At 38.5% G+C, this 144,179-nt stretch overlaps 3 protein-coding genes across 6 annotated transcripts in view; 1 reads left to right on the top strand and 2 right to left on the bottom strand.

Moving 5' to 3' along the window:
• KIAA0513 (KIAA0513 ortholog) overlaps positions 1-17,341 on the bottom strand; it is a 45,373-nt gene extending 28,032 nt beyond the window's left edge. The window contains exons 1-3 of one of the 2 annotated variants that reach the window (XM_056810389.1): positions 17,121-17,275; positions 15,807-15,946; positions 6,207-6,367 (exon numbers count right to left, since the gene is read on the bottom strand). The gene's annotated coding sequence lies outside the window, so the exon portion shown is untranslated. Of the gene's footprint in view, positions 1-6,206; positions 6,368-15,806; positions 15,947-17,120 lie in introns of both variants that reach the window. The other variant, XM_056810392.1, reaches the window with a different exon arrangement.
• Positions 17,342-50,684: 33,343 nt separating this feature from the next.
• Positions 50,685-121,117, top strand: ZDHHC7 (zinc finger DHHC-type palmitoyltransferase 7). Its single transcript, XM_001365353.4, has 8 exons — positions 50,685-51,048; positions 69,675-69,755; positions 96,670-97,001; positions 104,366-104,490; positions 107,773-107,869; positions 108,335-108,416; positions 111,569-111,699; positions 119,010-121,117. The coding sequence occupies exons 3-8, from the start codon at positions 96,687-96,689 to the stop codon at positions 119,184-119,186; spliced, it is 927 nt and encodes a 308-aa protein (XP_001365390.1). The 5' UTR covers positions 50,685-51,048; positions 69,675-69,755; positions 96,670-96,686; the 3' UTR covers positions 119,187-121,117.
• Positions 121,118-128,282: 7,165 nt separating this feature from the next.
• Positions 128,283-144,179, bottom strand: part of LOC100023660 (hepatocyte nuclear factor 4-beta-like) — a 66,368-nt gene continuing 50,471 nt past the window's right edge. The window contains exons 6-11 of one of the 3 annotated variants that reach the window (XM_007477249.2): positions 141,190-141,345; positions 137,355-137,442; positions 132,260-132,412; positions 130,768-131,004; positions 129,808-129,957; positions 128,283-128,836 (exon numbers count right to left, since the gene is read on the bottom strand). In XM_007477249.2, the coding sequence (XP_007477311.1) occupies positions 128,703-128,836; positions 129,808-129,957; positions 130,768-131,004; positions 132,260-132,412; positions 137,355-137,442; positions 141,190-141,345 (918 nt within the window). In that variant the 3' untranslated portion in view covers positions 128,283-128,702. The remainder of the gene's footprint in view (positions 128,837-129,807; positions 129,958-130,767; positions 131,005-132,259; positions 132,413-137,354; positions 137,443-141,189; positions 141,346-144,179) is intronic. The other 2 variants (XM_007477251.3, XM_056810375.1) reach the window with 2 other exon arrangements.

The raw sequence follows: 144,179 nt of genomic DNA, 5'->3' as shown, positions 1-144,179 counted from the left end.
TACTCGGTCAAATCCAACTTATTCAACATGACATTTAAGGGCCTCTAGCCAAATGATTCCATCTTATACAACATTATCTCTGTTCTCCAGAATGGGCTTTCTATTCTAACTAGACCCCTCTTACTGTGACTCCATGTACATCATACCAGTCTTTACACCAAAAACATTCTTTCCCTTCCCCTAGCAATGTAAACAATATGATTTCGTAGAGACCCAAATCAAGGATCACTTCTTTCAAGAAGACTTGTCAGGGGTGGCGAGGTGGTTCAGTGGATTGAAAGCCTGACTTGGTAAAGAGAGTCCTGGGCAAGTCACCTAACCCCCCACTGCCTAGCCCTTACCATTCTTCTGCCTTGGAACCAATACACAGTATGGATTCTAAGATGGAAGGGAAGGGGGGAAAAAAGATGACTTCTCCTAAGGGTATGTAGATTTAGATACATCTGTATATATACATATATATATATATATGTTTCTTTTCATATACACACTGAGAAGTAAAGTTGTCATCTATTGAAATCAAATTTAAAATACTCACAGCCCCAGGGATGCGATGGTTCCCCATGAATGTCAAAAGAACCAGAGAAAGACCACAAATATGTTGACTAGAGTAGAGTCTCTATAAAGGATTCATAGAAGAGAGTCAGACAAAATCAGGAGGCAGATATAAATAAGTGGAAAATCTTTACTGATGGAGGCCATATCTACATGGACAAATCTGATTTCATCGAAGGATAGAGCAAAAAGAGGATAAGAACATTTCAAATGTTTGAATTGCACTTAACAGGTCCAATAGACATATTGAGTTTAAAGGCAAACAGACCATCTCTTTAAAAATCCTGGGAACAAAGAGTGAGCAGAGGCTTATTTATATTTATGTGAAAAGCAGCCAAAATAAATATATATACTTAAAGAGCTTTAGAAAGCTTGCCTTAAGTGTATTGATTGGATATCTCCTTGCAAGGTCTTCTCTGTGTCTCTTCTTTCCCCACAGGACTCTAACTTATGGCTTGAAATTGGAGTTGATTTTCTGGCTTAACCTCAAACGTTTTAACTGAAAACCTATCCCTGTTGTGCTGTTCTTTATTTGGGAAGTGAAGAGGGAAAAGCTTTTTTAAGAGTGGTCTGAATTGGGACAGGTGGCTCAGTGGATTGAGAACCAGGCCTAGAGACAGGAGATCCTGGATTCAAATCTGGTATCAGATACTTCCTACCTGAGTGACCTTGGACAAGTCACTTACCCCCATTGCCTAGCTCTCACTGCTCTTCTGCCTTAGAACCAATACATAGTACTGGATGGAAGATGAGGGTTTAAAAACAGTGGTATGATTATAAGCATTTGTTGCACAGGTTTTTTTGTTTTTCTTTTGTAATGGAAGGAGTTGGGAGGAAGATAAAATAGATTTTGTTCACTGAAAAAGAAAAAGAAATTAAGTGTTGTCTGAGAGGAGCCAAGAAAGAGGATCCAATATCCAACAAGATGTTGGCATCAGGGAACCCACATGGATGGAAGCTATCCAGTTGGATGTTTCTAAACCATTCCTTTATTACTTTTTCTTCCATCCTTCTAGGATCCACTGTTTCATCAGCCTTGATGCTCCTTCCTCTTCACAAACCCAAACTCCTTTAGATCTTGGCTCATGGTCTTTGAGTTATTCTGGCTGAAAAGTTCACCATCCCATAGATTTTCTAAAGATGAGTTTCTTCACCCTTGGTTCTCAAGACAGACTGGCCCTACTGGAAATCTTTCAAGCTTGACGCACCAGAACAAGCAATTCTATTATTCTAGTTTGAAAACTCAAAGTCACTACCTCTATGCCACAGTGAGATATCCCAGGGTTTCAGCAAAGATTACTCAAGTCCATTAACTTGAAATTCTACACAATGACCCTAGAAAGTGAGACTGACTTTTATTCTTTTTTAAAACCCTTATGTTCTTAGTATTAGTTCTAAGACAGAAGAACAGCAAGGGCTGGGTGATTGGGGTTAAGTGACTTGCCCAGAGTCACATAGAAAGTGTCTGAGGTCGGATTTGAGCTCAGGTCCTCCTGATTCCAGATCTGATGCTCTATCCACTGTGTCACCTAGCTGCCCCTCTGACCTCTATCAATAGGAGGAAACAACAACAACAAAAAAAAACCTGAAGACTCTCAATTGCTATAAGTCTCTCCATTAAAAACCATTTTTTTTCTTGGATTGAGAACCAAGCCTGGAGACAGGAGATTCTAGGGTCAAATCTGGCCTCAGAAACTTCCTTGCTATGTGACCCTGGGCAAGTCACTTAACATCCATTACCTAGCTCTTACCACTTTTCTGCCTTGGAACCAATAAACAGTATTGATTCTGAGAGAAAAGGTAAGGATTATTTAAAAATATTTTTTTTTATTTTTGCAGTATGACTGTCTACTAAGAAAGTTATCATTCCTTAAGAAGACAAATGATAATGGTCTTAGGGTAAGTATGGACACCAGAGTCAACAGAGAGAGCTCTGTCCCCTAAAATCTTTGGATCAACTCTGCTCCAACTTGTTTTTTTCCTTTGATTTCACCAACATACATAAAGAATTTCCATTTTGGAAGCCCCAACCTCCACTGTAGATCAGCAGCTTCCCATGCCAGAGGCACTGAGAGTTGGCAGAACTTGCCCCTCTGTCACACAGCTAGTATGAGTCAGAGACAGGACTGGAACCTAGGTCTTCCTGACTCCAAAGTTGATCCTTTTTTTTTTTCCATTTTGTCATGTGACACCAAGTAAATAAAATAGAAAAGAGATGATCTCAAAGTCAGGAAGACTTGGGTTCAAGTCTTACCCGTAACATATATGAACTGTGTGATCCAGGGGCAAATCTCTTACCTTTGTAATGCCCTAGACAACTCTAAGATCAATAAACTGAAGAGCAGGAGGTCTGGAATTGGGAAGATCTGAGTTCAAATCTAGTCTCATATATATCCTAGCTGTGTGAGCCTGAGCAAGTTACCTGACCCCAACTGCCTAGACTTTACCGCTTTTCTAGCAAGAAATCCATTTTTAGTTTTGATTCTGAGAAAGAAGGTAAGGGTTAAAAAAAATTACAGCACAAGCACACCGAAGGAGGAGGGAGTAGTCCCAAAGGGAATTCCCTACAGAGATACCTTTTGCTTCCGCTATGGAGTTTTCAGTAAGAAACAAAACAAAACAATTTATCTTTATATTGTGCTTTACAGTTACTCAGCTAACTTTTCAGAGGCTAATGTCCAATTAAGCTTTTTCAGATTTATTCATTTCATTTCAGTGCTTTCATTCATTTGCAAACCAATATGGTACCCTGGTCAATCAATCATTTTAATTCTAACCAGAAAATGCTATTTTAGGAATAGGGAAAAGAGATGAAAGGGCAGCTAGGTGTCCCATAGATGAGAAACAGAGCTGGAGTCAGGAAGACTCATCTTCCTGAGTTCAAATCTGGCCTCAGACACCAGTTATGTGATTCTGGGCAAGTCACTTAACTCTGCCTCAGTTTCCTCATATGTTTGTCAAATCAGCTGGAGAGGGAAATGACAAGCCACTCTAGTATATTTACCAAGAAAATCCCAAAAATGGGGTCACAGAGTCATATATGACTGAAAAAATGAACAAACAACAATAGAGATCAAACCTGTAACTTTATTATTGTCAGAAACCCCTTGGTGAGGAAGTCCCCTCTACCAATGCAGTCAGTACCCTTTCTGGCACATTTGGTCTTAGGCAGTTGCCTGGGGGACTGAGAAATTAAGTGGCTAAGGCCACCCAGCCAGTACGAGCCAGAGGCAGGAAGGCGTTGGCTTTCAGGATCTCTATCCATAGCTCTATGCTGCCTATATTGCCTTAAACAATATTTTTGCAACATATAAAGGTACATTTTATATAACACATTCCCCACTCCAACTACACACATAGAACTGAAGAGAAGAATATGTTTAAGAGTTTATCTAGGCACAAAAGGGTCCTTCTCCCCCAGTAACTGAACACGTTTACAAGCAGAAGAAACCTACACTGTTCTGAATACATTCCCCTAGCAGAAGGGAAATGAATGAAATTCAACAAAATTTAAGGACTCTGCTCTAGGCAGACTGGAAAGACAAAGGCAAACATTGTCTGCATTCTCTTAGTGGAAAGTCATAGATAGGATTTATTGCCGAAAGGGACCTTGGAGCTTATCTGGTCTAATCCCCTTGTTTAGAGATGCCATAACCGAGGCCAAGATAGTTTGAGGAACACACTCAAGGACATACAATAAGTCAGAGAGGGAGCCAGAATGCAACCCCAAGTCCTCAAATCCAATGTTCTTTCTAAAACACAACACTGTTTATTCATTTCTTTACATTTTCCCAGAGCTATCTGCTCACCAGCTCTCCCTTCTTCACTCTCCATCATTTTCTACAAGAGCTTTAAGAGAGAGAATGGTTTTATTCTTTATATCTGTATCCCTAGTCCCTCGAACAGTGCCTGGTACACAGTGGGTGCTTAATAAATGCTTATTGAATTAATCAATAGTTCCAGTCCTTAAGAACCTCATAGACTAGGTGGGGAACTCAATAAGTCAAAAGTCTCTAAGGAAAACTAGGTGGTTCAGTGGACTGAGACAGGTCTGTCTGCCTGGAACTGTGGCTTATCCTAAAAAGGATACCCATTTAACAGAAAAAATCACAATTTCTCTGGTAAAAGGGACCTCAAAGGTCATCTAGTCAAATTTGTTCATTTAGGGCACTTAGGTGGCTCAGTAGGTAGAAAGGCAGGACTAAAGATGGGAAGAACTGGAAAGGTTCAAATGTGGCCTCAGACACTTCCAAGCTTGGTGACCTTGGACAAGTCACTTCACCCCCATTGCCTAGCCCTTATGCCTCTTCTCTTCTGGAATTGATACTTAGTATTGATTCAAAGATGGAAGGTAAGAATTTTAGAAAAAAGATCATTGCTTTTTCTTTCTAGATTTTTGACTCTTGTTCATCTCATTAGAAAAAACATTGTTCTGTTATACGACTACAGTGGAAAGAGAAAGGACCACCATCACTGTTGTAACATCAGAAATTTGTCTAATCCGCAATAAAACTGAAACAGAGCTCTGAGTCAATAGCTATTTATTAAAGAGATTTGGTACCCTACAATAGGATCCCAGACCTTCTTCATGATCTGAGACCCCCTCCATGTTCTAGAGTACAAGTTTCAAGACCCTTAAAGTCCCAGACAATTCAGATGGTGCAACCCAAAGTGTGAAATCTCATTGGTAACCCCACCAATGAATTGGGTTCACAGATTAAAAGGCCAGTCAATCCCAAGGCAACGGGCTGGCTGATCTCCACCCCAGTGTTGAGTAATGACCCTACAATGTTCCTCCAAAATTAAGCACAGGGCAGGCAGAACCCTACCCGAGCATTAGGCAATGGGCTCTCAAAATAACTAGAGGACTTCTCAAAGGGACCCATTGGAACATCTCTGCCATGCGGTACTCAGATGGCCCAGGGTGGAGGTCCAGAGGTCTTCCTCACCCATGGTGGCTTACTCATCAGGCCACGTGGGTGGAGCACCTCTAGTTTGGACATTTGTGTGTTCAGGCAAGTATGTGTTCTGACAAGTTTAAAATCTAGCATAGAGAAGGTTCTACAAGTTTAAAGTCTAACATAAGAATCAATTTAACTTATTCTCATTACTCAATTCTATTGTTTATTAGGATTAGTTGATGATCCTTAACTGACTAAGTGTATATTAATGTCTGTTAATAGAAAATAAAGAATCACTACCCCATGGAATCACATTGAACTGGACAATTGCTGATTAGGAATTAGGGGCAGCTAGGTAGCACAGTGGATAGAGTGTCAGGCCTGGGATGAGAAGAACCTGAGTTCGAATTTGACCTTAGATTCTTTCTAACTGTGTGACCCTAGTTAAGTCACTTAACCCTGATCACGTAGCCCTCAGCAGCAAATCTGTCTTAGGACTGATACTAAGAGACAGCTCTTCTACTTTAGAATTGATTACTAAGATTATAAGATAAGGGTTTAAAATTATCATAAAGGTAAAATCATTGATTTAGGATGGGCGGGGACTTATTCCAATAGGGTAGGAGTCAAATTATTTTTCACACCATTAGCCCTTACCACAACAGCAAAAACAACTCCGACCAATACAAATTCTCTATAATTATAATAATCAAATCTGGTCTTATAGAATAAATATAAGAACACACTCACCTCCTTTCTTTGAAGAAGTGGGGAGCTTTGGATGGGGAAGATATCAGACTTGACTGATGCCTTGACTGATTTTGTCAAACTTCCTTTCCCCTCCTCTTTCCTTGTTATTCTTGGTTATCTGAGATGATTTTCTGATCAGGGAGGACTGATCATGGGGGAATCTGAAGGTGATATAAAAACAAAAGATAAGAATAAAGTGGGGGAAGATGTTTGTGTCAATGTGGTTTTCAATTCTGCTTCAGAGTTTTCCAGATGGTGTACTGCTCTCCAACAACCCAGATGGCCTGACTTCCCCTACTTTAACCCAAACTGAAAGCATGGGGTTATTCCCCAGATTGACTATTGGGTGATCTCGGGCAACCAAGTTACCTTGAGTCCACCTTTTTATCAGAAACGAAATCAGTGTTAGTTGGTCAAAAAACAAGCATTTATTGAGCATTTACTGTGTGCCAAGAGCAAGGGATGCAAAGGCAAAAACCAGACCTTGCCCTTGAGAAGGTCACACTCCAATGGAGGAGACCACGTGCAAAAAAAAGTACATACAAGATAAGCACAGTATAAACGGAAGGTGTCTTTTTGTTACGTGATCTCTTCTTTGACTATAACTCTGTCCAAAGTACCTCTCTTATCAATTCACTTAGATTGGTCAGGGGCCCGAAATTATTCTACTTTCTTATCAATCCAGTACAGAAACCCACTAACCAGCTCATTGACCCTTCTTTCTAACTCCCAGTTCCTTTTCTCCTAAAAAGAAGTTGGACTAAAACAGGAATTAGCCTGGGATCCATGAATGTGTGTATGCATGTGTATGTTTTAAAAGTGAAATGTTTTTTATTTAAATTTATTTAAAAACAAACTTATTTTAAAATATTCAATAACTATATTTTGTGATCACTGCTTCCTATGTAATCCTACAAAATCCTAGTAAAAGTATCATGCTAGAAAGAGCCCAAAGGCTTTACCAGATTGCCCAAAGTATCCATACCCAGAACTCTTATTCTTGGGAGTTGGAAGGACCTGGGTTCAAATCTGAGCTCAGATACAGCCTAGTTGTATGACTTAGGCAACTTGATTTACCCTATTTGCCTAGCCCTTGTCCTTCAGTCTTAGAATTGTTACTAAGGCAAAAAGTAAGGGTCTGGGGGCAGCTGGGTAGCTCAGTGGATTGAGAGCTAAGCCTAGAGACGGGAGGTCCTAGGTTCAAATCTGGCCTCAAACACTTCCCAGCTGTGTGACCCTGGGCAAGTCACTTAACCCCCATTGTCTAGCCCTTACCACTCTTCTGCCTTGGAGCCTACACAGTATTGACTCTAAGATGGAAGGTAAGGGTTTAAAAAAAAAAAAGTAAGGGTTTAAGGAGAGAAGAAAAAAGTACTCCTGATAGTGATATCAAAGCACTAGCGATGTCAAACCCAATGGAATTGCTCATTGGCTATGGGAGGGGGGAAGGAAGGGGAGTGAAAGAACATGAATCATGTTATCATGGAAAAATATTCTAAATGAATTAAATAAATAAATTTTTTAAGTGTTTAGTGTTTCAGGAAAGGGGAGAGAAGGAAAGAAAGGAACTCAAAATTTCAGAAAACAAATGCCAAAAATTATTCTTACCTGTTAATGGGGAAAAAATAAAATAATATTGAAGAAATGAAAGAACCCCTGATCTAAATGGTTCTCCTCCCTGAGGCCCCTTTCCAGATCCTAAATCTGTGATACTGTGTTGCCCCATGTTATGAGCATCCTTTTCTAAGAATCACAGCACCAATCCTACATGAAGTTTGGAGAATATCTTCCCCCTTTATAATTATTTTTTAAGCCATTTCCTTTTTTCCCTCCCTTGACTGTATGTACCCCACCTTTCCCCCCACCCCAACCCCAGATACCACCTGGTGATTCTTCATATTTAAATGTTTCTCTTACATAGCAACCAGGATTGCTCATTATGGAGGCAAACAGCTTGATACTCCTTAATAGGGCATCACTAGATCATAACACAGCTGGCCTGGTAGTGAGGAAGACATGGATTCCAAGTCCAGAAACATACTGACTGAGTGACCCTGGGCAAGTCACAGATAAGTTGCAGAGGCATGCTCTTGCATCTTTAGAATGAAGAGATAATTAAAACTCATTTATCTAGAAATCCTCAATCTCTTAGGGTACTAGGCTGTCAAGAAGCTAATTTAGTTATCTAAACTGATTTTGGCACTTTTGAATGGAATTTTTTAGCTGGAGGGAAGGCATAGTGGAGAGAGAGGAACAGGAGAGGTGAAGAGGATAAAAAGTTCAGTGTAGCAAAATGATCACAGGACTTAGAGTTATAAGGGGTCCAACCTCAGTTATAGCACTTTCAAGTCACTTCTGGTCTTAGGTTCTCAGTTTCTTTGTCTATAAAATAGGGCTAGAACTTAGATTTTCTGTCTCATAAGGATATGGGGAAGAATCAACCTCCAAGTGCTTTCACAATCAAATTTATTATTGTTTTGTTCAGGTTACATTATTTGCAGAGATTCCCTGTAATGAAGAACTCAAAAGACAGAGAAGGATGGAGTTGACTATGAATTGGTCTTCCTTCTTTCCCAAGAACTAACCTTCTTTGTCTGAAGTTATCCTAAAGAGGATAACCAAATCTAAAGAACTGGAGGGCCACCCAGGCTAGTACCATCTTGCCCAAGTCTTCGTAAACTCTAGGAACCATTATCCCTCCCCCCTTCCAAATTTTATTCCTCTTCCCTATCATACTTGGAACCCCCAAGCATGGCGCTTATATGGGGAACCTAGATTGCAATCTATTGGCCATGATGGAACACCTTTTCTAGAAATACTCTTTTTTTGAGGTTGACAGTTCTCTTCCTCCTGGAGAAATGTCTTTTTTTCCCCATTTAACCTTTGTCTTTCCTTAAAATTTGGCTTCCTGTCCTCCATGTCTGACAGGGAAAGCACACCAGGGGCTAGATGGGAACTGATCATTATTATGACTCTTATTTGGCCTGGAGGAACATTATTCCAGGTCTGGTCCTGCCTCCATCTCTACTATATTGTATTAGCTTCAGCTTTGCCTCTTGGGGTGGCCACCCCATCACTGTCCTGAGCCCTTAACCATCAGTAGGGCTCATTTCTGTCTGCATTTTCCCTGCATTGGCTTTAGCTTCTCTGGGCTCATTGCATCTATCAAGTAATGATCCCTTGAAAGCTTTTTCTATTCTCTGTTCCCCTTTTTTTCCCTTTCCAGCTCATTGGCCATGTTAACCACTGTTGAGTCATTTCATCTGAGTCACGGCTGGCTGTGGTACAGGGCTCAGCAGAGCTTCCTCCCACCGCACCTGGCTGGAGCAAAGCTATTGCCAAGGAATATGGACCTCTAGGCTCTATGCCCATCAATTCACCATTCGAGGATGTTAAGTGGATTTGTTATAAAAAGGGAAAGGACTTGCTCCTCTCTTCTCTTCCCTATTCATCCATCTCCTTCAGGTTATCCCTCCTCCTCAGCAATGAGTCAGAAGATAATCAAATTCTGAAGTGAGAAGGGCCACCACTTGTCCTAGTTTCTTTCAAGGTTGCAGGGCTCCCTATGAATCAGTCCCCAAACCCCCTGAGGATTCAAACAGTTTGGCTTAGGCAAGGTCTTTGCATCCTGTTCTGTATGTACCTGCTGGGACACTTCTATCCTGAATCACTTCCTCCTTTGGAGGAATAAATTGTCCCAAGAACCAGAAACATAAACTCCAAATGTGTTGCTTTTCTCATGCGTATTTTATTTATGGATAACTTTCTGATTCTTTCCCAGAGTGTTAAAACAAAGAATTCAAAATACAGATAATGTGGACCAGCTAGGTGGCACAATGCACAGGGTGCCAACCTGGACTCAGGAGCACCTGGGTTCAAGTCAGACACTCCTGAATTGTGTGACCCTGGGCAAGTCACAACCCTATTTGTCTAGCCTTTGCCTTTCTGTCTGACAAGTTGTAACTAAGACAGAAAGGGATTTAAAAAAAAAGAGCAATAATAATTGAATTAATGATGAATTGGTCTTGCCTCTTTCCCAGAAACTAGTCTCCTTGGCCTCAGGATTGAATTTAAAGAGGGCAATCAAATCTAAAGAATGAGGAGCCCACTTTAGCCACCCTAGTCTCTGGCTCTAGCATCCTGTCCAAGTTACTGTGAACTTACATAGCCTGCCTATTGCCTCCAACCCCCTTCCAAAAGATTATTTGATCACCTCTTTTTCTGTATTTCATTGGACACCCCAATGCTAAAATTCTATGTGGCATCCCAGATAATAATCTGTTTGCCTTGATTAAAGACAGATCCCTTCTTACTACTTTACTACTTCCCTTATGTTCTGCTTTAGAATCAATACTAAATAGTGGTTTCAAGGCAGAAGATCAGTAAGGGCTACACAATGAGGGTTAAATTACTTAAGCAGGGTCATATAGCTAGGAAGTATCTGAGGCCAGATTTGAAGCCAGGACTTTCTGTCTCTAGGCCTAGCTCTCAATCCACTGAGCCACCTAGCCACCATCCATCTATGATTTAAGATAGTAGGGATGGATTTGCTATGAACCATCTACCTTCTCAACTTGCCCACCTGGTAACCAATGGCATACATCTGCAACAGGTCAGGATGATAAAATACAAGCCCTGGGATTGTATTGGCTCAGAAGGCAACCTCTAAGAGTAAGAAAGAGCATCTCAGAAAGAAACGATGGGAGGGAAGCAAAGATAAGCTCTGCCAACTTCAATATAATGCCAAGGGTCTATACAACACTTCCATAACATTAACTATACAGATTCTAGGATTTTGTCCTAGAAAAGTTGTTCAAGATTATCTATTCCCACTCTCCATTTTAAGAAAAGTTAGTTCAACCCCCAAAAGGTAAATATAATAACTAAAGTCACAAAGGTGACCCTCAGAACAGAATTCAAACCTCTTTTTTTTAACCCTTAATAACAGCCCTCCCCTCTAAGACAGAAGGAGGACATGGACTAGGCAAACAGGGCTAAGTGACTTGTCCAGAGTCAAACAGCTAAAAAGTGTCTAAGGTCAAATTTGAACCCAGGTCCTCCTGATTCCAGGTCTGGCCCTCTATCAACTATACCACCTAACTGTGTCTCTCTGTCTCTCTATGTGTCTGCCTCCCTCTTAAGGCTTTGACAGTGAATTTTACAGAATTAGATGGCAGCCTTGAAGGGAACCTGGATGAGGTTCCTGCCCTAATGAATGCCAAGACAAAATTACATTTACACACTAAAATCAAATATGTACAGGTAAGTGAACCATTACACATGTCTGCAGTAGCTGAGATGGCAAGGGAACATGATGTGGACACCAGGCTACTACTTCTTTACATCTACCTTCTTGACTCCAGGGCTCTGCTGGACAGCTACTGCTCCTAGTTCAACAACATTAGTCATTCAGCAAACTTGATGAACACTATACCAAGTGTGGTATGTGATACAAAGATGGATAAGACACACTCAGTCCCTAATCTCAAGAAGCTTGCAGTTTAACACGGGGGTTTTAACCATTTTAGATGACAGACTATTGTGGAGCTACAATGTTTGAACAAAGTAGTAAAATAGCAAGACCACACAGAGATCACTTGCATGCACTGGGGGAAGCAGAAGGGGGAAGCAGAAAGGAGATCTTCGCAGAAGAAGTGGTCGCCAACTACACTTAAGCCATTGAGAATGGATATGTTAAAAGGCAGAGGTACAAACCCAAAGACTTATGAGACTAAGACTGAAGGGGAAAAGTGAAAGACATGTCAAGTAGCCAAAGAGTAAGTACATGGAAGGTAATGTGAGCGTTCCCTCCAATAATGCGAATCTAGCCACATCTGACCATGCATGAGATTTGAAATAGAAAGAGCATTCCTTAGGACAGGGATTGTTCTTGTATTCTATGTCCAGTATCGAGCATAGTGTCTGGCACATAGTGGGTGCTTAATAAATGACTGTTGGTTCATTTTTAAAGGGAAATAATATGAAGGAGAATAGTCAACTCCAAGATCTAGAATTAAAAAGGATCTTAAACATCCTCTAGCTCAAATACATTATTTTACTGATAAGATACAGGAGATGTAAAGAGAGGAAATGACTCCTTTAATTCATGTAGGCAATAAAGAGTGGAGCTGAGATTTGAACCCAAGTAGAATGGACCAAGTAGGGCAGCTAGGTGGTACAGTGGATAAAGTACTAAGACTAGAGTTAGGATGACTCATTTTTGAGAGTCCAAATCCAGCCTCGGACACTCACTTTTGTGTGACCCTGGGCAAGTCACTTTACCTTTTTGCTTCAGTTTCCTCATATGAAAAACAGGCTGGAGAAGGAAATGGCAAACCACTCCAGTATCTTTGCCAAAAATATTCCCAATGCGGGTCATGAGGAGTAGGACAAGACTGAAATGACTAAACCCCAAATGTTGGACCAAGTGAAGAAGGGCCATGAATTTATTTTACTAAAGGTATTTTATTTTTCCTGTTTTCAGCAGGCCACAGAATGGAAAATGATGCAACAAAGCTGTGCTTTTGTAGTAGTGGTATCCATGACAGTCTGGAAGCAGTAGGATTAATGGGAGAGGTTATGGCAATTAGTCATGAGATAAAATAAAGTGCTACACAATAGCGTTGGAAGTAAGATGGTTAGGAGGGAAGATATCCAGATCTGACAAAACTTCATTAGACAGGAGGGAAAGTGAGAAATCAAAACTCTAGAACTTAGATTATATATATACATATACGTATATATGTGTGTATATATATGTTTATATATATACATATATATGTGTATATATGTATATGTATATATATATATACATATATATGTGTATATATGTATATGTATATATATATACATATATATGTGTATATATGTATATGTATGTATATATATATATACTTTCAATAAGCAACAACTCTAAGACCAAGGGTTGGGAAAGAGGGCTTTAGTGACTTGCCCAGGGTCATGTAGATAGCAAAAGCTTAGCTTCTTAAAATTGTTAAGCTTTCCCCCCAAAATCAAAGCATGTAGCAATGCTATTCTATTTCTCATGAACCAATGTGCAAATTATTATAAATAGTGTCATTTGGGCTTATCAAACCCCTTCTCCTGACATTCATGGCCTGCCCCCTCACCCCCTTCTTCCTGATTAGGGCCGAGCAGAGTTTGAGACCTGGGGATTCATCTTTGCAATGGTTGCTGCCCCTTGCCTTAGAACAGTGATGGCAAACCTTTTAGAGACTGAATGTCCAAACTGCACTCTCAAGCTACATGTAAGCCACCCCCTTAGAGGAGGAGGGAGGGATCCCACTCGGTTGCTGGGCAGAGAGGCAGGTAATGTGAAAAATGTCCTCAGGTGAGGTGGAGAGGGGAAAAAGAACAGACCCCTCTGGTATGTGTACTACAGGTTTGCCAACAAAGCCTTAGAACAATGAATTACAGGAAAAAAAATTAGCTGGCCTCAGACACTACTTAGCTGCAAGTCACTTGATCCCTACTGTCTAGCCCTGACCTTGTTCTTTTACCTTGGAACCAATACACCATATGGATTCTAAGACAGTAGGTAAGAGTTAAAAAAAATCTTTAATAGCTAATTTCACCAATCTATAATTTCTATTTCATTAATCTTCCTTTCTTTTTTGCAACCTCAGCTAATATCTCTTGACCTAAATGCCACACCTCTAAACACTTATGCAAGTTTCATTCTTTCAAAAAATGATTGGCAGACCCTGTTTTCCTCATAGACATCATGGGAAATTAGACATGGGAAGGCATTTAAAAATCTTCCATGCTTTCCTTCATTCTATATGAGGAAATTGAAATTCAGGACATTTACCTCTTTTGCACAAGATCACTGAAGTTGTGTGCATTCTATCCTTGCTTCAATCTCAATCCCATATCTATGTTCTGTGACTTCTGTGCAAAACTCAAGTCTTTTTTATTCTCAAAATCATCAGGTTCGAGAGTGAAAGGGCCATAGAGGCTAATCTAATCCAGCCATTTGAGTTTACAGATTAGAAACTGAAGTTGTGTGGATGTCATACAGTTAATTCAGCCCAAGCAGATAAAATTCAAACCCATGTCTGGTTTCAAATCTAGCACAGCTTTCATGGTTTTAATGTACTATGTTGGAGGAAAGAATAAAAAAAGCTTCTTTAAGCAAAGGCAGAGTCCATTGACTGGAGTTCAAATAAACACACTGAAGATCCTGTCCTAGCCCTGTCACTTACAACATGTGGGAACTTGAACAAATCATTTCCTTTTTATGGAGGTTGGTTTTCTCATTGAGAAAAATGGAAAGTCTAGGTTGATCTCTTCTGGCTCATTAATCTATGATCACCAATGAAAACTGGAAAGGGCAAATAAGGAAGCAGCACCTTCAGTTTCACAACTATCCTATTTCTCTATAGGGTGGAGGACAAGAAAAACTGAGATGAGTTGAGCCAGAATGAAATGCTCTAAATTTCAGAAGCCACCTAGACTATTTGGAAATCCTGTTCACTTAAGTAAAATGAACTTCTCCCAGTTCCACTTCCTTCTGGGTTTCTTACTCACAAACAAATCTAGTCAGAAGGAGGGGAACTGCAGAAGGCTGCCTTGAACTTAGGGGAGAGGTGCTCTGCTCCAGACTGGAAGCTGGGCAGTGACTCAGGGAGGAGGGGAGCTCTGCCAGCTGGGTACTTTTATTATTATTTTTTTAAAGACCTACGACTCATATGAATACAATCAGTCCCTAATTAGCCCTCCCACACACGGCTCCTTGACAGAGGGGCTGTGCCTCCCATAGAACTTTATTCTACACCCTCTTCAGGGGTGCCCTTTAAAGATCTTTCCCCCTTCAGGGTTCCCCAGGATGTACAATTAGCGGAATGGAGCAAGTGTACACAATGTGGTTTGCCCAAACTGTAACCTCCACCCTTTACAGTGATTCCAAAATGAATTTCCCTAGAGCTTGCCTTAGCTGTAAACCATAAAGAACCTACCCATGAGGAAGGATCTTCTAAATTAGCTGTCTTCTAGGATTTGGAGGGCTGTCAGGAGGAGAGAATCAGTTCCTTCCAATGCTCCCCTAAGGGTGGAGCCAAGAGTAAAAGATGGAAATCCATAGACATAGATTAAGGCTGCAAGTCAGAATAAACTTCCTTCTAACAATTGCAGCTGTCTAAATGTGGGCTGGACTGCCTCAGAAGGTGGAAGGTTCCCCTCCTTTAAACTCTCCAAGCAGAAGACTCCTTGACAGGTATGCTATCGTGATGACTGGAAGGGGGGGGGGGGGGGCAGAGGGCATTTTGGGTATTTTTTAATCAACCCGAGACACCAGAACCGCTTGGTTTTTCAGTGTCAGATATCACAGGCAACATTTTTTCTGAGGCAATGACTTCCGAACGCAAACCAGGCCACTGGTTCTGCCTCTCCACAGAGAGGAGGCACCGACCCAAAGGCTGTCAGCAGCTATCAAATTTTGAATGGGAAGGGGGGGGGGGAGGTTAGGAGGGGAGGCCAGAACAGTTTTAATCGAAATCCAATTTCCTTTTTCTTTAATATCAAATGTTTTCTTTTATTGGGCTGACTTCGGCCGTAGTGTGCACACAGTTCCTAGCTCACCCTGGTTGGTGGGAAGTTCCAGCGACTTAGATCCCCGGCGCGATCCAAAGCAGCTGTGGCAGTAACCGCTGTCGGCCTGCGCAGGGAACACTGACTCACCACAGCGCCGGCTTCCACGTCAGTGACACCTCCTCCTTCACCTGGGCCAGGGAAGAGGAGGGATTCTGCACCTGGCCTTGGCGCGGAGCACCAAACTAAAGGGGGCCCCAGGCTGACGATACACGCTACAAAGTGTCCGTTCTTCCCCTCCCCCCCCCCCCAAATCCTGCGAACTTCGGGAAGCAAAGCCCAGACGAGAGGGAAAGTGAGCCGCTCTGCTCCAGTTCCCCGAGGCGGCTGGCTGCTTCGGAAGCTGCTTTAGCGCCCCCGATAACAGCTGGGCAAGGGCCCTGGAGCAAGCAGATGGGAGAATCCTTAGCTCACGAGCCCCCAACCCAACTAAGGCAGTGCAGAGAGACTGGGGGCGGGGGGGGGGGGTGGGGGGGATCTGACTAAGCAACTCGACAGAAAGGGAAACTTGGAAAGGAAAAAAAAGAAAGAAAGAGAAACACCTCCAAAGGCACTGGATGGGAGCTTTGTGTACTTCTTCCTCTTGCCCTGGGAGATCCCTGGATCCCACGGAGCATAAATCCATTACACCCCATTGCTCAGGCATTCTGTTCCTTCTCCCTTGAAGACCTGATGTACCCCCACCCCTCCATGTCCTCCCCCTAAATAGTCTCTGTACTAGCATGTGAGGGGGGATCCTTGGCCTTTCTAAATCCCATATTGACCCGGATTTTGCAGAAACCACCCCCCTTATCTTCACGGAAACCCTACAACCCTCTGCAACACACTCTTGATTCCTCCAGCTCCTTGTCACCCCCTCCCCAAGAGCTTTCCAATCACCCAGAGTTTCCACAGGGCCCCATCATTCTGGATCACCGCCCTTCTCAGGAACTCCGGTCACCCCCTGTAGCCATTTCCCCCAGGCCCCCTAATGGTCCTTCAACCCTCCTCCAGAGCCCTGAAAACCCTCAAGCCGCTATGAAGTGAGATCAGCCTCTGACTCCAACTGATCCTTCCTCACTCTAATCCGGGACCCTGAAATCTGCTCCCCCCATCACGTATCCAGCCTGCGACAACTCCCACCCCCACCCCCTTCTCCCCCTGGCGTGGACCAGTGCCTAGGCTGGACAGGTCCCTCTTCCCGCCGCCCCCTCCCTCCCCCCCACCTCACTGCACTGCGCTGGGCTGGCTCCAGGCCGAGGGAGCTCGGCAGGGCAGCGCATCTCCCACCCTCAGGCTGCGGTGGCGGCTGTGAGTCCGGCTTACCGCAGCTGGCTGGCGAGGTAAACTGCTTCCAGTTCCCACAGCCGCAGCAGCAGCACCCAGGTTCTTCCAATGCGCACCGCCCGCAAGCCCAGCTGTCAGTCCGGCGAGCCCCTCCGTACTGCGCAAGCGCCAAGGCTGAACCCCTTTTCGCAGGAAGCCAGCCAGTTCAGGAAAGAAGGGTGGGGAGGGAGGAGGGATGGTGGAGTAGTAAATGGTCTAGTGTCACGTGTTTGGGGGAGGTGCCGAGCTTCGGAGGCCGTGGGGTTCACCTGCTGGTGCGTCCTCCCTTCTCTCACCATCCCTCCAGATTATCGTTATTAATATTTTAGTAAAATCATTGTCAACCCTTTAACTCTTTGCCCAGCGGTCTTCCCACATCCATCAGAGTGGCTAACATGACAAATGTTAGAGGGGATGTGGAAAAGTGAGGACACTAATACACTGCTGGGGGAACTGCTAACGGAGCTAACCATTTTGGAGAGCAATTTGGAATTATTTCAGAGAGATATAAAACTGGGTATACCTTTAGACTCGGCAATACCATGGCTGGGTCCGTTTCCCAAAGAGATCAGGGGAAAAGGAAAAGAGCCTATATATTACAAAATATTTATAGCATCTCTCTTTGTGCTGGCAAAGAAATCAGGGGGATGGCCATCAATTGGGGAATGGCGAAAGTAATTGTGCCATATGATTGTGATGAAATACTGCTTTGGCAAGCAGTTATGGACAGGTTTGTTTTTTTTTTAAGCTTGGGAAGAACTACATGGGATCATGAAGAATGAAATGAATAGAACCAAGAGAACATTATTTATTATTTCTATTTATTTATTTATTTATTAATATTTGAAACATAACTTGGGAAGGTCCACCTCCAGAGAATGACTGAAAAATAGAAATACAAGAAATACTGTGTGTGTGTATTTGCTTGCCTTTTATGGTGTGAGGAGGAGAGGGAGGGACTGAGATACCTGGAAAAGGAAGGAAAGAAGGGAAAGGAAAGGAGAGGGAGAGGGAAAGGGGGAGGGGGAGGGAAGAAGGGAGGGAGGGGGGGAGAGAGAGAGAGAGAGACAGACAGACAGAGAGACAGAGAAAATGAATTACTGTAACAACTCAATGGATCTCACCTGTGCAAATTCATAACAAATCAACACACCTTCCAGACTCCTGAACCAATACTATCCACAATGCCTCCTAGCTACCCAGGACCATTCAAATGTGATAGGGACATTATTTACAGAAAATCTCTAAATTGACTCTTTCCACAATTAAAAAACAAAGAACTCCAAAGACAATGAATAATGAGATTAACTATGAATTGTCCTTGCCTCCTTCCCAGGAAATAACTTCTTCCTCTGAGGGAGAACTGAATTTTATTTTATTTTAAACCCCTACCTTCTGTCTTGGAGTCAATACTGTATATTGGTTCCAAGGCAGAAGAATGGTGAGGGCTAGGCAATGGGGGTCAAGTGACTTGCCCAGGATCACACAGCTGGAAAGTGGCTGAGGCCAGATTTGAACCTAGGACCTCCCATCTCTAGGCCTGGCTCTCAATCCACTGAGTGACCCAGCTGCCCCCAAGAACTGAATTTTAAAAGGACCATCAAATCTAAAGAATGTGAAGCCTTCTCCCAACCACATTAGCTTTTGGCTATTGCACCTAAATAGCAAACTTGGAATTTGAGCACAGGTCTTCTCTTTCCCAATCCAATATCCTTTCCATCATATCACATAGAAGTGTAGAAATAGGGAGTAACTGGGTAGCTCAGTGGACTGAGAGCCACCCCTAGAGATGGGAGGTCCTAGGTTCAAATCTGGCCTCAGACACTTCCCAGCTGTGTGACCCTGGGCAAGTCACTTGACCTCCATTGCCTAGACCTTACCACTCTTTTTTTGCCTTAGAATCAATACCCACTATTGATTCTAAAATGGAAGGTAAGGGTTTTAAAAAAAAAGTGAAGAAATATATTGGAAAATACAACTAGGTAGTTCAGTAGATTAGAGCCCTGGGCCTGGAATCATGAGTACCTCAGTTCAAATCTGATTTCAGACACTTTCTAGCTATCTGACTTTGATTGCCTACTTACATTAAGAATCCCTGAACTGAGATGGTATCAATTCTTGGTAGGGGGTGAGGGTTTAAAAGAAACAAATAAAACAATATAAAGTATTATAACAGAATGGGAAAATGTCTTTAACACCCCTCCCCAAACTTTAAACATGAAATTCTATAGAAATATTTTCTATTTTATTAAATTTATAATTAAAAAAAAGTTTTTCTCAAAATATACTTCCTAGATATTATTTCATCAGCTCCCAATACAAAAATCCAGGCAAACCCAGATCATTCAAATAAAGCCAACCACTTTGCTCATATCTTCTAAAGCTTTTCTGAGGTTTTATGATTTAAAAAAATATATAATTTTTATTTTATTTTAAAAAATTATTCCACGGTTACATGATTCATGTTGTCTCCCTCCCTTCTTCCCTCCCCCTTCCAGAATCAGACAAGCAATTCCACTGGGTTATACATGTATTATGTGGTGTTTTTTTTTTCAAAGTCTAAAATAATAAAATCGTATCAAGGAATTTTTTTTTAATTCTAGAAATTTCGAAATCTAGAAATCCAAATTCTAGAAAACCATAGCTAGAACATGCCATGTGGGAGCATAAAGACCAGGTATGTATCTCTCCTAAAGACCAAACCATGAGTTGGCCTTCAGGTTCTTTATGGGCTTCCTTGGGCTATGTGAATTTCTGTTTTTCCATCTGAAGAGCCGCAGGAGTGCCCTCTGGTGGCGACGTACAGGAATTGTTCACATGCCGTAGGGTCTGAACTGCTTCCTAATGTTCCATTTGGGAGATAAGGAATTTTTTTTTTATAATAAAGAAAGAAATACATTCCAATTCTCTGTGCTTCAAGACTTAAAAAAAATCCAACACAGAGATAATTTAAAAATCACCTTTACTGGAAAACGTGTGGAAATTTGTTATTAAAATCAAGAAATTTGTTAAAATAAAAAATAAAAATCACCTTTATGGAGTGAAAAAAAGATTTATTCAGAAACATTTATTAATTGCCTCCTATGTGAAAGGCGCTGAACTAGAGACTAGGAATATAGCTAGGGCCCCTTTGGTGTGAATAAAGAATTCCCTGAAGTGGTCGCATTATTGTGAGTCATGATTCATATTTCCATTGGGCTGGGACCAATGACCATATCTTACATAACAATAACTTTAAATAATGAAAATTGGAATATATTTGACCATTTCAGAGATTCATTATTCATATTAATCAGGGTGCAGCTGAACAAAGAAAAAATTAAAAATTGTTCTCCTTCTAAAGAAGTATATATGCTAATGGGAGAGAGCTAAGGCCACATTTAAGCAGATCAATATAAGACAATTGAAGAGAACAAGTGATTTAACTACTTAGGGGATCTGAAAAGGCTTCCCCGAAGAGGCTGTGTCTGAGTTGACATTGGAAGGACACTTGGAACTCTGGGAGACAGAGGGCAGAAGAAAGTACATTCTAGGCATGTAGGACACTTTATGACAAGAAGGGGGAAGGAAAATGGAACATCAAGGATACTGATTCTCTAGATTTTACCTCTTGTGCAACTGCTATTGGGCAACCAGTTAAAAAGTGTTGCCATTTAGTCTGATGCGCTGATAGAGAATGTACTAAATGGAGCCATATTTCTATACGCGGGATGACCCCAAACACCTCACCCTGAACTCCAGAGATTCCAGAATCATATAGGATCTACATTATGTGTGTGGAGCTTATTCAGGATTGTGGATAGAATATTTTCATGTATTTGCAGCTATGCCAAGGCTACTGTTACTAACTCACAAGAATACATGGAAGATTTTCTTAAGAATTCTAGGAATTTGGAAGCAACTTGCTTTTTATCAATGCAGACCCTTTCATTAAGCCAGGCACCTTTATTCAAAGAATCAATCTATAATTGTGTTAAAAGGATATTGCATTCCCTGTCAAAGAGCTCTTGTAACTAGAGCTACCCAATTATTGACTAATTGGTGCTTAGCAGAGGGACTAGTCTCTCATCTAAGACTATTGAGTAGCAACCCATAGTATGTGATAAAAATATTGGAAGGGTTTTATGTCATGCTGTGGACTCTTTGGTTTTATCTTTATTATCTTTTTTTTACTTTTCTTTTTTAATTTTAAACATTATTTTATTTGGTCATTTCCAAACATTATTCACTATAAATGAAACAAAGATCATTTTCTTTTCCTCCCCTCCCCCCACCTTTCCCTCTCCCAATGCACAATTCCACTGGTTATCACATGTGTTCCTGTTTCTAACCCATTTCCCTGTTGTTGGTATTTGCATTAGAGTGTTCATTTAGAGTCTCTCCTCAGTCATGTCCCCTCAACCCCTGTAGTCAAGCAGTTGCTTTTCATCGGTGTTTTTACTCCCACAGTTTATCCTCTGCTTGTGGATAGTGTTTTTTAGATCCCTGCAGATTGTTCAGAGACATTGCATTGACACTAATGGAGAAGTCCATCACCTTTGATTGTACCACAATGTATCAGTCTCTGTGTACAATGTTTTCCTGGTTCTGCTCCTTTCGCTCTGCATCACTTCCTGGAGGTTGTTCCAGTGGATCCAATTCTCCATGGAATTCCTCTACTTTATTATTCCTTTTAGCACAATAGTATTCCATTACCAACATATACCACAATTTGTTCAGCCATTCCCCAATTTTATTATCTTTCAATAACAAATTTACACATCAGTTTTCCAAAGTTATATGATTCGTGTTGTCTCTCTCCCTTCTTCCCTCCCCCTCCCAGAGCTGACAAGCAATTCAATCAGGGTTATACATGTATTATCATAAAAAAACCTTTTTGTAACACTCATTTTTATAAGAGAATAATCTTATAAAACCAAACCCCAAACATATACCCAAATAAACAAGTGAAAAATCATTTGTTTTCATTTCTACTCCCACATCGTTTGCATTTCTACTCCCATAGTTCTTTCTCTGGGTGTGGATAGCATTCTTTTTCATAAGTCCCTCAGCATTGTCCTGGATCATTGCATTGCTGCTAGTAGCAAAGTCTATCACATTTGACCATCCCTTGATATTTCAGTTACTGTGTATAATATTCTCCTGGTTGGTTCTTCTTATTTCACTCTGCATCAGTTCACGTAGATCTTCCTGAAATCATCTTGTTCATCATTCCTTATAGCACAATAGTATTCTGCTGTGGACTCTCTGAGAAGTGTGACAAGGAAATCACTTTAAAAGACTGATATATATTAATTTAAGGTCGCCAAGGAATTCAGCTATGTAATTCCTAAATGAAAACTCAAGTCAGCCGTCAGCCTTTTATAGAGTTTAATTACAAACAGGAGGAAGAAAGGAATTAGAGAGAGAGAGAGAGAGAGAGAGAGAGAGAGAGAGAGAGAGAAAGGAAATAATGAGAAAAAGGGCTAGACCAGCCTAGGCCAGCATGAGCCAGCCTAGGCTGAAAATACTAAGAGAGAGATCAGTCAGTCTTTTATCCACTCACCACAAGATTTGTCCAAGCAAGATTCTAGTGTTCAGAGAGACACCAGCTGCCTCCTCCAATTCAGCTTTCCCAGCTGAATCACCAGCTGCTTCTCAGCTGAATTTCCAGAGAGAGTTCTTCTGAGACAGTCCCTTCTCTCAGCTTTTCATCTCCTTTTAAAAGGAATTTTCTCCTATGTCACCTCCCCTAAGTTCTCACATCTACCAATCACAGTAGACATTTTTCAAAGGACAGACCATTCTTAATTCACACCTGAGTAGACTAAACTTTTGAGTAATTCACACCTGAAAAAAACTCTGAGTAAGTTCTCACCTTTTTGCTCCTTGTAAATTCACAAGTTGCCTGACCTTTATAGGTACTTAGCACCCTTTTGTATTAGATCTAAAAATAGGTACAGTTTAAGAACTTTTGCCTTACTATAAGTATGGTTTTAAGTATTTTTCATTGTTCAGCAAGGAGTTTCTTCCCCTAAAACATGCTTAAGTAGTGGTGGAGTAGAGGTCTCACATTCCTGATCTAAGTTCCTTCATTGTTTAAAATGGGGAATGGTCTTAACCAAATCTTATGAAGTAGGGTCTGAGAATTTTTAAGATTCACAGTATTGGTTCTAAGGCAGAAGAGAGGTAAAGGCTAGGCAATAGGGGTTAAATGACTTGCTCAGGGTCACCCAGCTAGGAAGTATCTGAATTTAATTTGAACCCAGGACCTCCCATCTCCAGGTCTGACTCTCTATCTAGTGGGCCACTCAGCTACCCTAGTCATAGTGTTTTCATCACACCCTTAGAAGACTGAGGGTGGAGAAGAAAGATCAGTGACATCAGCCTGTGATATATCTAATGCAAACATGAAACAATCCCCTCTTCTCTTCCACCGTGCCTTTGTGAGTGAAGCTCTTGGCTGGGTTTCTTGTGAGAGGTTGGAAGCAGTTGCTACGTGGTAGGAGCACTTGGAGTTTGAACAACACTGGCTTGAGCACATGGAGGACACACAGCGTGGAACACCTAACATCTCTGAACCTCTGTAGTCGGCTTAACTCTTTCCATCTGACATTCTATTAGAGAGATGTGGATGATTGAATAGAAAATCAAAATTCTCTTTGACTCCTATTGTCTGCACCTACTTGGAATTCCCAGACTTACTTCCCCACTACTTCTCAGAACAGTTCCAAGAAACTAACTCTCTTGCATAAAATAGAAATGAATTGGGACAGTTAAGTGGCACACTAGATAGAACACCAGGCCTGGATTCTGGAGGGCCTGGGTTCAAGTCTGGTTCCAGATGTTTCATAGCTGTGTGATCCTGGGCAAGTCACTTAACCTCAATCACCTTACCCCTTGTCCTTCTGTCTTAGGGGAAGAATGTAAAGGTTTAAAAATATGCATTTATTAAAGCAAAACTATAACATATGTATCAGAGGTTCAGCTAGGTGGCTCAGTGTATTGAGAGCTGGGCTTAGAGACAGAAGGTCCTGGGTTCAAATTTGACCTCAGACACTTCCTAGACATATGACTCTGGGCAAGTCACTTTAACCCCATTACCTAACCCTTACTGCTCTTCTGCTTGGAACCAATACTGTAAACCTTAAAATTTCACAGACTTATGAATGTTAAAAAATTTACTCCACATTGAGGAATCCTCCAATTCCCTACTTGAAATAATTCCCTACCAGATAGTGAGAACTCTACTTGAATGTGAAAACTCCTTGCTATGGGAGTATCCCTACTCCACCCCTACTTAAGACTGCTTTAGGGGAGAAAACTCCTTGCTAAACAATGAAAGTACTTGAAAACCATACTTATAAAGGAAAGGAATTCTTTGAGCCATGCCTGTTTTTGGAATTGATACAATGGGATGCTTGGTGCCTATAAAGGTGGGGCAACTTGTAAACTACTTAGACCTAAAAGGTGAAAACTTACTCAGAGGTTTTCTCTTAATGAAATTAGTCGACACAGCAGCATTTTTTCTGACTTACTAAAGAGATTAATCTATTCAGCTGTGAATTCAAAATGGGCTGTCTTTTGGAAAACATCTACAGTGATTGGTAGATGGAAGAACTTAGGGGAGGTGACATAGGAGATTTTGCCCTTAAAAATAAGAGCTCAGAGAAGAGCTGGAAGTCATTCTGAAACATTGAGATTGAGGAGGACTCGTTCTGAAACATTCAGATGGAGGAAGGACTGATTCTGAAACATTCAGATGGAGGAGGGAGCTGGTGAAAGCAGCTGAGATGATACTGGCCTGGTGTCACTAGAATCCTTGCTTAGGCAGACCTTGTGGTGAGTGTTAAAAGACTGACTGACTGATCTCTTTCTTTTAAGACTCAAGTCTAGGCCATGTTGGCTTAAGGCCCTTCATACTTATTTCCTTTTTCTCTCTTTCTCTCTTTTCTTTAATTCCACATTTGTATTAATTAAAATCTCTATAAAACCCAGTTGACTTGGGTATTTTGAATAATTTGGGAATATTTCCCTGGCGACCACCTTATATTTGATTTACAAACCAAGACACTGTAGTGAAACATTTTCTGCGGCCAAATTTACTCACCCTCTCTTATATCTATCACAATTTATATCTTCCACTATTTTAATCACTACAGTTTAAGACCTCAACCATTTTAAATCTAACAATACACAGTATTAATTCTAAGATGGCAAGTAAGAGTTTAAAATAAAATGTGATCAGTGTTAAAATTGCTTCTGGTAGAATAGAAATTTTCAGTTCCTCACCATCCACTATTCTACCCACTGCCCCTTTGTTCTTGTGGTGAAGAGAGATGTCCCCAAAGGCCATTCTGATACAAGAGTGCCTAATGGTGTCCAAAGCTAAAGGGGCACACCTAATCAGCCCATGTCATTGCCTTCTTTGCTGGTGACAATGATTAATTCCAACCATTGGCCATCTGCCTCCTAAATCCAATGGCACAGCTTGATACAATAGTATGCTCTTTCACACTTCAATAGTTTAGCCTTGAGAAAGGCCAACATTCCTTCTCCTGGCTAGTCTCTTCTACCTCTCTCTATCTCTGTAGAAGAAGAGTATTGGAACCCAGAGTCCATCACAAAGCCCTGTCCCCCCCACACACACACACTTTTTTTTAAACCCTTACCTTCCATCCTAGAATCAATACTATATTTGTTCTATGACAGAAGAGTGGTAAGGACTAGGCAATGGGGGTTAAATGACTTGCCTCAGCAGTGTCTGTAAAATTTAAGTTTTAGTTTCTAGTAATAAAAGTATTATATTTTATGAGGTTTATTAAAGATTATTAAAAATCAAGGATACAAAAATAATAAACCCACGTGCCTAGGACTGATTAGCACATTCACATCTTACTCATTACATCTTGCCATGTCCAAGTAGAGGAAGAGAGAGGCTGAAGTAGGCATTACAGCAAGTTTAAATACAAATTGTGATCTCGCCCAGGTGGGGACTCAGGTGAGATTATAGGGAATTCTGGAAAATATCAAGGACTTCTGGGGATTGAAGTCTAGGGTTCAAATATTCATTTTACATTTCCCCCTGAGGACCGAGGAAGACTAGTCTCTCTGCTGAGGCTTGTAAACATACCAACTTTGAAATTACAATAATTAGAGGATAAGAGGAAAAGAGAACAAAACCAATGATTGTTAGACGCATTGACAAAAAGCCAGTTAGGGGTCAGTACCCTTTGGCATAAGAGTATATATACAAGTAAATGTTCAATCAACCACACCCAAAGTTCATTCTTGATCTGCTTGTGGTCTGTGGAGGCATCTTCACGGTGTCTTCTCCAAATAGTTCAGTTTCTGGATTTGGAGAGGTAGCATGTTTCTTAACCTAAAATTACTCTCAAAAGGAATTTACACTTTGCAATTTAGAATAATAATAATTTTACATTACCCCCCTTAAGAGGGTGATTGAAAAACACAGGGATCATTTAGGGATGCATGGCTGAATTATGAGGTATATGAATCAACTGGCAAGAGAAATTTTAAAAAAACATTTAAAAAATCCAAATAAAAAATAATTTCTGGATGAAATATAGACTATCAAAGTCTTATGTGTAAAAATTCTAAGTAAAGGAAAAGTAAATCTATAACAGGTCCTTGAATCAGAGCCCAATTAAAATGATATAAGCAATTAAGCCTTTACCCATTCAGTAGCCAGGACTACAGAAAGTTGCCACATTATGAAAGACAGAAAAGGGACTAGATTATAGGATCCAGGTAGGAGCCAAATTTGAAATACTTGTCTGTAAGTATTTTCACGAAGAGTGTGGATACAAGGAAGGCCTATGTCTTAATGTATGTCAAGTGTTGCAACCTCGTGTCTTCACACTAGGTTCAAGTCCTTTGTATTGGCTTAGAAGTACAACAATTCTACCCGGATTGGTTTTTTTCTTTTTCTATTTCTTTTTTTTTTACCTGTGTGCTCTTTTGGCACAATTCAGGTTTAGCTTTGTACTTCTTTGGCCCTGTGCAATGGCTCTTTTGTATATCTTGTCCTGGAATCAGACAGAAACATTAATCAAAGTCCCATAATATTTTTTAAACAATTAGTGGCATCATTTTCACAGTCTCAAGCTTTTGGGGCATGCATTGACATTATAGCAAATATATTTTAAACTTATATTACTGCAAAATAAAAAAAATAAAGAAAATCTTAATACTGGTGACATGTGCTTCAAATATAAAAAGGAGTGAAAAAATAAAAAACAGAAATAGTATATTGCACATGCAAGAACAATATAATAACAAAAGAGTTTTAAAAATAAAAATATAACTTATAATCATTGACACACTGTGTCAGCTAAAGAAATAGAATACAAGGTTTTCTCACCAAAAATGAGATCCATTTCCTCTTCATGCCTGGCCATGATCCACTGTTAGTACAAGCAAATGAATTTTACAAGGTAACAGTTTTTTTTTAATAAAGAACAGTAGTACAAATATGTTGGTATCTATATCCCCAAAATTCTTAATAGCCCAGTTAATTGCAATAGCAAACAAATCCACTATCATATTTCATATAAGTTTCTTTATGGCATTTTAAAAGCCAGTGAACTGATGGATATTTGTCACAAGTTTTTCAGGTGTAGCAATGTTTCAACCTTGGCAAAAATATTTTTAAACAAAGTAAAATTTATTTGGGTCTAGAACATCATCAAGAAATCTAGATATCCCCTACACCAAGATAAACTCAGAATGGGTGAATGACCTGAATATAAAGAAGGAAACTATAAGAAAATTAGGTGAACACAGAATAGTATACTTGTCAGAACTTTGGGAAAGGAAAGACTTTAAAACCAAGCAAGAGATAGAAAAAAATACAAAATGTAAAATCAATAATTTTGATTATATCAAATTAAAAAGTTTTTGTACAAACAAAACTAATGCATCCAAAATTAGAAGGGAAGCAACAAATTGGGAAATAATCTTCATTACAAAAACCTCTGACAAAGGTCTAATTACTCAAATTTATAAAGATCTAAACCAGTTGTACAAAAAAATCAAGCCATTCTCCAATTGAAAAATGGGCAAGGGATATAAATAGGCAATTTTCTGTTAAAGAAATCAAAACTATTAATAAGCACATGAAAAAGTGTTCTAAATCTCTTATAATCAGAGAAATGCAAATCAAAACAACTCTGAGGTACCACCTCACACCTCGCAGATTGGCTAACATGACAGCAATGGAAAGTAATGAGTGCTGGAGGGGATGTGGCAAAGTCGGGACATTAATTCATTGTTGGTGGAGTGGTGAATTAATCCAACCATTCTGGAGGGCAATTTGGAACTATGCCCAAAGGGTGCTAAAAAACTGTCTGCCCTTTGATCCAGCCATAGCACTGCTGGGTTTGTATCCCAAAGAGATAATAAGGAAAAAGACATGTACAAAAATATTCATAGCTTTGTGGTGGCAAAAAATTGGAAAATGAGGGGATGTCCTTCAATTGGGGAATGACTGAACAAATTGTGGTATATGTTGGTGATAGAATACTATTGTGCTCAAAGGAATAATAAAGTGGGGGAATTCCATGGGGACTGGAACAACCTCCAGGAATTGATGCAGAGTGAGAGGAGCAAAACCAGGAAAACATTGTACACAGAGACTGATACACTGTGGTATAATCGAACGTAATGGACTTCTCCATTAGTGGCAATGCAATGACCCTGAACAACTTGGAGAAACCCACAAGGAAAACCACTATCCACATACAGAGGAAACACTGTGGGAGTAAAAACACCAAAGAAAAACAACTGCTTGAATACATGGGTCAAAGGGATATGGTTGGGGATGTAGACTCTAAATGAACATCCTAGTGTAAACAACAACATGGAAATAGGTCCTGATCAAGGACACAAGTAATACCCAATGAAATTGGGCGTTGGCTGAGGGAAGAGTGGGTGGAGGGGAGGGAGGGAAATAATGTGATTATTGTAACCAAGGAATAATGTTCTAAATTGACTAAATAAACTTATTCAAATGGGGAAAAAAAAGAAATCTAGATATCATTCTGGTGAAAGTAAAGTGAGCTGAAGAGTTATAAATGAGAGATGCTCCTCTTTTTGGAGTCATCCAGAGGGGTACAATGCCCTGGGATTAACTTCCCAGATCCTTTGGTATGAGACTGTGATGTCCCATACATTCACATTTTTATAAATGTGGGAGGTGGGGATTATAATTGTATTTCACTTCAGCTACTAAGATGGACCTTATCTCATGTTAGAAACAGGCAAAATGACCAGAGTTGTTGGGAAAAAAAATTCTAAAAATCATGTCTAAAAGACCCCTTAAAATCAGTTTGAGATATTTAGCTCATTAAATTCTCCAAAGGTTGTTATACAATTGTAACCAGTTCTGATGAAGCCCATCTATCCTCTATGTGACAATTTATAAATTCAAAACAGAAAAAAGGCTGTTTTTAAATAGGCTTATTCAATAATATTTGTTCAGTATAGTTATAGGGGAAAAGCAAAAGAATATAATAGTAGCTAAAACCTAGTAATTAACATGATTCAGTGTAACAGAATAGTATTGAATGCATTAATATATGAACTTAAAACTAACAAAATTAAATCTTAAACAAAACAATCAGTAAAATGCAATATAATACAGATTTTTTAATAAAATGTTGGAGTCTGAAATGCCTTAAAAATATATCCTCCAGTTTTCTTTAAAGTTTCTTGGTTTTTATCCATTTAGATGCCTATTGTCAGAAGGCAGAAGATTGGTAAGGGGTAGGCAATGGGGTTCAAGTGACTTGCCCAGGGTAACACAGCTAGGAAGTGTCTGAGGCTCAATCCACTGAGCTATTGAGGGTGGGTTTTAGGAATCTCAAATTGGGCCAAAGAGTTGCAGGGAGCTGAATTTCTCCCCTGAATCTCAGGTGAGATAAATAAAAGAATCAGTGCACTCAAAAGATACCCTTTTAAATAAGTCATGCTTGTAACTTCCTGTTTGGAAAAGTCTCTTCCTTCTCCTCTTTCTCCCCCCCCCATACCCCCCTCCCCGTGGTCCTGTGGTCCCCTGCTCCCTGCCACATGGAGGCTAATTATAGCCTAAGGAAAGATCACCCCTGTTTTTACCAACTGGTGTTTGATTTTGAAGACACAACAGTAGCTACCAGCAGCCTGGGTCCTGGGGCAATGAGCAATCTGGGTCAGAGGCCAGAGTTGCTGGGGCTTGGGGCTGGAGCCAGGTGGGTCGGGACTGGGAGAGCAATCAAGCAGGTCTGGAGCAGATGAATGCAGGCAAGAGCGGATAGCAGGCAAGCAGGCAAGCAAGCAACAGGAGCAAGCTGAGTCAAGAGGCTTTGCTAAAAAACTTTGGAGAAATGTGGCTTAAAAATCATTATATAGGCTATCTTTAAAAAAAATTTTTTTGAGAAGTTCTCATCCAAACTAGTGGTTGCCAAAACTATAAAAATTAAATTTTCATTTAAGTAAGGTGTTAAGTATCTGTAAAGGTTAAATTAATCACAAAAAGGTCAAGTAACTCACAAAAGACAAACTTAACAAAGAAGTGTGAAGTACCTCAGAAGATATAATCTATCCAGAGAAGGTGAGAACTAAAGAGTGGTGAGAACTAAAAATGGGCAGTCCTGGAAAAAAGGCGTCGACTATGACTGGTAGACGTAAAAATTTAGGGGAGGTGACATAAGAGAAAATTCTCTTTAAAAGAAGGTGAAAAGTCAGTTCAAGAGATTATTCTCAACTCAGTTCAGGAGATTGAGTTCAGTGGAGGACTGGAACCCAGCTTGGAGATAGTCTCATGGTGAGTGATAAGACTGACTCCCTTACCCTTAAGTTCAGGGCACCTTGGCCAAGGCCTTTAACTACTGTCTGGCTCAGCCTGAGTCAGAACAGTTTAACTTAATATTCTCTCTCTATTCTCTCTCTCTCTCTCTCTCTCTCTCTCTCTCTCTCTCTCTCTCTCTGTCTGTCTCTCTCTCTCTCTCTCGCTCTCTCTCTCTATCTCTGTCTCTCTCTCTCTCTCTGTCTCTCTCTGTCTCTGTCTCTCTCTCTCTCTGTCTCTTTTCCTTAATTCCTTCTCTCTATATTAATTAAAATCTCCATGATTCCCAGCTGACTTGGGTATTTTATTATTTGAGAATTTTCCATGGCACCAATCATTTAGATTTAAGTCAAAACACTGAAATTATCTTACTGTATGTGTGTGTGTGACAGAGATAGAGATACACACACACAGACATAGAGAGACAGAGAAACAGAAAGAGACAGAGACAGACAGAAAGACACACAGAGACATAGAGATAGAGAGAGTGTTAATATGAGGAAACCAGACAGATGTTAAAGTAGAAAACTCAGCAGCAATTATGCATATAATCTCACCAAGAACAAACTTTGCCCTATACTTATGGCTGCTTGAGCAAGATAGGCAAGAGTCTAATGATTTGTGCTTTGGAATCTTTGAACATGGATTATATGATCAGACTTGTGACCATTCCATTCCATTAGTGGAAGGGGTCCTACCAGTTATCTAAAGTCTCTTCTTTGAAGAATTTAATTCAATTTGCTTCAATTTAAAGGAATTTGTTAAGTGCCATAGTCCCTGGGGCAACTGGACTCAGGAAGAGCTGAGTTCAAATCCAGCCTCAGCCATTGACTAGCTGCGTGATCCTGGGCAAGTCACTTCCCCCATTTGCCTTGATTTCCTTGTATTTCAAATAAGCTAAAGAAGGAAATGGCAAACCACTCTAGTATCTTTGCCAAGAAAACTCCAAAGAAGAGTCAGATGACTGAAATGACCCAACAACACCATCACAGTTCCTCAGAGAGGCACAAGGAATGGTATGATATTCAAGTGCATTTTCAAGAACTCCATTAAGAGTATAGTTGATTCTTTGTGTCTTGGAAAAACACAAGACAAAAGAGATAAAATAATACTGTACAATATAATACAGTATAACAGCACAGAACAATACAATATAGTGCAACACAAAATACAATATAGCACAACACAACAGCACTTAGCCATGAGCTGGGGTTACAAGTTTGCAAAAGTACAATGTCTACCCCCAATGAGTTTACAATTTAGTGGGGAAAGATAACATACAAAAAGAAACTAGAAATGGAGTTGGAGGAAGAAGGCACCTAGCACAGACAGAAGATGATGGAGCCAAATCTATGGCATACAAGTGGAAAGAAACTAGTTCATACCAAGTGGATGAAATATAAGGTCTCCTCCCAGGCGATGAGAAAACCCCAGATAATGCTTAGGGCCCTGCAAAGATAATATAAAAACTCATGTCTTCTTCATTCTAGGCCCAACATTCTATCCCCTGGGCAACCTAGATGCCCTTAACTATATGGTGCTTATAGCATGTTAGTTAGGACTTCTGGAGAACTAGGATTACTTGGAATCAGTGGAGAGAAGGGGAAACAAGCTCTATGGAAGAATTCTACATCTAGTACAGTTAAATTACTGGCATTAGATGAAGCACCTATGGTGAGGGTCTATCTCACAATATGGATGAAGAGTGAAGTATAGTTTGGTATTCTCTCAATGATTAGGAGAAGAGAGAAAGTGGGGGGAGAGAAGGAGAGGGAGAAAGAGAGGGAGAGAAAGAAAAGATCACCTTCAGGGTGGAGGTATCTAAGGGTGGGAAGTCTGCTGGTGAAGAAATGGAGAGGTCCAAAGGGTATAAAAAGGAGAAAAGGCACAGTTATGACCCCCCACCCCCCATGAAATGGTGTCCTGGGCTAGGATTCACTAATAAGAAGAGTAGAATCTTTCTAGAATTTCCATGGTCGGAGAGAGACCTCTGTCTAGATAATGGAGAATTTCTTAATCCAAAAACCCTTCCTTTACTGATTACTCCCCTAGTTGTGGAATTCTTGAGATGCCCTTCAGAATAATTTATTAGATGTTAGAGATAGAAGCATTCAGCCTTAGACATCCACAGGTTTAGAATTGGACAGTAGGATATATGAGGACACCAAGAAGGCAAAAGAGTTAGTGACTCACAATGGAAGTGCCAGGACCATCTGACTGGTGACTAACCTGGCACAGGATGCCACAGGACAAGAGGACATCACAAACATACAAACATCATAAACAGGTCTTGATCAATGATACTTGTAAAACTCATTTGAATTGCTTGTTGGCTATGGGGAGGGTGAAGGAGGGGAGGGAAAGAATATGAATCACGTAACCATGGAAAAATTATTCTACATTAATTAATTAAATTTAAAAAAATTTAAAAACATCACAAACAAATTCTATGTATCATCAGATTCATCTCACTAGTCGGAGAATGTGTAACATTATATGTCTATAAACTCCAGTGTGTGATGTTCTACATTACATATGACCTCTTTGCTTGGTCTATTAAACTCATTTTGTTATATGGAGCTGGTAACTATGCACCTGCATGTGATCTCTGCATCTTAGTACACATAAAACTCTTTTAGATGCCAATGAGTGGATATTTGATGGATACCAGTTGTGATTTTCAGCAATTATACATATTTTTACTGAGAGGGGAATGTAATGAAAATCAGTGAGTGGATGTAGCAGCAGGAATGTGTGACAAATAATGCTTTACTCTGCCGCCTCAAGTGTAGGACCAGTTCTCTCTGAATTTCAGCCAGTGAGTCTCTTTCTACTTTATAACCTCATGTGTGTGTGGGTTTGAGTGTTAGACTGCATCCACTTTACTTGGTTGGAAGTTCTAGCCCTTCTCCTGGGATGTAAAAGCTTTAGTGGTGGTGATAGTTGTTGGGTCACTGGATCTTGAGTGATTGTTCTGAATAGTGCCAAATATGTCCTAGTTGATATAGCCTACCTATTCCAAATCCCTGAACTAAAAACACTGGAGCTTGTGGTGGCTAAGAGGAAGAAGCTAGCTACCTCCTGACTCTGTGTATTCTCACCTTCAGCTAAAGATGAAGCCTACGCTAAAACTACAAGCATCAGTGCCTCTGCTTCCTGGTGCTTTAACCTGAATAGGAACATCAAGCTAGATGGCACAGAATTGGTTACATAGTAGAGCACAGCAATTGAACTTGTAGGGAATGGGGTTTGGTTAAAGTGTAAACAGAAGGAAAGAATATGCTTAATAACCTGGAGCAACCTTTCTTCTCCAGCCTTATCTTGCTTCTCTGCATATATTTTATGCTCCAGACAAAATGAAATACTCCATGACCTTTTCCAAGTGAATAATTAGTTGTTGGACATAGACATCCTCCTGAAGATCCTAAATTTGAGGCCAGAAGGGACTTTGAGATCACTGAGTCATGTTACAGATAAAGTAATAAATCTCAGAGAGGTCAAGAGACTTGCCCAGGACCATAACTAGCAAGTGCCTGAGGCAACATTCAAACTCAAGTCTTTCTGATTCCACATCTGAGTCTTTATTCTCCTTTCCCTATTTTTACTCATCCTTTAATGCCATCTCCTCCAAGAAGCTTTTCCTGATTCATCAACAGTAAGGGAAGGGTTGGAAAAGAAGGGAATAAGCATTTATATAGCACCTGCTATGTGTCAGATACTGTGCTAAGTATGTTTTACATATCTGATTTGATCCCAACAACAACCCTGGGATGTTAAGTGCTTTTATTCTCCTTGTTTTACAGTTGAGGAAACTGAGGCAAATAGAGGTGAAATAATTTGCCTGGGATCACACAGCTAGTAAGTATATGAGGCTGGATTTGAACTCAGCTCTTCCCGATTCCAGGCCCAGCATTCTAATCCATTGTACCACCTAGCAGACTATAAGAACCTTCTCTCTTGGACCCCATATATTATATCCCAAAAGTCTCAGTGCAATTATAAACTCTTAAAGCTTATCAAAGAATTATGATATAGAATGTCCTAAAAGTCTTAAGACTTTTGTTGTAATTCTACATATTCCACCAAGATATCTATCATACATTGTTGGTACTGAATCCCACCACTTAATTGTAAACTCTACAAAGGCAGGAATGTAGCTTATTTAAACTCTGCTTCCCTGGTTCCCTAGTATGTAATTAGAATTTTGTAACCTTGGACTTCATTTTCCAGAATCTCTTTCCTTTTTCATCCCCAAGTTGCATCCTTACATTTGTATAGATAAAAGATCTATAACTCCCCTCTCTTTCTCTCTCTCTCTCTCTCTCTCTCTCTCTCTCTCTCTCTCTCTCTCTCTCTCTCTCTCTCTCTCTCTCTCTCTCCCCTCACATTTTGCAGTCTGGACAGCTCCTCTTTGCTCAGGCTATCATTTTCCTTTACTTCAGGTGATTATTAATAAATCTTATAAAAATATAATACTTGGAGTATTGTATATTAATTTTTAATATTACATTTCTGGCAATCCATGAAGTGATAGAATTCTCCATTTTTTTAAAGAAAGCCTTTGAGTAAAGAATAAAAAGTAGATAAATTTTGCAAAGCTGCATTTCTCTCCTGCTGCTTCTGGTGCCCAGCTGCTGTTCCTGCTCCCACTACTGCTACTGCTATTGCTGCTGTTGCCTGCTTTGCTGCTGCCACTTACTGCTGTTGATTCAGCCTAAGTGGTCCCTGCCGAGGCTGCAGCCTCCACTTACCTGGGACTAAACCCCCTGCTGTGAGTCTGCACTACATCTTTTCAACGCACAAGCTGGGAGTTCTTAAAAAGCTAGTGAAGTATAAATCCCCCTTTCCCTTGCTTGCTGAGGCTTTCCAAATGAATTTTTAAGCTGATTGGGACTGAGGTATCATGGGGCCATGGTTTTATCCGTATGTGGGGGAAGGGATGGAACTCTTCTCCCAAACATTCCTTGTGAGGCTTTTACTCCTAGGCAGTGAATTTTAGGGTAGCACCACCTACTGACAGGAAATAGATATTGTAAGCATGGTTCAGTTTCCTATCTATCTCAAACAGCTTTCGTTTCCAGAGTGCCTTACTGAGCTCACACAGCTTACAGTTTTAGGATGTCTTTTCTTACTTTTGTTCATGGGTGTACTGATGGGACTTCTTGCAGTTGGTAGCTTTAGTACTCTCAAGAGTCAGAAGAGAGATTTATCTCCTTACACTCCTTTGCCATTTTGACCTGCTCAGTCTCTGCTACACACCCAATATGGGATTTGTCCACACTATGCTCAGTGCATGTATGGGGAATTCCAAAGGAATCGAAATGGATGATAATACTGAGGAGGGGAAGGAACCTTAAAGAGTTTGGCAGTGAATTTAAGCCTTTTCAGACCCCATTGCTTTATTGATTGTTAACTCTTTCAGTTTTGTTCTCCTATGAATAGTGAACAAGTCTTTATTAGAAGTGGAGAAATGGACTCTTGGATTCAATGCCTATACCCTGTCATGCTTATTGTATTTGCTGATTATTTGCTTTAAAATTAAATTTTGTGACTCATGTGACTCCTATATGATAGTGGGTTTGTTGGTTATTGTCGTGTTCTTGTGAATTTTGTCAATTTTGTCAATTTTTTTGGTCAATATCTTCCACAAGTGGAAATATATTTCTTTGAATGTGCATTACCTGATATACTACTGTTTTATAAAGCCATTACTTGGTGAAAATAATTTGCACTCACACTGTGATTCATGGCCAAGTTTAAAAGGAAATGGATTTCATTTTTTGTATTCTACCTCTCCTTGGCTGACACAGTGTATCACTGATAGTAAGCTATATATTTTTATTTTTTTTTAAACTTTTTATTATTTTTTTCCCCTTCTGTGTGCAATATGGTATTTGAGTTTTATTTTTTCAACTTGAAGCACATGTTACTAGTATTAAAAAGGTTTCTTTGATTTTACACTAGGGTAAGTTTAAAATGTCCATTAGCTCTTATGTCAATGCATACCCAAAAGCTTTAGACTATGGAAACAGTGCCATTGATTGTTTAAAAAATTATGGGACATTGCTTAATGATTGTGTCTGATTACATGAGAAGGAATTACAAAAATAACCTGCATAGGGCCAATCAAGCACACGGTAAAAGAGACCAACCAATCCCAATGGGATTTATGAGATTCTGTGCCAAGACAATGACTTGAACTTGCTTGAGGTTTGAGGTTGTGGTTGTTTGACATATGTTAGATACAGGACTTCCCTGTCCTACACTTCTATCAAGCACATCATTTTGGCTGTGATCCTGGCTCCCCTATCCCTGAGAGAAAATGTAAAATCAGACCAGGGAATGCTATTTCCCAATTGGCTGTTAAATTTTAGTCAGTTTTCTCTCCCCTCCAAATAGTAGGAAAGAATGAACAAAGAACTTAAAACTATGATTGGAAAATTATGCACTGAGACACATTTAAAATGGCCTGAAATTCTCCCTCTGGCCCTATTTTATCTTAGAAGCAGGCCCTAGAGGAGACCTACACATCTCACCATTTGAGATGCTTTTTGGACATCCTCCTATATAGCCTAAACCTTTCCCCCTTGCATATACATCACTATTAGGGGGAGATACTACTATTGCTTCCTATATACAGGAATTACAGCACAAACTACGTGAACTTCATGAATCTGGAGCTGCAGTACAAGCTGGACCACTAGACTTTTCTCTTCATGACCTGAACCCAGGAGACAAAGTGTATATTAAGAATTTCAAGTGTACTGGAGCAACTCAGCCTTCTTGGGAAGGACCATTCCAAATATTATTAACTACTCCAACATCTATAAAGGTTGGAGAAAAGGACTCTTGGATTCATTGCTCACATGTGAAGAAAGCATCTTCTACTGAGACCGATTGACTGTATTCTATTGCGTGATTTGGAGATAATAATCCATAGACAAATGGATGCTGTTTTTCGATAACACATTGAATTACTGATTTTCCCCTTATTTTTCTTTATTGCTTTTCTTTTCTTTTTACTAGAATAATTGATTTTTTTCCTTTTATTCTCATTTCTTGTACTAAAGGTACATATAAATAATATTTTTCTGCAGTAATACAAGTTTAATAGATATATACTCGCTATTATATCAATGCCTACCCAAAAGCTTTAAACTATGGGAACCTGCCATTTATTGATAAAATATTATGAGACTATTATTAATGATTGTGTCTGATTCCAGAAAATGGGATAAAAACAAGGAGCACAGACTTAACCTTAACCCTTTTTGTGCCAAAAAGAGCACACAGGAAATATTAATGTGGACTCGAGGTTGCGACACTTGACATATGTTAAGTTGTAGGACTTCCTTGTATCTACACTCTTTGCGAAGTACTCAGACAAGTACCAAAATTTGACTATCATGCTGGCTCCTTATATCCCTGAGAATGACAAAAAAAGTCAGACGAGGGAATGACACTTCCCTATCAAAAAAGAATTCTAGTTCCTTTTTTCTTCTTATATTATGGTAACTTCCTGCAGTCTTGGCTGTAAATGGGTAAGTGAAATATCACTGCATTGAGTCCTACAGACTTATGGAATAGAAACTACTTTAAATTGGACCTATACAAGGGCCTATTTTGAATTTTTTTTCTTTATGTTTTTGGTTATATTTTTCTCTTCTTTTGATAATTGACTCATACACCCCCATAACTCAACATTGCATCCTAAGCTGAACTGCATGTTTTTAATACCTACTTCAGGGGGATTGTATTTTAATTTAAAATTCAAGATTTTTGATCTTTTGTTTGAGATTGTATTTTATATAAAAATCCAAGATTTTGATTTTATTCGAGGAAAGATCTTCAAGGAAGAAGCTTGCTAACTCCTAAATTCAAAGAATGAACTGTTGCAGAAAGATGCTAGAAAACCTACACTACATCAAGAAGATCAAGAATGAACTTTGGTTGATTGAACTGAAGTTTGATTGAACATTTATTGTAAATGTACACTTTTATGCCAAAAGGGACTGCCCCTAATTTGGCTTTCTGTCAATGCACCTAGCAAAACATTGGTTTTGCTTTCTTTCTTTTCTATTTCCTCCCTCACTACTCTAATTTCCTCTTAGAAAATTGAATATTGTATATATCTATAGTTAGAAGTGCGTTTAGGACTACAAGGTGATTATGTTAAATGATCAATGGGGAGACTAGTCCTCCAATGATCATCAGGGGGGATTGTGAATCTTAAAAATTCTCAGACCCTACTTCAGAACATTTGGTTAAGACCATTCCCCATTTTAAACAATGAAGGTACTTGATCAGGAATGTGAGAACTCTATTCCACCTATACTTAAGCATACTTTAGGGGAAGATAAAGTTGTAAACTCTTTATTGAACATCTACTGTGATTTGAAGATGTGAAAACTTAGGGGAGGTGACATAGGAGAAAATTCTCTTTAAAAGGAGAATCAGAAGGCCTCTGAAGGGGGATTCAACCTTGGAAGCTGAAGTGGAGCTCAGGAGCTGAACTGGTGGGTCTCTCTGAACACTAGAATCTTGCTTGGCACAAATATTGTGGTGAGTGGATTAAAGACTGACTGATCTCTCTCTTAGGACTTGGGCCTAGGCTGGCCTAGGCTGGCTTGGGCTAGCCTAGCCCTTTTCTCATTGTTTCCTCTTACTCTCTCTCTTTCATTAATTCCTTATTTGTATTAATTAAAATCTCCATAAAAACCCAGCTGGCTTGGGTATATTTCATATTTGGGAATTTTTCCCTGGTGACCACTTTATATTTGATTTAACTCAAGACAATGTCTTGAAACCATATATATTTCTGCGGTCACAGTTTATGGCAACCACTCTTTTAACTGTAACATGTAGCAAACTTTATGTAGTCCTAACTGCTTATTGGGTAAGTGCATAATTGCTACTACATGCTTATGGGACATAAATCACTTTCATTGGGCCCTGATTCATGGACCTGTTATAGGTTTGTTTCCTTACTTAGAATTTTTACACATAAGACTTTAATATTTTATGTTTCATACAGAAGTTATTTTTCTCTTTTATTTGGATTTTTTTCATGTTTTTGATTTTCTTTTGCCAATTGATTCACATACCTCATAACTCAGCCATGCATCCTTGTGTGATCCCTGGGTTTGTCAATATCTTCCTCAGGGGGGAATGTATTATTATCCTATAATGCAAAGTTTAAATTCTTTTGAGAGTAATTTTAGGAAAATAAACTTGCTACCTCTCCAAATCTAGAAAGTGAACTGTTTGGAGAAGGTACCCTAAAGATGCCTGCACAGATGCTGCATCATTTTGATCCACAGTGAACATTGGGATGTGGTGATTTGAACTGTGGGAGGGTTGAATACATTTGTTTTGAATATACACTATTATGCCAAAGGGGATTGCCCCAAAATTGGTTTTTTAACAATGTTAGCAATCATTGGTTTTGTTCTTTTTCTCTTTCATTTCCCTCTTATCCCCCTCTTATCCCCTAATTATTGTAATTTCCCTTTAGAAACTACAATATTGTATATACCTTTAGTAAAAAATCTTTAGAATTTTAAGTTTGTTATGTTTAAATGATCCATTGGGGCAACTAATCTCCCAAAGGAATTGTGTAATCACAATTTTGTATCCTTGGACTTCATTTCCCAGAATCCTTTTCCTTTTTCATCCCCAAGTTGCATCCTTATGTTTGTAAGGATAAAAGGTATGTAACTCCTCTCTCTCTCTCTCTCTCTCTCTCTCTCCTCCTCCTTTTCAAGGTCCAGGTAGCTCCTCTTCGCTCAGGCTATCATTTTCCCTCACTTCAAGTTATTATTAATAAATCTTATAAAAATATAATACTTAGAGTATTGTATTATTATTTTTAATCTTACACTAGCAAGGCATTCTGCACAAAACAGGTGATCAGTATCTTGTTGTTGAAGGAATGCATGTTGTCTAAACCCTAGTACTAAGAGGAGATTCAGGAGGCTTTGTAGATGGTGCTCTCTTGCCCCACTTTGCCATCTCTGATGTGTAATTGGCATTTGATAAGTTACCAACCGGAAACTGTGATATTTGACACAAAGGAGTTCTCCAGCAATGAAAAAACATTCTTTTTGTCCTGAGGAATAGCCTTTAATTCACTCAACAAACAATGCAAGCAAGTATACTTCTAGGTCTGGCTTTTCTATTTTTTAATATTTCTATATCTCAAATTTAATTTGGGAAAGAAAGGCTTATAATAGTCCCATGGAATACTAATATTTTTTGTATGTCTGTAGGGAATTTGCTTGGAAGCCTGAGTCATTTTATTTGTTTTTCCACCTCCTTTTGACATTTTTTCAAAATTAATTACTTTATCGATTACATTAAAATTCCCTGGTTCCACTCCCTCCCTTCCCTGCACCATAAAGGCATAATCCAACAAAAAAGTGCATATTCATTATTTCTTTTGTGTTTCTATTTATCAGTTCCTTCTCTGAAGGTGAATATTCAAAAGCTATTTTCTTTAAATATTAATTCTGTAGTTGTATGTGATGTTCTTTTGGATCTACTTATTTTGCTCTTTATAATTTCGTATAGGTCTTTCCAAGTTTTTCTTATATTAACCTGCTCATCATTTCTTGGAACATTGAATTCCATCATAATCATATACCACAACTTGTTCAGCCATTCTCCAATTGATGGATATTGCCTCAATTTATCATTCTTTGCCATTAAAAAGAGAGCTGTAGTAAATATTTTAGGACATATTGCTTCTTTTCCATTTTCCCTAATCACCTTGGGAAAAAGATGCAACAGTGGCATTGCTGGGTCTAAGGGTTTATCTGGTTTTATAGTTCTCTGGGCATAATTCCAGATTGTTCTACAGGATGGCTGGATCACTTCACAGTTCCACCAACAGTATATTCATATTGCCATATTCCCATATCTTCCTGTTGCCATTTGAAGGAAGGAAGGAAGGAAGGAAGGAAGGAAGGAAGGAAGGAAGGAAGGAAGGAAGGAAGGAAAGGAAGGAAAGGAAGGAAGGAAGGAAGGAAGGAAAGGAAGGAAAGGAAGGAAGGAAGGAAGGAAGGAAGGAAGGAAGGAAGGAAGGAAGGAAGGAAGGAAGGAAGGAAGGAAGGAAGGAAGGAAGGAAGGAAGGAAGGAAGGAAGGAAGGAAAGGAAGGAAAGGAAGGAAGGAAGGAAGGAAGGAAGGAAGGAAGGAAGGAAGGAAGGAAGGAAGGAAGGAAGAAAGGAAGGAAGGAAGGAAGAAAAAACCAAACATTTAATAAGTGCTTCCTGTGTTCCAGGTACTGTTCTTAGCCCTTTATAAATACTTTCTCATTTGATCCTCAGGTGTTATTTTTAGCACCCATTTTACAACTAAAGAAACTGAGGCACAGAGACATTAGGTGAAGCTGTCATAGAATCCTGAATTCAGAACTGGAGGGGACCTCTAAGGTCATCAAGTCCAAACCCCTTTGTTTTTCAGATGAGGAAACTGAGTCCAATAGAAGTGAAGGGACTTGTTCATGGTCACACAGCTGGTAACTTTCTGAGGCAAGATTTGAAATTGGGTCTCCTGATGCAGAGCCCAGTGCCTTATCTATTATGCCAGTATGATATGCAAATTCTAGTTTGAAGTCAGTTTGTCCTTCCTTGTTCTGCCCCACCTCTTCAATCAAATATTGTCTTTTTTTCTTTTTAACTCTTACCTTCTGCCTTAGAAACAATACTGTGTATTGATTCCAAGGAAGAAGAGAGGGAAGAGCTAGGCAATGGAGGTTAAGTGACTTGCCCAGGGTCACACAGCTAGGAAGTGTCTGAGTGTCAGATTTGAGCCCAAGATCTCTCATCTCTGGGCCTGGCTCTCAATCCACTGAGTCACTGAAATTCCCCTAATCAAATACTATCTTGAGGGTGATAATATATGGCAGCATTAAACAAAAGGGAAAGGATGGAGGCAACTGGAATAAGTTCAGTTTATTTTTGTGGCAGCTCTAGCCAGATCTGTCTTTACTCTTGGTGCAATGTCTTGGTACTTGCTTGAGGGCTCATACAATACCCAGGGGATTAGATTTAATAGGTATGAGACCAGAGTTTCAGAACAGAAATCAAGATATAGTGTGTCTGACCAAGACACAAGTCTGATTGCTTCTGTAGAATCTTAATGAATGTTCATTTTCTCCTTTTGAAATGGAAACTATCTTAGAGTATTCTGGTGGACATATTTAAGAGGACTCTCCATTAAAGGGAAGAAGAAAATGAGTATTAAATTTTTTTTTAAAGTCTTACTTTCTGTCTTAGTAGCAACTCTAAGGCAGAAGATCAAGGGCTAAGGAAATGGGGCTAAATGACTTGCCCAGGGTCACAAACTAGGAACTTGAAATGGGTATTTATTAAGTGCCAATTATGGATCAGGCGCTGTGATAAGCCCTTTACAATTATTATCTTGTTTGGTCTTTACAACAACTCTGGGAGGTAAGTGCTATCACTATTTTTTTTTAAACCCTTACCTTCCATCTTAGAATCAATGCTGTGTATTGGTTCCAGGGCAGAAGAGTAATAAGGGCTAGGCAATGGGGGTCAAGTGACTTGCCCAGGGTCACACAGATGGGAAGTGTCTGAGGCCAGATTTGAACCTAGGACCTCCCATCTCTAGGACTGGCTCTCAATCCACTGAGCTACCCAGCTGCCCCCCAGTGCTATCACTATTGACAAAGAGCACTTAAATGACCTGTGCAGGGTCACACCATTAGTAAAGCTCTGATGTTGAATTTGAACTCAAGTCTTCCTGACTCCAGGCTTAACGCTCTATACATTTTGATAGCTAGTTGCCTTCTGAAATCAAAATAAGACACCACCTTCAGTTCCCATCCTCTAATTATACTGACCTTTCTCCTCTTGTACCTTAAATAGCATATCATATTTATTTAATGATATAGTAACTCACATACATATATAAAAATTCTGCAGAGAATTTTGCATAAAGTGTCTCATTTGCTTCTCACAACAATCCTGGGAGGAAATCACCATAGGTATGACTGTCCCCATTTTATAGTTAAGAGAACTGAAGCTCAGACATTAATTGACTTGTCCATGGTTTGTTGTTGTGTTGTCATTGTATCATTTTCATTTGTGTCTGACTCTTTCTGATCCCATATGAGGTTTTCTTGGCAAAGATACTGGAGTGGTTTGCCATTTCCTTCTCCAGCTTATTTTGTAAATGAGGAAACTGAGGCAAAGAGGATAAAGAGACTTGCCCAGGGCCACACAACTAGCAAGTGTCAGATTTTTTTTTTGTTCTGTGCATTCTGGCACTACGTAACTGTCCACAGTTACATGACTAAAAACAGGTTTTAAATCAAAGTCCTTTGGATTCCAAGTCTAGTACTGTCTGTCCCACCTTCATAAGGGGATTATTGTCTATAGTCATTTGTGTGACATCCTCTTATCAGACCATAAACTCCATGAGGGTAAAGATGGCATTTTCTTTTTTTTTTAAATATATTTTATTTGATCATTTCCAAGCATTATTCGTTAAAGACATAGATCATTTTCTTTTCCTCCCCCCACCCCCCCATAGCCGACGCGTAAGTCCACGGGGCATTAGATGTTTTCTTGATTTGAACCCATTGCTTTGTTGATAGTATTTGCATTAGAGTGTTCATTTAGAGTCTCTCCTCTGTCATGTCCCCTCAACCTCTGTATTCAGGCAGTTGCTTTTCCTCGGTGTTTCCACTCCCATAGTTTATCCTTTGCTTATGAATGGTGTTTTTTTCTCCTGGATCCCTGCAAGTTGTTCAGGGACATTACACCGCCCCTAATGGAGAAGTCCATTACGTTCGATTATACCACAGTGTATTAGTCTCTGTGTACAATGTTCTCCTGGTTCTGCTCCTCTCGCTCTGCATCACTTCCTGGAGGTTGTTCCAGTCTCCATGGAACTCCTCCACTTTATTATTCCTTTGAGCACAATAGTATTCCATCACCAACATATACCACAGTTTGTTCAGCCATTCCCCAATTGATGGGCATCCCCTCGTTTTCCAGTTTTTGGCCACCACAAAGAGCGCAGCTATGAATATTTTTGTACAAGTTTTTTTGTCCATTAAGATGGCATTTTCTTAACCAGAGAAGACTTAAATGAACTGACACAAAGTGAAATGAGCAGAACCAGGAGAACTTTGTACACAGTAACAGCAATATTATACAATGATCAACTGTAAAAAATTTAGCTATTCTGATTAAGGGCAGCCAGGTAGAGATGTGGATAGAGTGATGGGTCTGGAATCAGGAAGACCCATCTTCCTGAATTCAAATATGGCCTAAAGACACTTACTAGCTGAATGACACTGGGTGAGTCACTTAACCTTGTTTGCCTCAATTTTTTCATCTGTCAAAAGAGTTGGAGAAGGAAATGTCAAACCACTCCGGTATTTCTACTAAGAAAATCTCAAATGGGTCTTAAAGTGTCAGATGTGACTGAAAAAATTGAACGACAAAATTCTGATCAATGCAATGATCTAGGACAGTTCTTATAAAAAATGATTTTTCCAGAGAAAGAACTGATAGAGTTTGAATGTACACCAAAATGTTTTTCAATTTATTTTTCTTGCTTTTTTGCAATATAATTATTATGGTAACATTTTATATGACTTCACATGTATAATTGACATCACATTTCTTGCCTCCTAAATGGACAGAGTAGAGGCAAGAGGGTGAGAATTCAGAACACACTCAAAAATTTACAAATGAATGTTCAAAATAAGAGTTGAGAGGGAGGGAGAGAATTTGGAACCAAAAAACCTAAAACAAATTCAAATAAATAATATATTTAAGGATTTAAAAATTTTTTTAAAGACCATTTTCTCTCAATTGCTTTTATCTATTCTATCTTTGCCCATTCCCCTCCCCCAAATAATGACAATCTTTGCTTCTCTTCCTACATGACTTTCCATTTCCTGACTTTGCCTGAATACTGGTGGTCCCTCATACTTGTGATGCTCTCTGTCCTTATCCTTACTTCTTAGCTTCCCTGATGGCCTTCCAGACTCACTTAGAATTTCACATTCTGCCCAAGGCCTTCCCCTTTTAGATGACCTTCTGCCTTCTCTTTATATATCATATATGTACATAGTTATTTAAATGTTGTCATCTTTATTAGAATGTGAATTGCTTAAGAGAAGGGACCATGGGAGTAACTAGGTAGCACAGTGGATAGAGCACCAGCTTGGAGTAAGGAGGACCTGGGTTCCAATTTATTTTTATTTTATTTTATTTACCAATTACATGTAATAAATTTCTACGTAAGTTTTCCAAAGTTATGTGATCCAAATCATCTCCACCCTCCTTCCCTCTCCCCTCCCAGAGCTAGTAAACAATTCAATCTGGGTTATACGTATATTGTCATGCAAAACACATTTCTATATTGTTCATTTTTGTAAGTGAAAAATCTTATAAAAACAAAACCCCAAAACATATACCTAAATAAACAAGTGAAAAATAGAATGTTTTCATCTGCTTTCCTGCTCCAACAGTTCTTTCTCTGGAAGTGGACAGCATTCTTTGACCTGGATTATTGTATTGCTGATGGTAGCTAAGTCTCACATTTGATCATTCCACAGAATTGCTGTTACTGTATACAATGTTTTCTTGGTTCTGCTTATTTCACTCTGTATCAGTTCATGAAGATCTTTCCAGCTCTTTCTGAAATCATCCTGTTCATCATTCCTGATAGCACAATAGCATTCCATCACCATCATATACCACAATTTGTTCAGCCATTTCCCAATTGATGGACATCTCTTTAGTTTCCAATTCTTTGCCCCCTGCAAAAAGAGCAGCTATAGATATTTGTGTATGAGTAGGTCCTTTCCCCTTTTAAAAAATCTTTTTGGGATATAGATCTAGTAGATTACTGGATCAAAGGGTATGCCTTGTGGTATAGCCCCTAGGACATAATTCCAAATTGCCCTCCTGAAATTTTTCCCTGGGTTCAAATTTGTGCTCATACTGTGCACCCTCAATATCTATCTATTACAATACCCTTCCTAGCTGTGTGATTCTGGGCAAGTCACTTAACCCCATTGCCTAGTCCTTGCTGCTCTCCAGTTTTAGAATTGCTACTAAGACAGAAAGTAAGAGTTTCAAATAAAGAAATAAAAAGAATAAAGAAAAGGTGCTATTTTTTTTTGTTTTGGTTTCCCAAGATTTAGCACTTAGTGGTGAGAACAGAATACTTTAAAAATGTTTGTGGGATAAATATGAAGAGGCAGTTTTCAGATAAAGAAATCAAAGCTTTCAATAATCATATAAAAAAGTTATAAGCCCCTCTTGATTAGAGAAATGTAACTCAAAACAACTCTGTGGTACCACCTCACACCTGGAAGACTGACCAATATGAGAGTAAAGGAAAAAAATAAATGTTGGAGGGGATGTAGAAAAATTGGACATTAATGCATTGCTGGTAGAGTTGTGAATTGATTCAACCATTCTGGAAGGCAATTTGGAATTATACCCAAAGGGCTTTAAAAGAATGCATGCCCTTTGATCCAGTAATACTACTACTAGGTTTGTATCTCAAAGTGATAAAAAAAATAGGAAAGATTCTGTTCGTATAAAAATATTTACAATTGTGCTTTTTTTTTTTTGTGGTAGCCAAAAATTGGAAACTGAGAGGCTGTCCCTCAATTGGAAAATGAACAAATTGTGGTATTTGATGGTGTTGGAATACTATGTGCTACAAGAAATGATGAATTGGATGATTTCAGAAAGAACTGAAAAGATCTATGTGAACTGATGCAGAGTGAAATAAGCAGAAACAGGAGAACATTACTGTATTAGCCCAAATATAATACGACCCTGAATATAGTGTGGTCCCAAGTATTTTGAACGGTAACTCAGAAAGAGGAAACACACATTTTATTTTCTCCTTTTAAGCTACAATTTTCTTAACTCACGAATAATGCAGGCAGTTTTTTCAAGGTCCTGAAAACAAGATAAAGAAGTTTTAATGCCAACACTTTTATTAAATGTGTTACTTTTATAGATATTTATGATAAACTACCTTACAATATTTAATCATGCTCTCTTTCCTCTTCTATTTCCGCATTTTCCAGAAACATCATTTGAGTCATCCCCATCACCCTCTTCTTCCCATGAAACACCATCTTCACTACCATCATTTTTTTAGATCCAAGCACAATGGACTCTGTGGAGATTTTGTCCCAAGCAGTTTTGATCCAGTTCCAAGTGACCAATGGTTTTTTTTATTTTTCCCAGTGGAGTAAATTCATGGTTTCTGGCCAACATCCACTTGTTATATTCTTTCATCAAATGATCTTTGAATGGCTTATTAATTACTACATCTAACACTTGTAATTGAAACGTCATTTCTCCTGGAATAACTAGGTCTCAGTGCATTTCTGCAATTCTTTTCTTCACATTTGCAGTCAGGTGTCCCTTGAATGTGTCAAGTAGGAGCATTCCTCTCTGATGCAGTAACACACCCGGACACCTACTCCAGACCACATTCAACCAATCTAACACAAATTCTTTATTCATCCATCCCTTTTCCTGAACACAGAAGATCATTCCTGATGGTAACTTTTCTTTAGATAATGTTTTATGCCTTCAAATTACATAAGGAGTCAGTGTGCTCCCATCAGCTGTGACTGCAAGCATCATAGTCATTCTAGTTTTCTCATTTCTAGTAATTTTAATCAACACTGATTTGGCACCTTTAATATTAACAGTGACATTTGGTGGAATATCAAAACAAACAGGTGTTTTGTTGTCATTTCCCAACTCCCCAGGAGATAGCCATGCTTTTTACATATGCTGAGGAGCACAATATACAACTTATGGTTTCAAAGCTGGAAGTGCTCTAATGTAGTGCGAATGTGGCTTTCAAAGGTACACATTTGGGAAAAAAACATTGCACTATATTCGGGCTAATATGGTATACAGAACAGTAACTGAAATATTGTGGGACAATCAAATGTGATAGACTTTGCTCCTAATAACAATACAATGATCCAGGACAATTCTAAGGGACTTATGAAAAGAATGCTATCCACATCTAAACAAAGAATTGTTGGAGAAGAAATGAAGAAGAAAGCATATGATTTATCACTTATCTGGGTGTATGATTTGGGGTTTTAGTTTTAAAAGATTACTTCATTACAAAAATGAATAATGTGGAAATAGGTTTTGAATGATAATACATGTAAAACCCAGTGGAATTGCTTGTCATCTTCAGGAGGGGGAGTGAAAAGGGGAGGGAGACTACATGAATCATCAACTTTGGAAAACTTGTGTAAATTTGTTACTGGAATAAAATAATAAAAAAATGAAAAAAACTTGCTGGTTGCCTATATACATTTCACTGCAAATAAAACATTTGTTCAATTGAATTGAACTGAGGAATATTAATATACTTAAAGGAATCTCAGAGTTTAGTGTTAACCTCCTTTAGTCCTAACACATACACTTTAGAAAAGAGAAAACTGAAGACCTGTGAAGGGGACTTTCCACCAATGGAAGACCAAGGCTTGAGTTAGGGAGATAAATGAATGACCTTGGAGGCAATGGTCTGTTTTTATTTCTATTGTTAATGCTGCAGTCTTAAACATTTTAATGGATAATTTAATGATGCTTTTGCTCTGGGGCTTTTAGCAAAGGAGGTAATTAAAAAACCCAATTAGTGGTAATATGTTTATTAAACACACACATACATATATTTATACACAAATGATCTTCACATTACATTGTCACAGAAACTATACACAATACGCTGTTTCTATATAATATCAGGTAAGAAATGAAGGAATAGAGTTTAGAAGTGTTTTTCTTTTTCAAGTCTTCAGCTTGGAAAGACTCATTATTTTAGGTGCTACGGTTGTAGTTGTATCATGGCAGAACATGTTTGCAAATCCCACATCTCCTAGTTAATTTAGCTGGAAACATTTCCTGAGAGGCTAAGGGGTGACCTCTCCAAACTGTGGTTGCTGCCTGCAGGGGTGCAGTTTCTTACTTAATTCAATACATCAAGGATTCACGATTTCATTAATATGGGTTTTCACTCCACTAATAAAGATTTAAAATTTAAAAATTTCTGCCTTCGTGGAATCTCCTTTGATGAAAATAAACAAAAATGGGGAAATTCCCCACCGTGCACGAGGTTGGCCAGGTCTTTGCTTCATGTCGTCTTTAAATAGAATTGTTCCTCGTTTTCTTCCATCCTGAATGGGAGGCGAGTTCAAGTGAAGTGATTCCGGTGACTCCTACAATCTGGGCTACTTACTTTCCCTTTCAAGGTTTGTTTCCTCGTCTGTGAAATAAAAGACTTATTTCTTGGTTTAACTGGGTAAGCTGTTCCTAAATTTTTTGAAGAATTAAAATCTCCTTCTAGAACCACAAAAGTGTCGGTCCAATCCTCTTCGTTTTTCAGGCTAGGAGAAGAAACTTCAGGACACACAGCAGCTGCCGCAGTGAGAGGACTACTGTCCCTTTCCGCCCCCCCTAGACCTTTCAGGATCTACATTTGGCAAACATCTGGATTTGGGTGAAGTGGGAACCCGTAGGCCCTTTTCAAGTTTCCCAACCCGAGGAGGAGTTGCTATGGAAGCCTACAATTGGCTAACGGCTTTTCCCCGCGTCCTAGGAAAGGTTCACCTTCTCGAGGTGATCTTAAATCCCTCTTTTCCAAGTCTTTTTTTGCCCCGCCTCCGTTAGGCTTCCCGTTCCCCCTCCCCCTCCTGTTCCGGAAGTCAAATAACGGCCTCACCTAGAATGCCGCACATGCGCCCTGACTCCCCAAGATCACTTCCGGGGGCTGCTCGCGGCCAACCGTGCCCTGGGCGGCGGGGTCGCCTGTGAGGCGCCGGCAGCGGCTACATCTTCGGGGTGGGACAGTCAGCGAACAAGCCGACGCGAGCCCGGGCGCGAGGGAACCTGCTTGCGGCGGTGGCCCTGCCTCCTCCTCCCGGCGCCTGCTGCCGGGTCATGAGCTCAGCCGCATGATGTGCGCCCGCCCGCCTCAGCTGCCGCCGCCCTCGCCGCCCGCAGGCCAGGAGGAGCCGCCGCGCCGGGCGGCCCACCGGGGCTCCCGCCCAGCCCGGCCCGGGGACCCGGGTGAGTGACTGACTGTCTTCCCTTCCTTTTCTCGGCCCCGCTCGGCCTTATGCCGCCCTCTCCTCCTTTTCTCTCTTTTCTTCCCCCTCCCTCTTTTTCCTCTCATTCCCCCTCTCCTTATTTCTTTTTCTCTCATCACCTTGCCTTCCTTTCTCCCTTTTCCCTCTTTCCTCCTATTTAAAATCACCATCCTCCCTAATTCCTTTTTATTTTTCCTCTCTCCACTTTTCCCTCTGTTCTCGCCTCCTTTGGGTTTCTTTTGTATTTTATACTTTTAAAAACCTTATTCTGAGGAGTCTTTAGAAGTCCATTTCCCTCACCTTTTTTCTTCTATTCTTTTTTCATGTCTCTCTATCTCCCCCTCCCTGCTCCTTCCTTTCTCCCCTCCTCCCTTTTTTCCTCCCTTTCTTCTTCCCTCATCTTTTCCCCCTCCCTCACCCCCTGGCCTTCTCAGTTTACCTTCTCTTGCCAGTTGGAGAGAGTTGAATTCGCCGATTTCGGAGATCTTTTCCAGCTCCAAATTCTGTTCTAGAGGGCTGGTCTTTTCTACACACTTGGCTTTCTCCATTCTGGGAGACCTTAATTTACCTTAATCTCTGCCACTCTCTTATTTGTAATTCTACTCTTCTTCCTTCCAGTCTTTGTATTTTTGAAACGATGCCCCACTCCCTTGTTACACTGATGATCAAAATCTCATCTCTCTCAGCCTCCACTCTTCTACTTTCTTTCTGTTCCCTTCCAAATTCTGTCTTCTTTCCCTCCTTTAGAAAGCCACTATTTTTACTTTGGATTTTTTTTTAATCGAATTTTATATTTATGGCACTATGGGATTTAGAGCGGGAAGGGATCAGCCTAGTTCAGGAGTTCTAAACCTTTTTGGTCCCTTTGGCAGGCTGATGAACCCAATGGATCTCTTCACAGAATAAAGTTTTTAAAAAAAATCAATGATAAAGGAAACCAGTTATTAAACCATAGTTGTTGACTTTTTTAAAAGTTCACAAGACCCCAGGTTAAGAACCCTTTGTTTCAGTTGAACATTTTTCATTTGATGGATTAAGAAGTTGGAAATTTAGAAGGGCTCAACAACAGCAGGAAGCCAATAATAGAACTGGGATTGCAACTAAGACCAACATTTTTTGCTATTTAAGTTTAGTAAATAAATCGTTTTTCCTTATCTCTTTTGTAGACAATTTTGTCATAGTAAGGTAGTTTAAAAAATATGGTAGGAAAGGAACAATATATACTTTCTCCAAGGAACCTTCCCTTGTTCTCTCTTCCTCAGGAGATGAATGACCTTCCCCCTCAGAACCTCATATCATTTTTGCTCTAATGTACACTAATACACAGTGTTCTGCATTTTTATTGGCATCTTTTCCCTCTATTAGACTGTGAGGTCTAGTCCTGTGAATAGTGGAGTGTGTGCATAAGATCATAGCCTCATCATTCTAGAACTCCCTTAGGTCCTTGTGGTCCAGTCCCTTTCTTTTAAGGTTGAGGAAAGTCATGCTCTGGAAGGTGAAGAGACTTGCCTGAGGGCTCAGAGGTACCAAAAATCACAATTGGAACCTAATAGGATACCAAATTAAGAAAACCGGATGAGATGTATATAAAGAGGGCAGCAATCCTGTTTTATCTAAACTTAGCTTTTCTATCAACAGTACAATTTTCCAGTACCCTTTACACACAGGCATTTAATGAATGTTTCTGAGATTTTGTTGTTGTTCAACCTTGAACATGCTTTTCTGTATATAAACCTAGTTTTCCTCATTTGTAAAATGAGGGGTTTGGACTAGATGCTTTCTAAGGTATTTTCCAGCTCTAAAATTCTGTAACTCTCCTGGACTTCTTGCATTTTTCCTGTCTGTAGGCAGGATTCTTCTCATTGCCTTAAAGGTGCTATTGCTGCTACCAAGTCCCTGTACTCCACCCCTTTCTCTAGTAGGTACTCTACAAAATGGGGGTGGGTTCTTGTCTTACATAGAATCATTAGAGAAAACTGTAATAAAACCAATTTGTTTTTCTGTTGTTAAGTGTAGTGTAAGAAATTACTGAAGCTTGTAAATTTTCCATTTTAGATTGGGCTACCATTTAATCAAAACTCATTTATTTCATTTGAAACAAGCTTTAGTACACTAGAGTATAGCTCTAATTAGTTGTTATAGATGTTCTTCTAAAGTACTTGTCCAGATTCTTAGATGCATAGTAATAGAATCAACATTTTAGAAGTATGAAACTCAAGTAGATCATCTAATCAATGCCTCTCATTTTACAGAGAAGGTCATTAGGCTTAGAAAGTTACTCTTCAGAATCTTCTTTGTGGTAGGGGTAGACTTTGAACTAATATAAGATTCAACTCCCCTGACTCCCAGTTAAGTATTCCCTCTGGTACCCCATACTGCCTGATCAAGATGTGTTAATCCTTATGTGACAACATAGTGATTGACCATAAGGTTAAATAGGAAATTCCTTTGGCCTGGATTTGGTTCTAGAGAGGAGTGATTCTTGATTTGAGGCAGCTTGGCATAGTGGAGAGAGTACTAGATTTGCACATTGGGTGAAAGTGTCAGCATTCAAAGTTTTCTCCAGGCTGGAATATTAGTGAGGTTTTGAATCTAGTAAGCTGACATTAAATAGAGGTAAATGTAAACTTTTAGGCTAGAAAGCAGTCTATCTGAAAGATCTTGGGGCTTTAATTGACATCAGATTCAGTAAGAGTAAACAGTGTATGGCAGCCAAGTTATGAGATACATATATGTGGACAGGACTGGGAAGGGGAAACTCACTGTATTTTTCCCTGGTTAGATCAAATCTGTAATATTGTGTTTAATTAGCAAAAGTTTGGGAAGGATATTGATAAGCTAAAGGGCATCAAAAGGAGGGTGAACAGGATTATATGGGGTTTTTGAGAGCTTGAAAAATGAGGATCAGTTGAAGGATCTGGTAATATGTTTATCTTGGAGAAGAAAAAATTTAGTGGGGATATAATCATCTTCAAGTATTAGAAGACCTGTCATGGAGGTCTATCAAATCTGGAGGATCAGATTTTTAACTTGGTCAGGCAAGACATTGCAGGCAGGATTTGTAAGAAGAAAATACTTCACAATTGGGATGTTCCAAAGTGAAATAAGAGCTCCTTGAGGAAATAGTGAATTCCTTTTCAAAAGGTTGGAAGCATGTGTCTAATATAGTGCAGGAAAAGATTCCTTTTCTTTAGATCTGATAGCTATTGGTGCCCCTTCCAACACAGATTGTGTGAGAACTAATTCATAGTGCCTCATCCATAAAATGGGGATAAATAACAGTAACCCTACAAAGTTATTATGGGAATCAAATGAAATATTATATGAAAAGTGCTTTGTAATCCTTAAAATAATATATAAATGTTAGTTGGTGTTCTTTAGGGATAAGGACTGAGCCTGAGATTATGTTGACATAAAGAACTCCTGGATTGAGGGAACTCCCTTTACCAGTGCAGGTGGGCTCTTTCTTTTGCAATTTAAAGTCTCAGAGAAAGAGGTTAAGACAGGGAAGTTCTATAGAAGCTCTATCCAATATGTTGGACCTTCCTTTAGGTGTGTTATTTGAGAGATACCAACATCATCCGTGCACTCCTGTGATTAATACATTTTGTTTTCTGGACATCAGTTGACTGAAGTTCTCTGGGCAGCAGATATTTAGTGTTTTTAAAACCATTTCATGCCTATGGACTTATCCTTGATCCATGAAAATAGGTACTTTACAAGGACATTATCTATTGCCTTTCAATTTTTACTGAGAATTTAGAGGGCCCAACTTTGTTTCAGTACTCCTTTTTGTTGCTTTAAAGGTATATAAAGAGAGAAATGAAACAATTTCTCCTATAAGACATTTATAGTATTATTTTTGTTTAAGCCCTTTTAATTTTCATAGCACTAGAGACTATTCTATTCACCTGGATGGCTCTAAATTAAAATACTTTCCAGAGTCAGACGGTGAACATTTGTTTTTTGTGGTATCTGCTATCTTGGTCCTTCCCTTAGCATGGATATAATTTAGAGTTTAGAACATTTGGATTTGAAATCCTTGTGGGACTTATTTGAATACAGGTGGGTGTGTTTCTCTGTAAATTTACTTGAAGCAAAATAATGAAACCTGCTCTGGAAGATCTGGAAAAGTCTAGCTTTATTTTCCTGGGAATGGATACTTGGAGAAATTCTGGCTCTAAATGTGCAAGTATGGAGGGTTTTTTTTCACTAATAAATTTAAGATTATTTTGGGTTTCGTTACTGTGCTGACTGTTGCACTTGCTTTTCTTGTATAACTGTTTAGTTTGCCATGAGTTTTTTTAAGAACTAAAGTAAAAGTTTTGCCGGATCCTCTACTAACAAATATGAACAGTATATGTGGAAATTTTCCTCCCATTCTGATTCAGAATATAAGTACCTACTCAATCCCCTTAAATTTGCAATTCTTTGATTTATAACTTCCCTTAGGGATAATGAAGTGGTTTGATTTAAAAGGTTTTTCTGGAAGTTGAAAGCCATAGTTTGATATTGATAATGTAGATTGTGGATAGTATGTTGGTATAAAATTGAAAGTTGACTGCAGTTGGCAGTGATAAATTAATATTGTGCATTCTTCTTACACATTCTTTATATTCTGTAATTGGAGAGGAAAATAGTGGTTTTGTGTGCAGTAGATAATTGCTATGCTTTTAAAGCAAACTAAATATTTCATGATTGCAAATTGATGGAAAGAATGTTTAAAGAACATAATTGTTACAAATGTACTTTAGTAGAATATCTGAACGTTATACCCTGGTTTCCTTCCTAACTCAGCTCAAATGCCAATTTTTAAGGCCTTTCTTGATTTCTCCCAGCTACTTAGTGCCTCTCCCAAACAATTACCTTGAATACTTTTGTGTATATATATATATATACACACATATATATATATACATATATATATGTATATATATATATATATATGCACAGATGTCTCCCCACAATAGAATGTAAACTCAAGAGCAGGAGACTGATTCATTTTTGGCTTATTGTCCCCAGTGCCTAGCCAGTGCCTGGTACTCAGAAGGTGTTTAGTAAATGCTTGACTGCTCAATCAGTAGTAGTTAGCTTCTCTGAGACAGGGAAGAGGCCTAGTGAGTGTTTTTTTTTTTTAAGCAAATAGTCAGTATATATGTGAATGATTAGAACTGTACTTTAACCCCAGCATTCATTCAGCTCACTTCCTAAAATAGAGCCTGTCAGAACAAGTGTTTAAAAAACTACTTGTCTAATTAAATTTAGTACCTCCTTTGTGCAACACATTGTAGGTGTTAAAATACCAAAATCCGGGGCAGCCACTTTGGTAAGTTTAATAATAATAATAATAATAAGCTATTAATTATACCTTGAATTTTTATAGCACCTTTGCCCCTAAAGAGCCTGGAGCACTTTCACCTATTATTTAATTTGTTTTAGTTTTATTCTTCAGTGTTAACATTCTCCTTTTCACTGCCAAACAAAGATGTGGGAGGGCTTAAGTAACTTAGTTTGAAGTCTCAGTTAGGAGTGGATATTCAGTTCTAGTTTGATATCCTGACTTTCAACCCCATTGTTCTGCCACAAATCCTGTTTTTAACAAGCCTAACAAGTATCAAAATTACTATACTGTATTTCCATATCTTTACAATGAAAACTTATTGCTAGAGTATCCTAAAAGATCTCACATTGTTTTTTTAAGATTCATTTATATGATTTTTGGAGGGGGATACTAAGATAAAAAGTACCCTACCTCAACCCCAGGTAAAAAGTACTCTACCACTACTCTCAGAGGTTGAGCCATTTGTCCTTACCCAGTCTACACTGTGCAACTCCTGTTACAAAAGCTCTCCATTTGAAATATACATACATACATATATATATATACACACACATATATACATACATACATACATACATACATACATACATAAATTCCAAGGTAATTTCCTGTTTTGGAAATGATTATTAAAAAGAATATGAAGTTAGCACTCAAATAGGTTTTCCAGTGTCATAACTGTGGAAGGGAGAAATAGTGTAATTAGGACATTTTGATTATATAGAATGCCTATGGGACAGGAAACACTTTATTTGGCTTATACCTATGAATTTATTGTTTTGAGGAGACTGCCACCACTATTGCAAATATATGGTTATTTTGCCATTTTTTCCTATGGTCTCTGAGAATTGGCTGAGAATTGGGCTGGATTGCTAAGAGGGCTAAAGAATTTTCTCAAGGTCATCCAGTCAAGCCTTTTCAACTGTCTTTTGGACATTTCAAACTATGCGTCCAGTAGAATCTTAAGTTCAACATGTTCAGAACTGAACTACTTTCCCCCCCTCCCCCCTTCTCCCTTCCAAACTTCTGTATAGGGTGCTAATATCTTCCCAGTTACCCAAGCTTGCAATCTAGATGTCATTCTCAACTTTTTGGTCTTTTTCACTTCCCTTATCCAATCTTACCAGTTTTTCTTTTATGTTCCCTCTTCCCTTCTGACACTACCACCATCCTCTTGCAAACCCTCATCACCTCATTCCTGGACTATTGCAATGTTCTCCCTCAAGTCTCTCCACCAGTCTGTCCTCCACTTAATCTGCCAATCTTCATAAAACCCAATCTGACCACATCACTTCTCCCACACAGCCTCCACTAAAAGCCAGTGGCTCCCTTTCACGTTCAGTATTAAATATAAAATCCTCTCTTTGTGGGTCAAAACCTTTCATAATCAGGCTCCTTCCTAATTTTCCAGACTTCTTATACTTTGAAACCCTCAATGTATTCTGCAACACTGACCTCCTTTGCTATTCTTCTCACAAGATATTCCAACTCTAGATTATGTTTTCTCTGGCTATCTCCCATGTCTGGAGTTCTTTCCTTCCTCATCTTTGCCTCCTGGCTTCCTTCCAAGTTCCAGCTAAAATCCCACTGTTTATAAGAAGCCACTCTTTCCAATTTGTCATCTATCCATCTTGTTTGTATGTACTACTACATGTTTTCAGATTGTCTTCTAGTAACTGAATTCCTTGAGAGCAGAGTTTAAAAATGCTTTATTTTGTAATGGGGTTGACCCTGGGTCTTTTAAGGCTCTGTTGGTCTCTTTTAAGATTCTGCTAGCCTATCTTAACTTCTTGCAAAGTTATTCTAAGTTGGGAATGTTTCAGGTGTGCTTCCTCAGTAAGACTTAGTGGCTCTTGAGGGTCAGTCTAGCTTAGTTTGGAGAGTCTCAGCTATTACAGAACTTAATCAATTTGTTTGTGTCTCTAAGCAATTCTGAAAGGGTAAACATCTGCCTTTGATTGGGGAGAGGAGGTGGTCCCTTCAGTGATTATATCACAGGTCTTTTAATTAATTGCAGAAGGAATACCATTTGTCCTACTAGACTTTTTCAAGAATGAAAAAATATTCAAAGACTAGTGTTTGTGAATGGGTAGGAAAAGTAGTATTCATTCATTTCACTTAAAAATATGTATTAAGTTTCTATTATGTGTGCCAGGCTAGGGTACACAAAGAAGTATAAGATTCACTTAAAGTTCTATTGTATGGTATGGATTATATGCTGTATCAGGGGCATAGACAAGTAGAATAGCCCGACTGTATTCTGATGATCAGACATCTGGAATATTAAAGTTCACTTGTTGGTTCTTCAAAACGAGAGGGACGTTGACATAAGGAATGTGTCCAGAAGAAGGAGGTTAGGGTGAGTTAATAATCTAGAAGCAGTGGACCATAATATCCTATATTTTGGCAAAATGAGTGGCAGAATAGCATGTTTTAGGAGGACTAGTCCATGCTTCAGTTTTATCTCTTGAAAAACAGAAGAGATTGGGCTAGTTGATTGATATTTAATGTCCTCTCTAGCTCTAATATTCAGTAGCTCTGCCATATGAGGAAGAGTTGAAGATAATAAGGGAGTTTAGAAAAAAAATGAGTTTTAATGATTTATGTTGTTTTTGCATCATTTATATTTCCTACTTTATCTCTTTCCCTCCTTTCCTAGAAAGCAATTCCTTTTAATAATGAATAAAAAGAGGAAGAAAGGAGACTTTAAAACTAACTTCCATATCTAAACATCCAGTATTAAATCTAGCCTTCCAGACTTCCGCAGAAGGTGGGAGGGAGGTATCTAGACCAGAATTTGGACCTCTGCTCCAGAGTTTTAAAGACAGATAATATGTTATCTGTAGCTGAGAAATTATTGTTTTGATTTAAGGGCAAAACCCCCCTTTTTTTTTCAGTGCTTCAGGGGATCTTCAGTTAAAAGATACTTTTGAGGTAATTTAATCTAATCATCTCATTTTACACACGAGGAAATAAAGGTTAAATTATTTGTTTAAGGACACACAGATAGTAAAAACTTGAACTGCACCAGGTCTTCTGATTCCAAATCTAGAGTGCTTTCTCTTGGGCCACAATTCTCTTTTTTATCAGACAAGACCTTTTAACAGTTGTCTGTCTTTAAGGCACATTTAGTCCTTTACAGAAATCAATAGTTATGAGAGTAATATATGAAGGATAAAAATTAATTGGTCTGAATGTTAATTGTCCTTGATTTCAGAAAATTATTCTTTTCTTCGATTAAAAAAATAATCCTTACTTTTTCTCTTAGTATGAATTCTAAGACAGAATAGCAGCAAGGGCTAGGCAAACAGGGTTAAGTGACTTGGTTGGGTCACATAGCTAGGAATGTCTGAGGCCAGATTTGAATCTAGGCTCTTCTGACTCCAGGCCTGGCTCTTTATCTACTGCTACCCAGTTTCTCCTTCAGATGACTTTTAAAAGATAATTTTTTAAATTACTAAAGAGAAGGGCAAAGTATTAATTTTAAGTATAGGAATAGATAGACCTGTGACTTCATTGATGTAGGAAACTCCTGGATGAGGAAATTCATTCTGACAGTGCAGAATGGCAGCTTCTCTACAATATTGTCTTTTTTTTTTTTAAAACCATACACTCTTCTCTCTTAGCATCAATACTGTGTATTATTAGTTCCAAAGCAAAAGAGTAGTAAGGGCTAATAAAAAGGGGTTAAGTGAATTGTCCCGGGTCAAATAACTAGGAAGCGTCTGAAACCAGATTAGAATTTAAAACCTTTCATCTCTAGGCCTGGCTCTCAATCCACTGAGCAACCTAGCAATCCTCTACACATAGTCTTTAAGGAATTGCCTAGCACCTGGAGAAGTTAGGTGACTTGCCCAGGGTCACATAGCCAGTTGTGTATATCAGAGTCAGGACTTAAACTCATGTCTCCCTAACTCTTAAGAAACAAACACTGAAACCCAGGATAAATCACATTGAAACAAATTAAAAGTTTTTAGAGGCCTCATAAATGATCATAAAATATGCTTGATGTGTTAATATTTTCCAAGGGAATATGCTAGCTTTTTAAAAAAAATCCTTACCTTCCACCTTAGAGTCAATACTATGTATTGGTTCCAAGGCAGAAGAGTAGTAAGGTCTAGGCAATGGGGGTTAAGTGATTTGTCCAAGGTCACAGAGCTGGGAAGTGTCTGAGGCCAGATTTGAACCTAGGACCTCCCATCTCTAGGCCTGGTTTTCAATCTACTGAACTACCTAGCTGCCCCCAAAGTGCTAGCTATTTTTATATAAAATTACAAATTAAAGAAATATTGGTTAGAGAATTTATTCTTATTATGCTTCTTTTGTACTGACTCCTTTAGATGCAGTCTGCAGCTCACTGAAGCAAGTATTGTAAAGATAATTTTAGAGTTGTGACTTAAAATCTAAATTAATTGGTCGCCAGGGAAAAATCCCAAATAAAATACCCAAGTCAGTCTGGAAAATTATGGTAATTTTAATTAACATAGAGGGAAGGATTTTAAGGAGAAAGAGGGAAGAGGGTATAGGATTTCTCCCGCCTGGCCTGTGCCAGGGGAGTTCAAGATCTCCGCCACTAGGTATGTGTCCTTGAAGATATATTTTTTTTTCTTTTGATGAATGCTTTTTGCAGGGGGAACAGGGGTGAGGGAGAAGGTGAGGATGGCCATGACTGAATCACCTCTAAGTCTTTTGGCATGCCAAAGTGATTATGAACTGACCATATTTACCTGGATGGAATCAGAAATAATTTATTTTTTGCTTAAAATTTACTAAGTATGCTAAGCTCTAGAAATAGAAAATTGAGATAGTCTCTTCTCTCAAGAAGTTCACATTCTAGTTGGGTAAGATTAAAATTTTAGGCCAAACTGTGGCAGGTAGAAATTAGTTTTACTCTAGAAGTATTATATTTTTAGGGGTTTATTTAAAATTAAGAAATAAAGAAAATACAAGTAAGAAAGCCTGTGCCTAGGTGGGCCAAGAGGCCTATTCATCCTCACCTACATGGAAGCGGAAACAGGAAGAGCGCCAGGAAGCTTTACAACCAGTTTAAATAGAAAATTTTGATCTTGCCCAGGTGAGGATCTCAGTGAGATTACAAAGCATTCTGGGAAGTGGCCAAGGACTTCTGGGGATTGGAGTCTGGGGTTCAAATCTCCATTTTTACAGAACACACAAAAGAGGGACAGATCAATATGATGATAAATGGAAAGGCCAGAGGTAGTACTTAAATTCTCTCAGTTAAGTTGGCAAGACCCTAAGAATCTTGGGGAATAATGGCTGTGAGGATAGTCCCTGACCAAGATGGTTTAAGGGTCATAATGGATGGGTCTCTGGGATATTCCTGGTAAAGGTAGGAATTGTGGAATAGAAGTCACTATTCTGGAGAGAATAAAAGGATGTCAGTGCCTTATGGGAATTAAGCAGTGAAGGTGGGGTAGGGAACAAGGGTCTATGGCTCCTTACCATGTGACCTGATAATTTAAGTTTGTGATACTAAGAAATATTCCATATAAGTTTTTGTATTCACTTGTGTCCTTGGACATCATTGATCTTAAATGGTTACTGTAGGATTGTTAGATCTGGAAAACCCCTTAAAACTCATCTAGTTCAGTGCCTCAGTTTTATAGATGTGTAATTTGAGACTTTGAGACAGTAAGTTAGTCAACCAATGAGGATTTGTTAAGGACCTGTTCTGTGCCATGCTCTACAAGGTCTTGGGATAGACAGAGACATAAATCCTATGTTCTTTGCCCTCAAAAAGCTTATATTTATTGAGTTAGATAATGTGTATCTATATATTAAATATATACATACATAAGAATATATAGACATGTCTTCATATAGGAATATGTTTTATATATATGTAAACATTTCCATATATGTATATAGTTATGTATATTCATAAATATGTATATACATATTATAATGATTGGAATTCTTGAGGCAATATTTCTTAAATGTTTTAATTTTATTAATTGATAGCTCAAGACAATCAAAAATGGACATTTGAACCCCTCCACAATCTGAACAAGAGAATTACATAATAGTCACACAGCTAGTTAGTAGCAGAGCTGAGACTAGAAGTCTTCTTGCCTTCCCTGACCAGTGTTTGACCAAGAACAGGCAAATGGGTGTGAAAACTCTTGGACTGGTAGCACCCCCAGACCACTAGGCCTGCTTCCAACCTAGACTTCACAGTAAGCATGGGTGAAGCATCCAGGTTCCCTAAGGAAGAAACAGGAGGCAGTGTGTGCCAGACAAATCAAACCTCTCCTACCACTATGACCACTTTATGGAAAGAGCCTAGAACTCGGTGCCTAAGAGTCTTGGGAATAGCCATACCCTTAAAATCACCAGATATGTTTCTAGTCCAGCCCTAGTGACCATTATTTAGGGAGAAAATCATTGAGGAGAGGAGGCTTAGCCTTCTTGTCACCAACAGCAACAGTTGCTGGCCATCTGCCACCAAAAGGCAAATAGAGGAACCCTGAGAGAGGCAGCACCTTCTTGACCGTTGGTGTAAAGATTAAAATTTAGGGGATACTGATAGAGGTAGAAATTAGTTTCTCTCTGCAAGGAGTATTATTTTTTTAGAGGTTTATTTAAGATTGAGAACCTAAGAATATTACAAGTAAGAAAAGCACGTGTCTAGGCCAGAGAGAGAGAGAGAGAGAGAGAGAGAGAGAGGGGCAGGCGCCTAGACACAACTACTCACATCTTGCCTGCCTGCTAGGTGGAGAGCCGCGTGTGCTCTGAAGTGGAAGTAAAAAGAGGGCAGAGGCTATTCACAACCAGGTTTAAATACCTCATCTTGCTCTCGGCCCAGGTGAGAATTCAGTGAGATGAGAGGGCATTCTGGGGAAGTGGAGCAAGGATTTCTGGGGATTGAAGTCCTGGATTCAAATCTGTTTTTACATTGGTCCTGCTGTTAGCCTAGCCCTCATAGCCAACATTTGGGGAAATAGCTCCTGTGGAAAAGGAGGAAGCCATCCCCACCAAGTGTCAACCAATGCACAGGATAGGCAAATCAGCAGAATTGAAGCAGCTGAGCAGGACACCTTGAGAGACAGGCAGTAGCTTGTGTGAGGCAAATCAAACTAGCACCATCCTCACACCCTAAAGGGGATAGACTGGGGCCTTAGCTCAAAAACTTGTATAGTAGTAATGCTTTGAGTCCAAAGCCCTTAGACCAGTGATGGCAAATCTTTTAGAGACTGTGTGCTGTGCTCTGCCCCCCCAGAAACCTTGTGCTATACCCCCCTCCCCAAACCATCTTACCCTGGGGAGAGGGGAGTGGCCTGAGCACTCTGCTCCACTCCCGCTCTGCCACATGTGAGCCACCCATCTTACTGAGGAAGCATGCCTATTGGGCTTCTGGGCAGAGGGGTGCAGTAGAGAGGGGAAAGAGAGCAGCTCCTCCAAGCCCCTCTGCCTTCTAGAATTGAACTCTGGTAGGTGACAGCTCAAGGGTCCAGAGAGAGAGCTTGGTGTGCCTTTTTTTTTTTAAACCTGTGTATTGGCTCCAAGGCAGAAGAGTGGTAAGGTCTAGGCAATGGGGGTAAAGTGACTTGCCCAGATTCACACAGCTAGGAAGTGTCTGAGGCCAGATTTGAATTTGAACCTAGGACCTCTCGTCTCTAGGCCTGGCTCTCAATCCACTGAACCACCCACTTGCCCCCTTGGTGTGCCCTTTTTGACATGTGTGCCATAGGTTTACCAACATGGCCTTAGTATTCTTTGGAGACAGCCTGGAAGCTGTTCCTGAAGGTACTGTGGCCACAGCTATTGAAGAATCAGAGAGAAAGGTCCTTGCCACTTTGGTGCTTGGAAGAAACTAATATTTTTATCAAGGAAAGTGACATTAAGGAAGCATTACCATGTCTGCTTTGTTGGTTCTGCTAAGGTCCATGAGACTTTTCTATCTGACTTGCAGCTGAAGCCTTCTTTATGTGTTGTCTGTGCCAATAGATTATGAGCTCCTCAATAGCAAGAACTGGCTTGTTTTCCTAATTGTATCTCTGTCACTTAGTGTACTACTTTGCACATAGTAAGCACTCACTAAATGTGCCATTCATTTACTTATAACCCATCCAAATTTTTCTACTAAGTAGTGTTCCTTCTCAACTTCCTTTTTTTCATGAATATTGGGATTGCAGTGCTTGATAGATTTGGTCTGTTAATTCCTTGTGGATGCCATGACTTTTTTCCTCTCAGGAAATTTATTTAGTAGATTTTCATTCTGTATAAGAGCTAGAGATAAAAAAGTGGATACTTAAAAAAAAAGTTCATTTACTCATGACCTTACATTAAAATGATAGCTGTGCATAGACATAACAGGATATGGTTATTACAGTTATGAGTAGCACCTTTTCCTTTCTCATTTAAAATTATTCTGAACATTAAAATAATCAAGAACTAGATATTTCATATAATCACAAATATCCATCCCTTGACCTAACATTTTCATTGACTGCCTCCTATGTCTGGAATACTCTCCTTCTTCCCTTCCCTGACCATCAAGTCCCAGCTAAAATCCTACCAAATTCAAATCTTTCTGGAGTTCCCTTAATGTTAGCCTTCTCTCTGCAATTATCTCCAATTTATCCTGCATATACCTTGTTTGTTTCTAATTGTCATCATGTATTCCCTTTAGACCTTGAAAATAGGGACTAGCTTTTGCTTTTCCTTTCCCAGCTTTTAGCATAGTACCTGGTATGTAGTAGATGCTTAATAAGTGTTTATTGACTGAATAACATCAAATAAAATCTAGCACAGCACTTAGGCTAACAAATCATTCTACATATATTAATTCATTGGGCCCACACAGAAGCTTGAGTTAGGTGATAGTATTAGGCCAATTTTGGAGAAAAGAAACTTGGGCATAGTAAAGCTAAGTGACTTGCTCAGGGTCATGTGGCTAGTCATTATCTGAAGCAGTGTTTGAATTCCTCAGACTTTTAAGTCTAGCAGTTCATCCACTTTGATATCTCCTGTATCTAATCAAAGTTGGAAGGGAACTTCCAACATTCAATTTCTGTCTGAATAAAAACCCCCCTTTTACAAGCTCATCAGTAATTTATCATATAGCCTTTTCTTAAAGCCCTCTAGTGAAGGGGAACCCAGCCTCCTATATCCCATTTCATTTTTGGATAGTTTCATTTTGTTTTTTTTTCCTCTCCATTCTTTCAAACCTCAGTCTGTCTGCAACTTCTACCCATTATTTCTAATTAGCCTTTTGGAGATGGAGCAAAATAAATTTCATTCTTATTCTGCTTGATAGTGCTTAACTATATGGTTCTGTGATACATGCTTAAAATGCTGAGTAACCTAATTATAATGACTATCAGAAAAAAATCGTTTATTGTGAAGGCAGTGTGGGTTTTAAAATTAATAATCAATAACTAAATATTATATTTTCTAAAGTTTCATTAATAATAACTAAAACAAAAGAACTGCCTGACTTCAGCCCGGTCACCAGTCTAAGAGAAGAGAGAGGGAGGAGTTACAGGTACTTAAATACAGTCATGCAAAATGTGGGGATGCAGGAAAATGGAATTTTGGGAAATACTAAGAAACTTCTGGGGGATGAAGTCCAACGGTTCAAAATCTCCATTTATACATATTCTCCCTGTGATCCTATCGGGAAACCAGTTTTCCCCAAAAGGATCATGGAAACATAATCAACTTTAAAAATTGCAATAATTTATGGATAAAAGGAAAAGAGAACAAAACCAATGATTACTAGGTTGCCAAAAAGCCAATTTGGGGGCAGTCCCCTTTGGCATAAGAGTATACATTCAAAATAAAGGCATTTCAACCCCCTCATAGTTCAATTCACATCCCAAAGTTCACTCTGGATCTTCTGGTGCAGCATGTGATCTCTGCAGCCATCTATCTTCATGGTGCATTCTGGATTCTTGAAGGTAGCAAGGTTTTTATCCTAAAATTGCTCAAATTTAAATCAAAGTTCACAACAATAACTTGGCCCCCCTGAGGTGAATAATAACAAACACAGGGATCACTCAGGGATGCATGGCTGAGTTATGAGTTATATGAATCAATTTGCAAAAGAAAATAAAAAATATGAAAAAATCCAAATAAAAGAGAAAATAACTTGTGGATGAATACAAACTGTAAAAGTCTTATGTCTAAAAAAATTGAATTAAGGGAAAAACAAATCTATATAACAGGTCCTTGAATCAGGGCCCAATGAAAATGATTTAAGCAATTATGCATTTACCCAGTCAGTAGCCAGGATTACAGAAAGTTTGCCACACCATGAAAGACAGAAAAGGGACTAGATTATAGGAGCCAGGTAGGAGCCAAATTTGAGATACTTGGTAGAATGTGGAACAAGGAAGACCTGCCTTTAACACATGTTGAACAGCCGCAACCTTGCACCCCAAACAAGTTCAATTCCTTTTGTCTTGGTTCAAAGTTTTCATCAATCTCATCAGGATTGGTTGGCCTCTTTGACCTTGTGCTCGATTGGCACTATGTGGTTTAGCTTTGTGCTTCTTTAGCACTGTGCAATGTGCCATTGCAATGTGCTACAAAATTTTTTTGTATTCTCTTGCCTTGGAATCAGACAGAATCATTGAACAAAGTCCCATAATTTTTTTTAAACAATCAGTGGCATCATTCTTATAGTCTAAAGCTTTTTGGGTATGCATTGACATTATAGCAGATGTATTTAAAACTTATATTACTGCAAAATAAAATAAATTAAAGAAAAATCTCATGGCATGTACTTCAAATACAAAAAGGAGAGAAAAAATAAAACTCATACTATATTGCACATGCAAGGGAAAACAATAATAAAAAAAGTTTTAAAAATAAAAAATATATAGCTTAAAATCAGTGACACACTATCAGCCATGTGTGAGTACAACATGATTTTCAGAATAAAACAGTAACACAGTAGGTAATGCATATTCAAAGAAGTACAAAGTCCCTAAAATTCACAATAGCCCAGTTAATTACAATAGCAAACAAACCAACTATCATATTTCACTTAAATTGCTGTATGACATAAAAAAAAAAACCTATGAACTGATGGATATTTGTCACACTTTTTATAGATGTAGCAATTCTTTCAACCTTGGTAAATATAATTTGGGTCTAGAAATCTAGATTGTTCTGCTGGAAGTAAATTAAAATGAAGAGTTTTGCTGGAGCTCTTTTTTTTTTTGGCTTCCTGATTCATAGAAACACCTTGGTAGGAACATTTCTTTGTTTCTCTACCTTTAATACAGCATTTTTAATAATATATGTGTGTGTGTGTGTATATATATATATATATATATATATATATATATATAAATATTTTAAAAATCAGCCATTCAGAAACTACTAGTTACTAAAATTATTTCTGAAGACCCCATAAAATTACAATTAAATTCTCTAAAGGTTGTATATAGCTTTTGATGAAGTCCATCAATTATCATCTATGTGACAATACACAAAGGCAACATGTCATCTTTGATGGATCTAGTGAAAATGGTTTAGACAAGATTGTTCATGGGCTTACAATGATATTTTTGTTCTTCAGCAAAGGTAAAGTTACAAATTAAAGATCAATATAGGCAAAACATAGCTTAAAATGATTCAGTATAACAAAGATATTGATTAAATTAAAACAGATAAACAAAAAGATTTAAACCTTAAAGCAGTCAGTAAATACCATAATATAAACCAATGAGAAGGTGCATACAGGCAGGCAATGCAGTAAAAAAAAAATCCTTTTCACCAATCCCAATAATCTTGTTCACTATTATAGGAGGTGAATAAACTCAAAATAGCAAGAAACTTCCAGATTGCTTTTAAAGTTTCCTTCCCCTCCCTCTATATTTATTATCCATTTAGATTTCATTTGTCAGAGGTCTGAATTTCCTCATAGAGGCACTGGGCAGAATCTCCACTCTGCATATTGAGAGCAGTTGGGACTTTTAGAACTTTGTCAAAATGTTGCTTGTGGCATATTCTTGAGGAGAAGGAAATAAATTGGGAAATCTCCAATGAAAATATCCCAGGAAAAGAATTAAGCAGATCCAAACTGCACTTTTTAGCTCTACCAACTCAGACTGTTGTTTCACAGTTTCAACCATGCTTTGCAAATAGCATTTTTCCTGAAAGACACTGAATGGGGTTTGTTTAAAGAGTAAACAGAAAGAAACAAAACTTAGAGGGAAAACAATAGTATATTTGCATATGAGAGAAAAAATGCTTCTCCTTAGTGTTTTGGGTCAAGAGAAAGAAGGGGGAAAAAACTGACTTTAAATCTACTGATTTGGAACTAACTGCCCTCCCTGTGAAAAACCTTTAGTAACAGCCTTATAAACTAGGAGTCCACGATCAGCTTTAAAAAAAAATCTGCTTGAAAATTAGAAGGTATGGAGTTCTTTTCTCTACTGAAAAATGGTTATGGCAGACTAGAAACACACATGTTGAGTGTGGAAAGGGATTGGGGCAGAAAGATTTTTATACAATACCCTCTGTGGAAAAAAAAATGGCTGGGATTGGCAGGCTCTTGTGATGGGTCTGGTCTCTGCAAGAGGAGGCTCCAAGCTGGATGGAGAGCTGCCAGGAATGCTGGCCAAGTAGATGGACAGGAGAAACAGCAGGGAGCAGGGAGGGGCAGGAGCACAGGCACACCCTGCCACCAGACTCTAGGCAAACTTAATATCTTTACTGTAAGACTATCTGCTCAAAATTTTTTTGAGAATATGTAGTCCCTTTGTGGTCACCAAAATGTGGAGGTTAAAATTAATAATCAATAACTAAATATTATATAAAAATTTTATTAATAATAACTAAAACAAAAGAACTACCTGACTTCAGCTCCTTCACAGGTCCAAGAGAGAGAGAGAGGGAGGAGTTATAGCCACTTAAATACAATCACGCAAATGTGGGGATGTAGGAAAATGGAATTTTGGAAAATCCTAAGGGACTTCTGGGGGATGATGTCCAAAGGCTCAAAATCTCCATTTATACAGCAGTATGTTATAGTAGAAAGTGTGCTGTATTTCTGATCAGAGTTTACTTTCAGAGATCCTGGGTCTTTTACTTCCTGTGTGTATTCTTGAGTACTTATATACTTTAGTTTTCTTATCTGTAAAATGAGGAATTTAAACTTAAAAGACCATTAGGGTCCTTTAAGCTCTACATATATGATCCGAAAAAATAATTTCTATTTCTTATGTCAATAGATTTTTGTGTTTTTGTATGTCTTGATCATCATTTTAGTCATTGGATTTTTTCTTTTTCAGATCATATCATATGTGACAATATGCACCTTAGCCTGAAGAAAAGACACAATGTCCGAGTAATATTTAAAAAAAGTCTGTGAGGTAAGTTTTAAAGTCAGTTTATGAATATCTGTCATTTTTCTTTTTATTTTAGAAAAGTACAGATTAATTTTAAGTAACCTCAGTTGTTACTTTAAAGATTTGCCAGATGAGGTGGTGCATGCCATAGTCTTTGAGGCTAGGCAGGCTAATGCTGGGTCAGTAGAGTTAGAGCTCAGAGCTATTAGAAAGCTAGTTGATTGTGTCAGCACAAAGACACCAGTATGGTAAGCCCTGGGAATTGGAGGGCTACCAGACTGCTTAAATGGGGGGAGAACTAGCACAGGTTGAAAAATATGGTTAAATCAGATTAAAGCTTCTGATTGGTTCCTGGAGTGGCGATTGCATTTCCAGCCTGGGCTAGATAAAGATTCAGCTTCAAGTAAATAAATAAAGTTAAGAAAACTCGACCTCTTCATATAGCCAATACAATACTAAAATAAAATCTTTTCAAGGGGAAGTTTTTGTTTAATTTAGCCATCTTGCCTTGGCTTCTCTTGTCCCTTTCAGAATTATTGTCTAATGGCAGCTCTTGTCAAAGTAAACATTTTTGGCAAGTTTTAGTACTGTGATGTCTTTTATGCATCTTGATTTATTGTGTTTTTGTGATTCTTGCCAAATTCTGGTTTACTTTCTTTTTCTTTGCAGTCCTTGTCTTATAATATGTGGGCTAGGGGAAGATTTTGATTTCTCAATAATTACTGTTTTCAAATAGGAGATGCATTTTGTTTTTGTTTTTAAAAACCCTCAGCTTCCATCTTAGAATTAATACTTTGTATTGGTTCCAGGGCAGAAGAGCATTAAGGTCAAGGCAATAGGGGGTTAAGTGACTTGCCCAGTCACACAGCTAAAAGTATTGTGAGACCAGATTTAAATCCAGGTCCTCTCGTTTCCAGGCCTGGTTGTATCTGCTGAGCCACCTAACTGCCTGTAAAGAAACAAATTTGACTAGATGGCTTCTAAGATCCCTTCTACCATAGAAATTCTGTGATCCTATAAAAGAATAACATTATTTTTTTTTTTTAAATATATTTTATTTGATCATTTCCAAGCATTATTCGTTAAAGACATAGATCATTTTCTTTTCCTCCCCCCCCCCCCACCCCCCATAGCCGACGCGTAAGTCCACTGGGCATTAGATGTTTTCTTGATTTGAACCCATTGCTTTGTTGATAGTATTTGCATTAGAGTGTTCATTTAGAGTCTATCCTCTGTCATGTCCCCTCAACCTCTGTATTCAGGCAGTTGCTTTTTCTCGGTGTTTCCACTCCCATAGTTTATCCTTTGCTTATGAATGGTGTTTTTTTCTCCTGGATCCCTGTAAGTTGTTCAGGGACATTACACCGCCACTAATGGAGAAGTCCATTACGTTCGATTATACCACAGTGTATTAGTCTCTGTGTACAATGTTCTCCTGGTTCTGCTCCTCTCGCTCTGCATCACTTCCTGGATGTTGTTCCAGTCTCCATGGAACTTCTCCACTTTATTAAAGAATAACATTATTTAGGATATTGTGAATCTTAAAATTTCTGACTCTACCTTAAAACATTTGGTTAAGGTTATTCCCTATTTAAACAATGGAGGTACTCGATCAGGAATGTATTAGGAACTTTACATTACTCCACCCATACTTAGGCATACCTTAGGGGAAGATAAAGTTGTAAAACTCCTTACTAAACAATAAAAAGTACTTAACTCATACTTATAGTGAGGCCAAGCCCTTAAGCTAGGTCTATTTTTAGATCTAATACAAAAGGGTGCTAAGTACCTATGAAGGTCAAATTAATTACTAAAAGATCAGGCAATTTTCAAGGGGCAACCTTAACAAAAGAGGTGTGAAGTTTTAGTCTACCCAGAGAAGTTGAGAACTAAAGATGTGAATTAAGAATGGTCAGCCCTGTGAAAATGTCTACTGTGATTGGTAGATGTGAAAACTTAGAGGAGGTGACATAGGAGAAAATTCTCTTTAAAAGGAGGTCAGAAGGCCTCTGGATGGAATTCAGCTTTTGAAAGCCGAATTGTAGGGTCTCTCTCTCTCTCGGTGGCTGAACTTAGTTCAGCTTCCTGAGCTAAACTGGAGGGTCTCTCTGAACACTAGAGCTTGCTTGGACAAATCTTGTGGTGATGGATTAAAGACTGACTTAGTTTCTCTCTTAAAGAGAAACCTTCCTGTTATTTCCTCTTACTCTGTCTCTCTCCCTTTCTTTAATTCCTTAATTTGTATTAATTAAAATCTCCATAAAACCCAGCTGACTTGGGTATTTCATATTTGGGAATTTTTCCCATGGCGACTACTTTATTTTTTACTTAAATCAAGACAATAAAAATTACCTTTACAGTTTTGGCAGTTCAAAGTCTTGAAACCATATTTTCGCGGTCATAGTTTATGGCAACCACTCTCTTGTCGGTTACAATATGGAGATATCTGTTACCCTGGACAAGTCTTAATTCTAATCACCTAGCCTCTTACCACTCTTCTGTCTTGGAATCAATACTTAGTAGCATTTCTAAGAGAGAAGGTAAGAGTTTACAAAAATTATTCCTTCATGATATCTAGTAGGCCTAGATGAAAACCAGTGAGAGGAGAACAGGACCTCCTGAAGCATTCTGTTGCACTTTTGGTGAGCCCTAATTGTGGATGTTTTTCCTTAGATGAAACTAAAAATCTGCCTTCAGTGACTAATTTGCTAGATTATCTCTAGATTTTTGAATGTCTACAATTCAACAAGTCCATAGATGTGTCTAACCTTTTGCTTCATTATATTCCATAGGACATAATTCCATTCCAAGGAATATAAAATCCATATTCAGTAAATGGAGTCCACTGTGATCCCTAACCAGTCAGGGTCTGGGTATCCCTGATCTTTAATTCATTTGCTTATAACTAATTATAAATGAATCTGGGCAAAGCGGGGAGGGCTGACCTACTTTTTCTGCCTTAAAATTTCATTTACACTTGAGGTCCTCTCACCTCTCTGTCTTGAGTATACCCACCATCCTTACCTGAAAAAGCGTCCCATCATGCCAAGCCTAATCACCAAAACTCAGCTTATTGTACTGATTTCCTTGTCTATAAAAACATAGGAATAGGAAGAAGTTATTTCTAAGGGTTTTTATAGCTCTAGGATTCAGTGAGTTGCATGTTCCTTTACAGTAAATGTAAGGTTATTAACCAGTATCATACAGTATAAATGTAAAACCTTTTGCCTTTCAAGGTTGACACATTGTGAAGATTGTTGGATTTGTAGTGAGAAGACTTAGAGTCTAATCTAGACCCAATTTTCTACCTCTGGCCTTGGGCTTTTAAACTTTGGGTTTGAGGTAAAATGAAAGTATTGGACTATATGACCTCTATAGGTATTTCCAACTCTAAATATGTGTTCTTGTATGATATTTTCAATTGAGAGTTTCTGGTCTCTAGAAACTGTTCCTTGAGTAATGGAAGCCTATTAATAAGTTAGTTTTGATATTCTCAGAAGTGGGTGCTATCTTTATTTAACATGGCAGGATTGGGATTGGAGTCAAAATCTCATTAAACCTCAGTCATCAGAAGTCTGGCTGTTGTCATTATAGCAGAGAAATGATTAGGAATCTTATTGGCTGTTGTCAATCAATAGAATGCTTTCAAATTTCAGAAATAAACATTAATTAGTGTGAAATCAATAGTGATTTTTGTTTTAAGGGTAACTAGGTTTTCATGTTATTCCTTAATGGAATAGTATTTGAATAGCACATTGATCATAAATTCTCTTTAGCACACCATTTCCACATTTTCAACAATATTTTAAGTTAGAGTAGGGGCAAAGGAAATTGCCCTTTACTGCTTCCCTCCTCCTGTTGTCTGGTTGCTTTTACTGAAGTAATACAGTGACTCAGCAATTTGCTGCAGTAGTTTGTTACATTTTTTTTCATGTATGTAGCCTTGACCTTGTTTTATATATTAGTTGCTCTCTTGAAAAGTTTGGACAATTTTTCTTTGGAAATTGAATCATTCAAACCATGTTCTGTGCATCTTCTACTTCCTTGATCATGAATGTTGGTATTACTTTTTCTGATTTAATCTTCTTATCATTCTGTCTTTCCTAATGTCTAGTGATGCCAAGCCTCTGGTCTTTGTTCTTGTGATGACCTTCATTCTGCCCTCCCCTCAGTTCTTTTCCAGGTCATCACCCCTGTACTGGTAACACTTCTCTTTCCTGTTTTGACCACTTGGTGAACTGATTCAACTCTCCACTCTTCTCTCTCAGATCCTTTACTCCTTTATTCCATTAGTGATCATAATCTTCCCAAGCTCCAACTGTGGATTATTCTTGCTCTCAGCTTTTGTTCCAGTTACGTGTCTCAAACAGACCTCGAGAAAATCTTGAAACTGCTGGTTGGGTCCATTACAACTTTATGCTTCATTATCTCAATTGGGCTTTCACTTTCTATAGAAAGGGAAGTTTTTGCTATCTTACTTACTCTAATGACTGTATCACCCCATATTTCCCACCTTTAAAGCTGAGGACCTTCTTGTCTCCTTTACTGAAAAAAATCAGACCATTCACTGAAAACTTTCTTTTTTCCCTCATCTCACATCATTCAGGCATCTTTCCTTCTTTCTCCTCCTTCTTTCCAGTTACATGAAGAACTGGCAAATCTTCTATAAATGTTCTTGATCTCATTTCCTCTTGATTTCTCCAGCAAATTGCCCCCAGTTATTTCTGTCCTCTTTTTTTTCCCAATCTCTTCCTATGTACTTGCTTCTTCATCCTGTCTACCACATAATCATATCTCTTCTACCCATAACTCACCCTTGTTTGACCCTGTCATTCCACCTAGTTCTCATCTTATATCTTTACTCCCCTTTATGGCTTAATTCTTAATAAAGCTGTCTACATTCAATGCCCCTTTCTTCTCATTCTCTTTTAAAAACCCTCTGCAATAAGGTTTCTAGCCTCATCATTCTATTGAAACTGCTTTCTCAGAGGTACCAATGATGCTTAAAAAAACAACAGCAACCCTTACCTTCTTTCATAGAAGTGATATCAACTATCACTTATGGGTCACACAACTGGGAAATGTCTGAGACCAGATTTGAAACCAGATCCTCCTGACTCCAGGTTGCCCCTACCAATACTTCCTTAATAGCCAAATATAATAGCTTTTTCTCAATCTTCATCCTTCTTGACCTCTCTGCAGCATTTCTGACATGGTCAGTAACCTTCTGGACATTTCTATCTCATTAAGATTTTATGACCTCTCCTGCTTCTCTTTAAAAAATAAGTGAAAAATCACTACATGGGAAGAAAATGTTTTAAATTATTAATTAGAAAAATGTAAATTAAAGCCATTTTCATGATTCTGAGATTTCATTTCTTACTAGTGACAAAAAAAAGGGAAAATTATAAATGTTGGAAGGGCAATGGAAAAACAGGGATATTGGTTCACTATTGGTGTACCTGCAGATGGATATAACCATTCTAGAAAGCAACTTGAAATTAAATGCTCAGAAAGTTACTGATTAGTGTATGCCCTTTGACTTGGATATACTATTAGGCCTTTACCCAAAAGATTTCAGGAAAAAAAAAAAGAAAAAGTCCTATATTTGCAAAAATACTTATAGAAACTGTTATGGTGACAAAATATTAGAAAATAAGGGATGCCGTCTTCTGGGTCAAGGTGGCTACTGAGTAGAAGCAGAGCTCTTCTCCATCTCCACCAATTGAGACAGAGTGCCTCAAATAGACAAAACCAAAAACAAGTGAAGGAGTTCCATGGTAGGACACAGCACAGAAGGTAGGCAGTATTAGGGCATTTCCACACTAAAAGGGGGTGAAATTTCCCTGACCAAGGGGTAAGCTCACTACCCCTCCCCCACTTCACTTACCTTTCCAGAGTCTGAGCGAGCACAGGACAAACTTCCAAGTTCTAGGAGGGAGGCTGGCTGAGTTCAACACTGACTTACCTCAAAGAAACGACTCAGAACTCTGGGAGGCTGAGGAAACGTGGAGATAGGGGGTTGTGGAGCTTGGGGAGAGGGGCAGCCCACAGCAAAATGCCACAGAGAATGGAAAAAAGCCCTCGGGCTAAAACTTCTCCAGTGCTCAATACAGAGACCTCCCTACACTTTACATCCAGACCTCTTTCATTAAGTTCTTAGGGGCTGGACCTGCCCATAAGAACAGCAAGAGTAGGGACCCCAGGAGGCAGAGGAAACATGGAGATAGGGCATGGAGCTTGGGCGAAGAGAGGAGGCTCAAAGCAAAACACCACAGAGACCCGAAAAATAGCCTCTGGACAAAAACATCTCTAGTGCTCAAAACAGAGACTTGCCCACACTCCACACCCAGACCTCTGTGAGACAATCTTTAAGTTCCTGGGGGCTGGATCAGCCACTAAGAGCAATTGGACACTACTGAAAACTGAGGAAAAATATCCTCAGGGCAAAAACCTCTCCAGAGCCCAATACAAAGATCACTCACATTCCTCACTTAGACATCTGACCCAGAAGGAACAAGTCAGTGGAGTTAAAACACCCAAACCTTTGGGGGAAAAATGGAAATTGGTCACAAGTTCTTGAAGACTTCAAATCTGAGATTGTCAGAAAAATGGAAGAGATGTGGCAAAAAAAGTGGGAAATAGCCCAAAAAGAAAATAACAGTTTAAAAGACTGGATCTCCCACTTGGAAATTGAAGCCCAGAAATCAAATGAAATAACAAGCAAATTAAAGACCAGAAATGACCTGCTGGAAACCATGAAAAGCAGGATAGATCAAACCAAAAAGGAAAATGAAATGATCTTAGCTAAAAACCAGTCATTAAAAACTAGAATTGCTCAAGTAGAATCCAATGATTTCACAAGATAGCAAGAATTAATAAAGCAAAGCCAAAAAAAAATGACAGATTAGAAAGCAACACAAAATATCTCACTGAGAAGGTGGTTGACCTTGAAAATAGAGGCCGGGGAGACAATTTGAGAATCATAGGCCTACCTGAAAATCGGGGGTGGGGGGGTGGGGAACAGAAACCATGACACCATACTACAAGAAATTTATCTAAGAAAACTGCCCTGAGGTTCTGCAACAACAGGGCAAAAAGACATTGAAAGAATCCATAGATAACCTGCCACACTAAATCCTCAAAAGACAACCTCCAGGAATGTAATTGCCAAATTCAACTTCCAAGCTAAGGAGAAAATATTACAAAAAGCTATAAAAAAAAATTTAGATATCAAGGAGCAGCAATCAGGATTACACAGGATCTGGCAACCCCCATGCTAAAAGACTGCAAGGCTTGGAATACGATATTTAGAAAAGCAAGGGAAATGGGTCTACAACCAAGGATCACCTACCCATCAAAATTGACTATATACTTCCAGGGGAAAGTATGGGTATTCAACAAAATAGAAGACTTCCAAATATTTGTAAAGAAAAGATCAGAACTAAATAAATAGAAAATTTGATGCCAAAATCTAAAAACTAAGAGAAACATGAAAAGATAAGAAAGAGAAGTGTCATATGTGTGTGTGTGTGTGTGTTTGTGTGTTCTCTGAGGGCTTCAAATAAGGCCAAATCATTTATATTCCTACATGGAAAAATGTTATTTGTAACTGTCAAAAATTGTATTTACTATTATAGTAGTTAGAAGAATTATTCATAGGTAGAGATTGGGGTACTAAGTGGTTTAAAATCATATATTTAAGAAAAGAAGAAAGAAGGGGGGATGATCTCAATAGAAACTTGAAGGAATAAGAAAATTAGGATAACCTATACTACACAAAAAGGCACATGGGAGAGGGAGGGGAAGAATACAACTGTAAGAAGGAGAGGAAGAGAGTGCTAAAAGTTAAAGCTCAAACCTTATTCTCAGTGGAAACAATTCTGAGAGGAAAGAGCATCTATATCCATTGGGGTATTGAATTCTATCTTACCCTATAAGGAAGCTGAGAGGGGAAAACTAAGGGGTGGGGGATTGGGAGGGGAGTTTAAAAAGGTGGGGAGGGAAAGAGGGGGAAGAGATTTTAATAGAATTTTAAAAAACAAAAGGGGAATAAAAAGGGAGGGGATGGAAAGGGAGGATGGGGAGGGAAGCAATTCAAGGGGGGAAGAGTGTGTGGGGTAGCTTAAAAAGACCCCAAAAGAAAATTAAGAGAGGAATAAGAAGGGAGGGGGGGAGAAATGATAGTAAAATAAGGCTGCTGATTACGGGGACTGATTAAAAACAATACTAGTGTAGAAGGAAATAATGAAAGAGGAAAGTGCAGGACAAGGAGAGAAAATGAAAATGTTGAGAAATACACAGGTAGTAATCATAACTTTGAATGTGAACCTGTAAAGCGAAAGCAAATAGCAGAGTGGATCAAAAACCAAAATCCTACCATATGTTGTCTACAAGAAACACACATGATTGAAGGTAGATATGCATAGGGAAAAGTAAGTGGATGGTGCAAAATCTATTGGGCATCAACTGATAAAAAGAAGGCAGGACTTGCAATCATGATATCTGACAAAGCCAAAGTAAAAATGGATCTAGTTAAAAGAGATAGGGAAGGTAATTACATCCTGATAAAAGGCAGTATAGACAATGAGGAACTATCAGTACTCAACATGTATGCACCAAATGGCATAACATCCATATTTTTAAAGGAGAAACTAGTGGAGCTCAAGTATGAAATAGATAGAAAAACTATATTAGTAAGAGACTTGAACCTTCCTCTATCAGAACTAGACAAATTGAACCAAAAAATAAATAACAAAGAAGTAAGAGAAGTGAATGAAATCTTAGAAAAATTAGAGTTAGTAGATATGTAGAGGAAAATAAATAGGGACAAAAAGGAATACACCTTTTCAGGAGCACATGGTACATTCACAAAGATTGACCATGTACTAGGGCATAAAAACATTGCAAACAAGTGCAAAAAAGCAGAAAAAATACAACCTTTTCAGACCACAATGCAATAAAAATAATTAGTAAGGGTAGATGTAGAGGCAAATCAAAAATAATTGGAAATTAAATAATATGGTTCTCCAAAATCAGGTAAAGAACAAATGATAGAAATAATAATTTCATTGAAGAAAATGAAAATGAAGAGACATCCTTTCAAAATCTATGGGATGCAGCTAAAAAATATTTAGGGGGAAATTTATATCCTTATGTTCATATATTAATAAATTAGAGAAGGCAGAGAAGGCAGAATTGGGCTTGCAAATTAAAAAACTAGAAAATGAACAAATTAAAAATCCCCAGATGAAAACTAAATTAGAGATCCTAAAAATCAAAGGAGAAATTAATAAAATTGAAAGTCAAAGAACTATTGATTTAATAAATAAGACTAGAAGCTGGTACTTTGAAAAAACAAATAAAATAGACAAAGTACTGGTCAATCTAATTTAAAAAAGGAAAGAAGAAAACCAAATTGACAGTATTCAAGAGGAAAAAATGAGGTCTCACCTTTAATGAAGAGGAAATTAAGGCAATCATTAAAAACTATTATGCCCAATTATATGGCAATAAATATGGTAATCTAGTTGATATGGATGAATATTTACAAAAATATAAATTGCCTAGACTAACAGAGGAAGAAATAGATTACCTAAAAAAACCCATTTCAGAAAAAGAAATTGAACAAGCCATCAAAGAACTCCCTAAGAAAAAATCCCCAGGCTCATATTGATTCACAAATGAATTCTATCAAACATTCAAAGAACAACTAATCCCAGTATTATACAAACTATTTGACAGAATAATCAAAGAAGGAGTTCTACCAAATTCCTTTTGTGACACAAATATGGTACTGATTCCAAAGCCAGGCAGGTCAAAAACAGAGAAAGAAAACTACAGACCAGTCTCCTTAATGAACATAGATGCAAAAATCTTAAATAGGATACTAGCAAAAAGACTCCAGCAAGTGATCACGAGAATTATTCACTATGATCAGGTAGGATTCATACCAGGAATGCAAGGATGGTTCAATATTAGGAAAATCATCCACATAATTAACCATATTAACAAGCAAACTGAGAAAAATCACATGATTGTCTCAATAGATGCAGAAAAAGCCTTTAACAAAATGCAACACTCAGTCCTACTGAAAACATTAGAAAGTATAGGAATAGAAGATCCTTTCCTAAAAATAATAAACAGTATATATCTAAAACCATCAGCCACCATCATCTGCAATGGGGATAAACTAGATGCATTCCCAATGAGATCAGGAGTGAAACAAGGATGCCCATTATCACCTCTATTATTTAACATTGTACTATAAACACTAGCAGTAGCGATTAGAGAAGAAAAAGAAATTGAAGGTATTAAAATGAGGTGACCAAGCTATTACTCTTTGCAGATGATATGATGGTCTACTTAAAGAATCCTAGAGAATCTACTAAAAAGCTAGCAGAAATAATAAATAACTTTAGCAAAGTTGTAGGATACAAAATAAATCCACATAAGTCATCACCATTTCTATATATTTCCAACACATCTCAGCAGCAAGAATTAGAAAGAGAAACTCCATTTAAAATCACCCTAGACAATATAAAATACTGAGGAATCTATCTGCTGAAACATAGGAACTATATGAACACAACTACAAAACACTCTACACAATTAAAACTAGATCTAAACAATTGGAAAAACATTGATTGCCCATGGGTAGGACGAGCTAACATAATAGAAATGATAATCCTCAATTTACTTATTTAGTGCCATACCCACTGAACTACCAAAAACTGAATTGCTGAATTAGAAAAAACTATAACAAAGTTCATTTGGAAGAACAAAAGATTAAGGATATCCAGGGAAATAATGAAAAAAAAAATGCAAAGAAAGGAGGCCTTGCAGTCCCAGATCTCAAACTATACTATAAAGCAGTGGTTATCAAAACCATTTGTTACTGGCTAAGAGACAGAAAAGAGGATTAGTGGAATAGACTTGGGGTAAGTGACCTCAGCAAGACAGTTTACAATAAGCCCAAAGATCCCAGCTTTTGGGACCAAAATCCACTATTTGATTAAAAACTCCTGGGAAAATTGGAAGACAGTATGGGAGAGATTAGGTTTGGATCAACATCTCACATCCTATACCAAGATAAACTCAGAATGGGTGAATGACTTGAATATATAGAAGGAAAATATAAGCAAATTAGGTGAACACAGAATAGTATACATGTCAGATCTTTGGGAAAGGAAAGACTTTAAAACCAAGCAAGAGCTACAAAAAAAATCACAAAATGTAAAATAAATAATTTTTATTACATCAAATTAAAAAGGTTTTGTACAAACAAAACCAGTGCAACCAAAATTAGAAGGGAAGCAAGAAATTGGGAAACAATCTTCATAACAAAAACCCCTGACAAAGGTCTAATTACTCAAATTTATAAAGATCTAAACCAGTTGTACAAAAAATCAAGCCATTCTGCAATTGATAAATGGGCAAGGGACACGAATAGGCAATTTTCAGTTAAAGAAATCAAAACTATTAATAAGCAAATGAAAAAGTGTTCTAAATCTCTTATAATCAGAGAAATGCAAATCAAAACAACTCTGTATCACCTCACACCTGACAGATTGGCTAATATGACAGCAATGGAAAGTAATGAATGCTGGAGGGGATGTGACAAAGTCAGTACATTAATGCACTTTTGGTGGAGTTGTGAATTGATCTAACCATTCTGGAGGGCAATTTGGAACTATGCCCAAAGGGTGCTAAAAGACTGTCTGCCCTCTGATCCAGCCATAGCACTGCCGGGTTTGTACCCCAGAGAGATAAGGAAAAAGACTTGTACAAGAATATTCATAGCTGTGCTATTTGTGGTGACAAAAAATTGAAAAATGAGGGGATGCCCTTCGATTGGGGAATGGCTGAACAAATTGTGGTATATGTTGGTGATGGAATACTGTCGTATTCTATTGAATACTAAAGGAATAATGAACTGGAGGAATTCTATGTGAACTGGAACAATCTCCAGGAAGTGATGCAGAGTGAAAGGAGCAGAACCAGGAGAATATTGTACACAGAGACTGATACACTGTAGTACAATCGAATGTAATGGACTTCTCTATTAGTGTCAGTGCAGTGATCCTGAACAACCCAGAGGGATCTATGAGAAAGAACACTATCCACACCCTGAGAAAGAACTGTGGGAGTAGAGAAACACTGAAGAAAAACAACTGCTTGATTACATGGGTCTTGGGGATATGGTTGGGAATGTAGACTCTAAAGGAACATCCTAATGCAAACACCAACAACATGGAAATAGGTTTTGATCAAAGACACATGTAATATCCAATGGAATTGGGCATCAGCTACGGGCAGGGTGGGGAGAGGGAAGGGGAAGGGAAATAATACAGTTCTTGTAACCAAGGAATAATGTTTTACATTGACTAAATAAATTAATTAAAATTAAAAAAAAAAAGAAAAGAAAATATTGATGTCCATCATTTGAGGAAAAACTGACTAAGTTATATTATATAAATCTGATTGGAATATTGGAATAAGGAGAAAGGAAGGGACTTTTTTTGTGACTGTTCTTTGGGAACATTGGTTGCTGCATTATTGCTGCATTATTGCCATTGGGTAGAGCTATCATTCCCTGTCTCTGTTCGACTCTGACTAGCATTCTTTTTTTACCTTTGTATTTTTTTCCCCTTGAATTTTCCTGTTTCTAGCCATTTACCAGTTTCACATAAATCCCATTATAAAATTCCACAATTTAAGACCAGAGAGGGCCTTTGAGTCTAGTTCCTTCTCTTCATTTTATAGGTAAGAAAGCAAGTAGCAGAACTGGAGTTTGAAACTAAGTTCTTAGATTTCAAATCTGGTGTTCTTTTCCCATGATACCACAATACTAAAAACAAGTTTTCTCTTCAAAGTTAAGAGTACTGTGTGATTCAGGGGCCAGTTAAATAGGTTTTAAAAGCGGTTTTGTGTGTTTCCTATATGTTTAGGGGATAAAGGGTATTAATAACTACTCAAGTTGTACTACAACTATTCAACAGTATCATATTTAGGTTTTTGGGAATTGTTTATATGTAGCCCTATAACTTATTTGGAATTTAATCTTTCTTATTTATCTGTTCACATTACCCTGCTCACTAAGTTTTTTATAAACTTGTTTCATATTGAGTTTTTAATTCTTATTTGTTTTAGTTCTTAACTACTTTTTTCTTTTTCTTTGTCTTTGTTCTGTGATAAGACCATGTGCCCTTTTTTGTGGCTTTTGTAGATCCTGTAGTAATCTGGGCCTAGAATTCTCTTGTCATTCAGAGTTCCCTTTCAATTTTTTCCCTTACTCTCAAGTTTTCTTAATTTATATTATGTCCTTTTATCTTTAAAAAATTTAAAAATATGTATTGTAGCTTTCAGAATATTTTGGTTTTGCATTTATGAATAATATTCTCCTTCCCCATGTCCATTTAGGTTAAGTAATTTGCTTTGGGATTACTCAGAATCTGAGGAAGAATTTGAACCCATGTTTGCCTAACTAAATGCAGTGCTCTCTTCCCTCCACTGTGCTACTACTTTATCTACTAGCATATGCAGTATTTCACAGCTTTAGTCTCCTACCTCTGCACAGAAGGAACATAGATTTTCTCTGTTTTTCTCCCAGGACCAAGCTTGTTCTTTCTGGTTATCTAGTTCAGTTTCCCTTTTGTTGTTGTATCTATTTACATTGGTGTAGTCACTGTATATTGTTTTCTTGGTTACACTTATTTCACTCTGTACAAGTTCATTTTGGTCTTCTTATATTTGTTGTTTCTTAAAGTAATGATGATGTATTATTATGTCCCAGAGTTGGTTTATTTCCTCCTCAGGCATTGTTCCCGATTCCTTTAATACTACAAAAAGTTTGCTGTGGATGTTTTATTGGATAGAAATCTTTTTTTCCAATCTTTAACCTTTTGGGGATTTATACCTAGCAGTGGTGTATGCATGTTTCAAAACGATTTCCAGAATGTTGAAGCTTCATAGCTTCACTATAGCATGCTTGCCTTTCTTCATTTCCTCTAATATTTATACATTTCTTTTGATTTGGAGTAGTCTTTTGTTAAAAAAATTTTTGTCGATATCTTTTGGCTTTTTACTTCAACACAGTTTCTTCTACTATCACTTCCCCCTTACCAGAGAGCCATCCCATATAACAAATAATATTTTTAAAGGAAAAGAAAAAGAGGAAGAAGAGTAGGAAAAAAGTCTGAAAATATATGCAGAGTACCACACCCATGTACCTCCCACTTCTGCAAGAAGTAGGGTGAGGATGTCTTCTCCTTTCTCTTATTTGGAGCAGTAAACACCTTCTGATTTTTGGTTGTACTTTTCATTTACTTTGTTGTTGTTATTGTGTTTTTGTTTTTTCTTAGCTCTGCTTATTTCACTCTACATAAGTTCATATGTTCATATAAAACCATGCTTCTTGGTGTTTTAGCATACTTGTCATTTCTTTTGGCCATACTAATATATTCTATTACTTGCATATAACAATTTGTTGAACAACTCATTTGATGGTTGTTAACTTTATTTCCAAATTTTTTGGCTATCACAAAAAGTGCTGTTATAAATATTTTTGTGTTTATAGGGACTTTCTTCTAGTTAATAAACTCCTTGGAGTATAAACCTAACAGTAGAATCTCTAAGCCAAAGAATATAAACATTTTAGGTATTTTATTTGCCTAATTTCAAGCTGCTTTCCAAAGTGATGGGCTGATTTCTAGCTGTACCTGCATGTGTACTCTAGTGTGCTTCTCTTCCATAATCCTTTCACAAAATTGATTATTCTAATCTGCCAGTTTTCTGAATATGAGGTGAAACCTCAGGGTTGTTTTGATTTGCATGTCTCTTATTGTTTGTGGAAAGCAGTCTTTTAAATAGTTGTTAATAGTTCATAAGTATTTGTTCATATCCTTTGACTACTTTTTTCATTGGAGATGGATGGCCCTTGGTTTAATCTATATTTACCATATATCCTGGATATCAGACCTTTTATGTTAGAAATATTTCTTAAAAAGATTTTTTTCCCGGTCAACAGCTTCACTTATTCTAGATACATAAGTATTTATCTTAATCAGATTTTCTTTCTAGAACCTGATAAGGGAAAGGAGGCTAAAGAAACCTCTTAAGTAAAATCTCCCTTTCTTACCAGGCAGTTCACTGACTAGAGTGCTGGACCTAAAGTCAGGAAGACAAGTCCCATCTAGGACTCTTAGTAGATGTGTGATACTGGTCAAGTGACTTTACCTGTGTCTCAGTGTAAACCTCAAATTTCCTTAGACTTATAAATGTTGGAAATTTCACCATTGGGATATTTCATACTTGGAAAATTTCTTACTGATAGTCTATTGGAATGGGAACCCCATTGGCATAGGGAAATTGATGAAGAGTGATTGGTAGATGGGAGAACTGGGAGGAGCAACTTGGATGGTTTTCCTTAAAGATAGGGGGTCTGGAGACTGAAGGAGGTGGTTGAGGTTTTGGTCGGTGTGGTTCCTGGGCTCTGGGAAGGCTTGCTCTGGAGGAAGCTGAAGGTGGGGGCCTCTGAGACTGTTTCTCCATTTTGGACACGTGAGTAATAGGGACTGATCTCTTTTCTTTGCCCCAGCTATCTAAGGGCTTGGGCCTTTTGGCCCAGCCTAAACAGAAGGGGTATTTAAGCCCTATTCCCTTCTCTCCCCTTTCTCTCTCTCTATATATCTCTAATTCCTTTCTTGCTCCTATTGTAATTAAACTCCAAAAAAGGCTGACGGCTGACTTGAGGTTTTCAATTAGGAATTACATAGCTGATTCCTTGGCGACCTTAAATTAATATATATCAGTCTTTTAAAGTGATTCCCTTGTAACATCAGTTTCCACATACGTGAAGTGGGGATGATATTAATAGCACTTACCTTCCAGGGTAAAGTGAGCAAAGTGAGATAATAGATGTAAAAGCTCATTGCAAACCTTAAAACATGATATAAATATTAGCTAGTAGTAATAGTAGTAACTTAGTCTTTGGTTTCTTGTTTATGCTTAAACTTATTTTTCAAGTGACTATCACATGCAGAAAATTATAAATAGGAGGAAAATAATTTAGTACTAAATTTGTATATTTCGTGCAAAGACTTACAGAGCATTTTCAGAACTTTTAATTAGAATTGAAACATCCTCTTGGATGAAATAATTTGTTCTCCTTTAGCGGGATGAAAGGAATTCATATGTTTCTTCTCTAGTATCCCAAATGACAAGTACATTAACAAAGCCCAGATCCTACAATTAATTGCCTGACTGGGTCTCTAATCTCCTTGTGTGTGCTGCCACTGAAGAGAGCTAACTTTTTGCCCCACTCTAAAGTAGAGAGAAAAATATTTAGCAAGTAGCTAAATTATTTAGGCCACTAGATTCTGTAGAATTCCTCCATACTCTTTCAATGTTGAGTGTACAAGAGGCTAGTAGTGTTAATATTAGTCAATTGTATAAAATTGTTCTTATCCATGGCCAGATAAAAAAATAAATATTATCATCAGAAAGGTGAGATTAAAAGTACTTTTATGCTTTCAAAAACAAAATGTAATTGTAGAGATGCGCATATACTCAGTTCATCCCCCTAAGTATTTGGCTGCCAGGAAGAGTCCCAAGAGGCACAATCCTTCTGCTTTTAGAAAGTATGAAGAAATAGTTCTAAGTGATGACAGTATAACGTCTTTTCCATCTATATTAGTCATTATTCAAAATGATGTTTTTAAGATTGAACTAGAATATTAATGGTATTAGCTTGTCTTAATTCACCAAAGCTTTAAATGTTATATAAAGTAGTATACTAAATGGTAAGGAATTTAAAATTAGCTAAGCAGAATTTAAAATTTAATAAGGGCAATAATACAGAGACCTAGATAATATAATGCAAGATTATAAATCTGTAGGTAGTGGTACAAAGCAACAAAACAAATCCTAAGCAGAAATTAATTCTGATTGTTGAGGGATGATTGAGGGGGAGGGGTTGGCAAAGGTTGTGAGCAAGAAGCAGCAGCTAAGTAGAGTCTTGAAGGATATAAAGGGGAAAGAGGACTTTCTGACTTGGGAGAAGCATGATCAAAATCACAGGGCAGGGTAAAGCAATTTATTTCATAATCTGGTAGAAATATTGCTAATACTTGTAGTTTATGTGATATATATTTTTATAGAATTGTTTTACTCAATGACATATATGCCTATGAAATTAGTAAAGGATGTTACCTATGAAATGAATTGTGATTTCTTTCTCATTAACTTCCATTTAAATTTCTTAGATATAGTCCAGGGAAAAAATTTTGGCCTCAATCAGGAAATTTTGTGTGTAGATTTGTTGGTGAAATCACTCCTTTTGTGAATAGGGATGGAGATGGAAACCGAATAGGACTTCTATAATGGCATCTGGGGTTGACTCACTTTATGCCTTTTTCCCATGCCTGTGTAAGAAGATATTTGCTAAGGGACTTCAAGTGAGACCACAGCCAATCCCAAGGCCTAGTATACAAGGGTATTGTAAACTGAGGAGTTCTGATCCTCTGAAGCACAGATTGGTTGTAATGACTTTAACAAACCTCCTAGTGCCTTAAAAAAAAACTGAGAGGAATGAAGTTGAATACTAGCTGTTTCTTGTTTGTTTGTTTTTTATCCACTGTACCTATTATAGTGTTGCACATAAGAAATACATGTATTTATTGAATTCAAGAAGTATGACTAGGTTTTGGACCAGGTCTCTCTTGATTCTAAGCCCAGTGTTTTTGCCATATCTAGCTGTTGTAATGTATAGTTGAATTTCTACCTTGGTATTGTCTATCAAAACAGAAAGGAACAAATTGTTTCTCCCTTTCAGGTGTCCCTTCCACACTCTCATTCCAAACCAAACTTAATGGATTTTAATTAACTGCTGTGAGAAATAATTGGACCCCTGCCCTAAATGAGTAGACTTTTGTCTATCCTAAAGCAGTGATTTTATCTCTATGTTAATTTTGAGTCAGTATTTATCTAGTTTAATGTGATCCCACAGTGTTAGTCATTGTTCCCCTTGTATCAATATACATTAATATACATTTAGTAAGTAAAGGAAAATCATCTAATCTTAATGCATAATGTATTTTGGAGTAAATTTCTCTTTATGTTAGACTGTAGAATGTGTTAGAATGTGCTCTTGACTGACCACAGCTAAAGGGTTTCCACCCTATGTTTAATGATTTAAGTTCCACATGATAAGAGATGTCATAAGTCACTCTGGAAAGCCCCTTTTTATTTTAGGAACCCATTGTTCTTTAGTCCCTTCCTCTGATTAGCAAATATTAGACAGATGCTAACCTTCCTAGCTCTTTAGACAAGGGCCTTTCACTATATGTCTTGACTCTCTGGACCTGTCTGTAGCCAGAGATATAAGCTGGTAGCAGTCTTGCCTGGTTCTGTCTATGGATCCACCAATAAAATAAAGAGTGCGAACTTGGGGTTGTACCAATCTAGAAGGTCTTGTACTTAAAGACCGCTGCCTGGGACTTCTAGGTTATAAATCTGCTCTTGAAGCAAGAGAAGGTTGATCAGATCAAGAGGAAGGTCTGGGATCCTATTTGTTGAAGGGGGCCAAGTCCTTTTAACAAATAGTTATTGGCTTAGCTCTCAGCCTCAGGTGTTTTATTCATACTGTAGAGACCATCATTGCTGTTATTAAATTTATATGTTGCCAAGGAGGTGCTAAGTAGAAACATTCAAATTGAATACAGGAATGAGGATTAACAAAATGTAGTATTAGCAAAAGTGTAGGTCAGCTTTTTTCTAGAGTAATTATGTGGCCTGAGTAGGTATTCCTATTCTGGGTCTTAGAAAATAGGACTTTACATTTTTCAAAATTATGTCTTTAATTTTTTTTTGTCTGGACCTATAAATAATTCATCATTGTAAAACTCTTCCTGCCATGGAAACTCCCCCCACAATACAGATTTGATAGTTGTAGTTCATCTATAAGTTAGAGTCTGAGAGTTGATGGAGGCCCATAAAGGCTAAAATGATTTGCTTCGAGGTTGCACAGCTAGTATATTTCAGAGACAGGTTGTCTGAACTTCAAGGCAATCTCTACTGTACTAGACTAAACTGTTTTCCTTTAAGTGATGTCAAAATGAGAGCTGCACCTGTGGTTTCATCACTTGAGAGAATTCCCATGTCAAGAAATCCTTTCCACTAAGACTGCAATTTTCTAGGCTTGACGGTTGCCTCGGATAGTAAGAGATTAAGTAACTTTTCCAACAACAAAGCCAGTTTGGTAGAGACATACTTGAAGATTTGACCACAATTATTTCTGGCTCAAAGGCCAGCTTCTCCCCACTGTACCATGCTGTATTTCACATCAGAATGAAAAGGACAAATTAAAGGAAACAAAATGGACCTAGAAGAGTTGAATGGAATGGAGGAGAGGGTCTAGGTTTAGTGAATGTGGAGAAGAGGAACAGGGTGGTATTATGGACAGAGAACTGTTCTTTTTTTTTTTTAATAATATTTTATTTGATCATTTCCAAGCATTATTCATTAAAGACAAAGATCATTTTCTTTTCCTCCCAACCCCCACCCCACTGGGTATCACATGTGTTCTTGATTCGAACCCATTGTCATGTTGTTAGTATTTGCATTAGAGTGTTCCTTTAGAGTCTCTCCTCTGTCATGTCCCCTCAACCATTGTAGTTGGGCAGTTGCTTTTCCTCGGTGTTTCTACTCCCACAGTTTGATTGTACCACAGTGTATTAGTCTCTGTGTACAATGTTCTCCTGGTTCTGCTCCTCTCGCTCTACATCACTTCCTGGAGGTTGTTCTAGTCTCCATGGAATTCCTCCACTTTATTATTCCTTTTTGCACAATAGTATTCCATCACCAACATATACCACAATTTGTTCAGCCATTCCCCAATTGAAGGGCATCCCCTTGATTTCCAATTTTTGGCTACCACAAAGAGCGCAGCTATGAATATTTTTGTACAAGTCTTTTTGTTCATTATCTCTTTGGGGCACAAACCCAGCAGTGCTATGGCTGGATCAAAGGGTAGACATTCTTTTATCGTCCTTTGGGCATAGTTCCAAATTGCGCTCCAGAATGGTTGGATCAGTTCACAACTCCACCAGCAATGAATTAATGCCCCTACTTTGCCACATCCCCACCAGCATTCATTACTTTCCTTTGCTATCATGTTAGCCAATCTGCTAGGTGTGAGGTGATACCTCAGAGTTGTTTTGATTTGCATCTCTGATTATAAGAGTTTTAGAACACTTCTTCATGTGCTTATTAATAGTTTTGATTTCTTTATCTGAAAACTGCCTATCCATGTCCCTTGCCCATTTTTCAATTGGAGAATGGCTTGGTTTTTTGTACAATTCATTTAGCTCTTTATAAATTTGAGTAATTAAACCTTTGTCAGAAGTTTTTATGAAGATTTTCCCCCAATTTGTTGTTTCCCTTCTGATTTTAGTTACATTGGTTTTGTTTGTACAAAAGCTTTTTAATTTGATGTAGTCAAAATTATTTATTTTACATTTTGTGACTCTTTCTATGTCTTGCTTGGTTTTAAAGTCTTTCCCCTCCCAAAGGTCTGACATGTATACTATTCTGTGTTTACCCAATTTACTTATGGTTTCCTTCTTTATGTTTAAGTCATTCACCCATTTTGAATTTATCTTGGTGTAGGGTGTGAGGTGTTGATCAATTTCTAATCTCTCCCACACTGCCTTCCAATTTTCCCAGCAGTTTTTATCGAATAGTGGATTTTTGTCCCAAAAGCTGGGATCTTTGGGTTTCTCGTATACTGTCTTACTGAGGTCTCTTGCCCCCAGTCTATTCCACTGATCCTCCTTTCTGTCTCTTATCCAGTACCAAATTGTTTTGATGACTGCTGCTTTGTAATATAGTTTAAGGTCTGGGACTGCAAGGCCCCCATCATTTGTGTTTTTTTTCATGATTTCCCTGGATATCTTTGATCTTTTGTTATTCCAAATGAACTTTGTTATGGTTTTTTCTAAATCAGTAAAGAAATATTTTGGGAGTTCCATGGGTATGGCACTAAATAGATAAATAAGTTTGGGTAGGATGGTCATTTTTATTATATTGGCTTGTCCTATCCATGAGCAGTTAATGTTTTTCCATTTGCTCAAGTCTAGTTTTAGTTGTGTGGAGAGTGTTTTGTAGTTGTGTTCATATAGTTCCTGTGTTTGTCTTGGGAGATAGATTCCTAGGTATTTTATTTTATCTAAGGTGATTTTGAATGGGATTTCTCTTTCTAGTTTTTGCTGCTGAGCTATGTTGGAGATATATAGAAAAGCTGATGACTTATGTGGGTTTATTTTGTATCCTGCAACTTTGTTAAAGTTGTTGATTATTTCAATTAGCTTTTTGGTTGAATCTCTAGGATTCTTTAAGTAGAGCATCATGTCATCTGCAAAGAGTGATAACTTGGTCTCCTCCTTGCCTATTTTGATGCCTTCAATTTCTTTTTCTTCTCTAATTGCTACTGCTAGTGTTTATAGTACAATGTCAAATAGTAGAGGTGATAATGGGCATCCTTGTTTCACTCCTGATCTTATTGGGAATGCATCTAGTTTTTCCCCATTGCAGATGATATTAGCTGATGGTTTTAGATATATACTGTTTATTATTTTTAGGAACGACCCTTCTATTCCTATGCTTTCTAGTGTTTTTAATAGGAATGGGTGTTGTATTTTATCAAAGGCTTTTTCTGCGTCTATTGAGATAATCATGTGATTCTTGTTGGTTTGCTTGTTGATGTGGTCAATTATGTGGATGGTTTTCCTAATATTGAACCAGCCCTGCATCCCTGGTATAAATCTTACTTGATCATGGTGAATGACCCTTCTGATCACTTGCTGGAGTCTTTTTGCTAGTATCCTATTTAAGATTTTTGCTTCTATATTCATTAGGGAGATTGGTCTATAGTTTTCTTTCTTTGTTTTTGACCTGCCTGGTTTTGGAATCAGTACCATGTTTGTGTCATAAAAGGAGTTTGGTAGAACTCCCTCTTTGCTTATTATGTCAAATAGTTTGTATAGTATTGGGATTAACTGTTCTCTGAATGTTTGATAGAATTCACTGGTGAATCCGTCGGGCCCTGGGGTTTTTTTTTTTAGGAAGTTCTTTGATGGCCTGTTGGATTTCATTTTCTGATATGGGATTATTTAAGAATTCTATTTCTTCTTCTGTTAGTCTAGGCAGTTTGTATTTTTGTATATATTCATCCATATCACCTAAATTGGTGTATTTATTGCCATATAATTGGGCAAAGTAATTTTTAATGATTGCCGTAATTTCCTCTTCATTGGAGGTGATGTCCCCCTTTTCATCTTTGATGCTGTTAATTTGCTTTTCTTCTTTCCTTTTTTTAATTAGATTGACCAGTACTTTGTCTATTTTGCTTGTTTTTTCAAAGTACCAGCTTCTAGTCTTATTTATTAAATCAATAGTTCTTTGACTTTCAATTTTATTAATTTCTCCCTTAATTTTTAGGATTTCTAGTTTGGTTTTCTGCTGGGGGTTTTTAATTTGATCACTTTCGAGTTTTTTTATTTGCATTTCCAATTGATTGATCTCTGCTCTCCCTAGTTTGTTAATATATGCACTCAGGGATATTAATTTACCTCTGATTACCGCTTTGGCTGCATACCAAAAGGTTTGAAATGATGTCTCACCATTGTCATTTTGCTCGGTGAAATTATTAATTGTTTCTATGATTTCTTCTCTAACTAAAAGATTTTGGAGTATCATATTGTTTAGTTTCCAATTAGTTTTTGATTTGGTTTTCCATGTACCATTACTGATTATTTATTATTTTTATTGCCTTGTGATCTGAAAAGGCTGCATTTATTATTTCTGCTTTTCTGCATTTGTGTGCCATGTTTCTGTGACCTAATGTATGGTCAATTTTTGTGAATGTGCCATGTGGTGCTGAGAAGAAGGTGTATTCCTTTTTATCCCTATTTATTTTTCTCCATATGTCTATTAATTCTAATTTTTCTAAGATTTCATTCACTTCTTTTACCTCTTTCTTATTTATTTTTTGATTTGCTTTATCTAAATTTGATAATGGTTGGTTTAAGTCTCCCACTAATATGGTTTTACTGTCTATTTCTTCCTTCAATTCTCTTAGTTTCTCCATTAAAAATTTGGGTGCTATATTATTTGGTGCATACATGTTGATTAGTGATATTTCCTCATTATCTAAAGTCCCTTTTAACAAAATATAATTACCTTCCCTATCCCTTTTGATCAGGTCTGTTTTTGCTTTGGCTTTATCAGATATCATGATTGCAACTCCTGCCTTCTTTCTGTCAGTTGAGGCCCAGAAGGTCTTACTCCATCCTTTAATTCTGACCTTGTGGGTGTCTACCCGCCTCATGTGTGTTTCTTGAAGACACCATATGGTAGGGTTTTGGATTCTAATCCATTCTGCTATTCGTCTACGTTTTATGGGTGAGTTCATCGCATTCACGTTCAAAGTTATGACTGTCACTGGTGGACTCCCTGGCATTTTGATATCCTTCCCTAATTCTAACCTTTCTTCTTCAGCTCTACCTTTTAGTCCAGTGATTTACTTTAAATCAGTCCCCCTTGTCCCCTCCCTTGATATGTTTCCCTTTCTAGTCCCTCCCTTTTTGTTCCCTCCCCCTACCCCCTCTTCTTCCCTCCTTTTCTTGTGTTCCCTCCCCCCTCCCTCCTTGGTTTTCCCTTCTCCCTTCCCTTGTTGGGTAAGATAGAATTCACAATCCCAATGGATCTGGATGTTCTTCCCTCAGAGTTGATTTCCCTGAGAGTAAGGTTTAAGTAAAAACTCTTTTCCTCTCCTTCTTATAGGAGTTTTCTTCCCCTCCCCTTCCCGTGTGAATCTTTGTGTGAGAAAGATTATTCTATTTGGTCTTTCTTTTCCCCCTATTTACACATTACATTTTCCCCACATGTTAGTATACATAGATTGATATAAATGTAGTCCTTATAGAAGAGAGTTTGAGTAAAAGAAGAAGATAACATTTTTCTCCTTTTCTCTTTCCTTCATATTTACCTTTTCAGGTATTCCATGCTCTTTGTTTTTTGATATCGAACTTTCCACAGAGCTCTGGTCTTTTCTTTGCAAAAAGTTGGAAATCTTCTATTTTGTTGAATGCCCATACTTTCCCTTGGAAGTATATAGTCAGTTTTGCTGGATAGCTGATTCTTGGTTGAAGACCCAGCTCTCTTGCCTTTCTGAAAATCATGTTCCATGCCTTACGATCATTCAGAGTGGAACTTGCAAGGTCTTGTGTGACCCTGATTGGCATTCCTTTATATCTAAATTGTCTTTTTCTGGCTTCTTGTAGGATTTTTTCTTTGTTGGAAAGCTTTGGAATTTGGCAATTACATTCCTGGGAGTTGTCTTTTGGGGATTTAGTGTAGAGGATGTTCTGTGAGCTCTGTCAGTGGCTGTATTTCCTCCTTGTTCTAGAATCTCTGGGCAATTTTCTTTGATTATATCTTGTATTACGATGTCTAGTTTGCTGTTTATTTCTGGCTTTTCTGGAAGTCCAATTATTCTTAAATTATCTCTTCTTCCTCTATTTTCCAAGTCTGTCACCTTGTCAGTGAGATATTTTATGTTCTCTTCTAATTTCTTGATCTTTTGGCTTTGCTTTATTGATTCTTGCTCTTTTACCTGCTTGTTGTCTTCGAGTTGCCTAATTCTGACCTTTAAAGCCTGGTTTTCCTTTTCAGTTTGGTCAAACTGGTTTTGTAGATGCGTGAATTTCTTTTGCATTATTTCCCACTTTTCCTCCCAGAAGGCTTCCATCTTTTTGATCCTTTCCGATTCAAATTCTTCATGGGTTTGTGGAGAGTTTCCATTTCCTTTGGAAGGTTTCGGAGCATTTGCTTGTGTTTCCTCTTCTATCTCCTCTGTATTTTGTATTTTTGCTCCATAAAATGTGTCCAAAGGTGCCCCCTTCTTCTTGTTTTTCTTGGTATTTTGGGGCTTTTGTGCTTCTGTGCAGTTTGCCATCTCTATCTGAGTGGGGAAGACTAGCTTTTCTTATCTCTGTCTGGTGTTCAGAGGTTTTAGCCCTAAGCAGATTGTCCGTTCTATGCAGTTGTTGTTCTGTTTTCCCCAGGAAGCCAGGAATTGTTGGTGTTTCCCTGTTACTGCCCTCCTCAGTTCCCTCCCAATGCTTCTCTGTTGCCTTACTTCCACGCTCTCAAGAACTGTTCTTGAAGGTAGTTTGCTTCAAGACTCAGCTCTGAAACAATGGTGTGTGGTCTTGGGCACCTCCCTTAATGTTTCTGAGCCTTTGCTTCCTCATCTGTAGACTTCTTGTTTCAGAATAGGGCTTTAACAAAAGCTCTTTGTAGAACTTAAAGGCTGAGACATCCTTTTTTTATGTGTCAGTATCTTTCACAGTTCTCAGCATATGGCAGAAGCTTAATAAATGATTGAAGTAATTTGAATTTGTCACCAGTACCAGATTTCCCAAGGTCAGTCATAGATTAAGATGGGGAGGGAAAGTTAGAGGTTATCCAGTCCAACCTCCTCATTTGACAGATGAAAACCTTGGGTGCAGGTAGGTTGAAATTTGGCCCAAGGTCATTCAGAGTCCAGATTTACTCCCCTGAGCCCAGTTTCATTGGCTAGATGGAGGGTTAGACTGGAGAGCTTTTAAGTGTTATTCCAACTCTAGGTCACATCGGTAGTAACTGCAGAGCCAGCAGGACCTTCGCTTCCAAATCTAGCATTCTTTCCATTAAAGCCATGGAGAATTCAGTGTCCTTGACTGGGATTAAAACTATATATATATATATATATATATATATATATCCTCAGAAGTAATGGATAAGGGAACTCTACATGGTTAAGCCAAAGTTATTTATAATGTGACATGGCATCCAAAAAGATGTGATCAAGGTTTAATGGAGGTTAAGTATCCAGAATGAGGGGGATAATTCTCTCACTGGCCATACCAAATCTGAAGTTCTGTGTTCAATTCATTACATCATATTTTAGGAAGGATATTGACAAGCTAAAGAATATTTAAGGGAGAGTAACTACTAAGTGAGGCAAATGGAGACTGTATGCCATGTTAGGAGACATTGAAGGAACAGAAGATTGGCCAACAGAAAAGTTAGAAGATGATTGTCTTCAAGATACTAAGACTTTTATGCAGAAAAAGGATTACTTGTATGTTTTAACTTAGAGAATGAGGGTAGCAATGACTACATGGTGAAGAGAGATTTCAACAATGTAAAAAAAAATCTCTTCCTTTAGAGCTTTTCTAAAATGAAATGGCTTTTCATTGTAACTTGATATCATCTCTCTGATTACTATGGGAGTTATAAAAGGGATTTTAAAAAATCAAGAACATGTGAAATAGATCTTTGGGGTCCCTTCTGACTGAGTTCTGTGATTCAATACTTCCTATCTGTGTGGTCTTGGGTAAGTTACTTAATATCTCTGAGCCTCAGTTTCCTTTTCTGTAAAATGGCAAGAATGGGTTAGATAAGGCCCCTTTCAGAACTAAATTATGCAGTCCTATGAACTTGGAAATCACGTTGGCATTTTAGGAGTAGGGAGAAGTATACTGAATATGAAGATGTAACTTCTTAAGATATCTTGTTCTTTTTATTGTTTTATTGTAGCTACCATTTTGACAGAGTTTACATGAGTAAGATCAATGGTATTGATTGCATTATAGTCAAAGATGAGAATGACTAAAACCATTGGAATTCAGAGCAGAAGTTATTAGAGATATTTTTGGTTCTTTGTTATCTGTATTTTCAAACCTAAAATATATTTTAAAAAAGCACAGAAGAAATCCGTTTTATATATTATATTCAGGATGGCATATGTTCTAGCACACAAAATTGCTCTCGTTTGTTGGTCCTTATGCTGTTGTTTATGTGCACATAAACATTGTCTTTTTCTTGTTTTCAGGGTAAGCCTAGGAAATCATGCAGTCATCAGGGCACAGGTTCCGTGATGTGGAACATCATCCTCTTCTTGCTGAAAATGAGAATTATGATTCTTCATCCTCATCCTCATCTGAAGCTGACATGGCAGACAGAATTTGGTTCATCCGGGATGGCTGTGGTATGGTCTGCGCTGTCATGACATGGCTTCTTGTTGTCTATGCAGACTTTGTTGTGACTTTTGTCATGTTGCTGCCTTCCAAAGACTTTTGGTACTCTATGATCAACGGTGTTGTTTTTAACTGCTTGGCAGTTCTCGCCTTGTCATCTCATCTGAGGACAATGCTGACTGACCCTGTAAGTATTACATTGTTCCTATTCATATGTTCTCTTATTTTGCTAAATTTAGGTGGAGTCTGCAGCTAAGTAGTTCTTGTTCATCAAATCTTAAATTTTTATTTCTGTGAATTTCCTAAATACGTGGCATTTTAATTGTATTAAATTAGAAAAGAGAAATGTTCCCAGAAGGTGAGAGTCATCACACTTTTAGCCTGGGAGTTAGGAGGCTGCGTACACTTGCTACGTGAGTTTGGGTGAATGCATCTCTGGTTCTCAGGCACCTTTATAAAATCACATTTGAACTGGGTAATCTCCGTAAGGTTCCTTTTGTCTGAAAAGTTCAGATGGTATAAATGGGGATTTGGGGAAGTGAGGAATTGGGGAAGAATCATAGTGTTGTCCTGATTTGTGTGAAGCCTTGGACCTCTTCTGTTCCTTCTTTTGGCCATGTTTTTTGTCCTGCTTTGGAATTATTTGGAGTATAAGAGGGAGGAAATAAGCATTCTTAAATGTCTACTCTGTGTCAAGTACTGTGTTAAGCACTTTATAAATACGGTAAGAATCTAATTTGAGCCTCACTACAACAACTGTTATTTTCTCCATTTTTTACAGTCGAGGAAAGTGAGACAGAAGTTAAATGACTTGCCTAGGGTCACACAGTTAGTATCTGAGGCAGAATTTGAACTCAGGTCTTCCTTACTCTAAGCCTAGCTCTTTATCCACTGTGCCACATGTTTCTATAAATACATCTTTTTGGAGATGAAAAACACATACAGAAGTGTCTTTTCTACTGTCATTTGCAGTAATGAGTATTTCCCAGTATTTCAAAGGCCCCTAGTTGTGTGCTGTTTATATAGTGCTAACAGGAGAGATGAGTGAAATGATAACTCAGTTCTTTATAATTATATCTTTGTTGTGCCATCAAGTAGCATTTATTTACCTTTCAATATTCCTCTTCAATTAAACTTTAAGGTTTCCTCCAGGCCATCCTTCACAAATCTCTAGAACACAAAAGATTTAGAAGTGAACCTTCTCCATTGGGTTTAAACAGTTTTCTTTATTAGTGTAGAGAGGCTTTGTAGAGTTCAATAGAATGGATTTCATCTCTGGTCTGAGCTCTCCAGGGACCTACTCAAGTTCTGGCCTTGCTCTGACCTTCTTTAGCTGCTTCCAAACCCCCAAGCCTGAAGTTGGTGTTGTGTTGGTAGTAGAATGTTGAGAATATTTAGTCTCAAGCTTTTTGAGTAGGGGACAAAGAGTGAGTTAGGTTAGAGTGATTGATGTAGCAATGTGTTATCTAAAGGCCATGCTTCTAGGAAACTGTCATTTAGAACCTGTTAATAACCCAGAAGTAAATGAAAAGTGAGTGTCTGAAAAAGTCCACATACTGTTGTCACTACCTATGGTTTTCTCTATGGCAGAAGCGCTTCGAGCCTGTTGCTATTTCAAATGTACCATTATTAATAAACATTGATGCTAGTTCATAGTACTAGCTATTGGGGTGTGCAAAAAAGCTTTCAAATTTGGTCTTTACTTCTTTTGTTGGGTCAATCAGTGAGATGCTCCAGAGGTTTATGGAGAGTTATAACTGAACCAGTTTCTGTCTCAGACATGATATGTGAAGTTAGATGTATGAGGATTCAATAGTCAGGGTTACTATTTGGCTAGTCTACTCAGGGTGGTTCTGCTTGTTCAGGAAGTTTATCCCATCTCATTTGTATCTTTGGAGACCCAAAACATTGCAAAAAGTCAGCAGAAAACTAAGCTAGGTTTCTATCTAATGAGTAGCTACAGCCTATGGCAGGACTATCTTTTATTCCATTCCTTGGGCTTAACATTCTGCCCAACACAAAAACAAAAACAAAAACACCTCTTGAAGAAACTGGGGTAAAATTACTATTCAAGCACCTTAGTACTTTAGGTCCAAGATTATCATGAGTTTCCATGTGATTTGTTTAATAAGCTTATTAATTGTTCCCCTCGGGAGCCTAAATAACCTAAATATGGTTAAGGGCACCTTTAGTAAGAAGACAGCTGGTTGACTCTGGATAGAGAGCTGGGCCTGGAATCAGGAAGGCCTGAGTTCAAATTTAGCCTTATACACTAGCATTTTGACCCTGGGCAAGTCACTTAATCTCTTTGTCTTATTCCACTGGAGAAGTGAATAGCAAATCACTCCAGTATCTTTGCCAAGAAAACCCCTTGACAATATTGGTGTGCTATGGGGTCACGAAGAGTAAGGCGTGACTTGTAAAATGGAGATTTGAACCCTAGACTTCAATCCCCAGAAGTCCTTGGTATTTTCCAGAATTCTCTATAATCTCACCTGAGTCTCCACCTGGGCAAGATCACAATGAGTATTTAACTGGCTCGCTGCCTCACACGTGTCTCTGCTCGGCCATTTGCAAGATGTAGTAAGCTATGAATGGACTAATCATGGCACGTGTTTTTATTATTTTGTATTTTCTTTATTCCTTGATTTCTAATAATCCTTAATAAATCTCATAATATACTTTTATTACTAGAGACTAATTTAATTTTTACAGACTGAACAACTAAACCAGAACACTTTTAGTAAACAAATATGTAAATAAATCTTTGCTTTTGTTAGGTTATATATGTCATTTTTTCAGAAGCATTCATTTTTTTCTGTACTTCTACAACATTCTAGTTGCAAAAATGAAGGTTTTTAGTGATACTTGGAGATCAAAACTCTGGGTCATCAAACTACCTTTTGGGTAATTATAGGCAAAGTGACTACGAGTTATAAAAGAATATAGTCTTAGTCGAAACAAACATATATCTAGCACTGTTCCTGGGGATACTTATAATAACAGGATATGTTGCAGTTCATCCATCTCTCTTTAAGAGAAGATTGATAGATATCCTGAGTAACCTAGAGGTTCGAATAAGAAATTCATCTTTGTTTCGTCCTATACGACACATTTCCTGTCAAATCGGCACTATGACACTAGAATTACCTGAGGAATCAACTGTTTCATTTTGTTCCCCACCAAGTAGCGAAGAAGCCTCTGTAAAAGGAGCATTGAAATTGGAGAAAAAAGAGGGGGACCTCTTAAATTCAGTCCCTTTATCCTGTCACACATATTGTATTTGTTCAGTGTTTGTTTTAAGATCTAATTCTGTTTGTTAAGTTACTATGTTTTGACTACTGGTTGTGTTTTCTGTTGCATATGACTAGATTGTAGAAAATACCATTATAAAAGTCCAGGAAATTTTAATGATCTAAAAATTTAATTGATTTTAAAGGACTTTCTGAAGTGAAATGCCTATAATATTACCCACTTCTGCATTTATAAAATATTATGAATGAAAAATCTGAAGTGATTTTCACTATTGTAGTTCTCACCTCCACATTAAAATGGATGGGACATATAAAAGACATGCCTTTTAGAGCTATTACAGTCTCATGACAAAGGAGGGGGAGAACCCAAGGGATTTGGTTACCCTGTGATGGGTTATAGTTTTATACAGGAGATGGGAAAGTTTTCTTAAAGGGCATGGTACCCCTAAATAGCCAGTAAGAGAGAGCATTTCACATGAAGTCTAATAGCTTCTGAATGACGCTTCTTTTTGTATATATTAAAAGGAATGTCGAATTAAAAGTAGAGAAAAAAACAGAAGTTCCTGCTATAAAATTTTTATACAAAGTTATTTTCTAAATGAAAATTAATGTATCCCAAGTTGATCTGAATGTTGGTCAACAACCCTTCTCAGTGGGGAAGTTAGAGGGGATTGTATAGTTGTCATAGGGATTGCAACACCCTCCCCAGGGGGGATTGTATAATTGCCAGTAAACTAAAATAAATAAATATATATGTATGTACATGTATACACACATATAGGTTTGGTTGTTTTTTTGTTTTTGAGAAAGAAACATTTCAGGAAAGAGAACTCAAATAACTCTTTGAATCTAGAAGATGAGTTGTTTGAAGAAGGTACCATGAAGATGCCTGAAGAAACCTCCACAGCATCAGAATGATCCAGCATAAACTTTGGAGTATAACTGATTGAACTTTGGGGGGTTGAACACAAGTATTTAAAATGTAAACTTGTATGCCGCAGGGCATTGCCCCTTAATTGGTTTATTGTCAATGCACCTAGCAAACAGTGGTTTGCTCTCTCTCACTATCTTTTTCATTTCCCTCTTTTCTCTAACTATTGTAATTTCTGATTATGTAAAATCATTCACTGGGGGGGACTAGTCCCCCAAAGAATCACAGGGAGGATTGTAAAAGGGAATTCTTTGTTCTCTTTGAGTTTCCACTTGTGAAAAGGGAATCCTTTATTCCCTTTGCCTAGTTGGAGTTAACACTTTGGTTAACAATAACTTTGAATCAACACAAGCTTGAACTAGATGGAAGAGCTCTCAAACCACTTAGTGAATTCACACCTTACCTAGTGCTAGGAGAAAAGCTAGCAAGATACTTGGAGAGCTCTATCATTTTTTTAAACTCAAATAGAAACTTATGAATTCTTTTAAGAGTTCACATCCTCAGAAACTGTGAACCCTGTTGAGTATTCACCCCTCCAGAAGGTGTGAACTAGTTCCCACAAAAAATTTGGAAGCTATGATTGGCCCCTGTGAAGAGGGGAGGAGACAAGAAGCCACTATAAAAGTCCCTGAATTTCTGAGGCTAGAGAGAGTGGACTCCAAGAAGAGAGTCACTTCAAGAAGGAAGTTGGCTTCAAGAAGAAGGTCAGTTCAAAGAAGAAAGTTGGCCTCAGGAGTCACCTTCAGCTCCAGTCATTGTCTTGATCTGCCTCTTAGAAGAAACTTGGGTGAGTGGATAGGTGGTTTTTCCCTTCCTGTCTTCTGGAGATAGTTTAATTCTGGTTGAAGGTTAACAAGTCCTGGCTGAGCCAAGCACTGGAACAATATTAAGTTACATAGGTTAATGTCTTCTCTACCCTTTTGTATTTCTCTACTTTCACTCTTTTCACCTCTTTTGTAAATAAAAGCTATTAAAGTCATTTTCAACTTTGAGCATATATTTCAGTCAAACCGTTAAAATTTAACCCTTACATTTAGAATAAGTTCATTGGAATTTGCAAAATCAAAGGATTAATCCTATTTTGGTCAACTGTAGTGAGAAATTGAATCTTTTATTTGGCATTCTTATTTAAAGACTTGTAAGTATGAAAGAATGGGCCTAATTCCTTTGATCTTATTTCTGAGAAACTGCTTATTTTGATATTAGATCATACAAAATCTTGATTCCAACTACCTGTCTTTGATATCACCTGTGTGAACTTGGTTAGGACTTTATATTCTCTATGTCTTAGCGTCCTCACCTTCAAAATGAGGACATTTGACTAAGATCCCAAGTCTAACTATGCTCTTTTGATTATACATTGTTATATGGATTAAATTTAATCAGAATATGTTTTGGAAAGATATGAATTTGCACTAAATGTAATCTGTTGAGCATTTGCATATTCCCTTCCTTCTGTGGTCAGCCTTTACAACTTCCACATCACTATCCCTGATTATCATCATATTCCTATTAAACCAGATTTGTGAATTCTTCTCATTGAACCCCTTTGAAGTATTTCAAATTTGCCCTTTCCTATTCCTTTCTAAAGCTATCACTCTTATACTTTCATCATCGGGAGCCTGTACTGTAACTGGGTCTTAGCCATTATTATTTAATAGTCATACATTTGACAAATATTTGCTGAAAGCCTTCTTTCTGTATTCCTGCCCTTAGAGAATATACGATCTTTTGATTCTCACTAATTGGATCTCCTTAACTCTGTGAGATTCCTCCTAGAATAGTCGACCTCAAATAGTTTTTCAATCATCTCCTACCATTCTTTTGCTTAAAGAAATGACTTTTAATGTATCTGTATTTTAATCAGTGTAGGCAGATTTTTTTCTGAGCCATTGTGGATTGCAGTTCATTCATTCATTCCATTTTATCCAGTATTATTTTTGCTCATGTTCACACTAATAAATTCTCCTCAGAAGACCCACCCAAAATGCTCTGAATTCTTTTTACATTTTGAAGGTACCAGTGTAACATTTGGACTGTTAAGCTGATTCCTTTCTTAGACACAATACCTTCAAATCATGGAACTGGTGCTGATAGCTACCTCTTGTATTCCTCCTAAACTGAATTTAGGATTTCTTCCCTTTTCTATTTTACCTCTTATTAGAGCCTACTTCAGACTCCAGATGCAGCACTCTTTTTGCTATACCAAACTAAAAGAGCTTTAATTTTTTTAAATCTATTTTTCTTCTCTTTGGGGTTTCTAATATGTATTCATTTTGTTTGTTTAGGGGATGGAAGAGCCCTTACTGCTTCTGATCTTCTGATCCTTTCTCTCCAATATCTTGGATCAGTTTTCCATGATAAACTTGTATTATTTGTGTGTGTGTGTGTGTGTGTGTGTGTGTGTGTGTGTGTGTGTGTGTGTGTGTGTGTGTGTGTGTTTAAGGAGTCATTTAAAGTAGAAGAAACAGCAAAAACAAAGACATGATTGAAATAAGCAGTGCATTTATAGAACATAGTAAAAAAAAGAGTGGGGTGACTAGAGCAAAGGGAAATTGATTTGGTAACATTTGAGAATTCTACAAGGTAGATCGAACTAGAAATACATATATATCATCTTTAGAATGTAAGCTAAATAATTTAAGGCAAATGTACATAGCTATTCTCACTTGTACCTATTTCTGAAGCTATATTATAAATAGCACTGAACAGTATACTTTTCATTCAAAGGGCTGGGGAGTTGGGAGGAGTTTATTATTGCCAGTATTAACCAGCCCTTAAATTGGAATAGCTTAAGATTAGATGTTAAACTAACCCAGTGATGGTGAACCTTTTGGAGCCAGAGTGCCGGGCCCTGCCCCACCTTGTCCCCTAGACTGAGTGTTGCACCACCCCTCACACCTTACCCCCTGTGCCTATGTGCCCCACCCCAGACAGGGAAAGGAGAAAATGTTCCCATTGGGCTGCTGGGCAGAGGGGCGGGGGAAGTGAGGAATGTCCTCAGGAGCTGGTGAAGAGGGAGAAGGGAACAGCTTCACCCCAGTTCCCTCTAGCTTTCTAGTAACAAACTCTGGTGGGCAACTGTAGGCTCTGTGCCTTTTTGGTGTGAGTACTATCATAGGTTCATTATCATGGACCTAGCCTAATGTACAGGTTTGGTTAATCATGGGAAACAATTGAAATTCTTAATTTGACTTGGGAAAGGTTTGAGATCCAGTACATGTTATGGGACTTTATGGAAATCTTTTAATGGTGTCTTTTTGTGGAAGCGGCAGAGGCTGTATTCATAGAGAAAACATGTTGAAAAGCAAGCACATCCATGAAGACATAGGTTTGATGGTTCTTTTCTGACTTCTCACCCTGTAGGGGGCAGTACCCAAAGGCAATGCTACTAAAGAGTACATGGAGAGTCTGCAGCTAAAGCCCGGGGAGGTGATCTACAAGTGTCCTAAGTGTTGCTGTGTCAAGCCTGAGCGTGCACACCACTGCAGGTAGAAAGAAGCTCCTGGGTGTTTGGGGGGTGGCTAGCAATAGCTGTGGTATGGAGGTGCTTTGCCTATATTGTAGTACTTTTTTCTCTTAAAAACATGAACTCAGTGCCTTTTAGAATTATATTCCAGAATATATTAATTTACTTAAAAATAGTTCATACATTTTAGTGACAAGATTTCATAATATATTCATCAGATATAACCAGTAACTAGTCATATTAAAACATTTACATTGATCACACTGAATTACCTGTGCTCATGAAGGATAGTAGTGGAACAGATCCTCTCCATATTTCGTTTGGCTTTTTATTGCCAAATTATGGTAGGGAAGGCATCAGACAGTAAAAGGTAGTAGAGCAGCTGACTTACACTTAACTGCTATTTGCCAAAGCTATTAAGTGGCTTAAAATTCCTGAATTATATACCATCTGGGCAGTGAAGGAATGAGGGACATGGTGAGCAGCAAGGTAATGAGGTAGAAGGTTGGATTTGTATTGAGACCTGGGTTCCAATTCTGACTTACTGGCTATGTACCCTGGAGCAAATAATTTCCCCTTTGAGCTTTAGTTTCTTTATCTGTGAAGTAAGGTTAATAATACTAGGCCTCAGCTACTTCAAAAGATTGGACCTATTCATAAGGCAAATCACTTTTGCTTTCTAGGCCTCAATTTCTTTTTCTGTAAAAGGAAGAGGTTGAACTAAATGATTTCAAACAACTCTCCTATGGACATGCTGTCATTATTATTGTATGCTGAATGTCAAGGGAAACCTCTTAGGAAAGTAGACAATCCCTGCACAGCTAAGTAAAATGACCATCACCACTACTCAATTCAAACCGCTTTCTTCAAAGTTACCAATAATGTGTTGTTTCCAAATCCAATGGCATCTCCTTAGTTTTCATCCCTCTTAACCTTTAGAGGTACTTAACATTGTCAAGCACCCTCTTTTCCTAGATACTTTTTCTTCTCAGGCTTTTATATATGCCCTCTTCTTCCTCTGCCTGCTCCTTTTCATTTTTTTTTTCTGAATGATCATTCAAGTCTGATCACCTAACTTTAGATATTCTCCAAGGCTGCCTTCTCTTTCTGCATTCTTGGTGATAAAATATTGTCTAGATATAGATGGCTCTCAGATAAGTATTGTTCAGCCTTAGTCTCTCATTTCTGAGCTACATTCCTATACCACGAACTACCTGTTGTATATTACAGGTCCAAAGTACCTCTCCATCCCCAACCTAGTCCTCTTTTAACTTTTTTATTTCTTTCAAGAACACTATAACTCTTTTAGTCTCCTACATCTTCAGCTGTGGTGTCATCTACTCCTCCCTCAGGCTGACAGCAAATCAGTTGCAATGTTGAGCTAGTTCTACTGCCACATGTCTTACTTACATCCATCCCCTTCTGTCCACTAGTAGGGTCACCATACTACTTTAGCCCCACAATACTTTCCCCTTGGATTTTTGTGAGAGCCTTTTATTTGGTTTCCCTTCCTCTAGACTTTTCCCCTCTTCAATCCATCCTCCAACAAGCTGTCAAAAATAATAATTTTAACACAAATTTGACAGTTCCACTCCTCTTGCTCACATAGCTCCAGTGTCTCCTTGTTGTTGTTTTGGTCAAATATCAAATTTCTGTTTCTCATTTAAAGCCCATTATAGTCTGGCTCTGCTCTACCCTTCTTCTTGAGTTATTAAACATTAATTACTCCCTTTCACAGAGATTAGATGATTTTATATTTGCTTACTTGTTCCTCATGCAGGATATTCCCATCTTCTGTCTCTGTTCCTTTGCCTAGGCTACTGTTTATTTCTCTCTTCTTGCCTGCCTCTTAGAATCCCTTGCTTCCTTCAGACTCTGAAGTTCAAGTATGCTACCATATAAGGCCTTTCCTTTTAATTTCATCTGCTAGTCTTCCTCAAATTAAATAGTCTTTTGACCAGTTAGACCTATTAAAATCGGGTATTTTAAGCATAAACTTTTAAATGTGATTGGATGATGTGACATAGAATTCATTATATAGGTGGAGAATACTTATCCTTCTTTATGTGTGTGTGTATAAAATCTTTTCTCTTGTTAATATACTTAATTTAATAAATATATATGTGTGTGTTTATAAAATACACTTAAGAGGCTTAAAAATGAATGTTAGCCTAATAATAACTCATCCTTATTTAGTGGTATAAGTTTTACATAGTTCTTTCTTCACAACTCCCTTATAAGGTAAGCAGGGCTAGTGTTATCCCTCGAAGTTATGCCCTCGAAGAAACTGAGACTTCAGAGAGTTAAAGAATTCACACCAGGTCTCCAAGCTCCAGGCTTACTGTTGTTGTCATTACACACTCCTGGATGGTGATCTGAATTCCAAATGGAAATTTGGAAAATTATTTTGAACTTGTCACTAATTCTCAATGTGATTGTATCCTTAGCATTTTTTCAAATTTCTGTAGTACTTAGAAAATAGCCTATTGTAAAAGTAATTGTGTGCATTCAAAATATTTGTGTAGACTAAAGCAGTGATTTAGCCTTTTTATCTACAGTGATCCTGTTGTAAAGCCAAAGATTTCAGACACTTGTAGTTAATGTTTTCTTATTAGTAATTGTCTCCTAAGGAAATAGCTAATATTAGAAAGCTACTATTAATTCGTTAATGCATTTCAGTGAAGTTATATTTTAGTCCTAGTAGCACAAATTACATAATATGTGTGAGATCTGAGATTTGTTTAGTCATCATCAAAATAACAATCAAAATAACAAAATGCTTGATGCACATATAGATTCACAGACCTTTTCTAGGAACTCCAGAGGCCCTGGGTTGTAAGCTGTTGCTTTGAAGCAATATAACTATAATTGTTTTGTAAGTGGGTACAGTAAGGTCCTGACCTTAGACATAGAAACAGCCATGACTGTGTTATTCCAGGGGCTCTTTCTTGTTCACAGATCTGCTGCTGCCTAGAATCACCTTCCTTCTCCCATTTGAACTTAGACTAGGTCAGAGTTAGTTCTTTCGTGACCAGCGGTGGGATAGACAAAGGTACCTTCTCAGTGGCCTCTCCACCCTATACACTGTCAGCTCTCATTGTGGCCAACATTTTCTTTATGCTCTGAAGTGTTGAGAACATAACCACTTTTGTAAATTTGAGACTTAATGTAATTATTGATATTTTAATTTAATTCCATTTCTTCCTTGTTTTCTCTGCCCTTTTATTTGAGTTACTTAGTTATGTTATTCTGGTGGTTGTCTGTGCTAGAATATTAAAAATAAAAAAACCCTTTCTATTTCCAGTATTTGTAAGCGATGTATTCGGAAGATGGATCACCACTGCCCATGGGTGAACAATTGTGTGGGAGAAAAAAATCAGAGGTTTTTTGTGCTCTTTACTGTAAGTAAAAAAATGTTTTTTTGGGTGGGGGGGTTACAGTGATTGTTAAACTCCTTTGATTATCAATTTGTTTTTAGTAGGCCCTTTTCTTCTAGGATTGAGCCAGCTCTTCCTTATCTCTCCTTCATGGTGAGGCTCAGATTGTAACCCTTGTGTGGCTGCTAAAAAGTAGATGAAGAGTCAGTTATATCTCCAGGTCTGAGCCACGATGACCTATCAGATCAGAAATGCTTATCCACTGCTGCTTTCCACAGAAGAATTTTTCCTGTGACTTAGGCTTGCTAGTAGATGGCAACACTATTTGATTTCAAGGATTAAAAGATTTTAACTTTTACTGCTTTGTATTTGCCATTCTTTTTACTTGACTTGTGGAACCGAATAGGAAGAATGCCCTTGTCCTTCACTCTTTTCTGTTCATAGCAGATCACTGCTTTAAGATACCCATCTACTTTTTCTGTTCTCCAGATGTATATAGCCCTGTCTTCAGCTCACGCTCTGATTCTGTGTGGATTTCAGTTTTTTTCCTGTGTCCGAGGGCAGTGGACTGGTAAGTAAATATTTGTGTATATTAAAATTGTTCCTGGAAATACAGAAATAGTGTTAACATACTTTTGTGTGTGCAAAGAAACAAATGTGGCAACCACTTAAAAAAAATTTAGCTTTGAGGAGAATTTGTTGTCTCTTTGAATGCTTTCCTAGGATGAGATTGTCTACATTATGACACCAAAATTTTCTATCTCTAGTACCACAGTGAAGCCACATAATCAGCTTTCCCTCAGTCACAAATATCATTTGGCTCTTTGGAGAGTTACATATTTGCTTGTTCCAGATACTGTATCTAATAGAAATTAGTATAATTTTCTGTCTCCCATTAGAATGTTATTCCTGCCAAAAATTTCTCCCTTCTTTCTCAGTTCATTTGTTTAAAAAACAAATTTTCAGTGTTGACATAATGGTCTATCCTACTTTGATAAAATTTCTTTTTCTCCTCTTGCCTTTGTTAGCTTTGAGCTCTTTGAAGGGGTGGCGTTGGGAAATCTTACCTTCTAGCTTAGAATTGATACTAAGTATTGGTTTCAAGGCTTCTGCCTTGAATTCTAAGCTATTGGCTAGGCAGTTGGGGTTAAGTAACTTGCTCAGGGTCACAGAGCCAGGAAGCATTTGAAGTTAGATTTGAACCCAGGTCTTCCTTCCAGGTCTGATATTCTTCCTCTGTGCTGCTAGCTGCCCTTTCTAATTTTAAGCTTGTGTTTTCTGGTGTGAGTGGTAAGAGCACTGATCCAGATCAGGTTAAAGTGGTTATAGGCTTATGTCCCCTCAGGCCTGGTTAGCTGGGTTTTCTCATAGCCATGCCCTGCATTTCTCACTACTCTTAGGGAATTCTCATGTATGTTCATTTGATTGCTTACAAAGAGCCTGGTTTTCAAATTTATGATCACGACTAAAAATAAAAAAAGCCTCAAAGCCATTATATTTAATATATATGTATTCAGTGAACTACCCAAGATATTAATGAATTTCCATTCATTGAAGTTCAATGTTGTCATTGGGTGCCATTAGACTACTTCAGAGGACTGGCTGTGAATGAGGATAGAATGTGAGGTGTCTGACTTGCTTCAGGGAGACATATTTTAGGTTTTGTATAAACTCTGAATGATACCATTATTAGCTAGGGTGGCCTTAGAAGTGAATCCAAAATATTACTAGCCCATGTTAAATTTTTTAACGAAATTAACCTCACTGTTAGGAGAGATAATAAAATAAAATAATCATTTCTCTTATCCAGTGTAAACAGTTTTGTTTCTTTTTAAGAGCAAGAGACTTGGAAAATTAATTTTCCTCCTTTGAATAGGGCTTAACACTAAACCATTTTAGAAAGGTAGCTGTGTTGTCATTCTCTAAAAATTTTAAGAGACATTTAGTTTTTCTTAAAGCTTACCCTGGACATTCCTGGAGAAGGAACTGGCAAATTACTTCAGTATCTTTGCCAAGAAAACCCCAAATGGGCTCACAAAGAGTTGAACTTGACTGAAATGACTAAACAACCACCACCATCTTGGGCATTTGGAGAAGGGAGAGATTTTATGATTCAGTAAGGAAATGACATGCTTTCATATCTGTTAGAAGAGAGCACTAACAGAAGGAAACCTTAGCTCGGACATTCAAGAATGTATTTCTGTTTGGCTTGACTGATATTCTGGCAATATTAAAAAAAACAAAAGGCTCATCATAAATAGCCCCATTAAGGAGGGTTAGACAGTTGTTCTGTTTTCCCCATCCTGCCCTTTACTCCTCAGCTCTGGTTGAGATTCATGGTATTCCTCTCAGACTTGTAAAAATACCAGCTGGAGCAGCACCCCCTCCCCTTGGTCAGCTCACTATGTGTCTTCCCTGGGTGAGTTAAGGGGTTAGGGTTGGTAATTCTGATTTTGTTTAAAAGGCCTTTCCTGGTGGATGAATCAGGGTGGGGAGAGGAGAGACACCTCCAGTTACTGAACTGAAATGCTGTCCAAGGATGCAGTGGTCTCCTCCGCTCTCTCAAACCTTTCCTTCGGGCTTCTGCTGAATATGAATAGCAGGCCTCCTGCAATTAGTCAACAGAGGAGGTGAGAGCTAACTGTAGGTAGAGGTGAAAAAATGCAGTGTGGGCCACCAGGAAACAATACTTCTGGGCTGGAACTGTGAGAAAGTCCTTAATATGAGAAGCAACAGAAAATATTGAACTTTTATTTTGCCAGTTCTCTCATTTAGAAGAAGTGTACATGAAAAGTAGTATCTAGTCATTCATTTTAGCTGAATGATATTGAAAAGTAAGAAGATTTAATTTATTCAGTTATGTCTTTAGTTTTGTATGTAGTATAAAAAAAGAATTTTTTTTGCTTAAAAGGACTTGGCATATAAGGGGGAAAATCCTTCTTTAATTAACTTGTATGATTTAGAATGTGAGCCAACACATGTATATTTCTTTAGTGAACTCTAGATCACTTATTTTCTTGATAGTCCAATGAGGACTACCTTGAATTTATGACTAGTTAAATTAATTATGCCTGATTCTGTAATGCCATTTTCCCCCTTTTTTTTGAGGCTGAGAGTTATGTTACTCACAATTAGGGATATGCCCAATCACAAAATGTGTTTGCCTATTTGTAAAGAGGCATATTTGTAATGTATAAAAAGAGAGGCATCTGGTCATAGTTATGTATCATTGGGAATGAAGCAGGCTAGCTTTATTCATTTACAAATATTGTGTTCTAGTCAGAAGTTTCACTGTAGAAAGATGAAAGTTGTTGCTATTTTGTACCTTCTTGGAGAGTAAATTGTTTTGATTTTTTAATTTTTCTACACTTTAAAAATTTTGTAATGTAATTTTTATTATGGTAAAAAACTAAAAATTTCCTAGCTTATTTTTAAACTGTTCACAAAAATTAAGCAGTTCCTGTCTAATCAGACAATGACTAGGAAACAAAATTGTCAGGTGGCCTTTGTAGGGCTGATCTGTCCAGTCCCCAAAGGCATTCAAACTTTCCCTGGGTCTTGGGGCCTCTGTTTGCAATTGGGTTTGCCTTTTTGCCAGATAAATATGGTCCTTCCTATACTGTTTAGGAGCTAGGATTTCTATTCGTGACCTTTTTGTTTACATTGACACAATGGGGATATGCTCTCTGTTCTAATGAATGATTCTCTTGACCTGTTTCACAGAATGCAGTGATTTTTCTCCACCTGTAACTGTAATCCTGTTGATCTTCTTGTGCCTTGAGGGTCTTTTGTTTCTCACTTTCACCGCAGTCATGTTTGGCACTCAGATCCACTCAATATGCAACGACGAAACGGTAGGGGCAGAGTTTTTTGCTTTTTGTAATATTCTCTGAAATGGGGGGTTTAGGGGCCTCAGACTGCTGGATCACAGATCACAGCAGGAAGGTACCTCCCCAGAGGAGTTAATCCAATACAATTATTTGTAAATAAGAAAGCTGAAGTCTAGGGAACTGACAGATAGGAAATAAGCATCAGAGGGAGAATTTGAATCCTTATCCATGGACTTTACAGCTAGTATCTTTTATTTTCCTTCTTAAATTTATTTTTTTTCAAATTTTATTTAAAAAAAGAAACTGAACTTAAGGCATTCCAAACAAAATAAGTGTTTCCTCATTACCAAAAAAAGATTATATATAAAATTATATAAGTTACATTTAGGTTGCTTTTAAAAAAAAAGTATTCACGGTATAATAAATTCAGTATAACTTTCTTTTTTTTAAACCCTTACCTTCAGTTTTAGAATCAGGACTGAATATTGGTTCCAAAGCAGAAGAGCAGCAAGGGTTAGGCAATGGGGGTTAGATGACTTGCCCGGGGTCATACAGCTAGGAAGAGTCAGAGTCCTGATTTGAACCTAGGATCTCACATCTCTAAGCCTGGCTCTCAATCCACTTATATACCTATCTGCCCCCCAGTATAACTTTCAAAGCTGTCTTGCTGGACTGTGTTTACTTCATTTCTCTTCTGCATATTTAAAAAATGCTTCTTGGGGGCAGTTTGGTAACTCAGTGGTTTGAGAGCCAGGCCTAGAGAGGAGAGGTCCTAGGTTCAAATCTGGCCTCAGACACTTCTCAGCTGTGTGACTCTGCAAGTCACTTGACCCCCATTGCCTAGCCCTTACTACTCTTCTGCCTTGGAACCAATACACAGTATTGATTCTAAGATGGAAGGTAGGGGTTTTTAAAAAATGCTTCTTTAATTCCTTTTTTTGGGTGGGGGCCAAATATATCACTAGTCCCTTTCCTTCCCATATTTCCTTCTTCCTTCTTCAACTATCCCCATCCCCTAAATGGGGGGAAGGGTGGAGAAAAACCCATACTTGCAAAAAATGTATGTTGTCAAGTAAAGCAAATTTCTACATGGGCCAGGCAAAACAATGTATATCTCATTCTGTACCTGGAGTCTATTGCATTTCTGTTAGGAGGTGAAATTACTGTTGCTCATTGGGTCATTGCATTCATCAGAGATCTTAGATATTTTAGATTTTTAAAAATATTTTTGTTAGACTTGTAAATTGTTCTCCTGATTCTGTTCACTTCATTCTGCCTCCATTCATGTAAGTTTGCGCCAAGTTTTTCTTAAACTGATCCTTTTGCATCTTAGGATGCTGCAGTTTTATTTCACTACATTTATATACTGTCATTTCTTCAGCTGTTCCCCAATTGGTGGATGCTTTTTGAGCTTCCAGTTTTTTGTTAGCACAAAAAGTGCTGCTACAAATATTTTTATTCAAATGGGTCCTTTTCTTTCTTTGATCTCTTTACAGTATAGGCCTTATTGTACAGAATTTAGTGACTTTTTTTGGGCATAGTTCCAAATTGTTTCCCAGAAAGGCTGGACTATTCCACAGCTCCCTTCAAGAGTATAATAGTGCATCTGTTGTCCCATAACCCTTCCAGCTATTGTCATTTTCCTTTTTTTGTCATCTTTGTCATTCTGATGGATTGGAACTTTAGAGTTGTTCCAAGTTGCAGTTCTTTTAATTATTACTGTTTTAGGATATTTAAAAACATAATTTTTGATAGCTCAGATTTCTTCCTGTGAAAACTGCTTGTTCATATCCTTTGACTATTGAGGAATGACTTATTTGTATGTTTGAGTCACTTCCTTATATGTCTGGAATGATTTACCTTTAATAGAAAATCTTGCTGCAATGATTTTTTTTCTCCCATTCATTTCCTTTCTAATTTAAATTGTATTTGGTTTTATTTATGCAAAAAGTTTTAAATTTTATGTAAATAGAATTGTCAGTTTTTTCTCATGTGTGCTTCTGTGTTCCTTGTTTGGTCATGAACCCTGCCTTTCCCTTATGCAAAAGACATTTAACCTTCTAACTTGTTTATGGTGTGACCATTTGTATCTCAGTCATGTTTTCATTTGGCGTTTATCTTGGCCTTTGGGATAAGTTGTTCTATACATAATTTCTGCCAGGCTACTTAGAGTTTTTTCTCTGGCCCAAGTATTTGGGTTCTTTGAGTTAATCAAATAATTTGCTACTATATTTGCTTCAATGTTTTATATACCTAATCTTTTCTACTTACCAACTTTTCTACTCTGTAGCCAATACTCAGTATTTTTTTATGACTGCTTTTTTACAGTTTGAGATCTGTATTCCTAGATATGTATTTTCCCACCTTTTTCTATCAGTTCTTTAGAAAATTCTTGATTTTTTGTTTCTCCAAATGAATTCTTGTCCTGTCCTACTTTTGATAGATGGTTTGGAATGACCTCAATAAATTTAGGCAATATTTTTCCCCCCTTTTGGCATGTCCTACCCATAAGTACTTAATTCTCCAATTATTTAGTTATGCCTTTATATCTTCAAAAAATGTTTTGTGGTTGTGCTTCATTTGCTTTCTTGGGGATGTCTTGATCGACTCATATTTTATACATTCTACAGTTATTTTGAATGGAAGTTCTCAATCTCTTTTTCTTTGATTTTTTAAATAACTTACAGAAATGCATGCCAGTGTTACTTATATCCCTAAAATTAGCTGAAGTTACCAATTTGATTGATTCTTCTTAGTTGGTTCTTTAGAATTTTAGAAATGGCATTACCTACAAAAAAAAAGTTAAGTGTTTTACCCCTTCTTTGCTTGTGCTTATTCACTTGATTTCTTTTTCTTCTCTTATTGTTATAGCTAGCATTTCTAGAATTTTCCAAACAGTAGGGGTGAAAATGGATATCCTTGCTTTTTTTTTTTTAAACCCTTACCTTCCCTCTTGGAGTCAATAATGTGTATTGGCTCCAAGGCAGAAGAGTGGTAAGGGCTGGGCAATGGGGGTCAAGTGACTTGCCCAGGGTCACACAACTGGGAAGTGTCTGAGGCCAGATTTGAACCTAGGACCTCCTGTCTCTAGGCCTGGCTCTCAATCCACTGAGCCACCCAGCTGCCCCCTATTGTTTTTTATTGGAAAGTCACCATAGCCTTTTTTCTATTAACATAATGTTGACTCTTGGTTTTTGATAAATATACCATGTTAAGGTGAATTGCATTTATTCTTGTGATTTTCTTTTTAATCCTTATCTTCCATCTTGGAATCAATACTGTGTATTGGTTCCAAGGCAGAAGAGTGGTAAGGGCTAGGCAATAAGGGTCAAGCGACTTGCCCAGGGTCACACAGCTAAGAAGTGTCTTGAGGCCAGATTTGAACCTAGGACCTCTTCTCTCTAGGCCTGGCTCTCAATCCACCGAGCTACCCAGCTGCCCCTTCCTGTGCTTTTTTAAAGTGATTTTAAACAGGTATTAAATTTTGTTTAAATCCTTTCTTCATGTCTTGATAACAGTCATAGGGTTTATATTATTTTTGCTATTAATATAGTCTGCTTAAAATTTTCCATATAGTGAACCAACCCTGCATGCTTGGTATAAATCAAATCTGGTTATTGAGAATAATGCTTTTAATATGTTTTGTTAGTATTTTGTTTAATATCTCTGTATTTTCATTAGTGATATAATCAAGAAGTTTCTTTCTCTCCCTGGTTTAGGGGTCAGAACCATATTTATAGCCTAACAGGAATTAGGTAGGCTTTAGCTTATATAATATTGTAATCCATTGTTCTTTGAATGTTTGTTAAAAATCCACTCTTTTCAATATACTGATCCAAGGGTTTTTTCCTTTGGCTTAGTCAAATTTCTTTCCTTTTTTTTTTTGAGATGTTTTTAAAAATTATCTCTTTTTTATATTTGAAAGTATTCATCCATTTCATCTCTTACTGGTTTTGTTTGCATATAATTGGACAAATGGATTCTGATAGTTTTTCCCATTTAGCTGTAATTATTGTGACTTTACCTTTTTTGATGTAGTCTATTTGATCCTTTAAAAAAACCAAACTGTTGATTTTTATTAGTATTTTCTTCCTTCAAAATCAACTTGTTTTATTAATTAAGGAGAATTTTTTTTTGTTTATGTTTGATTTTCTGAATTTCTAGTTTTATCCTTAATAGGTGGGGCTTTCTTGATTATTTTTCTAGTAGGTTTTTTTTTTTTTCAAATTACATGCCCAATTCAGTGATCTGTTCTATCTCACTTTTGTATGGATGAGAGATTTTAGAGGGAAAAAAATTCCCCAATGGATCGTTTTAGTAACATACCAGAAATTTTGGTCTAATATTTCATTGTTCTTTTCTTGGATTACATTTTCTATTGTTCATATCATTTGGTCTTTGATCCACTAGTTCTTTATAATTTAGTCTTGTTAAATTTAAGGTTGGTCTTAATATATTATTGATGGTTGCCAGGGATATTAAATCCCAATTTGAATTACTAAGGTAAAATGGAATTTATGGTAGTTTATTTTTCCAAAAGAAATATCTTATATATACTAAGGATATACTAAGGAAGAGAGAAAAGGGGGATGGGGGAGAGAGAGAGAGAGAGAGAGAGAGAAAGCTCCAGCTTCCTCTGAGTCAGTTAGAAATTCTAAGACACCAGTCAGGGCAAAGGAGTCTCAAGACAATGGGGGGGGTTCACACCTCCAGAAAGGGCAAGGAACTAAGTCAGTCTTTACAGTCACTACAGTGATCATCTAAAAGGAAAGCAGCCTGAGGTCTCCTTCAGGAGCTTCTCCAGGGGTCCAGTTCCACAGCCAGGTGTCTTCACTCTAAGCTGAGTGTCTGTCTTCCAGTCCAACTCCAAGTAACTGCTGATTCCAGTCCAAGGCCCAGTGACTGATCATGAATGAATCCTATGTGTCTCTGTTTCCACTGTTTAAAGACCTTTTTCTCTTGTGTCACCTCCCCTAAATTTTACGTCCACCAATCACAGCCGACGCTCCACACTAGGACTGCCCACTCTTTCACATGTGGGTCACAGACCTCCTACTCAGTGTATGAAATGGCTGTTCACACCTTTTGTGGTTAGTTTACACCTTTTGTGGTTAAAATGGGTAGATCTACTTTAAATACTGGGTTTACACTTTGGGGATTAAAATCTAAAAATTACAATTTAATCTTCACAATAAAGGAAGAGCTAAGTACTTACAGTCAGGGGTTAGCCAAATCCAATCTTCACAATCTCCATTTCTTTTTAAAATAAAACTATTATTTTATTGATTTCTCACAATTAGATACTGTCAATTAAAAATCAGAGATAAGTTATTGAATATTTTTAAATAATACATAATTTTTTTAATGCAGAAAATAAGTTCTGAAAATTTAGTGATCAATTATGTCAATTGATCATTTTTGAATAGTCAGAACTAGTAATTTGGTTCCTTTCTTCAAAGTAGAAATGTAACTTTGTCTTGATATAACCTTATGCTAAGAGTAGTGCAAAGTGTGGCCCATGTTGGATCCTCCAAAGAGCCATCCATGCAATAGCCATGTCTTAATTGAAGTAATAAGCTATTGTACGTAGTTGTAAGCATGCAATCTTTCATAGGCTGTGTTGTATTATCTTTTATGATGTGATTAATTATTATGCATAAAGATAATCTAAAGCTAAGAGAAAGAAAATCGCTTTTGCTTGACAAAGTTATTCCAGGGAGCTATTTGGTTTGATTCAGAAAAAAACATGGATCTCCAAGAGTTTAGGATTTGTCAAGTACTTGGTTGGTAGTCTTAGTCAGTTACTGAGTGTTGTGTTCACAGAGACTTTTCTCAGCCTTGATTGGACTTCTTTAGGTGATGCTTCACCTAGACCAGTGGTTCGGAATATAAATACCTGCTATGCATTATGTATTCTCATTGCTACAAATTGAGAGGTTGAGAACCGCTGACCTAGACCATCACTAACCTGAGTCCAGCGTATCTGGGCAGGAAGACAGTGGACATTTTTTCTCTTCTCACACTCTTTGATTCAGCCAAGGTGGCTTTCTCTCTATTCCTCATTCATTCATTTATTTGTTTGTTTAATCTTTGCCTTGCAGAAGAGCCGTGAGGGCTAGGCAATGGGGGTTAAGTGACTTGTCTAGGATCACACAGCTAGGGAGTGTCTGAGGTCAGATTTGAACCTAGGACCTCCTGTCTCTAGGCCTGGCTCTCAATCCCACTGAGCCACCCAGCTATCCCCTCTCTCTGTTCCTTATTAATGACACCCTATCTTCTGTCTTTGTGCCTTTCTGCTGGCCATTTCGTATGCCTAGATCTCCTTACCCCCAATCTCATAGACTGTCTTTTCTGTAAGATGCAACTCAGATGCCATTTTCTGCGTGAAGTCTTAGTCCCAACCGTTCATGCTTTCTTTCCCTTATACACATAGGTGTACTTAAAAGAAAAACAAAAACCACATACCTTCTCAATAAGGTAAAGGCTAGACATTGGGGGTTAAATTACTTGTCCAGGGTCACACAGCTAGGAAATAACTGAAGCTATTTTTGAACCCAGGAACTTGTCTCTAGGCCTGGCTCTCTAACCACTGAGCCTAGCTACCTCCACATATATGTACTATTAACCTTATATCTGATGTATACAGACACATACATTCAATGACATACATATTTACATGTTTATGTGTGTATGTCTTATATTTGTCTCTTTTATTAGATTATAAGTATTGTCAGTAAGGTTTCATTTTGGTACTTGTATCTCCATCACCTACCACAGTGCCTGACACCCTGTAGATGCTTGATACTTTTGATTAATACCTGGCTGTAATACAACTGCTAAGCTAACGTGAAATGCTCCTCCATGCTATCTCATGGCATAATCGCCATCCACTGAAACATCCTCTTAACTTCAACATTTCTCTTTGGATTTTAAAAGGTCTTCTATGATGAAATTACTTGTAAAATGTTTTATTTATTTTCATTCTAGGGATTAAAAGATCTTTCTGTTGGAAAATATATCTAGCATTTAATGAAAGAAAATGTTGAACTTTTACTCTTATTAGATGTAGGAGAATGGGCAAGTTACTTAACATTGACTGAGTCTCAGTTTATAAATTGAGTTTTAGACTGGATGATCTCTAGGGACTCTCCTTCATCAGAAATCTTTGGAGTTCTGTCTTTGAGCATCAAATGTGGAATCAAAAACAAAAGTATATAATTTAATTTATTTTAGTCTTTTAATTGCAAAAACTGAGCTGTTAACTTCTCTAAATTTCTCTTCAGTTTTAGCCTATTTTCAAGCCAGTAATGTTATCATTCTTTATTTGTACGCAGGAGATTGAAAGACTGAAAAGCGAAAAGCCAACTTGGGAACGGAGGCTCCGCTGGGAAGGGATGAAATCTGTTTTTGGGGGCCAGCCTTCAATCCTATGGATGAATCCTTTTGCAGGATTTCGAATCAGAAGATTCCTCCTGAAGTCAAAGAGAGGTGGTCCAGAGTTTTCTGTGTGAAGCCCACTTTCCCATACTGGAACTTGCAAATGCACTCTAGGATATTTATTTGGGGTTTGAAAGCCTATTGACATATAATCTGTGACCAATGGGGACTGAACCAACACAAACAAGTTGCTTGTAGCAAGCAAAATTTTATACATTTATAGTCACAGAGATCACAAATTTTCCAAGATGTTAACTGGATGCTGTAATGACTTTTCAGCTGTACCACTAATGTAAGGCATGTGGCCACACTAAAGAAGCCAAATGTCATTATTCTACTGTGAGATTATGATTTTTGTTAAATCTTTTTCATTTGATCAAATGTTGTTTGGGGTATTACATATGCTATTTTATTAAAAATCCTGTGTACTGAGCTGCATTTGTCAATCATGGAACAAAAATCCTCAGTGGACAAGAATACTCAAGCCAGTAGCATCAGGGAATTTCTGTTTACCATGTCACTCCATTCCGTTATTGCTTTCTCCGTATCTTAACAATAGAGGGACCCTTTCTTAGACCCATTTCAGTCTTTCGTTTTTATCATCTCTTGCAATTAAATTGCAAAAGATCTGTGCACTGAGCAGCATAGGTAAATATCAGGTACACTCATTAATTCCTCCTCCCTCCCCCCATCTATTATTACTCCCTTTTCCTCTCACCTGCCCAACCCTAGGACAAAGTATTTTCTTGATCCTAGCAGCAAGTTTAATATGTGTAGTTTTTCCTTTTTTAAAAAGTTAAAATTTTTATTTTTAATGGCAAGCTATTTTTAAAAAATCTATGTTCAGGGAAGAGGAGAAAGCTGCTATGATATCCTCCTTTGGGGCTAACTATGAATGTATTGCCAATTGGACAGTCTACAGATCCAAAGAACAATCAGTTGTCTCCCTTCCCCCTTCCCATTTTAAGATCTGTGTGGGTTTAATTCTTTTAAAAAAAATTTGAGCGTATAAAGGAGCTGGAACTGATTTTTTTTCCCAGCCAAATTAGCATTATCTGGATGAATGTCACTCTTGGTAAAGAAGAGTCAGTCCTCATGTTAGAAAACCTAAATCTCTGTGTATCTCAATGCTGCATTGTTAGTCTGAGCAAGGAGGAGATCATATAAGCCCGCAGTGAAGGCAGACCAGTAGCATTTCACCATGACTTTAGCTCTTCTTGTTGTAGCTCTGGTGCAGAGGAGAGCAGAGCGCATGCTTGTAACTCTCCCGGTAAAAAAGAGAAACAAGAGTGAACCACCAGAAAGCCTAGAGCCACACGTGGGACTGCCACAAATGCTACAATTGACAAGAACCGGGAACCTCAGTGTGTAGCTGAGGGCTATGCCTGAATGGTGAAGAGCTCCTTATGAGATGGGCTGGGGAGGGGGTGGGATAATGCCTTAAACTCACCTGGTTTGTGTATTTTTGTCCAAAGCATCTAGAAGCAATGTGTAACATGCCAAGAGGTCTTCCTTATTTAAACTGATCTCTCACACAAAACATTTTGGTATTTTCCTTCTGGACATAATGCCTTTCTGTTTATCTGTGAAGATTGTCAAAGAAAGCATCTGGATTCGAACTTTACACTAGTAGAGATGGACTTCATCAAGAGCTCAACCCAGCGCACAAAAGCCACATGAACAAAGGAATTAATTAGTGTGAGATCGCCATCAAAAAAATGTAGGAAATTGATCCAGAGCAGCCAGATAAGCGAAAGCTTTGATTTGTGGGTAATCGGCAAAGGAGACGAGTTCCAAAAGAATCTTTTTTTCCCCACATCTGTTGGGAGCATATATTAGCCTTTGTCATGAGGTTTTCAAAATGATATATTCTGTTGGTTAAAGATTATTCAGAATTTGAATCCTGTGAGACTTAGAAAGTATGTGTGTGAAATCAGGTCTACTTGGCTTTTTCAACCCCTTTCATTGTAATTTTTATATAAAATAAAGCCATTCATTGACATTCCTCAAAGTTGGTAATTATATGATAGTGGGTCTAATTGGATTTAGTGCCTTTCTTTCCTTGGCTCATTGAATTTCTTTATTTTTTTGAAGGAAGCATAAGATACTAATACAGTGTTCAGGCCTCGTGATATAATTCTAATATCCAAGCTGAATTTGCCTAATAGTATGTATTGTGTGTTATGGAGTCTGATTTAACTCTAGAATGTGTTTGTGAAACCAGCATTTATCTGAAGGTGGATTTACACTCAAGCTAGAAAATTCTGTTTAAAATAAAGCAGCCAAATATAGCCAACAAAATTCATGACCGACCAGAGGAAGAAGAGCAGAGGGAAAATTATTCTACTTCAGACAAAATTCTGAGGTCGTTTAACCTGCACATCACAGGCCCAAGTCGTAGCCTGACATTAAAGCTCATAAGTAACCTAGAAAAGACTGCAATTGTTCTATTTGTAAGGATATGTTATCATATTTCAGGTGGATTTCTGTTCAGAATGATTAAAACAAACAGGATTCTCTTCCAGGTGCTCTGAGAAGTTAGCTGAAAAAAACATCCCTGGAGATTTTTCCACCTCATTACCAATGAGGTATTTTCCATTAATATTAGCCGCCTCTTGATTTGCCCTTCACAATCTTCTTGACTTCAGTCCCATCCACACTGGAATCAGGGTAAACATGGCATAATTACATGGAGGAAAATGTCCCTGGGGTGCACTGAAAAGAACGGGAGTGGGAATGACTGTGCTTCATGACGGTTAGTTGGGGTCTGTATATACCCGGGCAGGCAGGGTCACTCTTTCCCCGAGCGAGAGTAGAATGAAACGAATGCTCAGAGGATTCTTTAGAGCATGTCCTCTTGCACAGAATGACTGCTTCAAAGTGTGGAGCCTCTGAGATCCATTTAAATGTCCACCAGACAGATGTTTGTTAGGCACTTTATATGTGCATAACTTTATACTGGGTGCTAAGGATGCAAAGAAATAGAAGATTTAGGGTCACAGGCAGCTGGGTGGCTCAGTGGATGGATAGTCAGGCCTGGAGAGGGAGGTCCCGGGTTCGAATTTGGCCTCAGACACTTCCTATCTGACCCTGGTTAAGTTGCTTAATACCCAGGACTATCCCTTCCTATTCTGCCTGTGAACCAATACACTGTATTGTCTCTAAGAAGATAAGGATTTATTAAAGATAAAATGTAGGCTCTGTTGACAAGGAAAGAAAAGACATGTAGAGAGGTTAATGCCAAAAAGAGGGTGGCTACATGGCAGGTATGGAAGTGGAAAAGAACATTTTAGTGGGGAGGAAAGAATCAAGGAGAGAGGATGGGATGAGATCAAGGAATATGAAGATTATATAGCAATGGAATATTGCAAAATTAGACTGGAAAGATGGGGATGAGATTTTCAGTGGTAAAGTTCCCCTAGAGGAGAAGCTGGTGGTGGTCGGGAGGCAGTTTAACACAGCGGAGTGCTTGCTTGGCGGATCAGAGACCTCGGGGTTCTGATGCTTCTCCACCCCGCCATTTTGAATCAGCTGCTTAACCCTTCTGGCCCTTAATCATCTATTAAAATACCAGGTTCTTTCCAGCGCCCTTGAGCTCTAAGAACTGTGAAGTTGGCAGCTTCTCTCGATTTCCTTTAAGATGCTGGACTTTTCTGCGTTCTAGGACATGGCACTAGGCTGTGTCTGAGAGGACTCCATCCATGCAGGTCCAAGAGTAAAGGGAAATGCCCTGGCAGATCTACCCAAGGAAGTTTCCTGCCGCGGTCTATTGGCTCTCCAACAGACCACAAGGACGTTGGCTTTAACCTTTTTTTAACAGGGAGAATCGAATGTATTTTTTAGAAAATAGAATTTAAGGATTCTCTTAGGTTTAGCTAGACAGAAAAGGGGGTCTTTTATAATACCAAAGCATTCATCACTCCTTTGGGCAAATGGGTGAAATACGAATGAAGACGTTACCTCGGTAGAATAATATTTCATTTAGTCAGACTGATGAGAAAATGGGTCTAGTAGGGGCTCCTGACTTCCCGTCAGCCAGTCTCATTAAAGCCTCAAAACTCCAGAGCATCTTCTAAGACTGTTGTTGGGTGATGACGGATGTCTGACCTAAGGGTGAAAAGTTGGTGTGATGTTAACTTTACACGCATCTACTTTTTATAAACCTGCTTAACAGGAGAGAAGTGTTGTCCTAGATGAGTGAGACTCGCTCTTATTGGCTTTAAAGTCATACCCCAAATAGGGCAAACAGGGACTTGACGCTGTCCCCTATTATAGCCATCTAGGATGAGTAGACGATGGTCCCCTTTGGCTTGGGTCCAGGGAGCATTTTCCTGACACCTTAGGGTTACTGGGTGGGGGAAAAGAAGAGAATATAGGAAACCTGATGTGAAGCACCGAATGGGGTGCAAAATGTGCCAGGTCCTCCGAGGAGCCAGGGTTGTGGCACCGGCTGCCCTCTGGGGCTCCCGACCGTCCAGACCTCGGGTTCTAATTCCTCTCTTATCCCACCAACCAGCGAGGGACACGAAGCAGCCATCACCCTGGAAAAGATGACCCAGCAGAGCTTAGACATTTCTAGAGAGAGTTCTGCCTGGCTGTTGGGGACCTCAGCTCACATTGTGAGCACTTCAAAGGAAAGAAGTGCCAGGTGTTGGGTCATGTCAGAACGGGGTGGTTCTGAGCAAAGGGAAGCACGGTGTGGGGAACCTATAAGTGGGAAAGTATAAAAGGCGCCGGGGTCAGTGGTGGGGAAGAGTGCTGCATTTGGATTGAGGTCCAAATTCTGCTTCAGACACTACCTGTTTAGCTTTCAGCAATCCCCTTTCCTCCCAAGGACCTCTGTCTCTCTCTTGTAAATAAGGGAACGGAACTGGGTAATCTCCAAAGCCCCTTCCAGCTCTAAATCGAAGATCCTGCCAGTTTCTTTAACCTGCCTGTGTGAGGGCAAGAATCAGGAAAAGATGGTATTTGGAGGCGACTTCAAAATGGGCCATTTGCTTTTTTTTTTATGTCTAACAAATTCAGCTGAAGGATCAGTTCATAGAGCAGCGCCCCAGCAAGATTCCAGGGAGATTCTTTGCTCCCTTCTTTTCACATCCTTTTTCTGGCCATCCCAAGTTCTCTCCTGTCTCCTCTTGGTGTAGAGTGACTTGGGTTCCCTAAGGATGTGCCAAGGAAAGCCTGAGAGCGAGCCAGCCTCAAAATGGTGTGCCAGCTGCCCTCTCGCCCAGCTAAGCACAGAAATGCAATAATCCAGGGGATGAACAATTCCTGACACAGCAGCACAAAAAGAACTAACAAGGTCCAGATCCATCTTAGAGTTCCATGCCCCGAGGCCACCACCCTATCCTATGAGGTGCTGAAAAAGCAGGTTTGATGGGCGAGGAAGTGGAGATGAAGGGTCCTTGATGGAGAGCGTTTTGTGTGCATCACTCCATCCTTGGAGGGAAGACAGGCGTGGAATCAAGGGCTTCAGGGAGGTCCTGGAGCCCCAAACCTTTTTTGTCTTCATGTTCTCAGCGCCTGACTCTTGGGGAGGTAAGGCAAGTGCAGGTAGAACAGGACCGAGTTTTCAAGCCTGACCAAAGACCCTGGAACTTGTTGGACGTCACAGGAGTCCCATCTTTGATGGAAGAGTGAGGGGAGTTCACGTATTTATACCAGAAGAGATGACAACAGCAAGTCTTGACTTTTCTAAGACCAGCTGAGATAAAAAGGCCTGGAGTCAGCTGGCACGGTTGCCAGTTTGCTTAGAACTGTTCTCTTCTATCCCTCTCTCCAGTTCCCCTAGACAAATTGGTTATTTCCAGTGGATTTTTTTAACCTATACCTTCTGTCTTAGAATTTTTATTAAGGATGAGTGCCAAGGTCGCAGAGCAATAGGGACTAGGTAGTGGGGGTTAAGCCACTTGCCCAGAGTCACCCAGCTAGGAAGTGTCTGAGACTAAATTTGAACCCAGGACCTCCCATCTCCAGACCTGGCTCTATCCACTGAGTCACCTAGCTGCCCCTCCAGTTGTCTTAATAGACTAACCTCACATGATAAGATTAAAAGTTTCTGGCTAAAAGAAACGATGGGCAGTGGGATCCAGAAGCAGCTTCCGAGTCACCTAGAACATGGCAGCAATGAGAACTTGGGTTATGATTCTCTCTAGACAAATCGGACTATTTGTAAAACACTTCGGTAGTTTGATAGACCCTTAATAAATGCTTGCTTCCTTCTTTCTAGAAATAGCAAATTAAACCATGAATTGCATTTTTAAAAAGCTAGACTCTCAGCATACCTCATTTTACTAATGAATGAAGAGTCCAATACAAAATTTGAATGGTGCAACGTTCTTATATTTTATTTGGAAAGAGAACTCAGAAGCTGGAAGAACAAATCATTTCAATAATGATGTCCACAATATTCCTGCATGCATAGACCTCTGAAGAAATCTGCTTTGTTCCAGAAGTTTTAGGGAAAGACTCAGTGGGGAGGGGGTCAGTAAACAGTTTTGTTTATTTGCTTTTTTTAAACCCTTACCTTCTGTCTTAGAATCAATACTGTGTATTGGTTCTAAAGCAGAAGAGTGGAAAGGACTAGGCAATGGGGGTCAAGTGACTTACCCAGGGTCACACAGCTAGGAAATATCTGAGATTAGATTTGAATCCAAGACCTCCTGTCTCCAGACCTGGCTCTCTTATCTGCTGTACTACCTAGCTGCCCCAATAGATAGTTTTTGAGAGACCCTTAGGGGGTAACAAGAATTAGCTTTGGCATCACACTGATAAAGAAGGGATCTGGTAAAAATGAAACATTTTGGGGGATTTCACTCATTTTTATCTTGTACTACATCTCATTACTTTGATTTGAGTCTTTGTTGCCAGAGGGCTACTGTGTGCCAAGACAAGGAGAAAACCACTGGTCCAAAGTGCCTAGGGCATCCCCATCCCTCCCACTGAGCATGTCATGCCTTTCTTGGTCCTAGGCTGTCACAGCTCTCTTCTGGGGTCTCCAATGCACCTGCCACTGGGGACTACTACCTCTGCCATCGCCCTGGATTTGGGGAGCTGGGATCGATGAGGTTGGCATCTGCTCCCCTTCACAGTGCGCTGCTCAGGATTTCTGCCCCTTCCCCTAAATATCTAGTCATGGTAGCCTTGGTTCAATATAACAAGTGAGAAGCCTAAAAAGGAGAGTGAATTATTGACATGGATTCCATTTCCCAATCTGCCTAAATCAGTCTGGGGGGAAAAAAGCCTCCATCAAAAATCACTTCTCTGCCTTACAAGATATTAAAGATTCATGAGTGAATGCCTGAAAAAAGGACTCCTGAGTGCAAGAGAAAATTGCAATCTGATCACTGCATCATTATGGTCAATGGTATGACGCTGATCACTGGCCATTGTTAAAGAGCGATTTCAGGTCCCTGTTAGGCTAAAATCATTGCAAAAACCAAGTTAAATTCTGATTTTCATTGGCTGGTACATGGTATTGTCTTCGCTGTACCAGGATTATCTGCAGTATATATTAGCATATCTTCATTTTTTCTCTCAGTTCTGGTTTGATGAAGCTTCACAGCACCAGCAATTTCTGAATATTGGTGTGATTTCTGCCTCTCCAGTTGGAAGAACCCAGGTTTTTAAGGCCACGAAGATGGGCCACGCACATTACAGTAACGACATTTTTGTGCTGTAGGCTAACAGTTAACAGAACTGCTACTTGGCTTAGATTTTTTGAGTCAGTAATACTGTACGTGGAAAATTGTTCAAGAAGTTGCAGCTATGCGTATAGGAACTTTAATCAGAATTTTTTTCTGTTCCTACCATGCAATATACATTTTTAAAAATCACAATTTGCATATTTATAAAGAATCAGTTTTTTAAGTCTTAGATCTAAAAAAGACATCAGTAATGAGACATTTTCACAACTCTTGACTAATGTGAAAATAACCTTCATTAATTACACTGCTCATATATACGGTGTGACCATGAAGTCATGGGACAGATTTTTTTTAATAGGCTAGAATTTACACATCCAAAGGTATAATGTTTTCCCCTTCAAGGCAGTTACTGTGGAAGCTATATTTGTGCTGAAGATCCTATTTTTGCTTAAAATATATGTATAGATCCTTTATGGAAGTGACCTTCAAAAGCCAGGCTCTTTTATTTTGATTTTAAGCAGAATGGAAAGCAGGCTCATTCATTTTATATTGTCACCCCTTATTTTTTATGAAACCAAATGGTTGTGCCCAGCCGGAATCCCTCCTTCAGTTACCCACAATGACCCAGAATGACCCTGCTGTTCCCAAAACACAGATCCACTCCTGTAGGTCAAAGATTTGTCATCCCTGAGAATAAAGGAATGATTCTGGCTCTCAGTAATTTTGAGAGGACGTGCCCTGAGCAAGAAATAGTTCTGTCAGTAGCTCCCCATGAGTGAATGGGGATAATACTTGTTTGGACATTCAACTTCTGTCTGTTTGAACCTCAGTCTCATTATTGTCACACTTTATCCATGTCAGGCAAGAGAGCTTTTCTGATCTGAAGCTTGGCTCCAGTGCTCAACCACTGAGAAAAACTGGTTTTAGTGGAAATCTGAGAGCCTGGGTGTTGCAGAAAAGTTTCGTGACAATAAAAACTGAAATCATACTTTGTTCCTTTATTATTCCCATTTTACAGATAAAATAAATGGAGTTCACAGACTCCTTTGTGGCCATGCAGTTGGTAAGGCACTGGGGCCAGATTTGACCTCCGGTGTGGCACTTTCCACTGCACCACTCTGAAATGGACATACTGGGTCAAACCAGCCCAAAATTCTCGTAGGAGGAACTAACCAATCATCCCCAACTGTGCTTAAGGTATTTGGCTGACCCAGCTGAGGCAGGAATTTGTGTGATCTTTTATATACATTGTACCCGAATGCTCCGAGAAGACTGGCTAAAATGTGACTCACAGGAGGAAGGATACAGGAAAGGAAGTGTCTGAGATTCGAACTTGTATGTTAGAATCAATCCATTGATTAGCGCATAACGTGCAGGTAGCAAACATTTAGTAGATGTTTGGGAATTGAATGAAAGATGGCTGGGTCCATCTAAAAATTGGCAGGTGGATACCTGAGTATGTCTGTTCTGCCAATTTGCAAGTGGGCAATTAAAAAAATACAATCAATGTATGCCCTTTATATATGTATAGAGTTTATGTTCTGCCTCCAGAGAGAAAAAAAATCTTAAACCAAAGACATAAATTAGTTGGATCCACAATGCTTTGTGTTTTGTTCATAGGAGCTAGAGGTTTCAATCCAGCCAAATGGAGTTAGATCATAGTGATTCTTCAGTTCTGTTGGACAGCTGTTGGAGGCATTTACTTTAAAGTATCTCCAAAATTTGGCATTCTTCTTGTATTTTCAAGAAGGAAAGAGGCACTGGAAAATCAATTCGGTTACGAACTGAATAGCCAACTGGATGCAGCAATTGGAATCCCCTGCCCCTGAAATCTGGACAAGCTGTTGAATTGGGGCCATCTTGGTGACTCACATCTGGAAAGGTAAGGAGACTGGTTTATAGCTGACTTCCTAGGGGACTCTCTAGTCTCTTTGCTTCAGTGGCTTATAAAGTCTCTTGCTTAGGTATGATGGCTTGGGGCAGAAGTTGAATGGGCATCTCAGCTCCTCTAGCAGCATCCAGTTTATAGTCTTCATTTCCAGGGCTCATGGGAGAAGAGACCGATGTATTTGGAGATGCTAAGCAGGGAAAAAAAAGCTGTTAGTTCAGATTCTTCTCTTTTCTTCCAGTTAAAATTCAAACTTTGAAAACTCGGAGTGGAGTGAACTTTTGGACCAGAGCTCATACTACATAATAGCTAAATTGGTTGAAAAGAAAACTTGTGTGGAAATTTGTTATTTTTTTAACCCTTCCCTTCCATCTTAGAAGCAATACTATGTAATGGTTCCAAGGCAGAAATGCAGTAAGGGCTAGGCCAAGGGGAGGTTAAGTGACTTCCCAGGAAGTGTCTGAGGGCCAAATTTGGACCTGACTCTCAATCTACTAAGCCACCTCACTGCCCCCTGGAAATTTATTAACATAAAATTAAAAAAAAAATAGATTGACTGACAAGTCTGACAGCCCCAAATGTTTATTCCTTAAATTTGGCTTCCACTGATTTTTTACTATTTCCCAAAAAGAATCAGGTTGACTCTCAAAGAAGTAAGATTTTCTATCAAAATCAAGGGTAATTAATCTATTTTGGGCCATGGAACCCTTTGTCATATGGTGAAGGTTTTCTCCAAATAATATTTTAAATGCATAAAATAGAATTATGAAGCACAGCAATTATATTGGAAAGACTGTCAACAGATAGTTTTCAAAATTCACAGACCCCAGGTAAAGAAGCTTTGATCTAAGACATTCAAATATTTCCTGATACCCCCAATATCTGTATCTCAGACCTATAGGACCTTCTTGCTACCAGCTATCTCCTAGCTAGCTAATCCTTGCTGAGTGGCCTCCTGCCAAGAGTGCTTAAATAGATGCTTCCATCTTTGAGTTCCTTGTTGGAACCAAAATCAACTCTAAGGTGGAATTTCAGGCACCAGGATAGGTGGGAAAATTGAGATCTGGGGACAAGCTGTTCTCTGATAGAGACAACCTACACCCCTCCAAAGTCCAAAACACCCTTTTGATTCCAGCCCAAGAACCCTAGTTAGAACCTCACCATGACTTTCATTAAAGGAGCAGCTCTGGCTTGGTCCAGGGGCAGCCTGGATCACCGAACTGAGGCTGCTGGGAAGGATGTGGCTTGGGACCGGCTCTAGGTTTAAGCTGGGCATCCCAGAATGATACTGGGGCACTTCCATGGTATTCCCTGTAAGCAAGCACAGAGAGAGTTGGAATCAAGGCTGCAGGGTCTGGGCAGGCTATGAAGGTGCCATGGTGCCACCTGAAGAAGGATACAATGCTATTTGGTTCCACGGACCCAGGCACAAAAGCTGCACTGCCATGGTACCCAGAAGTCAGTTTGAAGGAAGGAAAGGAGGACAAAATTGGGTTTCAGAGACAGGGAATCCCCCCCTCCTCTTTTTCATATTGAAAATCATGGATGTGCTGTACAGGGGGAGGAGAGGGAAGCAGGAGAAACAATTCACATGTAATCATTTTTTAAAAACCCTCACCTTCTGTCAATATTAATTCTAAGACAAAAATGGCAAGGGGCTAGGCAATAGGGATGAAGTGATTAGCTCAGGGTCACATAACTAGGAAGTGGCTGAGACCACATTTGAACCCAAGACCTCTGATCTTTAAGCCTGGCTCTCTCATCCCACTGTGTCACCCAGCTGCCCCACTTAGTATCAATTCTAAAGCAGAAGAAACCTGCAGGAGACTGGACAATTGGGATTAAGTGCCTTGCCCTGAGTCATGTAGCTGGAAATGTCCGAGATCAAATTTGAACCCAGCTCCTCTCAGACTCCAAGCCTGGGGAGCTACCTCGCTGCCCTCCATCAGCTGCTCCTAATGTGACTGAGCATTTGGGATGAGGGAAATTGGTGAAATTCACCCAAGAGCCAGGAGCAGCCTGAGGTCTGCGTGTCAGTTTCCACTCTTCCACGCTGATTGGCGCAGACAGGAGGGGGGCGGGGGGGGGGGGGAAAGACTCAGAGGGCGGAGCCTGTCCTACCTCCCAGGAGCATTTCCTGCAGCAAGCTGTCGATGCGGGCCATGCCGAAGAGTTTCACGAACTGGATCTGTTCGATCATCTGCCACGTGATGCTCTGCAGCGGGGGCAGCAGCAGGAGCAGGTCGCTGAAGCGGCCCCGCGAGTCGTACTGTCGGTCCGTGACGTAATCCTCCAGGTTCACCTGCACCTGGAAGCGCATCCTTTTTACCTTGCCTGGGTCGCTCAGGCCTTTGCAGTCTGGGAGAGGAAGACAGAAGGGAAAAGGAGCACAGTGTCACTGGGCAGGTTCTCCTCTGCTTAGGTGCGATCCCAGGAGAAAAGCTGGGCTTAGAGACGGGAACGCCTGGGTTCAAATCTGGCCTCAGACAGTTCCTAGTTGGGTAACCCTGGGCAAGTCACTTGATCCCATTGCCTAGCCTCTACCGCCCTTCTGTCAATACACAGTATTGATTATAAGATGAAAGTAAAGATTTAAAACAAAACAAAACAAAACAAAACAAATCATCACAATCCTAGAAAGTCGGCGCTGAAGACTTTGGCGGTTGTTGGGCGGACGCCCAAGCCTGGTGTGCTTGCCACTGCTACATCCTCGCTCTCCTTTTCTGACTCCATTCTGGCACTGAAGCAGATTTGGCACTAATGACCCTTCCCTTTGCTCCCCCGCCTCTCCCTCCCTCCCTTCCTCTCTCCCTCCCTTTCCCCTCTTTTCTCCCTTTCCCCTTCCTTCCTCCCCCTTATTCCCTCTTCCCTTTCTCCCCTTCCCTCCCTTTCCCCCTTCTTTCTAACCCTCCCCCTCTCCTCCTCCCTTCTCTCTCCCCTCTCTCCTTCCTTCCCTCCCCTTCTCTCTCCCTCTCCTTCCCTCTACCTTTCCCTTCCCCCCTCTTTCTCTCTCTCCCCCTCCCTCTCCTTTCTCTCATTCGCTCTCTCTTTCCCTCTTCCTCTCTCCCTCCCCCTCTCCCACTTCTCCTCCCTCCCTCCCTCTTTTTCTCTCATCTCCCCCCCCCCCCCCATCTTTCTCTTTCTAAAACCCTTACCTTCCATCTTAGAATCAATGATGTGTATTGGTTCCAAACCAGAAGAGCTGTAAGAACTAGGCAATGGGGATTAAGTGACATTTAGTGAAGGGTCTGAGGCCACATTTGAAGCCAGGACTTCCTGTCTGTAGTCCTGGCTACTCAATCCACTGCTGCACCTAGCCGCCCTCTACATAGTAGTCTCTTATCAAATACTCAGGCTCTCTTCCCCTCCCCCCTTCTATTGGTTGGCAAAAAGCATTGATTCAGCTTTGCCAGGCACTGCCCTAAGCCTCTTTAGCAGGGTAGCAACATAAAGGCACAGAGGATTTTTCATTCATTTTAGACCAGAATGCTCATCACCTTTTTTCCTCCCCTTGGCTGATTTCGCTTTCCCCTCATCCCCATCTATTTCCACCATTTCTGGTTCTATTTCCACACAGAGCCAGTCAGAGACTATTGACTTTGAATTCCCTTACCTGGATCAAAGAATATAATAGCTTTAAGACAAGCGTACTCATTGTCATCGATCTGGATTTCTCTCAAGGGTTTGACCAACTCATCCAGTATTCTTATAGCAACTCGGGCAATTTCCAGTTCTGGGCAGTGCATAGGAATAATGAAATCATTTCCTGGGGAGGAGTGAGAAGAGGAGTATCATCTGCAGGCTATAGAATCATCTGCATTGGACTCTGTCAACTGGTACACCTAACATGCAAAGCCTATATACAGAAAATGGAACATGAGAAACTGACCTTTAGAGTATCTACAAAGAGATGTCCTAAATCTCTTCCAGTTGGAGTCCTGGGAAAGAAGCTCAGATGTTAATGAGCTTGTAGGAAAATGACCACCTGAACCAAGATCTTGGTAGAATAAACAGATCTTGTAGATCTTAAGTACTGATCATTTGGTATCAAAGCCTATTCTGGAGGAAAAAATAATGGCGATACCTAACCCCTTCTTTGGGGTCCTTTTCACTTGGGTATAGGTATATCCCCTCCCCTCCATGCCTTCCCTGATCTGGTCCCCTCGCCTATGCAAACACTGTTCCCAGGAAAAGTAGAGAGAGATTCGCTCATCTTAAGGAGTCAATGACTAATCGATCTAAAAAGAAAGACCTTTATGATGGAGGTTTGCATTTTAATATAGGACTGAGGATGACTAGGAATGTAGTACTGCAGTGGTCAAGTTTCAAGCAAAAGTTTTAGATGACTTGAGGAGGCATTTGGAGGCAAGGGGTCAGGAGTTGGTAATTACCATATAGCACAAGCAGGTAACTGCATCTTTCACTTATGATTCAGTCTAACTCTCTGTAGCACACTGATAAGCAAAGGACTTTCCACTCCATATTGTACATTTAACAAGTAAATTTTGGTTTCCAGCTCAAATCCTAACTTCTATAGGAAATTTTTCCAAGCCCCTCTTAATTCTGGTGCTTTCTTTCTGTTAATTATTTCCTATTTATCTTAAAAAGAAAACCAAACCCCTTACTTTTCATCTTAAAATCAAAAGTGTGTATTGGTTCTAAAGCAGAAGATCGGTAAGGGCTAGGCAATGGGAGTTAAATGACTTGCCCAGGGCCACACAGCTAGGAAGTGCCTGAGACCAGAAACTCCTATCTCTAGGCCTGGCTCTCTATCCACCTAGCTATTCCCTCTAATTTATTTTATATACAAGTTATTGGTGTATATTTGTTGACTCTTCTATTAAGATTATGAATTCCTTGAATTTAGGGACTTTCTTTTGCTGCTTTTTTGTAATTCTCAGCCCTTAGCATGTTTCCTAGCATATACTGAGTGTTCAATGAATGTTTATCTGCAAAAGAAAAACATATGACATCACTTTATATGTGGGTATATGATTTGGGGTTTGGGCTTTAAGAGATCTCTCTGTAGCAAAAATGAATAATATCAAGTGATAACATTTGTACAACCCAGTGGAATTGCTCGTCAGCTCCAAGGGGAGGGAGGGAGGGAGGGAAGAGGGGAAGGAAAGAAAACAAATCATGCAAACATGGAAAATATTTTTTTAAATAAATAAATGGAGAAAATAAATGCTTATCAGTTGATTTATAGAAGCCATTACCAACTTGGACAATACTGTACAATAACTCCTCCTGACAGTAGGTGGTGCTTTGGTTATGCTCTACTAATCTGGTGGAATTTGGTGAATTGTTGGACTTTTTCTTCCTGTAATTTCAGTCTATCCTTTCTCCTTCCTTACAGTGATAGGCAATTCTATTCAGCATTAAAAGAGCAAGAAAAACTCTTAATTAAGGCCAGTGGGACTGGTTCATTGATAAAGTCAATGCCACATTGTTGGTTTTTTTTATAAATGCCTCTTTTTACATGGAAACACAGTAATGGGCAGCTATTAATAGATTTGATCAAAGGTCTATAAAATGGTAGCCGAATCCTTAGCATAAGAATAGGCTTTGTTAGTGAATTTCAGGATTCTATTTCATACCTACAAACTCTCCTCTCTGCTCCTAGGTTCACATCCCAGTTCAATCCCTCATCACTTTTATAAACCTCCTTGCTGAATTCTCTTCCTCTAGTCCCTCCACCCCCTTCAATACATCATCCAAGCAGTCACCCAATGGATTTCCCATAGAGCACGGATCTGAGCTTGTCCTTCCTCTCTTTAAGAAGTAGCAAAAGCTTTCAGTTGCCTCAAGGATAAAATGTTCTTCCTGTGGCTGGCATTTAAAGTCCTTCCCTGGCTCGCTCCAGATTTTCTAGGTTGATTTGACATTATTCTCCCTCATGTGCTCTGTGGTCCATTTCAAATGTCTGATGGTTATTCTCCATACATGGTATTCTGTTTCCTACCTTTCTCCTTTTGCTCAAGCTATATCCTACCTGGTGGAATCCCTAATTCCCTTCAAGTTTCAGTTCAGATGTCACCTCTCAGAAGTCTTTCTTTATTCAGTTCTTACTGCCTTTATACCATCCTTATAAAAAAATACTTTCTCTATATATTTACTTAACTTTGGATATATCATACATTTTTGATACCTTTGGTTTTTGTACATGTTATGGATTGAAATGCGATTTCCCTCCAGTACAATACACCTGGGCTATTTTGTCCTTGGTCTTTGCATCCTCAACATATGCACAATATATAATATAAGCACAGAGAAGTAATTATAAGATAATTTGAGGAAGGAGAGGGCTTTGACAGCTGGAAAAAGCAAGGAAGACTTCACGGAATAGTTGGCATCTAGAGGATAATAAGAATTTTTATAGAATCTTGGAAGGGATCTTCTACTTCAATCTATTCTTTTTTTTATTAATAGAATGTATTTCCAGGTATTTAAGCCCCTCTATCCCCTCTCCACACCATAGAAGGCATCATCTGGCAAACAGGTATGTGTATATAGATTATTTTTTTGGTGTGTTTCCATTCTCAACTCATTCTCTGGAAGCAGACATTCACAAGTTATTCTTCACATATTAAGTCTCAAGTGATATGTAGTGTTCTCTTGGTTCTGCTCATTTTACTCTCCATCATATCATGTAGTGCTTTCCAAGTTTTAAAAAAATCTGTTCATCATTTCTTATGGTGTAGCACTTCAGTCTATTTTTGAAGAAGAATCTCTCTACAACATATCCAAAAAGTGGATGTTTAGCCTTTGCAAGAAGGTGTCTAAGTTGTGTGAATTTTAGATTTCTCTACCCTACTTAGTCTAACAAAATCAGGAATGTCTTGTGAACTTTAAATTACTCCACCCTACTTAGATCTTACTTTATGGTGAAGATAAAACTGTAATCTTCTGATTGAACAATGAAGATACTTAGTTCTTACTTTATAGTGAAGCTAGAACCTTAAGCTAAGTCTATTTTTAGATCTTAATACAAAAATGTGTTGAGTAACTATAAAGGGTAAATAAATCACAAAAAGGTCAAGTAACTAACAAAAGGTGAACTTAACAAAGAAGTGTTAAGTGACTTGAAAGATATAATCTAATCAAAGAAGATGAGAACTTAAGAATAGGCATTTAGAGGAGGGGACACAAGGGTAAAAGGTCTATATATTTGGCTCACTTTCTCTCTCCCGGACCTTTTTGGTGGTGGAGATTTGGCTGGTGGCAGCATGCTGGGCCTTTTGGCATCTTGGCATGGCTACAAGCTATTGTCTGGTTCAGTGATGAGTTTCTGGTTGAGTTTTTCTCCTTTGCTTTTCAAACTTATCCTCTTAGAAGCCTCTAATCTCCTTCAGAGACCTAACAGCAGAAATCTTAAACTCCCCCTGGCACAGGCCAGGCGGGAGAAAACCCGTACCCTTTTCCCTCTTTCTCCTTAAATCCTTCCCTCTATAGTAATTAAAATTACCATAAATTTCCAGACTGACTTGGATATTTTATTTGGGATTTTTTTCCCTTGACCAATTAATTTAGATTTTAAGTTGCAACCCTAAAATTATCTTCACAGTTGGAAGGGGAACCCCCACCTGTTGGAGCCAGCCAGTGCTCTTTTGCATAGCAATAATAATAAGTTTTTCCTTGGACCAAGCCTAAATTTGCATCTTTTCCCTGTTCCTACCTACTCATCCAATGCTTGTGCTTCTACACTTTGGAGCCAACCAGAGCGAATCTCTCTTATAAGGGAAAGTTCATCAAATGCTTGAAGGTGACCATAGGATCAAAGTTCTAGAGCTAGAAGGCACCTCAGAAGTTATTAAATCCAGCCCCTCATTTTCAAATGTGGAAATGGAGCCTCAGGGAAGATTACCTTATTTGCCTGACAACACAAAGGTAGTAAGTCTCAGAGGCAGCTTTTGAACCCAGGTTACCAATGCTTTTTCCACTTGGTCCTTGTATGACCTTCAGCTGGTCACTTAATTCTCCGAGCCTCAGTTTCTTCATATGTCAAATCTCTAAGGTCCCTTCCAGCTACAGAGCTATGATTCTATGATCTGTGTTTAGTGTGGAAAAGAGAAGATTTAGCAAAGAAATGAAAGTTGTCTTCACGTACTGGGATAGCTAGTATTTAGAATAGGGAATGGACTTGTTCTGTGTGACTTCAAGGAAAGGAATCCAAAGCCTGGAATGAAAATTACAAAGACTTAGGCTTCATGTTAGGGGAAAATTCTAGTAATCGGAGCTGTCCAAGAATGGAATGGGCTGCTTCAGGATGTAATGGATTCTCTCTTCCCTTGGATTCTTCCAACAGAAGCTTGTCAAATATATTTGTAGTAGGGGTTCTTTATTTGGGGTGTGGGTTGGACCACAGTTCCTTCCAAGTCTAAAATTCTGGGATTCTGTGACTCACAACACACACACACACATACACACATACACACACGTGAGCATCTGCCTCTGTAACTTTGGTTATCTCACCCACTAGAAATTCCTTATTCCTTTGAATGACAATTTGAATGTCCCTTGCCCATCAAGGTCTAGCATAGGTCTCATCTTTCCTGGCTTCTCCTAACTACAGATCCATTTCTGTATCCAACGTATCCCATGATCCAATGTGGTGGTGGAAGTGCCATTCATCGCCAGTAAAGGATCTTCAGTGGAAGTTGGAGCAGAGCAAGAAGAGGGAATTTTAGAATTTTTACTCTTCTTACCTAAAAGTAGGAAATCTGTATAGGGAATCGATCGTTTGGCTACTCCAAGAAGAAGGTGTTCCCCAGCATGGGCTCTTAATAATGCCACCTGCAAGCCATAAAGGAAGAGAAAATAATTGATTACATATCCAAAGAAGAACTGGAAAGGAGTCTTTGAGAACTTTGAGTCCAATTCTCTCATTTTGTAAATGGGGAAACTGAGGCTCAGAGGGAAGAACAAAGAACTAAGCACATAGATGCAGTCAAATGTTAACTTCTTAATCAGTTACCTCTCTTCCTTCACCAACATTTAAGTCTCTAAAGAAAAAGAGGAAAGAACCAAATAAAGCTCAAGATAAAGTGGTCATAGCTTAATAGCATTGGCCAACTGTATGCACTTGTAGAATTCTTTCTTTCCTTTCAAAGGAACAAGAAATGTGTTTCATCATCTTTTTCTCTGGGACCAAGATAATACAATTAAAATTGATGCTTGATAGTATCCAGGTGGTTCAGTGGCTAGAGCATCAAGCCTGGAGTTGGGAAAATATGAATTCAAATCTGATCTCAGATGTTCACTAGCTGTGTGGCCCTGGCTAAGTCACTTCACCCTGTTTGCCTCAGTTTCCTCATCTGTAAAACAAGCTGGAGAAGGAAATGGCAAATGACCCCAATATTTTTGCCAAGAAGACCCCAAATGGGGTTTTGAAGAGTTGGACATAAGTGAAGTGCCTGAACAATAATAATTAGCAATATCTAGGGCTTAAAATTGGCATGCAGTGAACCCTGAGTAAAAGATCATTGACTTGTGTTGACTTAATCTGAGTTTGGTACCATATTCCTGGTGGTTTTATTTATATAATTATAGACATTATACACATTGTTCTCTTGGTTCTATTTTCTCTGTTCCATATCATTTCATACAAGTGTTTTCTTGGCAGCAAGATGTTATAAGGATAGAACATCAAACCTGAAGTTGGGAAGACCTGAGTTCAAATTTGACTTTAGACACTTACTAGCTATCTAGTAATTTCCTCTGGTTGCCTCAGTTTACTCATCTATAAAATGAAGATGATAATAGTGCCTACCTCCCAGAGTTGTTGTCAGGATCAAATGAGCTAATTATAAACTACTTAGCATAGTAAGCATTATTGTTAGTAGTAGTGTGCCTCCTATGTTTATATTTTTTCCATTATTTCTTTTGAAATTTAGCACTTTTCATTTCCTCTTTCCCCACAAAATTTGTTATCTAGTCTAGTTCTTTAAAGAAACTCTTTGGAATTTTAACTGGCATAGCATCCATCCTATAAATTAATTCAAATAATACTGTCATTTTTATTATGTTGACAGCCCAACCAAGACTCTAATTATTTGTCTTCTTTTATTGTTGTAAAGACTGATTTGCATTTAAATCTTCTGGATGTGGCTCAGTAGTTCCAATCTCAGATATTTTATGTCCTGTACTTTCTAGTTGTTTGGAATGGTACATCCCTTTCTATTATTTTCTCCTGGGTTTTGTCAGTACTGAATAGAAATTCTGATTTTTTTTGGTGTCGATTTGTTTCTATCCTGCTACTTTGCGGAAACTGATTTTTTTTCCGATGATTCTATGGGTTTTTTTTAACCAAACTGGCCTTCTTTTGTCACATCTCCTCTCTACGTGCCTTTGCACTAGCCAGTCCCCTTATCGAGAACGCAATCCTTCCTGACCTCCAATCTCTTCATCCAAAATGTCAGTTTTGCTATATGTGAATATCCCTTCTCTGCTCTGATAACTGTGCCCACCCTGGTGCAGTCCCCATCACCTCACTTACGGTGCAACATCTCCCTACCACAAATATCCCCCTACTCAAGTCCATCTTCCACTCCGATACCAAGCTGATCTCCTTAAAGCTTAGGTCTGTCCATGTTTCCTCCTACTCAATAAACTCCAGTGGTTCCCTATCATCTCCAGAATCAAATATGAAATCTATTTTCAAACTCTCACCTTCTGTCTTGGGATCAATATTATGTATTCATTCCAAGGCAGAAGATTGGTAAGAGCTAGGCAATGGGGGTCAATCCACCGAGCCACCTACTGTCCCCACATACAAATTAAAAACAAACAAACAAATCTTATTTTCTGACTTAGAACCGATACTGTGTATTGGTTCCAAGTCAGAAGAGCAGGAAGAGCTAGACAAAGGGGCTCAAGCTAGGAAGTGTGAGGCCAGATTTGACCCCAGGACCTTCCATCTCCAGGTCTGGCTCTCAGTTCCCTGAGCCACCAATGTCTTGTTGCAGGTTAGCTAGCTTTTACTTGAATATTTTAGAGAACATGCCATTTGTGGCATATATATTTAAAAATAAATTGTATTGACATATTTTGTTTTATATCACCTAAATATCCCCCTAGATTTTTTCTCAACCCTATCAGACAGTCATCCTTTATAAGATTTTTTAAAGAAAAAGAGGAAGAATAGAAAAAGATCAGCCAAACTAATCAAAACATCAAAAAATCTAATAATATTATTGAACATATATTTAATTCTAATGTTTCACTGTCCATGGCGACCTCAAGCATAATGAAGTTCCCTTGGTTAGCTCTCTTGCTATGATCTACCTCTCTCTTTTTAATTGTTTTATCTTTTGAGTTATTGAGGACTACAATTTCTTCTTGCTTGCAATTGTCTGAAGGATAATAGATTTTGCTCAGACATTAACTTTAGCTTTGTGTTGGCATGTATATTTTAAATGTTTTTCTTGTCTTCAAGAGATTACCCCTCCTACTTTTCCATTCACTTTCTTTTGTTGGGGGGAATTTAATCCATTCCTATTCAGAATTATAATTGTTAGGCTTGTGTTTTTGTCTATTAGGCTACTTTATGTCATCCCCAGGGCCCCTTTAAAAGGAGTTCTTAGTCTCTGTGGTTTGGTTTGCTTAGATTAAGCTGGTCCCTGTCTCCTCAAACAGATTTCCTCCCTCTAACAAAGCCAGGACTCTTCATCTGATTTATTCTAGACTCTTTAAATTTACTTTTGTTGACATATTCTTTCTTTCAATTCCTATTCAAGTATTTTATTAAGTACCTATATATAAGACACTATACTAAACCTTGGAGATACAAAGGAAAAAAGATAGTTCCTAGCCTCAAAAGGTTTTCATCCTTACTTCTGCTTCTGAATTTTACTATCAGGCTACCTGGTCACCTCTTGCCTTCTGTCCTGTCCCTTCTTTTTGCCTATGAGAATGAAAGCTTCTTGAGGGCAGGGACTGTCTTTCTGTTTGCTTTCATCTGTATCTCTAGTTCTTAGAACAGTACTTGGCACATAGTAAATGCTTATTAAATATTTGTTCCCTATTTACCTACTCTTTTCACCTGGCTCTTTTGTCACTAAGTCCAAGATGCAAGATTGGCCATAACATTTCTTGGAGAGTTCAACTTTTGATTTCTCTTTGTGGATGATGCCTTCTGGATGCTATTTATTTGAATTTTGCCTTAGGGAATGTTAAACTAAGGTCTAAGTGTTAAGAGGCAACTCTGTCTTTCCACTCAGCCTTCAGGTGTAGTCTGGACCTGGAGAGAAGTGCAGGGCTGCCTGTGCTTGCAACAAGCATTTATTAAGCATCTACTACATACCAGACATTTTACAAATATTCTCTCATTTGGTTCTCACAACAACTCTGTGAGGAAAATGCTATTATTCTCATTTTACAGATGAGGAAACTGAGGCTCAAGAGAAGTTCTAGAGTTTTGCCTTTTTCATCCCTGCCCAACTGATATCTCAGTGATGTTGTCATGGAATTTAGGTGGGATGAGATATATCTAAGCCTGTTTGAATCGTTTTGAATGATTTGAATGATTCTTGTTCTTATTACCTGGTCATCCAGTGGGAGTTCACAGAACACTGGGATGTATTTGGCCCATTCAACCAGAATCAACAGCTGCTGCTTTATGGACTCGCACACGTCGCTCATGGTGGCCACCTTTTTAGTGGCCACATCACTTCCATTCATGGGGCTTATTGAGGAGTACTGCAGAGCAAAGGAGAAAGGCAAAGGCTGGCACTTAGTCAGCTGTCCAGGAGAGGGAGCTTTGAGCTAGCAAAGTCCTGGTACCACCAAGAAGAGGAAAATTTTTACTTTTAAAGGAAAATACAGAATAAAACTATGTCAGGTCAAGAAGGAACTTTAGAGATCATCTAGCTCAGGGATTCTTAACCTGCAGTCCATGCTCTTGGTTTCTTCTTTTAAATATTCTGGTACTTGTATTTTTTCTTTTTCTTTTTATCTTTATTTTATTTTAATAACAACCTTATACACAAGTTTTCCAAATTTATATGATTCCTGTTGTCTCCCTCCCTTTTTCCCTCCCCCCTCCAGGAGTTGGCAAGCAATTCAATCTGAGTTGTACATGTATTTTGATTCTTGTATTTCAATGGTTTCCTTTGTAATCTGAAAACATGGTTATAAGAGGGGACCCTCAGACTTTCAAAGACTGCCAAAAGGGGACAAAAAAAGTAAAAAAGAAACCTCTGGACTGGTCCAACCCTCTCATTTTACATATGGGAAAGTCAAGGGCTCTCCTCCAGGGCTTGGGAGAAATATTTACTTGCTAGTTGAATTATACAAATTCTTTCATTTATATGTATAGATCAAGAAACTAAAGTTGAACAATTCATATCCCATAAATCTGGAGCTCAGAGATACTTTAGAGATAATCTAGTCTCATCCTCTCATTTGGTAGATGGAGAAACTGAGGCCAAGGAAGACAAAAGGATTTGCTAAAAGTTATTCAGTTAGTGCCAAAGGAAGGACAGAGGAACACTTTCTGCATCACTATTGTGGCCAGGATCAAAACACAGCAGAAATGAGAAAAACCTGCTTGGCGTTAATAGAGAAAGTCCAGAATTGGGAGTTAGGAGACCTGAGTTCTAGTTTCTCACTTTGCTTCTGACTTTGACTAAATCATTGCTTCTCCCTGAGCCTCAATTCCTTCTTCTATAACATGGGAGCTGGACTGAAGGATTTACAAGCTCTGAAAAACCAAGTTCTATGGATTCTCCTGCTTCTTGTCTTCTGTGTCTCTGTGATTCTTTCTTTTTGTGCTTCTCTTTTTGTATCTCTGTCTCTCTTCATGTGTCTTCCTCTGTCTCTTTTCCTCTCTGCCTCTCTGTCTCTTTGTTTCTCTCTCTGTCTCTGTCTCTGTCTCTCTGTCTAATCTTTGGCTTGAAGATCAGAGTGCATGTAATACAAGCAGACAATTACTACTTGAAAAAGCTCTGAAAGCCCATTCATTTGTGGTCAGTAGCCTGGCCACTCTGTACTCTGGAGAAGCCACACAAGCTGAACAGAGCCAATCCCCCTCAAGCCTCGGGCAGACCTCCCAGATCAATTTGTGGTCCTCCTGTAAAACATGGAGGAATGGGAATAAGCTTGGGTCGCTATCGCCTCACTGCCAAATAACCAATTTGTTGGTGTTTTCCAGTGAGTTGACTAGGCAGAACTGGCAGAGAGGGCCCCGTGAGTCTCTATATATTTTGGGTATTCAGTTGATTATTCAGGAAATGAATAATTGCTTTAAGATTTACCAAATGCTTACCCTACAACACCCCAGTGATACAGTGAGTGCCATTATTATTCCCGTTTTACATAGGGGCAAACTGAGGTTCTAAGAAAGGAAAGTATCTCCCCTGAATCACCTAGAGTTTGAGTTGGGATTCAAACTCAGATGTCTCCTCATTCTAAATCCAGGATACGTTCATTTAAGTCATGTTGATGGAAATCTACCAACTGCTTTAGGATGAGGCTGTCAACCGTCTCTTAGAGCTGGACCTGGAATCACTTGGACTGACTTTACCCATTTGTGTGATGTAGAAGGTGGCAGGAAGGTCCTAGGCTTTGGAATCTCTCTTGGGAATTCACAGGATTTCAATCGTACCCTGCTGACTTGGGTATTATCTCCAAAAAGTGCTTCTTTCAGCAGTTAATACCACCCAGTAAATAAAATTGTTGCTGGCTATTTGCCATCAGATATGATGGAGTTTATTGCTCTGTTTCTCCTGAGAGTAGGGCCCTGAGAGAACGGGACTTTTTGTGGGTTGTCAAGATATGGAAAGTAATTTTCAAGCACTTGTCACTGCCTGAGAAGGGCTGATCCAATCGGAATGCCACACTCTAGGGTTCAAGGTAGCTATGGGCCAGGACTTGTTACTTGGACTTGGTGACTAAAGTGAGTAGGGATCTGATTACGAAAGAGAAAGTAGTACGGGGGTGATAGATAGCATGCGGTGGAGTCAGTGTCAGTAAAAGAACCCATTTCTGACACTTATTACTACCTTATGACCCATGGCAGTTTAACTTCTCTTGGCCTCAGTTTCCACATCTGTAAAATAGGGATAGTATAATAACATAGTAGTATAAATAGCGATATTTATAATAGACAATATGTTATTATGTGTGATATGATAAAGAGTATATAATGCTATAGAGAGGGATAGTTAATACTTGGTCTACTTCACCTACTCAAGGGTTGGAAAGAATTTTGTAAATCTTAAAATGCTATAGAAATATGAATTTTTATTAATGCAAAATGGAGCCAGAGAGTGGCAGAGAGTTCTAAATAATAATTATAGCAATTATATCTCTTTTATGCAATTATATACTTTTTGGTATTTTAGTTATCTATATGTGTGGCACGTCCCCCCAATAGTTTGTATCTTAACTGGGAAGGAGAAGGATCTTATCTAAAACCCTCTATGTCATCTAGCACCTAGGACAGAGCCCCACATACTTTCTTTAGTTCCTTGGCCAGTGCTAATTGGATTGAACTGAAGGTCTGACTTTGGGGCTGAGAACTCATCCTATTG

Source organism: Monodelphis domestica, chromosome 1, assembly GCF_027887165.1.
Source record: "Monodelphis domestica isolate mMonDom1 chromosome 1, mMonDom1.pri, whole genome shotgun sequence".
Classification (NCBI taxonomy): Eukaryota; Metazoa; Chordata; class Mammalia; order Didelphimorphia; family Didelphidae; genus Monodelphis; species Monodelphis domestica.
Note: the sequence above shows the minus strand (reverse complement) of the source record. Positions and strands in the feature narration are given on the sequence as shown.

Excerpts from the sequence above, each read along its gene's own strand:
- ZDHHC7 (XM_001365353.4), top strand. The coding sequence starts at position 96,687 with ATGCAGTCATCAGGGCACAGGTTCCGTGATGTGGAACATCATCCTCTT. Across the intron at positions 97,002-104,365 it reads GGACAATGCTGACTGACCCT|GGGGCAGTACCCAAAGGCAA; the intron begins GTAAGTATTACA and ends CTCACCCTGTAG. Across the intron at positions 111,700-119,009 it reads CAATATGCAACGACGAAACG|GAGATTGAAAGACTGAAAAG; the intron begins GTAGGGGCAGAG and ends ATTTGTACGCAG.